A 120,957-nucleotide genomic window follows, 5' to 3' on the forward strand; every position below is an offset into this window, starting at 1 on the left:
TCACCCTGATAAAAGCGAATTTGCCCTTTTATTGACAGTTTCATCTTTCCTGCTACAGTAAAGTTCGTCTTCAGACTAAAAAAAAAAAAAAACACACACACACACACACACACAAAGCAATAGATAAGATGTAGGAAAAACGTTTGTAAATGAAGTATTGGCGCCTAATGAACACTGAGCGATCAATGTGGTCCCTGATGTACACACAGACAAAAAGGGGTCACGCCCACCACCACCTTCGAGGTCTCAATTCACTTTCCTCCCAGCGACTTCGCGTCGTTGGCTCGTAACTTGAGATGAAGTCTGGTTGTTGCTTTTTTCCCCACTGAGCAGGCGCAATAGTCGCACAACAAGTGAAGGGGCGAGCTCAAAACCCTAACCTGGAGATGGAGCAGGTGTAGTGCGCGTGCAACACAGAGGGATCGAGCGAGTGGGCCGAGCTGAGTACGCCGCCTCCGCCGAGGTACTCTTTTTTTTTTCTACACCGCGCCTCCCTTAACTGACCAATCATAGAGCAGAAACTGGTTTACATTTTGTGAATATTCAGTAGCATCTGTGTGATTTGACAATATACATCCGCTAAAAGAAGATAACTCACTTGTATTGTGGCTTCTGTGGATGTTGTTTAGGATAAAATTTTACTCTAAATAGGTATGGATGACAAAATCAACAAAGAAGTTTACATACGATACATGGCGACTTACTTTTTTTGGTTATGATCACCAAATGTTACCGTGGGAAATAATTCCTCACATTTCGCTGGTGAAGCGCCAGTTATAGAAATGTCATTTTTATAGTAATATATTTATTTTTTCTCATTTATAATCCACATATATAACAATATTTTAATGTGTTATTGGTTACTAAGATATTACACCAATATTTTAAAATATTCATATGATTTTAAATGAATATAAATCCTCAAAAAAGAAAAGCTATACTTGATCATCCGGGTAAGGTAACTGTTTTTCAGCTGCTCGGCTGAGGCATTGTGGGTAAGAGACAAAATGGCGGCTCCCATACTAAAATGGAAGCGTGTGACAAATACTACTGGTCCAAGCCCCCGACCACGCCATGGACATCGAGCCGTCGCCATCAAAGACCTTATGGTAGTCTTCGGTGGTGGGAATGAGGGGATCGTCGATGAACTGCACGTTTACAATACAGGTGAGCTCGAAATTTTGGTCGAGTTCGGACCAATTCAAGATGGCGCTCCATTGTTGTCATTCAGAAGCGTACTGTTTTTCTCGTTTCATGAAGGTTGATCATTCTTTGAACTTGAACAGTTCCGCAGAATTATTTGACACCTATGTAACCATGCAGTGTGGTTAAATTTTGACGTCAGATTTACTTGTAATCTGTCATATTATCATCGTTGACAAAAAATTCAAAATGGCGGCCTACATTGTTTACCATTGAAATTGGCTGACATTGCGCTGGCGCGACCGAATTTTCCTGATTTTCAATCATTGGTGTCGAGAGCAGGTTTCCTTGCAGTAAATCGAAATTTTGAGATAGATTACGCACATCAATGATATGTATGATATACTTTCTTCTTCAAAATACAAATAACTCTCAAAAAAGGGAGTTTTTACTAATAATAATCCGCATTTTAGACTCTATTTTCCACCATAAATTGATTGAGTCAAGATTGAACTTTTTTTTTTGTACGGAATCACATCAAGAATATGAGATGAATTTACTCATCCAGCTCGCAACATGCTGATACAGAGTTTCTCGTTTGTACCCTTGATATTTATGCCAATGCTTGCTGTTCATAAGTTACTTTCTTGGGATAAAGTTTTACATGTAAAGTTTAAGTGCAAAATGCAAAACTGATCTCTGAACCATGTTTAGAAATCTAAATTTATTTTATTTTTTATGACCTTTTGTGTTAATTTACTTTTCATTTCATCATATTTTTCTTCTTCTTTCGATAAAGTACAGGTCACATTGTGGTGGATCAGCATAATTTTGTTGGATGCACTGTAATATCACTGTACTTTTTCCCCATTTATTGGCATTGCATCTTGCCATTCTTGCTTGGTTCACTCATTGCAGTGTATGAATTACATTGTATATAAAAATTGTCTAGACCATGTTGAACATTAAAAGTAACAACAGACTCCATTCCACATAAAAGGAGAAAGGAAAAAAAAAAAGATAGGAAGGTTGATGTGGAATGACATCTTGATCATGTCAGATTCAGTGAAACTACAGCAGGTGTACAATAAGTTGCCAAAGACAAAATGCACCTAATTCATAATTTAGTATAAAATTTTGGCCAGCTGAGAAATTGATTGAACAATTACTATGAGTGAAACTCAAAAGAGTTAAGAAGTAGCTTTGCTCTAGTGAGCTTGAGAGTACAGATCTGTGTCAAGAGGTGTGTTATGGCACATTGATGGTGGTTGCGTTAAGGAAGTTATGGTAACTTTGTTTCAGATGTCAAATGAATTACATTTTGTATCACATTATAATGATGAAGTTTGTGGTTAACTGAGACTAATTTACCAGTCCTTTTCAAGTAAGTGTATCACAACCCTGTGTAGCATGGTATTTCTTGTTAGCTTTTTCATGATTAGGGAATAAAGTAATAATGTACAAGAGAGTTATGCACTTGTAAAAGTAAGATTTTAAGCTGCTATAAAACGGAACTAGCAATTGTGCTATTTTAGCATATTTCATCAACACTTCAAGAACCCTACTAACCTTCTTACTGGATTGATAACTTGCATTGTTTTCTGTAAAATCTAGTGTATCAGAGATTGCGTGCACTCAGAGTTTTGTGATATCCAACTTATCCTGAAATTTATATACTTATCGCTTTACCTGTGTGGGCATGTGTTGGTTTGTGTGAAAAGATTTTCAAGTCATTGTAGTGAAATCTGAAACCTTTGATATCAAAGTATTATACGTATGTTTATTTTCAGCCACTAACCAATGGTTTGTCCCCGCTGTAAGGGGAGATATCCCACCCGGCTGTGCTGCATATGGCTTTGTCAGTGATGGTACAAGGCTTTTCATATTTGGTGGGATGGTGGAGTATGGTAAATACTCCAATGAGCTGTATGAGCTGCAGGCTAGCAGATGGGAGTGGAAGCGGCTGAAACCTAAGACAGCAAAGAATGCCCCACCCCCTTGTCCCCGCCTTGGCCACACCTTCACAATGCTGGGCAGCAAGGCATATCTGTTTGGTGGCCTGGCCAATGACAGTGATGATCCAAAGAACAATATACCACGGTCAGTCCTAGTGTATTGAGCCATAATTGTGTAGTCCTATGGTGCATTTCTGTGCTGGTAGACAAAGAGTTATACCTTTGCTTGCATCATTATTGTTGTCTAGATGTATACAGTATATACAGTAGCCCAGTATTTCATGTTAGTGTTAGTGATCCTGGAGCAGCACATTGATTCTGAATTGCTTAAATGGTTTCTGAAATTTCATTTCATAGAGTAACATTATTCCTGCAAAAATGAGCATAGAAAAGTCATGTGCTATACAAAACTCTTGTATTGTCTAAACTAGACCAAAGAAGTTCCGATGACTTGATTGTTACTTTTCTTACAGGATATCTACTTGCCAAGGTGTAATAGTGTATATGCCATACCCAGGAGCTCTTGCCTTTCATATATTCAAAGATTCAAATTTATTTTTCACTTCCATCAAATAACCAAAGAAATTATATACATATACAATGTATATACAGAGGATATTCGTAATAATTGCAGAATGTGATTTAACAAAGTACATATGAAAATGAGTAACAGATGAAAAAACAACAACACACAATTATATCTTTTTAATATATACATAAGGCATGTAATACAAGTTTACTAAGGGTGGGGATGGAAATGGAGGGTCCCACTAAGAAGCAAAGTTTGTACAGTATGGGACCCTCAGAAAATACACAAGACAGCAATATAAAACAAATCAAAACAAACCAATGTCAACTGACATGAAATGAAAATAATTGGGAAGGGAAAAACGAAAAGAAAGAAAGAAAAAATATATATATATGCCCAAGTACACTATTTTCTACCTATGATCCACTGATATTTTTTCTTTTCTTTTTTTTTAAAGCTCATATAAGGCAATTGGTGGCATTGTTATCATTGTGTTTCATGTATATGAATTTCAGTATGTTGAACATTTGGCATGTAGCGGTTGGCAGTTACCACATTCTTGATAAGTTTCAGAATTTTATGAAGTACCAACCATGTTAATTGAACAGTCCTCAGAGAAAAGTCACCATTGATTATTTTAAATTCTGTGGAAGTAAAAGAAAATGCAAATACAGTTTCAAGTTGCCACCTTTGTAGAGGAATTTATCTGAAGAAAAGCCCTGTGAGATATGTGCACTTCCACTGATAAAAGGAAACAATGTTACACTGACCATTTTAAAGGCATAATTTACCATTTGCAGATGAAACAAAAACCCAGCATTAGTGCTTTAAAGTAGTTTTAAAATGTGAGTTAGGGATAGAAACAACCACTGTAAAAATTTGAATCCGTAAAATTGATATTAAGTATTGTTAAATATACAGAGCGTGAACAATAGTTATGATAAAGATATGTCCAGACTAAACTATCTACAGTTACGGTTTATTGAGAAAAATACAGATATCTTCTTATATTTTAGGCTTTATTGCGAAAATTTTATATGATAGGATGTTCTGTGGCACAACAGACCTGCATATATGCAGTAAATGTCATATCTTGAAAATTCTTTAAATCACTGTTCCCAAAGGTAAATGGACCTTTAAATTCTAAAGAAGACTCAAATTGTATGAGTGAATGGTGCCATGATCATTATATGGTTGCTTGTATGGAAAACATACCAACTCTACAACTGTATATTATTCAGTGATGATCACTTTGTGTTGAAACAGGTACCTCAATGATCTATACTCATTGGAGCTGAGGTCAGGCTACTCAAACATGATCTGGGACATCCCACTGACCACTGGCCCGGCCCCTCCACCCAGGGAGTCACACACCTGTGTGTCTTACGTCCCCAAGGATGGCTCTTTCTCACGGCTGCTGGTCTATGGCGGCATGAGTGGCTGCCGGCTTGGAGACCTTTGGCAACTCAACATGGGTGAGCTGCCTTTATACAGTTTATGAGGAATTGATTAGTTTCTAAGATAGAAAGATCATTGTTGAGTTGAGTTTCTATTAACGTAGCCATGTTAAAAGAGAGAATAAATCCTGTTGTGATATGAATTGGGAGGAACTGTGAGTGAATATCTTGAAAGCAATTTCTGAATACATAATTATAAGATTGTGCCAGTGCACAAACAGGTGTTTGATTTAAGTAGTCCTTAGTACTAGTAGTAGCAACAGCAGAGATTATTATTATTATTATTTTTTTTTTTTTGCAAAGGTCTCAGTAGTTTTTCAGCTTAAATGATATAGTGATGTTGTCAAGTTATTGTATACAGCTACACTAAGTGCTGGCTGTGTTGAATGCCCTGTGCTTCCTACAAGGCTGAAAGGTACTTAATGTTATCTCAAACTTGCAATATCATGAATACTCATAGGATGCATAGAAAACTTACTTTCTCAAAACTGATGAACACTTATAGATTTTTCCTCTTTTTTTTGGTAATGTTTATGATTCTTGTAAATTGAATAGATCAGAAATATTCTTCTTCTATAAGATTATGAATAATACTACTCTCTTTAAGGTGTTGAGAATGAAAACACATCATATTTGTACATTCAGCGAAGAATCATGCCAGGCTTGATGTTTGCTGTACAGTGCACTCCAGTTATAACGAACATGGTTGTAACGAAAAACCGGTTACACTGTTTGTATTTTTATTGTTTATTTGTTCAGTTATAAAGAAATTTTGATATAACGAAAGAAAACTGCTGGTTGCGACAACTTCCTTATAACGGGAGTCTACTGTATATTGTCTACAGAAAGTATCCCTATTTTGCTTATTTTTCTTTTCAGACACACTGACATGGGTTAAACCCGAGTTGACTGGACAGAACCCACTGCCAAGGAGTTTGCATTCAGCCACTGTCATTGGAAACCGGTTAGTAAACAAAACCTAGATGATGTACCATCATTTCAAAGTTATAAAATGTTTTTTTTTTTACTGCAAAGCCTGCACAGAGTTTTGTCAGTGTCAAATTTTAATCCCAAACAAGATAGTTTTAACTCACAAGCACACATGTTGTGATGTGGCCACAATGGGAGCCACAGATCTAAGTTTGCATCTTGCTTTGCAATAATGTCAAATAAAAAGATATCTGTTGTTTCTCATTCATCCCTTGAATTGCAAGACACGAAGACTTACGTGGAACAACTTTAAACATTTCATAATCATATACATGGCTTGGCTGTAGGACAGGGTGGTATGGTGCCAACCATTATAAAATACTGTAGCTATTGAGTGGGAAAAAAAATCACTGACCACTTGACTTGTCTCTTTTCACATGTATGTGAGGTACTGATATTTAGGAGTGGACCAAAAGTCATATATTTGCATGATAATGATATTAGATTGACCATTTGAGTGAAAGCAGTGATGTTTTGGGGGGTCTCCAGTATGGAAACTTCACAAATATTTCTCAAATTGGTACTGACAACTTGCAAAGCTACATACGAGGATTCTTTGGTTCAATGACCCTCACCTTCCATTTCACCAAAGTTTCTTGATGATACGAGATAAGTCCTTTCTAAACTTCAAACCAGATTCACATGTGTTGGTCTACTCTGATATTTTAATGATGCTCCACCAAATGAATGAAGAAAATCTAAAATTGCAGTGAATGTAATGAATGCTAGAAAAAAAAAAAGTTTGGTATATCTAAATTTGTGCCATATAAGTCATATTCACTTTTTATGCCTCCACAGGATGTTTGTGTTTGGTGGATGGGTACCCCTGGTAATGGATGACATCAAGGTAGCTGCCCATGAAAAGGAATGGAAATGCACCAACACTCTCGCATCTCTGAACTTAGGTAAGAGCATAAATGGTCTTCTCTACTCCGAAAATAAAGAAGGTTACTCGACTTGAGCAAGTGAGCTCTTCAGAATTGAGATCATTGTGCGATTTGAGATCAGAGTAACAAAATAATATTTAATAAGGAAGTTGTCAACATTCAGATCAACAAATCAGGACCTTTTTTCATAAAACTGTACGTAAGTTACGCACGACTTTATGAACGAATTAAGTGTGGCAATTCAAGTGGGTTTCGTAATCATTTTTCATTTCAATAGCTTAACTTGAAATTTGCAGATGATAATGATTATTCGTACATGTTAACACACGTTTTTAGTTGAAAGTGTATTTTTGTCCCAGTGTAAATGAAGTACTAATATACAGTCATACTTTATCAAAACGTTAAGGGAAAAAATTGGGCAGACGTAATGGCACTTCATATTCCAGTCGTTCATAGAGTCATGCGTAACTTCAGCTTTATGAAACAGGGCCCAGATGATATATTCAGAGAGAATGAAAATGAGGTGTTTGATTTCAGTTTGGATTGAATTCATGATCAGATGATAACTCTCAGTCTTAATCTGCAGTTAGCCAATATTATATGAAATCTATTTCAGGAAAAGTGCCATACATTTTTTTTTTTTTTTATTTAAAAGCACTGTAGAGTTTCAGATGAAATTAACAAGTATTTCTTATAGTCTAACACATCAACACACAACTGTATCAATTTGAAGAAGATTTTTGGACACTAAACAATTTCTGGGCAATCTCGGGAAGTAAGTGATATTGTATGTCTTAATATGGCTGTAATGGTATGAAGGGATTTTGAGTGTGAATGTGATTGAGGAATTTGTATTAGAGATGAAGATGATTATTCTCTGTGATTTTCAAAGTTTCAAAGATGTGTTCTACATCACAACCATTAAACATGACTGAATTGTATTTGTTGGGCCACACAGGGATTAGCATATTTTGTCTGAGCTTATTGAATCTCACACACAGAAGTATGTAGTATATCTCAACATCTTGAGTGTTCAGGCAATGATGGTGGTCACAAAATATGAGTATTGTAGTCATCTGTAATGAATTTGTGCCACATTAAAATAAAAATGACAAAACTAACAAATGATTTGATGATTCAATATCTCTTTTAAAAGACAAAAAAAAAAAATAAATAAACGTGAGGGAATTCTAAAGCAGCAACACAAAATAGAAAATGGGAGGTAGAAATGACTCTTTCCAGTGAAGATGATTTTGAATTAAAATCTTGAAAAAACAACTATGCTCTGGGAATTTTCCAGATAAAGAGTTTTCCAGACCAAAAAAATAAAAAATAACAGCAACAGAGGAAAAAGCAAAGATCCACTTCCCCAAGAAAAAAAAAAAAAAAATGTGGCAATAATGCACACAGTGATGGTTTATATTTTTGTGTCATGTGAGTGGAAAATCTATAAAAAGGAAGATGGGAAGGTTTTCATTAAAGCATAGATACTATCATTCTAGAGTGCAGCAGTGCTGTTTGATGGAAATCAAGCCATGTTTATGACTTGGAAGAGATATGGCAATTGATTACATCCCCAGCATTAGTAATCGAAATGTGGCTCTGACATTCTGTCTTAGTGTTGTTGTAATCAGATGAAGGAAGTGTGTTTAATGAGACAAGTATTTCAGTCATTATCCACACATTATACGCACATTTGATGATGAAAAGTTTCATCATCGCATCTCAAGGGCTCATAAATACACCCATTACTTACGATCTGAATAGAGGCTGGTTTGTAAAAGAAACCAAATCAGTCTGTAATCTTGTGTTCCATTGTATGCAGTATCAAATCTAGAAATCCTTACCCCCAAGAAAGCAAAACACTACATGTACATGAGCAGTTCACAAGCACCTTTAAGGTGCCATTGCCAAGTGGTTTTGACATTGTTCTCACTGCCCCTTTGAAATTAGGCACAACCATCATACACAAGAGAGTAGAAACAAGAAGCGTTTCTTAAGTGTGCATGAGGATAATGGCTTTGCTCAGTCCTCACTGCAAGTGTGTGTACACTGAAGAAAGCAGTGCTCTGTTTAACCATGAGTCGAGTGAGAAAGAAATTGTTGAAGACAGCTCGATACAAGCTTGACCTCATTCAAACAGAAAATAAATACCATGCATGTGGCACAACAATCACTTGACCTGACAGCTACAAATGTACACTGTATGTTGAGATGCCCGTTGCATGCTGTGTTCATTGGTTGTTATCATCATGGTATTTTCTAAATTGTATGCTGATGTTTATAAAAGCTTCTGATCCTTTCCTTCAATTTGCTCCTGGCTTTTTTTTTTTTCTTTGCTTTAAGAATTTGTAGTGCCACACAGCACCAATTAACTAATTGCCATATTGCTCTCTTTGCAGCTTTGAGTATAAAAGGAAGTAGAATATTTGGCAGTGAAATCATTTATCCTTTGCTGTTAGCAGTATGTGAAAATAGAGTAGAAGAGAGTGAGAGAAATATAAAGAGAGAAGAGACTAAAAAAGCAGAGAAGCAGTGTCCTGTCCATGTAGAAACATGTCTGAGTGGATAAGTGTTGTCATAGAAACATATCCTTTCCTAAGTCACTTTGAGATCCTTATCTTTGTTTGCACTCACGGGGGCCCCAGTGGGCGTGTCTATAGCACTCAGACAGTGCAGGAGTATGCAAATGTAGAAGTCACACCCACTGTAAGGTGCATATTGGTGATACACTTTCCCCTGTTTTTTTATACCATCATAACCCCAAAGAAAATGTTAGATCATTTTATATAGATGTTGAAAATGGGTGAGAGAATTTTCTATATAACTTACGTTTGTTACGGCATTTTTAAATACCCCCAAAGTGTATGATTTCTGTGTTGATGATATGGGATGCCTTGACCTATTGTGATTTCAGTATTGAATTGTGATAGTGATTATCAGAGTATGACATGAGAAAAGAATCGGTGAAAAAGAATTGAATCAGTGCTTGGCAACTTGTTGATGTGCTAAGCAGTCTTTCAGAATATGAGAAATAGTGCAGTGCTACTTGTTTAATAGTATGCCAAGTAACTTTCGAAAATAGTTGCCAAAGTATCACCATGCAGTACACTGTATGTATCAGGGAACTTTGGCTTTGTATATATACTATTGTCAACATCCACTTTATCATTTTTTTTTTTAATGTTGATCTATCCCCATCCATCACCACTCTCTTGCTTGCATGCTGAAACAAACCCTTAATTCTGGATCAGTCCACACACTGATGGAGAAGATTTTGTTGATATGATTGTGATGCTAATCCTGAAGATGGCCTCTCGTTCAATCACACGCACACACACACACACACACACACAAAGTGTAATTCACATCTATCTTCGTCAATAGATTTTTGCAAGAATGCAAAGGTACATGTAACAGCTGGTTTTGCAGACATGAAGTCTGCACGTGATCTCTTCATTGTGATTTTTTTTTTTTTTTTGAGGGGGGGGGGGGGGTGATATAGTTGGAAAAGATGCCAAAACTCCTTTATTCCACCGAGTATGTGTTCATGTTGTTTTAAATTAAATGTAGCCATTAGTGCCCTTTGAAGGATTATAAGGAGTAACATATCTTCGGGCCCAGTTGTTTGCTAGTCATAGCTGTTTAGAATGTAGACATTAATAGCATCTGTTAGGGGAAAAAAAAAAAATCTTCAGTACATCGTGATGTCCATAAATTAGTAACCCCTTAAATGAAGTGATGACTTTCTTGTGGTCACAGATGAAAATGTTAAATCATGTGGTACTTTCTATGCCAGCACATTAAACTACTTGATATTATAGCAGTCTCTGTTGCGGAATGATAAGGATGTTTATGTCAGTGGTTCATTAAAGTTTTTGGCATCAGGAGTGTGTTTATGAAGGTTCTTTGTGGAGTTGAGGTTTCCTAATCTTTATTCTCTTACAAAATTTAAGCCATATTTCCCCTTGTCTTACATGCAGCTTTTAGTGTTTTTGTTTCAGAGAAGTATAGAAAATTACACTTGAAAGCTTAGTTTTCACAATGATTAAGATTCTTTTAAATCTTTTCGTCAGCTGCATTTCATTCTGTGTACATGTGCTGTCTATATTTTTCCATTTCTTTGAAAATACAGCTGTATGTTAAAAACGTGTATTCAAGTAAAAAGACCTACCGGTACAGGTATACTGACAGATTATGAATGCAACCTGTTTAACCCATTGAGGATGGGCTGATTTTGCTACAACACATATTTCCCATAGACACCTGCCTGAGTATACTTGGGACCTAGTCTTCAGTGGGTTAAGCTGATGCCATTCAATGTATGCCTAGATTATTCCTATCCAGGGTTGGTTTACAGGGTGAGAGGCCACATAACTTCCTGACTCATTGTCCTTATTTCCTCTTTTAAAACGCTTGACTCACCTTTATTTTGTCCCAAATTCTGGAATGTATGACTCCTCTCCCACGATTCTATCTCACATTTTCAAAACATGTTTTGGGGAGTGACAAATTGTGATGAATCGCTACATGTCTGATTGCTTCAGTGATGGGCAAATTAAGAGTAGGTCACTGACTCATGTACAGCAGGAAAATGGTCCAACATCTGTAATTGATAAAAAGCTTGGGAATGCCTAAGTTCCAGCCTGTGAAGTCACTTTTAATTGACATTGGAAATTTGCTTCTGGATAGAATTTGTATTGGCACAGGTAATTTGCTGTACAGAATGAACTGCAGCTAAAATGAAATAATTCCAGTTTTTTTTTGTCAGAGCATAAAGTTGACATGTTTATACTTGTCCAGGTGTAAGAATAAGCATAGCCAGCTACTTGAAATAATTACCCAAATCACAATGTGATCAGTAATGATATTTGGGTGTGATTCATTTCCCCCAAGGGCATGTCTGGACACGAAAGGCTAATTGTAGGTGAACAGAGCTTGGTGGAAGTGGTAATGCAATAGGGTCTAGTTTTATCATGGACCCTCAATACATGTAGTCAAAGTTGTACATAGATCAACAACAGTGCTCCCTACAGAATTGGAAACTTTTGTGATATTACTGCCAGCTCTATACTGAAAAGGAAAAGAATAGAATGTGGCAATGCTGCTTTCACCATAGCTTGAAGTGCCTGTCTACCAATAACTCAATACATTGTACCTGTTTTCATGGTGAGCCAAAGATTGAATACAAGAATTGTTAGCAAACAGAACCCAAAGAAAAAGAAAAATACAAAAACATTCTACTCACCACTCAAAATATTTAGACCAATATTTGCTGATAGGCAAGAAGGTGTTTATGAGTACTTTGAGCTTAATGCATGATTAGTCCTAAAATACAATGAATCAGACTTGGTCTCATGAAAGTAAAACAAAAGTGATTCAAAGTTTAATGGCTACACCTGACTCATATTTTGCAAAGACAGAGGCATGTACTGAGACAATCACGCACACACACACACACACACTCTCTCTCTCTCTCTCTCTCTCTCTGTGTCACATACTACATAAAGCATGTTTATTTCTCAGTGTCAGGAAAGACTGATTCACTTCACATTGAGACTGTTTCTCAAGGAATCATTCTTTGACTCTATTCAAACAGAAACACATACATACAGCTTGTACAAAAATTATTTTGTGCTGCAAAAGTGAATCTAAATATAAACTTGACCTTGTTTCCCCAGTTTCCTCCATGGTGCACAAAAATGGATTATAACTTATCCATATCTATTTGGAGCAGCATAGTACATTGCTTCACCAATCTGTTCCGAGGAATAATTTTCCTTCTCGAAATTGAATAGCAATTTTTGTCGATGACATACATTTTCAAGAAAATGGTATACAAGTCTATGTAATGAAACTGCTATGCAAATTACATTTTGTATAGCAGTCATACCAAAATGCATAGCAAATTGCTATGCGATACCAGGAAAATTATCCCCTGTGTTCCATTACATTATTGAAGAAAATCAATTTAGGACCTAACCAGAGCTTTGTCTTTAACTTGAAACTGGGAAATCTAAGAAGCAGTGCAGATTTTGCGTTTTTTTTTTCCTTCCTCTTGTTACAGAAAAAAAAAAGCAGGAAGGTGCAAATTGTCTGATATGTGAGGTCTGTGTCTGTCATCACATTGGTTGGCCAAGGGTTTGAGAGTTTTGAGCAGGAAGCTGTAGCAAGGGGGATGCTGAAATGTAGGCAGAGGGTCCACTTTGTGCCAAGTAGGGACGGAAATAGCTCTCTTACACACTTATGTTTGCAATCACACATATGAAAGTCTTCATGCATCGATATATCATCATTGAGGGCTGTCTCAAGTCTTCTACCATTAACTAAATATTTCAAATTTACAAAGAAAATAATCTGTTCAATTACGCTGACAAGTGATTTTAAAGAGTTTCACAGACATGGGGCTTTTCTTTGGCAGTGTAATGTGCATTAGAGAATTAAATGTAATTGATTTGTCATATGCTATTCTACTTTGTTATTTTAATAGATTGTTACCCTGTGTACTGTATACAAGTGCAACAGTAATTTCTACCTTATAGAGTGATGTTAGAGTTGTAATACGGTTAACTGTTCATATCTCACTGACGCAAATTGGCAAAAGATCTATATATTCAAATTAATGGATGTCTGCATCGGGTTGTTTTCATTGCAACTGATTGACAAATTGCCCTTAATCAATATAAATAAGCACCAATTATTCAGTGCTATAAAACACTATGAAAACACTGAATAATTGATGCTTACAGTACTGTATTAATGTCATTGGAGGGCAATTTGTCAATCAGTTGCAATAAATATACATTTGTACGGAATATGATACCATAGTTTCAATAGATACATAGAAGCTTTGAACATGTCCATGAAGGATGATAGTGCATAAATCATAATGTAAGTGTACACCAAATACATCTATTATACAAAGACACTTGCGGTATTGTCCAACAAATGCCTGCTTGACTTCATGGATGGATGTACATTTTACTCTGTAGCAAATAATACAGTAATCTTTTTTTTTTTCTAGCCCACCAAGATGGAGTTTTCATAGTATTTCAGTTTTATAAGGAGTTGTACCTGAATATTTCTACTTTTTAATTATCACAGGCAGCCAGTGAATTACCATTAGATGGCAAAGATGTATTAACACCATAACAAAGTTAGTGCAGTTCTAAAGATGCTTTGATAAATGACCAATTACAACATCTTCTATGTGTTACTTCAGTGCAAAATTACCAGTATTGTCTGTATTTCATTGTCACAGAAACTCATACATGGGAGCCCCTTGCTATGGAGGTATTTGAGGACGCCATACCAAGAGCGAGGGCAGGCCACTGCTCGGTGGCTATTCACACCAGGCTGTTTGTGTGGAGTGGCCGTGATGGCTACCGCAAGGCTTGGAACAACCAGGTCTGTAGGAATTCAGTCCTTGAGATAAAAGTCCCATTTGGTATGACAGACTGATTTGCTGTGCCTGATGAATGGTTGATCACTGTCAAAGTGCAATAGTATGGATTTCATCAACACATTTTGATCAGGAATGTCATATTTGGTTTTTTTATTTGTTTTGTTTTTTTTTAATCTGTGCATGTAATATGATGTGATGAAGTTGATGGTATGTACAGTACACAGAATATGGTATATGAAATGGGAATTCACTTTTGCTTCATGTTCATGCGGCATTTGTGAGGATGTATCAATTTCTGATGCAAATGTTAAAGGGATGGTCGTAGTTCTGTTTAAGATGTGAAATTCAAATTTTAACTTTTTGCGAGATGATTAGAAACCACTTTATGGAATATTAGAGAGCAGATAATTCAAAGAGGAATTCAAAGTTGATCTGATGAAAATTGGTTTTTAAAAGGCTGAAATGTAAACAAAAAAGATAAAACAAAGGAGTCCTAATAAAAGGTTGGTCCCACCTTTATTATGATTTCTTTGTTTTGGATATCTCAGCCATTTCAAAACCAATTTTAATGGAATAAACTGAATAGCTTTTAGAATTGTATGCTACTTCATATTTTGTAAGAGGTTTCTTATCATCTCACAAAAAAAAAAAAAATAGAAACCTGAAGCCCCATCTCAACCAAAACTATACAATCCCTTTAACTTCAGAATGGATTCAGTTTAAACACACACACACACACACACACACACACAAAGGAGTTGCTTGAACTCATACCAGCATAGATTAAGGACAAAGTCATGTTTAGAAGAGATCCCTTTTAAGAATTCACCAATCCTAGGATATGGCTTTGAAGTAATAAAGTGATGGTATAGTTTTGGTTGAGATGGCAGTTCAAATTTGAACTTTTGCGAGATAATCACAATCCACTTCTATGAAATAATAAAGAGCATACATTTAAAACCTTAATCCCAGTAGAGTACTTTGGTCTGTATCAGCTTTTATTGTCCCCGCCGAACGAGTTCGAGCAGGGGACTATGAAACGGGCTCCGTACGTGTGTGTGTCCGTGTGTCCGTGTGTCCGTGTGTCCGTCCGTGCGTCCGTCCGTGCGTCCGTCCGTGCGTCCGTGTGTGATCAAAATGTTCAAAATGCTACTCCTTCGCCATTTCTAACCCGATTTTGATTCTGTTTGCTTTATATGATAGCACTACATGGGAGCTTTGAAACTTCTATAAAGAATTTCAGTTGTGACCTTTGACCTTGACCTTTGACCTATATTGTACATTTTGCTTCAAAATGCTACTCCTTCGCCATTTCTAACCCGATTTTGATTCCGTTTGCTTTATATGATGGCACTAGGTGAGGGCTTCAAAACTTCTACACAGAATTTTGACCTTTGACTTCTTTGACCTTTGACCTTGATTTTTTGCCTATATTGTACATTGGCTACAAAATGCTACTCCTTCGCCATTTCTAACCCGATTTCGATTCCGTTTGCTTTATATGATGGCACTAGGTGAGGGCTTCAAAACTTCTACACAGAATTTTGACCTTTGACTTCTTTGACCTTTGACCTTGATTTTTGACCTAAATTGTACATTTTGCTACAAAATGCTACTCCTTCGCCATTTGTAACCCGATTTCAATTCCGTTTGCTTTAAGTGATGGCACTTGGTGAGGGCTTCAAAACTTCTACACAGAATTTTGACCTTTGACTTCTTTGACCTCTGACCTTGATTTTTGACCTGTATTGTACATTTTGCTATTAAATGCTACTCCTTCGCCATTTCTAACCCGATTTCGATTCCGTTTGCTTTATGTGATGGCACTAGGTGAGGGCTTCAAAACTTCTACACAGAATTTTGTCCTTTGACTTCTTTGACCTTTGACCTTGATTTTTTACCTATATTGTACATTGGCTACAAAATGCTACTCCTTCGCCATTTCTAACCCGATTTCGATTCCGTTTGCTTTATGTGATGGCACTAGGTGAGGGCTTCAAAACTTCTACATAGAATTTTGACCTTTGACTTCTTTGACCTTTGACCTTGATCTTTTTACCTATATTGTACATTTTGCTACTAAATGCTACTTCCGGCGGGGACATATATTACGCACCGCGTAATTTCTACTTTTCCTTGTTTGGTTCTGTAGCAGGATCCCAAAGTACTAGTATTGGAACAGAATATACTGCCAAAGAGAGTAATCCAGTATGTGAACAAATGACACACTTTCCTCTTTGATATCACTCCGTCTTTTCCTACTGATGGCTTGTATCGTATGGCTCTGCATTGTAATGGCATGCATGCAGGCTTATCTACAGTGACCTCTGGCACTCTGGAGGTGCCCCCAGTAACCCCATTGCTGGTAAGAGGATGTAGGATCACAGAGCCACATGCTGATATGCTGAGGACTGGATGTTGTATCCCATGCTAGGGCTAGAGAAAAATAAGATTAGTATACACTGATGATGCAGATCATTTAAGTAAATGTTACATCAGCACAAATATTCCTTCATGCAAGCAATCTAATCTAAAAATAAGCCAAAGCTGTCGGGGGAGACATTTTGTGTTTGCGGTTCAGTGATGTAAATATTCTTGAAATGTATGACATACTGATTAAGATGATTGTTGCACCACTGCATGACAGGTGTGCTGCAAGGATCTGTGGTTCCTTGAGACAGAGAAGCCACAGAGTCCAGGGAGAGTCCAGCTGGTGAGGGCCAGTACCACCACCCTGGAGGTGTCCTGGGGTGCTGTGGCCACAGGTGAGTCACAAGAGAACAGGAGCAAGTTTTAAGCACATGGTCAGCAGAAGTCAACCCTGAGCACACATGATTAGGATGTCTGATCAGATGAGAGGACAGATTTTTTTTTTCCCCCCAAGACTGGTGCTATTTAATTGTGGGCAAGCAGGGAGGAATGTGCATCCAAGGTATGACAGATAAAATATCTGATATACTTTCCTCGCAGTAAGTACAAGTGCAGGTAATATGTTGGATGTAATAGGAATTCAAGATTGTCTTGAAAACAGTGATTCAAATGACCAAGGACGTGACAGTGAGCACCTTTGAATAAATGATCTCCGTCTACATTCTCTATGCTTGTATGAATTCTACATCACCAATTGATCTCTGCAATTGAATGTAATTGCAATAGTAAAATTGTTCAGTTTTTACAAGAAATTCTTCCATTTCCTTAGCCTCAAGACAAGCTGGTGTAAGAGAGTTCTAAACTAAGTTGCAGCAACGTCATACTGTATCAAGCTTGTAGATATGATATGACTGAGAAGTCAGTCAGTGAATGTCAAGTCAATGAATGTTGGCCTTCATTTCTTCTTCATGGTTGCAGCTGATACCTACCTGTTGCAACTGCAGAAATATGACATGCCGCCTACCTCAAATGCTGCACCAACAGCGGGCACCACACCTGCCCGGCCACCCCAGTCCCCTATCAAATCACAAGGTGAGACACTGCAACAGACCTACACCTTCTGGTGAACATTAATACATTTTCATGTTGGGGAGAACCTGTGATACTTGTACAGCCTGTGGCATTCCTGCCAGTGGTAGAGTGCCTCACTTTTGTCGAGGCTGTAAAGAGTAGATTAATGAATTTTACACTTTATTTTGTATTGTTTTCTTAACAAGAATGGTTTTCTGTTGGCCCCATGGTGATGTTGGCAGCAGTGACTTGTAAAGTCTGAGAGTTTCTGGGCAGTGAATGACTGTGTTGAGTTTGATTATATGCTTCATTCTATGAAATATGTCATTTATCATTATGTCATTTATAAGCTCTGATGACAAGAAATACATATCATTGAATATGGACATTTGTCATTGTAACAGCAGCTGCTAGAAGTAAAAAGTTAACTCCTTCAAGGTTTTTTTTTTTTTTTTATGCCATTGATGATCCTTTGCACTTGCCTAATTCAGAGGGACTCATGCACAGTGAATATGTACTAACCTGTTGGCATGCATTATATGAGCTCTTGGCTGCTATGTTACTGATATTTTTTTTTTTTTTTTTCCTAGAGAGATCACACTGCCATAGGAAGTGAATTGTACCCCATTGAAGAACAAAAGTGAAATTTGCCTTGAATCACTAACCGTTGCATACATTTCCTGTAATATCTAAGAAATTTTTATTTTTTTAAAAATTACATGCACATAATAAGCTAGATTTATGAGATTTTAGCATCAGTCTTTATAGATATATATAAATATCTTTGGTGAAAATTCAAGACAACATGTCACGAAGTGTATCAGACATAACCACCCAGTGGAAAGCTACTTTTGTGGTGAAAAGCTCCAGATTAAGTGCTTAGAATAATCTTTTCTTTTTTTTTAACCTAAATGTAACTGCTTAAGTTTGCATTAGTTTTTATGTAGCTTATTTATTGAATACAACATGTCTGTGATGCAGCAAACTGCCTATGAGATGTAGAGTTGCATGTTCAACTAAAATTTGTATTTCAGATTGATACAGAAGTTACAGCTGATTTAGAGAAATGCAAAAGGTGCACTCTAGCAAGCCACTTTGTTATCATAAGTGACCACAGTCATGAATGTTCATGTTTGTTCCAGTAGAATACCGACATTTAAATTGTCGTAATTGCCGTATTTTGACATACAAATGTGTCTCTATTTTGGTTGTAAATTACTGCATGAGAGGCAGTTTGAGGTTTGTGTTCCTTTCCCCTCAAGACTTGTTCGGAAACTTTCAGCCAGGCAGTGTGAATGCTAGGTGATGAGCGCCATATTCATCATGGTGGTTCTGTAAATGGAAAGTTTATCTTTTCGTAATGTATGGGAGTATCAACACTTAGAAGATCATGGTAGGAATACAATCTTGTTTGATGGGACCTGTCTATTGGAATGTATGCATGTTGGGGCTCAGAGAACACTTGTCCAGATGTAGCAGGGGAAAAAAACAAAATATGCCAAACTTTGAAAATGCTGGACGGAAAACAATTTTCAGTTGAGATGTATTCTCCTGTGTCAGTTGATACGGGGCAGAGAGCCCTGATCTTCCTCTTCCGTAATGTCTTGAAATCTTTGTTACAGTCACACCCGCAATACGTGTGGTGGCTCCAGGCCCCTCGGCCACCAGTCCCATTCAGTTTTTCAAAAATAGTAAGTCAGGTCATCAAACCATGTGACCAAATGTGCATGAGACAAACCCTTTGTGTCTGCCTTTACATGTATGTGAGAAAGAAAAAAAAATGTGTAGTGAGCCCCACTTTGTAACTTTCTGTTTTTGTGAGGAAGCTGCCATGGATGATTCTAGTTTGTTTAAGCATGAATGAAAGTGAATGCAACTATTCAAGCGGTATATCATTGCATGGGGCACACTCTTTGGTGCATACGGTCCCTTAATCACTGTTATTTTATTTGCTAGCTACAATCCACAGTTCAGTTTATGTTCGGAGTTGGCTTTATCTAAGAAATTATGCTGCATTTGCATGTTTCCTTACTATATTGCAACATAAGGACTGAGTATACTACTGAGCTATGTTAGTGTGGCTTTCACTGTAAGCATTAATTACATGTACCAGTGACATGGATGGATGCTACCCCCACAAGGAATTTCCCCAGCTAATCTGTGAAAACCACCTCCATGCCACAGCCTGCATTAGTCAAAAGGGATTAAGGAAGATCAGTCAGTTGATATGGTACAAGGACAACGTGTTTATAATTATGAGGAATACTGCATTATTGATGTATAATTCAAGAATAGTGGATAATGCAGGGGGGGGGGAGACAAATTTGGTAAGTTACTGCTTGGGTTAATCAGAGTCCTTGCTATAAATAATTCTTTTTCACTATGTAACTAGAACAGACTTATGCAATTGTTCTCACTGAGTCTCCAGATAAATGTTGGTCATTAATTGCCCCTATGGTAAAGCTCCCCTCCTTAAAGGTAGGGAATCCCATTTGCATGCCTTAAATGAAGAGTTGTATAAATACAGTGGTATGTTGAAGAGAGTATCATTTTAGAAACTCCCATAAAGTATTGAAAGTGGAAGGTAACATTTAGTACATTTTTATTGACCGTTAGATTTTGAATGGAATTTTTTTCGGGGCTCACCGTAAATTCCAGTACATTACTAGGCTACCTTTGCAGACCCATGCACTGCATGTGTGTCCATCCGTATCCGGGCAATTACCCCCGGAGGGCAATTACCCCCCGGCCAAATACTGGTTAGTGGTAAGATGAGAGTAAAGATTAGGGTTAGGGTTAGGTGTAGGGTTAGGAGTTTGGGTTAGTGTTTGGGTTAGGTTCAGGATTAGGATTAGGATTAGGGCCAGGGGAAGGGTGCGGGGTAATTGCCCAGGGGGTAATTGCCCTAGACCCATTACATCAGCTCTTATACTTGTAGATTTGTGCTTATAAATAAAAAAAATACAGAAGACTGCAACAAAAAGGCTTAAGAGTGGCTGACACACAGAACTACTGAGTGATTGAGTTTTGTGCATTATTCAAATTGTAGATAACTGTTGACTTCCAAATTTCTCAGCAGTGGCCTAAACAAGTCCCCTGAGGTTCATATTTAATGTTTTGCTGCATTTTGGGAGGTCTGTAAAAGGTATCCCCTACCTTTAATGTTTAAATCAAGATGGAAATTCTTTGAGCTGTAAGATCAACATGCATGTTTTGCTCTGTTAGTGTATGTGCTTGAGATTAGCCTGTGTAGCCTTGGTCTTAAAGTGCCTGCCATTTTTATTTTAGTGCATATAACATGATTCATATAGAAGACAGCTGAATATCTGAAGGCAACAACGCAACAGTGCACATCGAACCACCATTGTCCCAGAAGAAAACAACAAGTAATCTGTGACTAGATGAATCTACTAATCATGCGATATTAAGCCGGGGAGAGAGGGGAGTTCTTAGCTAGTGCAAAATGTCTGTGTGTATTTTGTGAATTTGTGTTGTCGTAAACCCCCTCAAAAAAAAAAAAGTTTGGTGTCGACTAAAAATGCTGTTATTTTGTAACCAGAAAATGAGTATATTGTCATTGCTAGTTGACATGATTGTGATGTGCTTTTAGAATGATAAAATCTCTTTCTTTTCATATGATTTTATTCTCAAGAACTTCATGAACCAACACTGTTTTGACTTTGTCATACTCCTGAAATTGAAGTTCCACCTCCACCTTGTATAAATGTACAAGACTAGTGTACATTGTATGTTTATAGAATTCTGAGCCTGCTGATATTTTTGCTGTATTTGTTTGTGTATACATCAAAGAGGGAAAAATTATTGTGAATCTGTTTTCCTGTGGTGAAGTTCACTTAAAATCTGTCAATTGTCGTTTTGCCTTTCCACTCCAGCTCCAGGGGTCAAAGTTCAGACGCCATTAGCTGTGACAAGCTCTGCTGCATCATCCCTTATCAAACTCAGCAAGGTAAGTTAATCCTGATACTAAGCGGATTTTTGTAATGATGTGGCTCATCTTTCCATGTGTTCCTAATGTTGCCAAATTGTGTAGTAGCTGTTAGCAATTGTGGGTTTATCCCACCTGATTCTAGTTCATGAATGTATTGGGAACTGATCGAGATTCAGGGAGCAGTCCTATTGTATCAAAGTTGTCTTATTCATGAAAAAATTATTGGTGTCATGAAGCAATGAATTTTGCACTACAAGATCATGTCATTTGTGTGCATTTTTCTGTCCGGACAAAACTTAAAAAGACTAAATCACATGCCATCATTGTTTGCATTCAATGATTATCATATCATTCTGCTTTTTTGGTGTGTGTGTTTTTGTTTTTTGTTTTGTTGTTGTTGTTTGTTTGTTTGTTTGTTTTGTTGTAGCAGTAATTTCAAAGCTGTATTGCATGTCTTGGAAGATAATTTGAAAGTTAATGATACTTAATTTGTACATGAGACATGCAAATACATATTGGAGCTCATTTTCTTGATGGGTTTTGTTTCTTTGTATTAGACTGCACCAACTCCTGGTGTGCAGCAGCCAGGAACTGCACAGAACACCCTCAGTGGCATCGTAGCACTGGCCGAAGCTGCAGCGGGCACACAGAAGATGACCAGCGGTGTGACCCAGCTGGGCACCAAGCCTTTGCTCACGTCCGTCGGTGGCAGCAGCAACCTGACGCTGGTTTCCCGGACCCTGGCCAGCGGGTTGGGTGTCACGCTGCCGCAGGGCGTCAAACTCACACCGGCCCCGGGCGGGGGCCTCAAGGTGGCCACAGCTGGAGGAAAGCCACAGGTGGTGTCTGGCATGGTATCGGGCACCACAAAGACAGTCACCTTGGTCCAAAATGCTGTAAGTAAATACTCATGGTCCAATTCATTGTTGCATCACATTGACGTCATTCTGTTTAGCATATTTCACTAATATCAGATAATTGCTTATTGTGAATTTTGCATGTAGGAAGTGAGAGACCACTGATGTTCCGTTTATGATTTTTGTCTCAAATTTATCCTCAGTCCTCTGACATATGTTTAAGATGCCCATTAATGGTTAGACTGCTTTGTAAAACATGAAATCAGGTAACATGTTCCATATCTGATAATGGCATTTCTTATTGAGGTACATACAGTTTCTTCACATAAATATGGAAGTAATTTTGATTCTACCATTTTTAGTCTTTTGCCATGGCTGTGATATGTATGAGAAAGAGTTTGACTAAGCTATTTTCAAACAAAGTCTAACTTTGGGTGAAGTTGCACAAGTACTAAAGAGACCACCTTCTCTTGTTTTTGCAGGGTGTGACCAAGGCTGCCGGGGTGGGGCCAGGTACCACCATTGTGAAGCTGGTCTCTACCACACAGGCAGGGGGTAAGCCTACCACCATCATTACCCCCATCAGCCAGGCCGGGCTAAAGGGCCAGCCCACTATCCTGGGCATCAGCAGTATCACTGCCGGACAGCAGGGCAAGAGCATCATTAAGACCATTCCAGTAGCCAAACGTAAGCACGCAGATTTGATATCATTCCTGTATCATCAGTGAACATAAGGAAAAGTGATAACTCCACATATTTTGTAATGTTTGCACAGCCTTTCTTAACCCTTCGAGGACGGACTGATTTTGCTGCAACACACTAAACACTTGCCCGAGTATACTCGGGACTAGTTCTCATCGGATTAGATTTGCTACTCCAAATTTATTACTCCAATGCAAATAGATTTCATTTTGGATGAGGATTGGGATTATTTAAGCTAATTCTCATGTTTGTGTTGCTCACAATGAATTGTTTGTCTCCCACCCAAACAGCTGGTGTAGCTGGTGCTGCCAGCGGTAGCGGTAAGACGCCCACAATCGTCACGGTGACCACCAAGATGCTGACGGGGACCACGGGCACACCGACAAAGTTTATCACAACAGGTGGGGTGGCCAAGCAGCAGAAGATTGTCCTTACCACCCAGGCTGGTTCCTCCCCAACCATCTTGTCTGGCACACTGAAAGGTGAGAAGGGATAGTTAGTGCCTTGCTCAGTCTCTGCTGTAAAGGGGAAAATTTGCAATGAATTCCTGATGGGTTTTTTTCTGTTTTTTGTTTTGTTTTTTTGTGAGCTGTAAGTTATGAAACTACTGTGTATGTTTATTTGCTTCCATATTCATTTGGTTTGTTTCTGTGTTTGTGTTTTAGTATATCTGTGTGGTTGGAATTTTTTATCATAATCATTTTCTTTGTAATATCATAGTGTCAGTTGCCATCATATACAAATAACTATTAAAAGTTGCAGAGTATATTTTCAAAAGCATTATGCACTTGTATAATTTGATGGCTGTGTGTTTGTATTGTTACTAGCCACTAAATGTTGTGTCACTCTAAATCATGTAGGACTTGGGGCCGGAAACTCTCCAATCACCATCATACGAGCCGTGGCCCCTCAGGGTGGAGGGACAGGTGCAACAGGGAGTGGCAACACCATTCAAATCATCACCAAGGGTGGTGCTAAGAGTACCCTCAACCAGGCCAGTGCTGCAACTCTCCTCAAGTCACTGTCCACCTCACAGGGGCTGAACACTCCGCTGACCATCACTACCACAGCCAATTCCTCAGGTGGGACATTTTTCCAGAGCATTTTCTTGTGTCATGTGTTAAACCCACAATCACACAATCATGATGACCAGTCAGAAGTCTTTCTCCAAAGATACTGTAAAACCAAAGGTGTTCGCATGCATTTTAATTTGCGGAATGTCACGAGAGCTAAGATTCGCAGAATTAAAATGCTTGCAGAAGTTCTTGCCTACCCTATATGCATTATAATGGCAGTAGCAATTTGAGAAAATTTCATGCCGTGAAAAAGGCAGTTGGCTCCAATCCGTGAAAATGTTATGGCACAAAAAATATCTTGCTGTACAGTATACCTCCTTGTTTAATATAAGAATTGTTAAAGTGCAATCCCCATTGGTTTTCATATTGGTTGTAATCAAGAAAAAAAAAATCAAAGGGTCAGAATTGTTAAGAGTTCTTTAAATCAAAGGTTAGATAAGAAAGGTATGGGATTTTAACATTGACTGTATTTGTTTCCGTGATACAGGGATATTAGGGGCAACCATGTATACACAGGAGATGAGGTAATGATATTGGTTCCCAAGTCTCTCCCTTTGTTTTTATCAGAATTTTATGACTCAAGCTTAGGATGGACCTACAAGTAGGTTAAAACAGATGATGTTATCAGTTCCAAGTGATTACTGTCAACTGTTCAGTAGTGTGTCATTTTTCACTATTGTCAATTGTCTTGTATGGAGGAAGAAAGATCATTGTATTTGGCCTCTGTAGTTGATGTAAATTAGTTCCAAGTGTACGTTTATAGTGTCAAGGATACTCGGAATGGATATCATACCATGAACTCCAGGTAACCACTCTGGCAAGTCTGTACAGCTTCAACTACTGCAGAGATGCAAAGTGGGGTTAACCTCTGGTGTGTTGCTTTACTCTTCTGCAAATTTAGTCTGTATTCTTGATTAATCGGTCAGTATCTGAGCTTACGTGCCCATTGTGACTTGATTTTGTCTGCTCATGTTTTCTCCGACCCCCGGCATTGTGTAGGAGTGACAACCAAACTGGTCACCATTCCCATTTCTGCCCTCACTGGGGCTACAGCAACATCCACCTCCCCTGCCATCACGGGAGCCTCTAGCACGGTAGCGCAAGTGATCTCAAACACGGCGGCTGTCCTCAAAACAGTCAACTCTCCCTCGGTAAGAATCACACTTGCAAAAGGCAGTTAGTTCCATCAAAGGGTTGATAAATTCACCATCTTGTATCAACTCTGAAATTTTTTAATCATAAAATGCAAAAGCACATATTGTGTCTCAAGTGGTAACATGTAATGTCAACATGCAAAAACATTTGATTGTGTATGTTGATTACTTTTATAAGCCTTGTTATAGACATTGTAAGCACCCATGTGCAAAAGAAAATGTAGTATTGTACCTTTCAAGAGTGTGTAATCATTTGATCATATGTTTAAAGTACTGTGAAAATGGACAGGGAAACTGGGAAAACTTTCGGAAAGAGCTACTTCCCTATAAACTTTGCAATTAACATCAGTCACTTGCAGTTTGGTGTTTATTTTATCGAATGAAGAGCTGCATGTATTTATGTGACGTACTGTCATGTCCAGTGTGTGAAAGTCTGTATCTTTGTGTCATGTGAACATGCAGTATAGCACTTTATTTGTAAGAATATAAGTTATATCCCAGCAGTATTTGTTTTCTTGTCAAACTTTGTTCATTGTAAAGCAAGCTGAGTGTATGAGTTGGTGTGTTGTCAAAGTTTTAAAGCTGACATCGAATTTTTACGCAAAATTCTGTAAGAGATCATGCCATTTTATGCAATATGCTTTGAGCCCTTGTGTAGTTCTGGGAAACCACTAGAAAACATGTGTCAAAACTTTGCCTCGTATTTTCAAATTATGTGCCAAAAATTTGCAAATAACATTTGTCAAAGAACAAAAACAGCATGAATCAATGTTTTGACAGTCCTGTTGCATTGCTGATATATTCTGTAATGGGAATTCAGTCATATCCACTTATAGCCCCACATTAGTTAACCCTTTATGTACCCAGGCACCTAGGTTAACTTGCAAGCTTTTTTTTTTTTTTTAATCAGCATTCAGTACCCTGGTAATCCTACCCAGTAGTTGTACCTCGTTACAAAGCCCACTCATGTGTAGCAATGTGCTTCAGTCCAAGTAGATAGGCCATGGTAACACGATAAGGATTAAAGGATTAAGGGGGGTAAGTCATCCCTTTTCATTGACAAGCAGTTTCAAGACAACTGTCCCAAGAGGCAAAGAAGGCACCTCAGTGCCAATGCCAGTTGGCAAGCAAAGCACATTAGGGGGAAAAATACTCCTTACATCATTCTGTGACTGTTCAAACTTTGCAGTACGTACAATACAGTAAAAATTTGGCATAGTACCATTTACCATCACAAGCTTTTCTTTAATCGTGTGTTTAGATATGCTGTTGCATTACCACCAGTAATATAACAGAAGTTTTAACTCAACTGACAGTACTTATGGCATGCTTAATTTAGATCCTGTTTCAATCTTAAAATTCCTTAGAGAAGTCAAGACGCAGATTATATGTACCCTGTACCATGCTGAAATGCAAACATCGAACATGCCCACTGCACTCTGTATGTGGCAAGGACCATGTAATCAATAGTCCTTTGCCCTGGCAGAGGTAATATCCACATTGACCCCATTTCCTTTGCTAATATCCGCAGTGGACCCATTTCCCTTTGCTTTGTTCAGCTTTTTACTTGTTTTTCAAACTCCTTTGATTTTTCCCCCCTGCCTGTGTGTAGAGGAACACTGTGAGCACAGCACAGACTACTTTGATTTCAACCGTTGCTACCAAGCCCACTGTATCCTCCCCATCCAAAGAAGCACAGGTAATGCATCCCCCAAGCTGCTTCCAGCATCCTACAACAGTACCTAGGGGAAACCCCCACACTGCCCAGTACTGACCGAGAGACTGACAGCTCTACATCTAGACATGTTTTCACACTGACCTCCTTATCAAGCTTTGCGCAGTTGAAACGTGCATGATGCGTCTGCAGATTCTGTTGGAAAAAGAAAAGATTTCATTTGTGTTTTTGTTTGCTGAAATGAAAAAGCTGTCCCATCAAAGGGTTGAACAATTCTTAGTCTGATGTAAGAGACATTAACACATCAAGTTCTAGAAACTCCATTTCTGTGGGATCATACTGTGTCCTTTCATATTAATTTTTGCTATTTATCTTAACATTTCAGAAGGAGGAGTAAAAGATATTCATTTGAGCCTTTTTTTTTCTGCTCATACATGATTATGTGTTGCAGTTTCTGAACTATCAAAAGGTTCTCAATTGCTTCACTCTTAAGTTATTTTTGAATTGTCAACACATTTTTATTAGAATGTGAAATGGGAATACATTTTACTTTTGATATTACCAACGCAGAAACCTGGAGATGCTGAAGCCTCACAAGCAGAGATGAAAGAAGCTCCCGCCAGTGAATCAAGCTCACAAGAGGAGGCAACATCAAGTAAGGATGAGATGCATGGCTATTAACCCTAACTAGCCCCACCCCCCTCGACGTTTTGCGCGATGTATCGCTATTGCGAAAAGCTATCGCCACGACATTTCATGACTTTTTTCTTTTGAGTCTCCCGCATCTTTTGACACCAAATTTGTGATGTCCGGGTGCACGGTTCCGAAGTTGCGCATAAATATGTATGTGCATGTCAGACCAAAATTTGCTCAAAAACGTGAATTCGTGTACAATTTCAATGCAAACTGTGTTTACAGGCAAATTTCATAAAAGCATGATTATTTTGGGGTTTTATTGAGTAAAATCAATAAATAACATATTTTCTTGTTCAGAACAATGTCGCGGACAAATTTCATCGAAAAAACAATGAAAGACATAAAGTTCAAAAAACAGAGAAATACATAAGAAATTAAAGAAACAATAAAATACTTAAGAAATTTTTCTGATTGCACAATTTTTTTCTCTTACATTTGCCAAGTACACTAAAAAGAATATTTACACAAAAATGTGCCTGTTTTGAGCTTTATTTAGTGATTTATATCAAATTGTCTAGGATTTCATGCATCATTATGAATAAATTAGCATAATTTAGCATAAATAATAACTTTAAAAAAAATTAACTTCACGGTACTTTAGATTACATCATAGGCAATGTGTGTGCCGATTTTCGTCGTGATCGCGCGGTCGACCGCCAAGATCTGGAGGGGGGGCCTGGGAGGCCCCCCCCCCCGGCCGTATAATCTACCTAAATAGCCCGGCCTAGTTAGGGTTAACCCGTTTAGGAGGAGTCTCGAGTATACTCGGGCAGGGGTCTATGGGAAATGCGTGTTGTAGCAAAATCAGTGCGTCCTCAATGGGTTAATGCTAAATGTCAGACTGGGAGAAAGGAGTGAAAGATTGTTTAAGTTCTCAAGATTAGAGTAGTGATCATGATTCAGAGGATTATTGGCAGTCTATATTATACAGATTTTGCCTTTAAAGAGGCGTTTAACAACACTAGACATCCCCATGGGAGCTATATTTTCCCCAAAATGTTGTGTTGAGGGGAAAATGTAACTTCCAAGGGACCGTCAAGTGTTACATTACAACAGTGTGACAAGTCATTACATGTTTTAGTATATGGTCTCCATGAATACACATGATTTCATTCCAGCCCTGACAGCAACCAGTCAAATCCTTGAATTGTATTACCTGACGTGATGTCACTATCATGATCCTCGCTGCTTTAGTCACATGATTGCATTATGACCAATCGCCGACCGGTATTTATGTAGACCACTTCATATAGCTATCCTGTTGATCCTGTATGACTCATGTTACTGATATTCTTTCTAAAAACATCTCAGTGATGTCTGTGATGAAAGATTGTGACTATGCATTTGGACACTGTCACTGGTTTTTTAAGAGTTTCTATTCATGAGTAATAGGCAGACATTTCTCATTTCATAGCAACCCACATTTTGAGCACATACCTGTACTTTTCATTTTTTTAAAAATCATTCTGCAGTGATTACTTATCCTGTTTCTTTGTGAGGGGTCATCAAAGAATGGTTTATTAACTGCATTTGCCACACCTTTGTAGAAGAGTTATATTAAAGAGAGTTTACCCACTTAACTACTAAAACTCTGTACAGAAGCAACACCTGCCACTACTGCAACTACCACCACACAAGAGGCTGCAAATCCTGGTACCACGGCAGAGACGGGTGATGCCACCAGTGCTGCCTCTGATTCACAACCATCAGGTGAGCTGTCAATCGTTAGGGTACTGGTGATACTTTTAAGAATTCATTATTCTTCGTGTGATGAGTGGAGACACTGTAACTCTCTTAGGTTACTTCCATTAGTTCATGGATTTTCAGTGAATGTTGTGACAATAAGAATAGCACTGCATTTCATGTATGTGCATGCAATGGATTGAGTGGGCAGTTGTGGAAATTCGAGTAGTGTGCATTGTGTCTTCTGTGTAGTCACAATGAGCAAGGTTTTACTGTGTACATCCCAGTAATGTAAAGATCCTGTCATAGGTTTCAATCTAGTTTGAACCAGGCGCATAGGGTCTTCCTATTATCTTACTATCATTCAGAGCCCTATCACCATTGACTTCAATGTCATTTGATTCCATATGCAGAGGGTGAACCGGTCAAGTCAGAAGATCCCCCTGTGGACCCTGCTCCGGCTGATGGAGAAGCCAAACCAGTCAAGGCAGAGCCGTCAGAGGTGCTGGCAGAACCTACTGCGACTGATTCTACTGCGCAAGAACCTGCTGCGGCAGAACCTACCAAGGCTGAACCAGCTACAGCTGAACTGGCCACAGCTGAACCAGGCACAGCTGAACCGGCTAAGGCTGAACCAGCCACGACTGAACCGGCCGCAACTGAACCTGCCACCGTAGAACCCGTGAAGGCAGAGCCACCAAAGGCCGAGCCCATGCAGGCAGAGCCCGTGAAGGCAGAACCGGCTGCCACTCCCATGGAGACCGACGCCTCCCCAGCTCCCGGCGCAGCAGCGCCAAGTGCCTCCCAGGCACCGGCAGATGTCACCTTGGCAACACCAGATGCCACCACAGCGACACCAGCACAGGATGATAACAGCATGAAGGAGGAAATGTTCAGTGTGGTAAAGATGGAGGGGGCACCCACTGGGGAGGAGACAAAGCCCATCTCCAACGGGACTCCAGCTGCTGCCAACGGAACCCTGGGAGAAGAGCCCATGGACACTTCAACCAAGAAGGTTGATGCTGGAGGTCAGTTAGTCATATAGCTTTGTGCTCGAATTTTTCATTGATTCAGATTCATGTTTTGTGTATAGATGCAATTCGTTCAATTTTGGTGAGACATCTATTGCCTCGCTGGCAAAGTGCTGCTATAGTACTGTGCAGTTTTATGGGGATGTCAATTTTAGGACATAAGGGCAAGATATTGTAGACTTTTAAATTGATATAAATCTCACCTAGTGAGAAAATCACTCTTGATCATGAGCTGTACACGTATATACCAAATGATGGCCTAATCTTAGTTTTTTTTTCTGCCCCACTAGATTCTGATCCAAAGACCATAGCTATGACGATTGCATCACTTGCCAATTCTGCTGGCCCCACACCAGCAACAATGGTCAAGCCAGTGACCAACGGACTGGACACACAAGCCAAAGCGGTAAGTACTGCTTGGAGAGTCTGTGCTTCCCTTTAACCCTTGTCACTTTGAGTGTAAATGTTGAAAAACGAGGTAAGAAATCCTGAAAATCTATGGTATGTCATTTTAATATCTATCCCTCTTGAAGATAGGATGAGCCTCATAAAGACATTGATATGATGATAGTATGTGAAGTATGAACTTTGCGTCCAGTTCTTTTAGAAGAATCAGTGACCAATTGAACTCATAGTTTTTGCTGGTTCGTTCTTGATTATAATTGTTTTATTCTTATGGTTTGAATGGCAGGCTGATGGCAAACCACCCGTGGGTACTGCCCTACCAGTGGCCAAGAAGGATGGAAACCAGTGGTACGACGTGGGCGTCATCAAAACCACCACTACCACAGTGGCACACTACCACTTACCCTCTGAGGCTCTCAACAGGAATGAGGATGTGAGTATAATATGGTGGTGATCTTGGATCTTGGATAAGTAGACCTCCCAAACATCTCCTGTGGAATTTTAACTGTGATGTTGTTGCTGATGATGTTGTGATGATATTCATGATGATAAGACTGCTAGGAGTATTATTTTATTGTGAGAATGATGAAGGTGGTGATGATGATGATGATGATGACGACGACGATGACAGTAATGTATCAAGGCATGCCATTATTTTTCTGAGCATCAGATATCATAGAGGAGTTAATGAAGAACATATAATTTCGAAAAATGTGAGTTGTCTCTACTGAGACAGATTCAATTATGGTAAGGCGAAACTAAAGACAAAGCATATCAGAGGAAATGAGCATCTAGGTGGAAATGAAACTGATGCTGCTGTGATTAAAATATGATATACTTTTCTACACAGTTACCAGCTGATCCCATTTTATTAAGAAATAAGCTGCAGTAACAGATATGAGGTAAGAAGGACAAATCATAAGAATGAAGCTGATGTGTGCAGAAAATGGTGTCAGCATCACTTTTAGTAAAATTCATGAAAGAGCTACAAATCTAATTTATTGGAGTATATTATTTGTTGACATATATCATGAATGATTGAGGCATACTTTAGATGGGGCAATATGTTATTTTGAGATAGCAGGACAACAAGGATATTGTGCAATACTGATGTTTCACTACCTAACCATTTGTATGAGGACTATGTGTTTGGACTGTACCTTGCTATTTCCTCTACTTTGTCTCTGGTTTGTAGAAGCACAATGCTTTCAGAGGTCTATAGATAGAGTGCATGATATCTTAATGAATATAGATTATTTTAGATGTTTCTCCGTAAACCTTCCTGTGTAGGACATTGACGTGGTCAGTATTCCAGACCACAGCTTCCTGAAGAAGCAAGAGCTGCAGCCCGGCACAGCCTACAAATTCAGGGTAGCAGGCGTCAATGCCTGTGGGCGTGGACCATGGAGTGAGATCTCTGCCTTCAAGACATGCTTGCCTGGCTTCCCAGGAGCACCATCAGCCATCAGAATCAGCAAGGTTAGTCTCCATCCAAGCAGTTTGCCTTCCTAGAAATATTTGACCAATGGATATGCACTGAGCTTCAGCATTTGCATTTTGAAGACCAACCACAACAAGATTTTTGTGCTCTTGATACCCAAGAGTGTGCAGAAATTTGCTAGTAATATGCAAGTGGTAGCATGAAGCTGAGGGAAGTGTCAAGCATTGAGCTTAATGACTTTGATCCTGAGTAGTAATCTTTCTTCACCAATGGAAATAACCTGTAGTTGTGAACACATTGCATATGACAACAAGGCTGATGTATTTTGTCAAAGTCTGCAAATGTGACACTAAAACAGAACCAGGTCAATCTTGATGCCAACATTTAACCTTAAAGGACAAGTTCACCTTCATTAACATAATGATTGAGGGAATGCAGCAATATTAGCAGAACACATCAGTGAAAGTTTGAGGAAAATTGGACAATCGATGCGAAAGTTATGAATTTCTAAAACTTTTGTGTTGGAACCGCTGAATGAGGAGACTACTAAGGCTCGTGATGTCATATGAGTACAACAGTATAAAGAAAATGTAAAGAAAATTCAACATATTTTCACTTTTTTCGCATAATAAAAGAGCACTTTACTTGCCTCTTTCTAAAGGCAATGGGAATAATATTACCCATAACATATGTCAGTAACGAGTCAAGGGAATGTGTACTTTTTTCAAAAGATGAAATTTAGTGAAATTCTCTCTATATATCCCTTATATTGTTGTACGCATGTGACATCATACACTGCAGTAGTCTTCTCATCCAGCGGTGACTGCACAAAAACTTCAAAAATTTATAACTTTTTAACGGATTGTCCGATTTTCCTCAAACTTTCAATGATGTGTTCTACTAATATTGCTACATTCTCTCAATCCTTATGTTAATGAAGGTGAACTTGTCCTTTAAACAGGCCAGGCTTTTTTGGCCGAGATCTGATCCGGCCTGATTAGGGTTAAAGTGTGGTTGAAAATATGTTTGTTTACTGATTGATATGGTATGTTCAATGCTATGATATGGCAAAAATGTTACGTGTGTCTGCACAGAGTCCAGATGGAGCTCATTTATCGTGGGAGCCGCCAGCAAACACCAATGGTGAGATTCAGGAGTATTCGGTCTACCTGGCGGTGCGTAGCGCCCTCGGTGGTGCATCAGGGGATGCCAAGCCTGCCACACCCGCTCAGCTGGCCTTTGTGAGGGTGTACTGTGGACCCAACCCTTCGTGTGTGGTCAGCTCCACCAACTTGGCCGCTGCCCACATTGACTACACCAGCAAACCAGCCATCATTTTCCGCATTGCAGCGCGCAATGTTAAAGGGTGAGACTCACACGCAAATGCAAAAACTATTTAAAGAGAAGTTTGTCTTAACTTTGTTCATGTAGATTTATATGCAGTCAGAATAAATCCTTGTAAGATAATGCATTCACTGGACTAGCCATAAGTTCAATAAAGTTTACATGGGACTTCAGCCTGTTTTGCATTTCATTTTAAAAACATCATTTTAGGTTCATTTTATGACAGGTTCGAGTCCCGCTGGTTTCTTTTTTCCGACATGTTTGTTAATTTACAGATCAGCAGTTGCGATCTTAACAAATTTAATTTGTAGAGGGAGACAAAGTGAAGAAACTTGCATCTGAACCTTCACCCCTCTGAATAATGTCTTTCTTTCATTTAACATCATTTTAGTTAAATATATGTGTTCCTTGATACTTTAAGATGAGGGTAAAATAGATGGGAAACTTTACATCATTATTCCGATGGTTTCTCAAATTTGCACTTTCTGAAATGTTTGGCAAGAAAGGGGGTTAAGACTGATACTTCATACTTTGACTCTTAATACCGTGCATGGTCACTATTAGTGTTCCAACTCTTATTGGAGTCTCCAGATTATGTTGAAAGATTCAACCTCAAGGAGAATTGCTGTCCAATCCAGTCATTGAGGTTGAAAGTAAGAAAACAAAGAAATGAGATGTATAGAATTTTATGTTGATGATGGGGATATTACGGAAAGACACAACCCTGTAGCTTAAAAGAAAAAATGAAATAAAAATGCCTCTAAGATGGCACAGAATGACTTACCACGAAGTGAAAATTTTTATGCCTCCGCCAACGAAGTGGCCGGAGGCATTATGTTTTCGGGTCGTCAGTCCGTCCGTACGTCCATCCGTACGTCCGTCCCGTTTTGTTTTTGTCGATATCTCAAGAACCGTGGGGTGGTTTTGCATCAGACTTGGTATGAGGGTATATCCTGGGAGGATGATACTTTGTTTGGATTTTAGGGTCACGGGGTCAAAGGTCAAAGGTCACAGGTTATTTTGTGAAAAAAAGGTTGAAATTTCATGTTTTTCTCCATATCGCAAATGGTTCAAGGTATCTTCATGGAACTTAGTATATATGCATGTACCGATGGGCAGTGATTATCTAGGGAAGTTGGGGGTCATGGGTCAAAGGTCAAGGTCAACTCCTCAAAATATCACTACTTTCCTTATATTTATGCAATGCCTGAAGGACTTTAAACTTGATGTATGCATGTATAATCCAATATATATTTCTGTGGGAAGTTTCTTGCCGAAAGGTCAAAGGTCAAAAGGTCAAAGGTCAAGTGAAAGTGCTAAATTGCACTTCTTCCTCCATATCTCAAAAGTAACTCAAGGTATTATCATGAAACTTACATATTTATGCATGTTCTACCTAACAGTGATTCTCTTTGGAACTGTGAGGTCAAAGGTCAAAGGCCAGGTTTAGATAAAACTGTTTTACCATTTGATACTGAAATTATACTTTTTCTCAATACCTTGAAAATTACTCAATGCATAAACTTATAAAAGGGTCAAAAGTCAAGTAAAAATCATCAGTTCCCCCAAATACCTGCACTCTGACGTTTTAATCATTCATCCAATTGAACCTAGTTCTAGGAAAGTGAACATTCAGCACATTTGTGGCAAACCTGTCATTTTAATATTTTGCCAATTGTGTGAAACTGTCATCACACATTGTCAAGACATTGTACTATAGACCTATTAGGAGAACCATGCATTATGGCGGAGGCATACACCAGTCGCCGTAGCGACATTTTTTTTTTTTACATTTGTTGAAGACAAATTTTATTCTATTCTTTATAGCATATTTTGGAGGAAGGGGAAATAAACTTGTGACAGTGATTGATGTTCACAAACTTAGTGTAAAAATAATTATCTTTCAAAGAAAACTGGGCCCACATTTTTTTACCATTTTTGTTCACCAGTCTGGCATAAAATTAAATGTACCAATGGTATCAAAGAGATGCTAATAATCCTTGGAATTCTTTGAACTCCAATCTTTACTGGTAAGTCAGGATTAGAAGTCAACTTCTTGTGGTAATCAAGCAAGGGCTAGATAAAAAACCCAACATTAGGAGTTACATGTATTATTGTATCCCCCGAACAGAGTTCGGAGGATACTATGGATTTGGCCTTGTTGCGCCGCCGCGTCCGCGTCCACCACAGAGATTTTCTTGTGAGCACTCCGCTGGCTGCAGTTCTTCTTAGATCATCTTCAAATTTGGCAGGAAGGTGTATTATGGTAAAATGAAGACGCCTATTGTTTTTGGTGATGGAGCCCTCGCTTGTTCTGTCTTTATACATGAAAAGGTAAATTTAACAGGGTCTGCTTGTGTGTGCGACGCTGGCCTTGTTTCTTGACCGATTCTTTTCAAATTTGGTATGTAAATGTATCATAGTCAAATCTATACACCTATACCTATTGATAATGTAAAAATTGACAAAAACAATAACTACTTGAAATTGACTAATTGATCACCCAATTCTTTCAATCAAGTGATCACGTTATCGATACTTTTTTCCAAATACGTCTTGAATGATAGTGATATGTAGTGTGCCGTGATTAAATACTAAATCGGTGGACGTGGAATCTTGATATTATTTGTAAAAACGTACGTGTATAGCTAGAACCCCCACACATCAATACTGGTGCTTATGGAACAGAATTTAAATGTGCAGTGCACAAGTGCCAATGGCTATGATCTGATTTATCGAAGTATGTATACTTTCATCGGCTGTCACAAGTGAATTATGGCTGTTTATGTGTATTCTAGCTGTACACAAATTTGATTTTCAGGGTATTGGTACACTTTAACATAAATGCACAGGAAGGATAGTACACTGTTAGCACAATTCCCGCCATGGTGTCAATCTTATGGTAGTGCTCTGATCCAGCACTGTACAATTCAGCACATCTATATGGTGGTCTTGGTTTCACTTTATTCAGACTTCGGGATTTGTGATGATGCATGCAAAGGAAACAAGCCAAATAGCTCTAACACACACACACACACACACACACACACACACACAAATCCAACTCAATAAATTGTTGATGGTTTTGCAAGCTCTGTTTGATAGCCAACTGTATGTTTTCCATCTGAAGAGGGCTGCATACCTCTACAGAGTTCATAATAACAAGCATTGATTCATTGAACTGTACATGTCTTTCAAGTATTGTTCAATGGTGTGATCTTTCTCCATTGGCTGGTTCAATCAAGTAGCATACTGTACACATGAATGTATGCCATTCATACATGCATAAAATTTGTTATATATGAATGACTGCAGATCAGACACCGTAACAGAATGCCTGATCACATTTATATATTCAGATATATATTCATATATTCATATATTCATGTAATCATATATTCATGTATTTATATATTCATATATGGACCTGTTGATCATTTGTGATTATTTGTAATTATTCGTAATTATACAGTTACAGACAAGCCTGATTTCCCATAGACCATGTACAAAGTACAGCCGGGCCAAAGGCGGGGCCTAAGGCCGGACCCAAGGCCACGGGCCTTAGCCCGGAACCAGGGGCCCAGAGCCCAAGTGGGCCCAGGCCCAGGGGCCCATAGCCCAAGTGGGCCCAGGCCCAGTGGCCCAGGGGCCCAAGGCCGGGCCGAGGCCAGGAGCCTAAGTGCGGGCCCAAGGCAGGGGGCCCAGGAGGCTGGGGGTACAGGATGCCAGGGGCCACCAGACTGAGACCGCAAAGAGTACCAGTCTTGACTTGCTGTGATAATGATGTGACAGGGCTGTGCATACACATATGTAAATACACTGTACAGGGCTGTGCATACACATATGTAAATACACTGTACAGGGCTGTGCATACACATGTGTAAATACACTAGCTGTACACTAACTACACGTATACACAGCCCAGTCGCTGTATAAATTGCGACAGGGCTGTACCTGAGCAGCCCACAATACAGAGCAAACACAAAGCGAATTTTACGATTGCATTTAGTTTTGATACTTGAAATCATTTTTTGTCACCTCAAACTCATAAAAAGACAATCTTTATTAATGAGACTTCATACCGTACCTATTTTCCTGGGGTTATTTGTGGGAATTCTGCGATCTGGGTACTATTCGCAAATTTATCAACCTGTAAACATATCAACTCTGATCATGTAACATGCATGTGTACATTTCTGTGTTCACTGCTGTGCTCCATGAACATGAATTCAACAACTACCACGAACATGAATATAACAACTACCATGTGATAATGATCTTGCCAGTGGAAATATCCTGTAATAACAGCTACCAGGACAAAACTCACATACACTCTGATTCTGTATAGCAATCACTTTCAAAGCAATGTATGATACATTTCTGCCAGCTAAAAATTCTTAAATGTTGGTTCACCCATGTGAACGGGTACAGAAACTGAAGCCTAGGTGGTGGGTTAAGCAGAATCGCTGCTGCCCTTACAGTCCCACTCATATGTTTCATGTCAGTCTAATGCTAGTTTGTGGCAATAAGAGAGTGTGCCAAGCAGTTTGCCAAGCAGGGATTCAGCTGGATGTCGAAAGTGATTAGCCATTCTGACAATACCATTTAACAATTCCATACCACCTAAAACCCCAACCCTATCAAATTCTTTAGAATTTCTGCTTTCAAAACAATAATAGGATAATCTGCAGACATAGTAGATTGTGTAATTCTTCTGTCACAAATCTGGTGTTACTGTGTTATTACCTCCACCAAGGGAGGAGGTTATGTTTTTGTTACCGTTTGTTCATTTGTTTGTTTGTTCGCCATGTGCAAAATAACTCAAAAAGTAGTAAACGGATTGGGATGAAACTTGCAGGAAAGGTTGAGAATGACACAAGTAACAAACGATTAACTTTTGGTAGTGATCCGAGAATTTTGGGGGAATTAATGAAGGATTTTTGATATTTTGGCAGGAAGGGTCAATGAACTTGGAGTTCAGGTTGCGCGTATTTGAGGTTTGCATGCGCGCACAAAAGTGCGTGCCAAAGTGCGTGCTCTAATTTCTGCTAGGGCGAAGCGGGCCGTGCATCTGAGGGTTTATGACGTAACAAAGGCGTCTATATTTGGAAATCGGGCAACTTTCAGCACACAATCCTATAAGTACGTATGGATGAAAATCACTGATATCTCTAGGAAGAACAAGATCAGTTGCGGAAATGAGCTGTATGCTTGGCAGAGGTCTGCGCTCTCAGAGTGCTTCTCTAGTTAATTCCTAACATTTTGCCTCCCACTCCCATCTCTCTACCTCTCTTTCTCTTTTTCTCTCTGTTTCTCTGTGTCTCTTACAGATATGGACCTGCCACCCAAGTAAGATGGCTCCAAGACAACCAGACTACTGCTGCTAAGCCTACCACTGCAGCCAAAAGACCGGCATCAGCTGTGGAAAGGTATGATGTCAGGCTTGTCCCTGCTCACTTGTCAGATTGTGTTTGACAGTCTATGAAATAAAGTTTTGATTATTTGTTTGTTTATTTGTTTTTTAAGTGTCCATGTTCTATCTCTTATCTGCTTGCAAAAATATTAGTGGCACACATTAGTGAAATTTGAGGAATATTGGGAAATCTATTTAAATTATGAATTTTTAAAGTTTTGTTATAACTTTATGAGCTCACATTGCTGGGCAAGAAGACTGCAATTCACAATGTCACGGTAGGGCAACAATATAAAAGAAATGAACAGAATTCCACAATATTGATTTTTTTTTTATGAAAGATGCACATTCCTTTGACTTGTTACTGACCTGTTAAGCCTAATATTAATCCCTCTCGCAAGTTTTTGTGGAGATAGTATACGGACTGTGAAAGGATAAAAAGTGAAATAAGGAAAGGTGTCAACAAGATTAAACTCTGAAGTAACATTTGGAGGCATTTTAAGGCTTTTCAATCCTTTTTTGTGTCTTTCCCAAATTCAACAAATGTGTGTGTGTTTGATTGTCTCTTCTCTGCAGTCCACCTGGGAAGAAGGTCAAAGGTGAAACGGAAGCCGAGTCCAAGACTGCTTGAGACCAGGCTCTAAACTTGTGAGGATGTTCTCAAACCAGTCACAGCATCCCAGAAATCTTTCAACAAGGAGGCATTATTAATATTCATGACCCATAGTAACTCAGACAGTTCCCACCCCAAGAATAGTTTAAGAAGGTAAAACGTGGTTCGCTTGAAAGGAACAGGAAAAGGAGAGCGATCCTTTCTGGTGTAACGTGATATCTCCAAACATCTCAGAGGTTTCTTGTAAATTGAGCACTCCATGTGTATCCTGTACAGTGCTTTTTGTTTCTTTATATTCACTGCAGCATCAGAGGCAGAGTTAAAGAGCAGTCAACATATAGGGGCAATTTCCTTGCAAATAATTTCACAACTGAACTGGATGGAAAGGTCACACAGCAATCAGAATCGGTCTCCGTGTGTCTGTTCAGATTTGGAAAGTGTATATAAGGTCCCAAACAAGGCAACAACAAAAAAATTCGTCAGCAGGCTGACAAGTTTGCTCGCTGAGCAGAATATGTCTGCATGGACTGTACCAATTAACAGTCACAGTCCATCACTTCTTTCCATTCATTTCTTGTGTACACAAGTCACTTTGCCTCGGGCAAAAGACATGGAAGGTTGTCCGTTTTGTACAGTACCGTAACTCTCGGAGATGGAGTTTGCGACGTCTTCAGCTGATTGCATATCAGACGTTTTGCTACATCGACCGTTTCTAGGCTGTCTTTACAATCATTGCCCACGTACACATGGGTGTGTTATGGGTATCAACAGTTAGGAGCAAAGTCTGGTGTTTCATGTGAGTACACCAACTGTGTCGAACAGCTGAAATCACATTCCAGTGTTTCAAATCAGGATCTTCACTCCTCTTGAATTACTGATTCTCATATGGTATTTTATCTTCCGGCTTTGATAGATTATCCACGCAATTTGAAAGTTACGTATGCCACCATGAGCTGTAGGAACAGAAAAGAAAGAAAGAAGAACAAGAATAGGGTGTCAGTGATAGAGTACAGGCAGAAGCCTTTTTCATTTGTTCCTTAACAATGAACATTTTACCCTGTGTCGTTGTTGCATTTCAGGTAGCGAATCAAAAGAAAGTTCTGTTTTTAGCACGTGTGTATGCAGCAAATCAATGTTTTGGAACTTTGTCATATATGGCTGACCAACTGGACTGTACATGGTGACAGGGGTCTGATAATATCCAAGGGACTGAAATCCCCACCATCGCTACGTACCAATTTGGTTTGTTGAATTTCTGCTGTGCTCAAGAAATCAAGAAGAGTTTGATAGCAGTTGGTCAGTGATTGTTATTGTCTCTTTTTCGGTTACCATTTGTACTTGACTTCAGAGTTAAATGCTTGACCTTATTGCATTAGGTTCAGTGCCCTCTGTTGCTGACTTCTTGTGGGGGCGTGGCTGAGGATTCTGCCGTAATACCCCAATGTGATTGGATGGAAGGGGAAAGGAGGGCGGGGCAACACCTTGTCTGTGTTGAATAGTGCCCTGCCCATATTTAGTCCCTGACCTATTCTAATGATGGGGCCAAGTACATCCACGTATTTTGGAGACATGGATATAAAGTCCATGGTGAAGGCCTTTACCATGTATATCTGTACTGCACGCAGTTTACATATTATCGATCATATCATTTGACTCTCTTTTTTTTCTTTTTTCTTTTTTACTTTTTTTTGCTTCCTTTTCTTCTTCTTTTAAAGACATCTCGAGCTGACATTGTACTTTCTTGAGTATTGTTGGATGTTTATTTCTATCCACCAGAAGAAGTTTATGTTCACTCTTGTTGGCTTTGTGAAACACTGGTGCATTTTTTGTGTTTATTTTGTACATTTACATGAGGCATTACCAGCATCAACATATTTATTTTGTACAAAGAGTGTTGTGTACACAAGAAAAGTAGATGAAATATACAAGTAGTATTTTTTTTTTTTAATTGTACAAGAGAGAACAAGTGGGGTGACTGTACAAAGAAATATGTGATTATTGTGTAGAGAAAACCAAAACAAACGTTGAGGCAAACCATGTAATTATGTAATATAAAGATCAGTTTATGTGCATGATTTCATTGTTTTTAGATATATTCTGGAGTGGGGAGGGCTGTTGAAATTTAAAAATGATTGTGAGCAAAGTAGTCTGCCAGATAAGGTACACGTCCATGATCGTTTTGTTGGTCAGTCACTTTATTGCAGGCACTACGCTTGGCCTGCTCTATAGTAGTGTGACCCGTATCTCTTGATCTGGCTTTATAGATGTCTGTCTGTCATGACAAGGTTTACATGCTGCCGGGGGGAACTGTCTTAGATTTCAAATCAATCATTAGATTTCCCCATCCTTGTTGGGTTGTACAAATCTCATTCCTGGGTGTCTGCAATTTGTTGTGTCATCTTCTCTGGTGTTGGATGTACTAGATGCATTTCGTGAAATAGAAATGTGCACTCTTTGGGCTGTTTTGGTGCAAGTAATCTCTCCCATTTTTGTATGCATCTTATGTATCTAGAGAGTTTGCCAAAAGTAAACTTCCTGGTCGTTACTTTTATGTGTATCATGGAAAGTGGAACCAACTATTCTCAATCTCCGTACAAAGTAGTCGGGTCGGCTGGCATACCATGCATCTAGACTTACATTGCAGCCAGCGTTTGTAGCTGACAAGAACACCTTTCTGCTCAACCGACATTGTCAATGGACTTGATCACTAGCACAACAGATGCATGTGTTGTTTTGCATGTATCAGCAGTGTATTGGTTCTTCCTACTGATTGTGTAATACCCAGAGATATGAGGTTGTGCCAGTAGTAATGTTTACATCCACTAACAATAAGAGTTGATGGGTGCTGAAGGCGACTTCCAAGGCGATTCTGACATGAAGGTTGTTGGTTTGGGGTTGTTGTTTTTTCTTGTGCTTGCCAGCAAGCAAATGATATTCAATGACAGGACGATCTCAATGAGAATTGTTATGGATACAATAAATCTGCCATCATTATTTTGAATTCTTTTCTTTTCTTTTCTTTTTTGAGGATATAATACATGAGTTTATGTTTGTCTGTTTTTACTGAAATTATCTGACAAGATGTTGACTTACACCTGTGATTGTTTATAAAGATTAATCAATTAATGGAAAAATCAACTGGATTTTTTGTTTATGTGACCTCCATCAGTCAAGTTAGTGTATTATATGAATATCAAAGTCATTCCAAAACTTGGGGGCACGGTCAGATTTTGACAATAATGACAAAGTTATTGAAAGACCTCGGTCATCTTCCAAATGGACGTAAAATTGAATTGTGAGAGATATTGGGACAAAAGAACATCGACTTGGGTGCAGCAGTTATCAATACAGTATTGGCAGTTGTAAGGGCAAAAGCAAACTGCATTGAAAGTTTGTGTATCATACTGTGTACATATCATTTTACGTTCACAATTTATCTTGAAATGTAGTATTGTGTTATCTTTTGTGATATATCTGCATGCAATGTAAGCTGATCTGCTTCATGTACAATGCTATGATGAAAGGGCCCTTTGTTTGAAAAGGTTTTCCTTTCCGTGCATTTTGGCTGATTTCATGTAGATGCTTTGGAACTTGTAGCTGTCTATTTCTCTGCCGGCTAGATTTCTTGTAAAATAAAAAATGTCATAAATTCATCATTTGTAATAAAAACTTTATGTGCTGTATATGAGGGCTTTACCTTTTCCTTTTACTTTGGGAATTATGCAGAATTTCAAATGTTGCTTTTGAATCATATAAAAACATACGCAATCAGACATCTGAATATGTCACTTTATTTCTTTTGAAAAAGGGAATGAAATGTGTTGTTTTTAAATGAGACTAGAATATATATTACAAGGATAGAAATTCATAGAGCTGTGTAAATATGCAAATAGATTTGATGAATGGCCTTAGATTTGAAGTGACTGAAAAAAAAGAGAATTCAAATCACAGATAAATTGTTACCATGCATAAAAAAGATGATTTTTTTTTTTCACACTATATATTTATGACACCCCTCCAAAATCAACTATGATGTTGCTGTAGCAGCCCACAGATTTCTTTTCCTCAAGAAATCCTAGAGTTAGACTTTTCTTCTCCTTTAACTGTTTGACCTGTCAAGATCTCTTCTTCTTCTTGTGCATTTTTGACAGTTTCACATTCGTAAGATCTTTCTCACTTTTTTTCCAGGCAGTTTGAGGCCCAAATATTACGGTTGGATATTTATGTGAGTAAGGTAATGAGAGTACAATGTACCCAAAATAAGTGCCAATGAAATGAATTCATATTTATGTGCAACGCTGAAGAACATAACGGAAAGATGAATGAACAAACTTGTTTTGAAAAATGCTAGGTTAGTCACCCGTTTTATGGTTGATTTGGGTAAGCCCCCCCCCCCCCCCAACATTCCAAACATCACAATTTATACTTGGATTGCCAAATTAGTGCACTGATGGGTAAATTTCTTTGTCTGTTGTGTGGTTTGCTTTCAAATTTTGAGTGTCGCAGACACCAACCTTGTCAGCACATGGTCACTGGTGTTGGTCACGGATGATTCATCCATAAACTTTTATCCATGGAAGAGAGCATGATTCACAAAGTTCATTGTCATTTCTTCATCCTTTACTGTAATGTTACATTGCAGTCACTCGTCAAAATGTGTGTCAATACATTGCATTTTGAATTAGACCATTACGTCTGCAGGTTTCTGGTACAGACCGTCATTCAAAAAGGTGTATACGTCGAGTATGCTGCTTTTGGGAGAAAGTTCGCACGGTTTGAGTAGCCAGAAATTTATGAGGAGTCCTGCCTTCGATGCCGTATGTCTCTTCCTTGGACCTTTCTGTGCACTTATTTCATTCTTACCAAAACTGCTGATCTCCCTGCTTTGCTGCATTCAGACGCGTGCGAAAGACACAGAAATATTGGAAGCTTGTGCAAGCACGGGGAAGGTGATTAAATATACCAGCACATGTGTGCTCAGATCAGTAGAAGAGGTCTTGCTGGTGTAGGGAATGTGTCAGATTAAAACAGAGGTCATGCACAAACACAGGATTTTAATGGAAGGAAAGAGACAAGTTGTTCGGGAATATGAATTTCATTTAAGAGATTGTGTGTATCTTTTTGGAACGAAGCTTTTCTTCTGATGTTCTCATAACCAAATGTACTCCTTTTCTGGCTGGTATATACATACGTATTTCTCCCCATTTCTGGAGGTGGAGGCACGTTTCTTCATACTTGGAAATGAGATCTAGGTGCAGACAAACAACTGCTGGAGGAAATGTGATGTATACCTCAGCTTTTTAGCAGTGCTTCCAAGTAGTCCATTGGAGAATTGCGCTAGACACCAGAACTTCTCTCTTTTATGTGCGAGCTGCATCCTGAAATACCATACAGTAGGAGGGAGGGAATTTATGGCATTTCATTCCTCTTGCAAAAGGGGAAATGAATTTATTGAAGGCTTGGTAGTATCCAGTATAATCATTTTGACAGTTTACCGTTGTGTTTTTAAGAGTCATGAGAAACGTTTCTTTTAGCTGTTTGTGGAGAAAATGAGAACTTAATTTCTTCAGTGGATGAAATTTAGCATGTTTAGAAACATGAGACACAGTGGCCAGAATTTGCAGAGTTAGTTTTAATTTAGTCCATGGATTATTTACGCAAATTTCAATTGCGTAAGCGTGCATGACACAGCACTTACTGCGACCGACAACTGAAATGAAAACTCCCTGACATACGCATGTGATAGGTACACCTATTTTGTGCTCGTGTTAGTCCATTAATGGACTAAATGTATACCATGGATTTGATTTAAACTCCCTTTTTGAATTTGGGCCAAGGAAACAAGACTTGGAAAATAATAGTTTAAAATATGAAATGAAATAAGTGACTGGTTTCCTGTACAGATTGTGAGAGTAGAGTTTACTGTCCCACAAATGTGTTCTTTCTTGAGTTTTGTTGAACGTTGTAAAGCTGCATTTTTGTGTGTGTACAAAAGAAATGTCTGTAATGCAGTTTGTTGTAAATACCATCTAACACTTTTATTTTGTGTGCATGTATGTCACGTAGTGCCCCTATTTGTGTATTTCTTAGAATGATGAATAAAAAAAAAACTTGTATATTTCCACGGAAGTTTGCATACAATTGATTCTTTAATGTTGGGATATGTTGTCTGTGTTCCAGAGTGATGATGTGAGATGTCGGTTGCATTTACTGTCTGAAGAAGAACACAAAACAAATCAAAATAGCCAAAAAGAGAACAAACACACTTTGGTTTCAACCTGATCATTTTGGTGCCACAAAACTTCAGAATTCAGGATTGTCTGAAGGTGTAGTCAATGCAACCAGGGAGGTGAGAGGAAACCTCCCTGATGCAACCTACGGTAGACAGCCATTTTGCAGAGCCCATACTCTAGCATGTTTATGTTGCTGTGACTTAAGGGTTTCATAAATTTCCTTGCATCAAAGAAGTCAAAACCATTCGTCCAAGCAATTTTCCATTCCATGTAATATTACTTCATGTACATGTATATCTTATTGTTTAAGCAAGTGATTGATTCATGGGGCAGCCAACTTTATGAAGCCTGTTCAGTAATTCAGGTGGATTAACAATAAATTTGGCACACATAGCATTTTGTAGATGCATATACAGTTGTACATTCACATGATGGTGAACAGACTGCTACTCTTGAAGTGGGCAATTTTTTTTTTCTATACTGAATTTCAAGATATTGTGCGATTTATACTCCTTGTGTATGTACATATGTATTATTCAACAGACAGATACGTTTTGGTATATATCAATTATTACAGTGTTCGCCCCATGTTCTATGCTTGGAAGGTATACAGAAACTTAATTCATACACATGCACACTTCCTTCATAAAGTTCAATATACTTGACTACACTGCAACGGGGCAACAAGTATATTCTGATATATTGCAGATTTATTAATCAACATTGATATATTTCATTTTTCCTTCTCATTTATCAAAGAAATAATGCCATGTCTTGATGGAATATTATAGTAATCAATAAATTGAGAGTTTATAAAATTCTCTATGTCTGACGATACAAAAAGGAAACGTCATATTTACAATTGCAAAGCACACAATTTGGGTCAGAGTTTCTGAAATATATCCAACTATGCAAAAATCAGCATACTTCTCTCTCACCATGGTTTCCATTCAATACTTGTTTGGGTTTAGGTCAAACCTTCTCACTACATAGTTTATAAATCAGTTTGGACAGCTCGCACACTCTTTTTACTGCAAAACTACATACATATAGTACTGTATTTTGTGCGACAGAACTAGGGAATGGGAAAATATAAAGTTGCAAAATTCAACGAGGATTACATTGAAAATAAGCAAAGAGATTTAAAGTCTCGTCAAATACATGTAAACACAGAGGGTAAGAAAAGTTTTTTCGTTGATGTTGAGCAAAGAGTACCAAAGTAGATGGTTGACATGAGATAGCTGGAGCTCTCTCTTTTCTGTTATAAAATATGTCACTGATCAAGCCATAAAACTTTGGTCTACCTATCTAGAATTATATGACATCGAACCGCCAGCTAGTCTGCTCAGGATGGGGCTTTGTGACATAACATGCCCATTTATGGGAAATGTTAAACCGATCTTTCATTGACTCAAGCAGTTTTATACGTGAAGGAGGAAAAGGAGCATGAAAGTGTGTTAGCTTGCTATCAAGAAGACACAGACACCTTTGCCATGCGGGAGGTTGCTGTCAGAATTGAGAAGAGGAAATAAGGATTTGTTCACAATGTCAATCACTTTTTGTACAACTGGTTCATGGAGGGACTCCAACAGGGCTGAGTAACGTTCTTAAGGGCCCATTTCATAAAGACCGAGTGCAAGACTGATCGTATGATGAATCGAGCGTACGATCAATCACAACTCTTTATAAAATGGGCCCAAGTGGTACTGGCAACCGAATACTGATGTCACTTTCCCTACTGATCCTTGTCCAGGTAAGAGAAGCAAGAAGTTCAACTGAAATGGAGAAGCTAGGCTTCAAGAGAGAGCTGTATGAACTCTCCCGTGCAGGGACTCCAGACTGACATTGTGACCACAGACAAGAACATGAAGATATGTAAATATCTGAGGGACTAGTACCCAGAAATCATTTTATCAGTCTGATGTCTGGCATATGATGAAGCCACTCACTTCAAAACATTGACTGTCTCAGCCAAACAAAAAGGACTGGAAGAGCCTGGTTCATGGATAAGAACTGCATGGAACTAAGAATTGAAATCAATAATGTGAAAGAGATTAAACTAAATGTAACTTTTAAACAGGAAGAACAGAATGAAGGTTTTAAAGCCTTGAAACAAGTGCTAGTACAGGCTGAACTTTACAGTGTTCGTTCACTCGTCCTGTGCCATTCCCTGCATGCAGTCGTCCATTGCCGCAATGATGCCAACTCTCCCTGACATAAACCCAACCCCCGACAGACTGAACTTATTACCTAAATACCGGTAGTTAGTGGGTGACTGATTTGATTCTAACTGACTGCCAATATTCTGGCCTTTGACTTTGGGTTGTACACAAGACACTTGATAGAATAAAGGCTGCTAACCATCCTAAAGACTTCCAATTGGATGTTTTTAGAAAGATGCAACAAGCTGATCTTCAAAAACAAATGACAACAATTTAGACCTGCTAAATTGGCACACTCATGGGTGTGATTATACAATTACAGTATACCTCTTCAGTATGATCTATACCAAAAGTTATATGCTCAGTTACATAGCTGGATGCTTTTTAAACATACATTCATCAATAGGACACATCAACAAAATGCAGAAGAAAATTATGAGAACTGATAGGTGTACTTAGCATGCTTCAAATTTTCACCATCTTTGGCATGACAAAGTTGATTAAGATGTCTTGTAGCCTTTGCCACCAATACACATAAAGCCAATAAAGGCAAGAGTTGTTTGTAAACTTAACACAGGAAGTGAAAGACACAATTTGCTTTGTTGTACACTACAAACAGAGAACCACCCCAGAAAGCATTCTCACACTCATCTCTTTCTTTGTGAGATGGCACCAACACAGTGAAAATAAAAATCAGTGTCGATAATTGACATCTTGCAAGGGGCAAACATTGAACACTATTAGACATCCCCTGGTTCTAGGAGGTGGGTAGTATCAGCACTGGCTAGCTACAAAGGTAGCATACTTGTACAGAAATATGATTACAGCCATGTGGGGAGAAGATATTACCATTAGGAGCTATCAAAACAGTATGCAGTCAAAACCTGTTTAAGTGACCACCCGTTTGTGAAGACCACCTGTCCTTAGAAACCAGTAACTTTGTTTCCCCTTCATGTTAATGCCCCTGCCTACAAAGACCAACGGTCTGAGAGGACTTTAATTTCTGTTTCCCACAGGTGGTCTTTATGAACAGGTTTCACAAAAGTTGAAGGGTGTATAGGCACAGTAATGAGGACTCTGGTTCTGAGACTCGCAGGCAAGGACAAGAAGAATGAAATACCTTAAAGTTTTGGTGTGTACTTCTCCACATTTTGAAAGAAATTGCACAAAGCTCTTAAAACTGCACATTGTAAAACAAATATAGAGTACTGCCCCTTGCTCCTACTTCATTTACTTTTAATTTACATGAAAATTATCAGCTCACTATGTCAAAAGTGCACCACTCTGATAGTAACCTACTGTGTGTTCATATTGCCAATGCAGCTCTCTCTCTCTCTCTCTTCTCTACCATGGACATCACTGCCAGTTAGCGATCGCTGATGCAGTAATCCTCCTCCATCCCCTTCTGTCGTCGTGCGAGGGCAGCAATGTGGATGCTATTTCGCCAGTTATCTCAGCCGGGGTACGAACAGAAAAGTGAGATGCTGTCAGCTGCAGGCTCTTTTGCCCTTTACAAATTCAGTCACGGCTAGATGCGCCAGTGCAGCATGGGATGTCAAAGAAACATCATTTGAGTACATGTGAACAGGCTGATCATGGCAAGACATAGACTGCATCATCATAGCAACCAGATGCGGGCATCTCCATCGTTAATACTGTCTCTCCTCCAGGCAATGAAGATACCTATTCACCAGTGGAAGAATCCTCCAGTTATCCGTCACTATGGAGACAATGCTGATGTCATCCTGGAGGCGCAAACGAAGCAAAAGGTGCCATCTTGGTGGCAGCAGGACAGCGACGGTGAAGCAGGCATTACCTTTGGTGGAGACACACAGAAGATTAATGCTGCATTCATTATTGCTTCACACAATAAACAACAAGAGGTACAAATATTCAAGGGAGGGCAGTGGTTAAATTGAGCGGTTAAAATTTCCACAGATTACATTTGATTTGAACATCAATAAAGAAGGGAACTGCAAGATTCTTGTCAAGTACTCCTCCTGGACTATCATAATCAGTAAAAGTAATAATGATGTGATTTAAGTGTTCACCAAACTTGCCGATGTCAATGGCTACAATGATAAACTCATTGCCTACAAGGACCTAGGTAATACACAAAGTCTGTGGTGAATTGAATATCTCCTAGAGAAAGGGTTAAATGAAATTTTTCTTTCTGCAATATCACCTGCAACCAGCATTATCATTTCTGTTTGTTTGTTTGTTTGTTTTTGATTCCCCAATAGTATTCTGATGGTACAGATTTTCTTGATTCAGCAGCTGACAGTTAGAAATACATGGAAAGAACTACCTTTCTGTTCAACTTGTTGGCTTTCGTCCACTGCAGAATCACAATGCTCCATAACCAGCAAATAAAGAGATTATGAAAAACTGTTTCTACAAATAAGCTTTGAATTCTCTGTAACATTTTTATTTCAAAAATTGTGTTCCCTTTGATGCAGAACTAGAGTTTATGTGAAATTACACACAATGTTCAGGTTGATTTCAAAAAGTAGAGTAGAGATCAAACAAAGTTTGACCTTGCATACGCAATTTGTGAGTTGATGATGTCATCACTCCAGCTAATTTGCATAGTGATTGCATCACATGCAATTTGTTCAGAACATGTAAACCTAATTTTGGGTCTGATTTGAACAATTTCTACCTCTCTGTTAGTCTGATATCAATACCGTTACATGCTTGATAGTCAACGTACATGTGGTGTGGCATTGTAGTACTTAAATACAAAGCATACAGAAGGCAATACCTAGGTTATCCCTTGTTGATATGACGTAGTCTGCTAGGTCCGTCTCTAGAATTCTCCTCATTCTGTCTCCACTGAGGGCCACTGTGCAGATAGACTCTGCACACTCAGATTTCGCTCTAAAGGAAACGAAGTGACGCATATCAAATCACACACAGTGCCTTTAAGAGTCAAGTGCCTGGCAATATACTGAAACAATGTTTTTCATTGTCACACAGGCACCAACATAATAATGCACATAAATTGGAGATAACTGCGCCTAATACAGCACCAAGTATGTTTTTTAGTCTGGGTAAGGTGAATTAATACAATGTTAGCTTAAGAAAACGATGCTATGCAATCTTAAAGTGCCCTAATAAAGTAAAGGGCTTTTTACACTTGTAAATTTTTGCTTAGCCCCGGACCAACGGTGGGGCTAAGGGGGGGCCTTAGCCCCACCGTTGGTACGGGACTATCCTTAGCCCACTTTCTGTTTACACTCGTTTTTGCCAAAGTGGGCTAGCCCCACCGATAGTACGGTACTATCTGGCTATCTGGTCCTGCAAAATAGCAGGGGTTAGCACCGCAATTGCGGTGCCAAGCAAGTGAGTGTAAACAGAACGAAAAAATAATCCTGGGCTAAGCGACGGAGACGAAGTGCGACCCTCACTGACCAATCAGAAACGAGGTAATCAAGTGCTGCCGGTGCGTGCGTGTACGTGTACAGTACACAGCGTAATTATGAATATTCATGTGGTTTGGAAAGTCCGGGGCTAAGAAATACGAGTGTAAAAAGGTCAGTTTTCTCCTTAGCCCCGGACAAGAGATAGTACGGGACTAATTGGCGAGTGTAAAAAGCTGAAAAAATTGGTACGGGACTAACGATAGTCCTGGGTCAGAGAAAGTCCGGGGTTAAGAAACACAAGTGTAAAAAGCCCTTAAAGCATCTGTCAGATGGTTCTAATAGTTTTACACTTACACATACAAAACACCATCAATCATCTGTCAGTGCAGAATCAGAAAATGTGGTTATTAATTTGCTCCCCGCCACATTTTCAGATGCCCATAAACTTTGTATAGGAACCATCACATTTAGACATTGGTAATATATAATGTGACTGCACCTTGGTATGAAACTCTTGCAAATTGCCTCTAGCATTCAATGCATTGTGTAGACAAGAACTTTTGCAAATCTTGGCTCCTCGCAAAATTTGTGAAAGTTTCATGCATGTGAAAATCTTTGGTTTTACAGTAGACCTGTCACCACAACAGCCCCACGAAGACGCTACAAAATTCATTCTGAGATTCTGGTATCACCGAATCTTCTCCACTCCAATCTTTCCAACAAGGAAAAGTAGAAATTACGCGGTGCGTAATATATGTCCCCGCCGGAAGTAGCATTTTGTAGCAAAATGTGCGATATAGGTAAAAAATCAAGGTCAAAGGTCAAAGATGTCAAAGGTCAAAATTCTGTGTAAAAGTTTTGAAGCCCTCACCTAGTGCCATCACATAAAGCAAACGGAATCGAAATCGGGTTAGAAATGGCGAAGGAGTAGCATTTTATAGCCAATGTACAATACAGGTCAAAAATCAAGGTCAAAGGTCAAAGAAGGCAAAGGTCAAAATTCTGTGTAAAGTTTTGAAGCCCTCACCTAGTGCCATCACATAAAGCAAACGGAATCGAAATCGGGTTAGAAATGGCGAAGGAGTAGCATTTTGTAGCCAATGTACAATACAGGTCAAAAATCAAGGTCAAAGGTCAAAGAAGGCAAAGGTCAAAATTCTGTGTAGAGTTTTGAAGCCCTCACCTAGTGCCATCACATAAAGCAAACGGAATCGAAATCGGGTTAGAAATGGCGAAGGAGTAGCATTTTGTAGCAAAATGTACAATATAGGTCAAAAATCAAGGTCAAAGGTCAAAGAAGGCAAAGGTCAAAATTCTGTGGAGAAGTTTTGAAGCCCTCACCTAGTGCCATCACATAAAGCAAACGGAATCGAAATCGGGTTAGAAATGGCGAAGGAGTAGCATTTTGTAGCAAAATGTACAATATAGGTCAAAAATCAAGGTCAAAGGTCAAAGAAGGCAAAGGTCAAAATTCTGTGTAGAAGTTTTGAAGCCCTCACCTAGTGCCATCACATAAAGCAAACGGAATCGAAATCGGGTTAGAAATGGCGAAGGAGTAGCATTTTGTAGCAAAATGTACAATATAGGTCAAAAATCAAGGTCAAAGGTCAAAGAAGTCAAAGGTCAAAATTCTGTGTAGAAGTTTTGAAGCCCTCACCTAGTGCCATCATATAAAGCAAACGGAATCGAAATCGGGTTAGAAATGGCGAAGGAGTAGCATTTTGTAGCAAAATGTACAATATAGGTCAAAGGTCAAGGTCAAAGGTCACGACTGAAATTCTGTGTAGAAGTTTCAAAGCTCCCTTGTAGTGCTATCATATAAGCAAACAGAATCGAAATTGGCTCATAAATGACAGAGAAGTAGCAAATTGAAGATTTTGATCACACACGGACGCACACACGGACACACGGACGGACACACGGACGGACACACGGACGGACGGACGGACGGACACACGGACACACACACGTACGGAGCCCGTTTCATAGTCCCCTGCTCGAACTCGTTCGGCGGGGACAATAATACGTAATTTGTGTAATTTCTTTCTCTCCAAAACCCCCTACGGAAATGAAAAGCCAGTCACCAAATAAGTAAAGTTTAGAGAAAAGCAGCTTTTCAGTAAAGATGCTGTGAAACATTCACGAGAATAAGTATTTGTTTTACCACTACGTCATTCCAAAATTTACAGCTTTTCAGCTTCAACTTCTGTGACTTGATCAAGGAAGCATTGTGAAGGGTATTATATGATGGACTCCATACACTATTTTTGTAATCAGTTTCTACTGCTGTCCAAATGGCTCATACATGTGTCTGAAGATAAAAACAGTGCATGTATGAGCACATGATGATTACCACTTGGATGTTGGGATATGTCAGCTTGCATAATAAATAAATTATCAGCTAGAAATGGGCATACTACTAGTCAATGCACTGCGCAATATTCTTTCTTGGATTTGTAAATTAATTTGTGAAGACTGTGATTTCTCACTTTTACCCACTCACCTACACTCCTCATCCTTCTTCATGAACTCCCACATTGTGTCACAAAAGGCAGGAAGTGCACTCGGCATGATGGGAAGTGTGATAAAGAGGTCATCAAAAGTGACCACCATGGTGTCCAGCTGACACAGATATGTTTGCCCATCTGCTGTGCTGAACATGGCACTGGGGACATACAGGAAATAGAGATAGCTGTAGCTTAACCACAAGGTGACTTTAATATATCTAGACTAATTAGTACTGCTATAAAAACACTAAAACAAACAAACACTGATGTCATGCATTTGATATAACACAAAAAGATGACGGGCCATATCTTTGTCCCATCAGACTGGACATGCCATGCTGTGATTAAAAGTGTTGCCTGATATATTACTACAATCCATGTTTTCTATCTGACCACAGTAACTCTCGCCAGATCACATTTAAAGCACAGAAAGAAAAACCACCCTGTAAAAGATCAATTAATAACATTGACATACTTTATAGCCTATCATACTCAAGTTTTTCTTCACAATGTACTGCTAGGGAGTACTATACCATAGGAAAATAGACGAAAACATTAAAGCTATGATTTGCTTTTGTGTGTTTGGTATGTATATTACATACATGTAGGCCTATCACACACAACTTTTCATATCAAGGAGGTTGTAAAAATAAAAGAAATGATAATAACCTGACACTGAGTGAGGCTGGAACCGGTTCCCTGGGTTTGAGAGCCACTGTAATGGTCTGACACCCCTCCACCGGCTGGGATGAAGAATCTACTGACAGGGATGCCACGGTCACATCTAGAAGGGTAGAGTTCAAAGGTCATCTTACTATTGACAATGTTTCCAAATTCAGTCTAGTGATGAAAACAGGGCTGCCAACATGCACACATCAAGATCAGGAAGATACTTGCATGTTGCATCGATGGACGAAAATTATTTCTAAGCCAGAGAAGTTTTCATAACCTCCTGCAAAGACATGAGAGGATATTTACATTTTCTGGGAGGCTTTTGTAGAATCACAGAGATTTGAAAGCTTTGTATAAACATATACACCTGCTTCAGGTAAATATTGAGTAAATACACCTTGACCAGTTCCAATGTTTATCTCTCATATCAGTGACCAATGTTGGTAAAATCTAGTCACAGTTCCTGAAATTAATACCAGGTTTCACACAATTTAAAATATCATGTGTGTGACACACCATGAGAGCTGAAATAGAGTCATAACACTGACATATCATAGACATTAAAATGAAAAGTTCAGAGCTCTTGGATATGCATAGGAGCTCACAAAATGTTGCTGCTAATCAGACAAACTACTTCAGTGTAATGGACTCCGTGAGAACCATGCAAATTTTATCACTTGCTTGTGAGTTAAGTTGGTTTGACAAAAGATACACAGACAAACAACATCGCATACGTATGTACCTGGTATTGGGCAACATGAGGCTGGTGTATCAAAGTGAAGCATCAGTGCATACAGCCGAGTATTCGAACTAGAAATTCCCTCCTCAGCTACCTACAAATGTTTCAATGATGAGAAGAAGAAACAGTCAAATATCTACCTGCTGTGAGACTTTGGTCAGATAAGTAACATGAGATGGGGGAAAAAATTGTTCTGAATGAAACTTGGAAAGATTGAAGCAAAACTCTGAGGAAAACACTAACATTTCGAAAGTATATTCAGCCTGTCCATATCGGGTGCAGTCTTTCATTTTGTGAAAATGTGTATGAAAATGATGTCATGTTTGGGAAATAAATTTCAAATCAGGATTAGACTCGACTTACCTTCTTTTTTTAAAGTCATAATTTCAACTTGAGAGGCTATGGAAGACTATTAAACAACCAGCCTCAGCAAATGTCTAGTCCCAATTTTCTGATAAAAGATTGAGCACATAAACTTCTCATTCATCAATAGGTTTCTCCTAAGAAAGAGGCCGAGGCGAAGGCAAGTGCTGTATCATTTAGACAAATTGTAATCCTAGATCCTTTTATCCTGGCAAGTGATATAAAGATTTAGAACACACAGACATGGAGACTACAACATATCAAGCAACAAGTTACAGTGTCCTAAACCTGAACCCAGAAGGGGAAAAAAATCATCCCAACCGACGGCTTTTACTCACATCAAAGTGAAGATAGAAATCAATATAGATAGCTGTATCATCCTTCATATTTTGCAGGTTCTCATTGTATCCCGAGATGTCTCCTGGTTCTCGGAGATGAATAGTGCTGGCACTGGTACGCTTATGGATTCTGTGCACAAATGGTGAAATATGACATCAGTTAAAGCCAAAACACAGTTCTGACACGCCTGCAAAAGTTGTCAAATTTCACTCCCAAATGTGCATGTATGCCTAAGAAATGTGTGGAATAACGCTGTAAGAACAAGATATTCCATGGTTAACGACGAAAATGCGAAATAATAACCAAAAAGGTTCGCCGGAGCCGCAGTCTCAGAACTTACCCGATCGGGGTCGGGCTAAACTCGGACTCGGGGACAACTCGGCCTCGCTTTGACTGCGGGACGAGTTGTCCCTCTCGATTGTACAGCGTTGTACTATGGGAGCGGCCTGTAGCGCTTCACGTTCTGGCTGGTCACAGTTATGGTCCGAGTTGATACCAAAGACGCTTAACTGAAAAGACAGGAAAGTGCGCGCTAATCCTATACAAAACAAATGGACAGCGTGCGGTCCTCAAGCGTATTACGCACATCACCTGAGACGCGCTGTCTTTGAACTTGTTTTGTTGTTTATCAAGCGTTTTTTATTGTATTTTCAGTATGACGATCACGAACTGCATGTAAATTGTCTAAAATAAAGCCGAGTTTTCCCTGAGACCAAGTTAGTTTGGATCCTTCTGGAATAAAAGTCGGTATACCGACTCTTATTTTTAATCTCGAAATACTCCAAAACAACTCCTCATCCCGGCAAATCACGTCAGCCAGGTAAGTTTCTTGGCAGACTCTTTCGATATATTGCAAGCAAATATGAAATGGTGCCAGAAGGGTTCTCAAACCCTTACCAAAACTATGTTTTCACTTTAACATACACCAATGTTGAATAAATACAAGACAACACTCATAAGAGATATACGGCGATCCTTAGTGACTAACAATATGACACATAGTCTTGTCCATGATAAGATACCATGAACTATTTACATCATATTTTGAGACTTATGTTTGGAGACATGCAACAAACAGAGAAGTGACAGAGCAGTTGACAGTCAGATCACTGAGTTTTACATCCATCCTGTATTTAAAGACATTATAATATGCAGCTTGATCTCGACATCTTGAAGCAGCTGTCTCTTCCACAAAAATCATCTTAACGTTTGATATCATATTTTGTTTTCTCTTGTGACCATCTTAATGTTGTGTTTGTTGCATGCCTATGTAAATATACAGGTAATGGAATTTGTTATGTACATCACATATTTTGTGCACATCATTACATTCATTATTGACAAGCCATATTCAGTCAAATTTTCATGTGAACAATGATTTCAATTCAAATTGAGTAAATCCAATTCAACTCAATGCATTTACCACATGCCACCTACATGTAGACACTTTACCTGGTCAGTTTGAGGATTGACCGGTCCAGATTCTCCACAGGACTGGCTTGTGCAACGCTGCCACTACCAGTCACCAGTCTGGTCAGGTTTTGGGAGTCCTCTGTTCCCACTGAGGACAGAATCTGACTGATCTGAAAGACATGAAACACAAAACATGACACAACTTCACTGGCAACATTTTCATTACTTGTTCCTATAGGCAAGAACATTCCATTTTCTTCTCCACAAAGTGCAGTTATCTAATTCTTAGGAGGAAATTAAGAGTAACAGTATCATTGTAGTAATGTCATCAGAGAAATATATAACTGCATCATTAGGATGAAATGACACAATTATTACAAGGGTATTGAAATAACAGCATATCACATGTGTCAAATAACACTTAATGCACGATAATTATGAAACACCACCTTATCATGAAGCTACAACTGTACGTAATAACATTGCTCCCAAATACTGTAAAACGAGGAATGTTCGCGTACATTTTAATTTTGCGAATTTCATGAGCACCAAGATTTGCGAAATTAAAATGCACGCGACAGTTCGTGTCTACACTATGTGCATTGAAATACAGTGGCAGTTCGCAAAAATTTCATACCGCAGAAGAGGCCGTCGGCTCCAATTCGCGAAAAATTCATGCCGCGAATATATAATGTTTTACAGTAGATTAAACCAACACCATGTTATATGCATATACATGTAGTAGAGCATATACTACAGGTACACTGTTGTAATAAATATAGGGCTATCAAGAACTGCAAATTTGCCTGAATCATCTCAGAAAATCAATGCTGAAGTGTGCTATCTGACCTTTTCACTTGAGAGACTGGTGAGGATGGTGTAATAGAGACACGCCCTCTCCCTGATCTCCAGATCTTGATGACTCAGGAAGAGTGTGTACAGTGTGTCGCCCATCTCTGCAAGGAACAGGATACACACGCAGTTGAATTTAGATACATGTATGGAAATATGCTATTTGTATGTGTATGTGTGTGTGTTTGTGTGTGTAGATTTTGTATTGTGTATTTCTATGTTCGTGTTGTATGTGACCACTGATACAGTCAAGAGTCAAGATTTCTAAGGTTGGCACATCTCGGGAACTTATGAGCTATCAACTCAGGGTTTAGCTCCATCTGCCATTTCTTTCTTTAACAAAAGTTATGTTGCATATTGTTTTAGTTTGTAATGAGTAGAGTCCATATCAGATTATTGAAATAAAAAAAAAAATAGTTTTATCACAATCAAACAGACATAAGTGAGAGAGACTTTGAACAGGGAGGTGGGCGGAGATCTTCCCAACTCCCTGCTTTGAATCAGACAGAACTACCAAAGTGCACTCACCTCTGTATATTCCTTCCTTGCTGTGAACTTGGAGGAGCTGATGACAGACAGACAGAAGTTTGTTTCCTAGCAACCAGGAGCCATCTTCCATGAGCGGCGTCCTGTGAAGCAACATCTGCAGGTAGTTCAGGATGGGCTGCATAGAAAAAAAAATGATAATAATAATATGGACTGATCACGGGAAGCAGCCTTTGAAATCTTTATACCTTTGATACTCAGCTTTGCTTTAAAAATGTCATATTTTGAAATAAGTTCACTTCTGTAAAAGATGTAAACTTGAGTAGAAGTCATTTGACAGAACTTTCCTGACCAACCAAAGCCACGGGGACAACTTCTGGAATCTTACCTGGGTGATCAAGAAATAAAAAAAATCAAAAAGTGCCTGCACTATTCCGGGTGAGTATTTTTCATTTTGTGATACATCTGAAAACAAAAACCAATGGATCTATCTCCCCATCATTCACTTCTTTACTTGTCATTATATCTAATTTTTCCCATCTACCAATGGTCAACAAGCTCTCCTGAAAAGAATCACAATACTCCTGGGCGAGACTATGATTTCCGTCCTCTACCATTTTCTATTTCACACTCTGCCATGATTTCGGCTATCAGATGATCTTAGCATACCTATAAATCTTTGAAATATTTGGAGAGGTGGCATTTCCAGTAGCGATAGCTGAAAAAAGTTATCAATTGTAAACCCTGACTGACCTTTGGAGAGATGTCGCCCTCTTGGGCAGCCCTCTGGAGAATGAGTAAGTAGTCTTCTAAATCTGCCTGTTTGTTGTGGATGTCAGAAGTAACAACATGCTGGAGTAGTGTCTCCAACAGCAACACTGTGAAGGTGCTGGATTAGGGAGAAGAATGGAAACATTTTCTCAAAGACCTGGTAACTGGTAAAAACTTGTTTCAAAATGGATACTTCCAAGTCAATTACCTTCAGTTCCTGTAGTTGGCAAAAGCTGGTATCACAAGTCAACAGACTTGCACAAACAGAAAAATGTAATTTCATTTGATTATTATTCCATTATAATTTGCTCATTTACCACCATTCTAATCTGAACCATTTTGAATATGAGGTACTTTATCAAGAGACAAGAATCTTTGCCCCCAATATGTAATTCTGGAATAAAGAAGAAACATACACTGACTAGAAGTTTTGGTCTTTCAAGAAACAATTCCTACAATTTCATGAAGAACATAATAATCAATCTTGACCCAATTTGGATGAACCCATACCCACTTCAGGGTGTGCATTCTTGTACATCTGTGGAACCAGTGGAACCTTGAAGATATCATAGCTCTTGTATTTTATAATACTGTGTGCCAAGTCAAGATGTTCCTGTATCGTCATGAATACTAGTAAAATTTGATTACAAGACTTCAGAAAATGTATTCTAACTATTCAATGGAAGCGTAGCTACAATCACCACATGGCTGTCAGAAGACAAACTGGCTGAACAATGTATTCTATGGGCAAAAGTACCCTCTAAAGCAACCAGCATTGTCATACATATACATGTTGTAGTACAATGACAAAGTTCATAGGCATGCTACTTCTTATATGACTCGGAAGCAAAAAGACACAAGCCAAGACTGCTGCAGTGTGATACTGCAAAAAGGACCTTACCTGTCTTTAGTGACTTGCTGCATACACTCCAAAAAGTTGATGGTGTGAGGAGTGTACTTTGGGTTTCTCACATTCACACTGACCACTGAACTGGAAGACAAGTGAAAGATTCATCATCATCAATGAATTAGCTCCTCACATGCATTGTAGGCTATGTACTATACACTATTCAGTGAAGAACATAGTACTGTGATGAAAGCATATTATCCAGCAAAAAATAGATGACTCTCTTAAACAATACAATGAGATGTAGCAACAAGTAAATTATGGTAAAAACTGATATCTTCGCACAAATACATGTAAGGACAAACACTGCACAACCTAGCAGAATATGTTATTATTAGGTATGCCTGCGTTATCACATTACCCTGAAATCAAACTGATATTTGGGCTTATTCAACCACCTATCTACCATGCCATTAATGACTTTAATTATTTTTGACAATTATCCATAAAATTGTGGGAAATCATAAATAAAATCATATGGACACAGACATCAAACATGAATGTTGTCAGCTGGGCTTCAACAAGTAGAGGGCACTTTCACAGACAAGGTACCAAAAATAAATTCAGTCATAATCACTAGTCTTACAATAAATAGTTGATGGTATGAAAATTCCATGAGTAAATGTGCTTGCAACTTCTAGCCACACAGCTGATTATGGATAAGGAACCTTACATGATTGACCACTCAGCAGAAAAAAAAAAAAAAAAAATGTGTAGTTTCCTTCTCAAAAGACTGCCTCTTCATTGCCATACTGTAGTGGAATTTTGATGGAAGGAAAGTTTGGGTAAAGCTTTGTTATCTGATGGCAAAGCTAATCTATCGTCTTGCTGATTGCTTACTTCATAATTTCTTCCTTCAGAATCGAGCCATAATGCCTCTCCAGCATAGTGAAGAGTGCTCGGTACCAGGAAGTAGCCGGCCTTCCCACAATGCCGTACTCTAGGGACTTCCCCAGTAAATCTACACAGCCCATTAGTGTGGCTGAGGATGAGTCTGTAGATGGGGAAAACAAGCATGATTGAGTCATATTCAGATTCAAAGCACATAAAATCTATGTAAAAAGTATATGACTATGGAAAAATCACAAGACTTCAATTTTGAATGAATATATTTGAATAGTTTATGTTCCTCATTGAGAACATACAAACATAAAACTCTCCATGAAAAAGACTGCAATAAAAGTGATGTGCATCTCACAGAACTGAGATCCAGCATATGCAATATCAATTGCAAAGGGAAAAATGATGCATTTTAAGGATGGCATCACAGCATATTGTTAGGTCAATCCTCCCCTAAAATTCTGCTGGACCATCAGATGATAAGAGTATTGCTTATGAAGACTGACTTTTGATGTACAGCAATGAGAAATAATACCTTGTATATTTCTTGTCACAAAATTACACGTTAAGTGCTCCCCTGGTATAACCAGCTTGGAAAGAACTCTACGTTTGTACATATTGTATCTATGACAACTGTCTATTTGATGTTCTCCAAAACCAATATCTTACCATGCAGGGCAGATGGAATAATGCACTGACTGAGAAGATTGAGTTTGACCAGGGTGGTGTCCAGACCATCAAACACGGTGGGAAAAAAACTTGTGTAGTGCTCTGGAAGCAGACCGCCGGGCAAGTGGGGCTTTCCAAGTGGGTATATAGACTGCACCAGATGGGGGAAAACAATGACCAGAATTGGTATATTTGCATTAACGTAGATCTATACCGGCTACCTATAAACATTAAAGGGACTATGTAGTTTTGGCTGAGACCTAACTTCAGGTTTCTGTCATTTTTTTGTGAGGTGATAAGAAACCTATTATAAATATGAAAAAGCATGTAATTTCAAAAGGAATTCAATGTTTATTTGATCAAAATCGGTTTTGAAATGGCTGAGATATCCAAAAAGAGCAATCCTAAAGTTAAAGCCTAATCCTCATCTCCACCAATACTATCCCATCCCTTTAAATCTCATTTCTTTATCTCTTACCAGCATGTTCCATTGTAAAAAGGGCAATGCACAAAATTGCTTTTGAACTGTGCATACTCTACCTGAACTTTAAATTCATCCTGTTACTATAACTATCTCAAATGCTTTAGCACTTTACGCAAAAAACAAACAAAAACACAAACAACCCTCTACATAAGCTAGCTTGCCCTTGTTTAACTTGTCCTGTAGTTCGTGACAAAACTCACCTCTCTCTCTGGGAAGTGTTCCAGCCACTGGAAGGCCAGAAGGCGTTGCCCCGGCGACAGGGCAGGGTGGTTGGCCATGGTGAGAAGCTTGCTCAGCAAAACACTCTCTTCATCCGCATTCAGTAATTCCGTAGGGAACAGGGCCTGCGGTAAGACATAGGGACATTCAGGAAGAAAATTAAACGCCTCTTCTCGAGATGATAGTCCATGATTGGGCTTTCCTGAAATGAAACCTAATTTATGATAAATGTACCAAATTGGAAAAACATACATATTTAGCTCTTTCTATTCAATTCATCTGCATCGAGGGTAAATAAACAATGCCTATTGCGCATCTGCAACTCTTTTATGACTGTTTTCCACATTCATATATCACCGAGTGTTATGATATGATGATGGTTACCTTGAGTAGGAGGACAAGATGGAAGAGAGCGATGTCAGCTGATGAGGCCCAGTTTGACACATGACCTTTGAGGATCTGCAACAGGAAGTAATAAACAAAGGAGATATATTGTCTCTTCTGCTTACTGAATACACTTACACAGCATTGTATCTCATCTTCTCTTCACAAAACACAGTCTAAGTGTCTCTTCAAAACATCAATGTGAAATCAACAGATTTTAAATCAAAATGTCCCATATTTCTTGCCATATTCCACGTGTGCTTTGAAAAAATCTCTATCACCACAATATTTCTTTATCTCCTGAGTAAACAAGAGACTATCTTCAATCTAACACTAACAACATGAACTACAATCACATGATTGTATCTTGATGAAAGACACAATGCTATAACAATAGGGGCTACTAATAACATAAAGGTTAGAAACGATCTTCCATACCAGAGGATTGATACTGGAACAGTGGGACAGACACTCCCCAACCAGCAGGGAGGTCTGCATGGCACTAACTGGCGTCATTAGGGGCAAGTGATCCACGAGGTAAGTCAGCGCCCTCTTCAGTTCACGCGTGTCAATGTGTACTGGCAGTTGATCAGGTACAGCTCCCACTTTCTACAGACAGAACAGGTGGCAACCAATATAAACATATCATTACTACTCGGAACAGTACTTTGAAAGTTACAAATCTACACTTACATTGGTTAATAACTCACAGAAAGCCTGATTATCATGAAATAATTAGCACACCAATATTACTCATTAATGATGGCATTGCAAAAAGTTTCAGATACTGGCATTATATCATTGATATCAACCTCATCGATTGTGAAATCTCTTTAGAATGATAGGAGACACCACATATACATGGCATACCTTTTTCAACTGGAACATCTTGACATGAAAGTTGTCAGGAAGGTTCAGCGGCTGAAAGAGACATAAACATACGAATAATCCTCAGTAAGCATGTTTGGTAAATAATGTTGTGGCATATTTGTCACTACCTTGCCTGTAGAATGAGTAGGTTTATGACAATAACATATATTTCAATAACATCTATTGGAGACCAATTACAGAGAGTGGGTTCAGACCATGAAGGACACTGTGTAACATTGTGTCAGCTCAATGTTCAAAATTGTCACATTTCACTGACTGATATGCATGATGATTTTCCAAAATACATGTACAACACTCCAGCGTACATACGTTTTGAAAATTATACTGTCACTATCAAGGGGTCGATAAGCAAATATATCTTTGCAAATAAATAGTTTACTGAATGGTTTTATTTCAATGCTACTGCCTATGGGAAGTATGGAGCATTATATCCGGTGACTTACAGACTTAAACTTCTTTGAAGCTATTGGCACTTTCAACCCTAGTTTGTTTGTTTGTTTCAAAGCTTCATATTTACACCCTATCAGAGACTCTAGTGGCATGTTGGATCATGCAGGTCAGGTTTTCACAGTGGAAATTTTGTTTAAGTTATGGCAGACTTTACTCCTGCAAAACAAAAACAACTAGTAGGTGCTCTTTAGCTCTCACCTTTAGGGGTTCCTTCCTTGTACTCAGCAAGTCTGTCAAAGAATGTGCCGTTGTGCTTCACAGAACGCAGCAAAACAAAAATAAACAACACAGTAAACATTTCTCTACATTAAAATTCCACATATGAGTGCCTTACTTAGTATGTTGGGCAACCACAATGTATCCAAAAATAATATGCTCATGGTTTGAGTAAATATATCTAACCCTTCCCCCCCCCCTTTAGTCTGTAGATATGAAGTCTTGTGACCTTGTTAACTCAAAACCCAGTACAATATTGACAATTATTAAACTTTTAAACGTTGTTCATAAGATGAGAAATGCCAAAATTATATAGTATATTTTGTAACACTCTGAAATTAAACAAATTTCATTGTACCTGCTAGCATTTTCTAGAAGTTGGTCCAGGCTGTTCTTCAGAACTGTAGAAAACAGGGTCTGAATGTTGGAAGGAAACCAGGGAAGAAAAGAGAAACAATGCTGGTACAAAGCACTTTCCACTGGACATGACATCTTTGCATATTCATTCATGACACATTGAAAGAGGTTTATTTGTTGTCTTGGGCCATAATGGGTGGGGCCACAATAAATGTGCTTTCCAGTGGTAGTACAATATGTCCAGAACATCGTGTATTCCAGTGGTGGTATGATATGTCCAGAACATAGACAAGATAGTTACTATTTAACAGCAGTTGATACATGTATGTAAATTTGCACAACTTAATTTCATCACCTTGCGCGAACAAAAGCAATACGCAATGAGACCCATTGCATCATTCTGCGAGCACAACACTGAGTTTCAAATCAGTACATTTCATAAATTGGTCGAAGAAATAAAAAATCATCAATCCCACACATCACCTATCCAATAGTCGTATAAAGCGTTGAATCTTCATCACTGTATCTTTATAAAACCAACTAGTTAAACCATACCATGCAAGGACGTAATGGTTTCAGTCAATGTATAAAAATAAAAAATCATTTCTCTCAAGATAATCCAAAAGGCAATAATGGGTTTAATCAGAAGCTGGTGAGAATGTTGCACCAACTCCCATCAAAACTGAGGATCTGGGCAGATCACAAAAGTTGCACTCACCATGTAACTCTGGCAGGAGTAAGAGTTTTCAAGTTGACACATGGCATAAAAGTGGTCCACCTTTCTTGACAGCAAACCCTGTTAACAAACAAGAGAAAACGTGATAGAACAAATAAATTAGCTTCATGTCATGGTTGATAACAAGGTAGCATAGCAAAAATCTGGCTGAACTCTACTAGTCATTCAGAATCTTTAGATGAATGAAATAAGACATGAATAACATTGAATATATGAATATAGAGTTCTTATAAACTGGTTGATGCAGATTCACCAGCTATGACAGATCATATTCACAGACATTTTATACCTCTTAAAAATATCATTCCTTTATAATTCAACAACAGTCTCTTTCTTGAGGATGCAAGCTGTTTCACTGCCTTCATTGAAAGTTAAATCTATTCCTTGCACATGTGCTAATTTGCATATAGGAGTCTAATCACCAAGGAAAATTTGGATGATATCTGATGAAAAAAGAGTCATGCCTAAAGCCCTTTTATGAAATAAATCCTTGCCTGATACTGAACAGGTTATGAAAAATGAAAAAAAGTTATCAAAAAACAGTGCACTGGCAGATGTTTGCACAGCCATGTAATTACTGAGTAGTAAAGGACTGGTACATATTCAGTGAGCAGGTTTGCTTACAGGATGTAGAATTTCAATTTCTTTCAGGCACTCGCAAGCCATGGCACGGAGACATCTGTCCTTGCTTCCATTCACCCTGGATACCACATCAAGAAGTAGATCCACCAACTGTAGGAAGATTCTAGGCTGCTCTTCCTTTATACATTTTCAACAATTAAGAAACAAAGAGAGAAAATGTCAGCCTTTGGGGAAAATATAGAGAAAAACAAGTTGAGATATGACTACTGTACAATTATTGCCCTAAATTTGTAACATGAAGCAGTTTAACTATCTTAAGTTTCCCTGAAGATCAAAGAATGTTTGGAATATTTCAAAATTTTCAGACTGGATGTTGCTTGAAGATATTGAATGAAAAGATGTCATGTAATCAATCAATTTAACACACACTATAATTTCATAAATTACAAAAAATCTTGAATCATGTATTGTTTATAAGCACTCCTTTCTTTAGCATGCCACAGCAGTTTTTGAATAACTGATCACTCAGAGTAATAAAAACATGAGGGAAAATCTGAATGAATCAAATTGCTTATAATGAAATAAGTGAGTACAATTGTATAACACTCTGATGATGTCAATGAGCTGCAGTAGTTCTTACCAGCACACTACAGTCCAGCAGGACATCAGTAATTGTGACCAGCATCTGACCCTTGAGGAAGGCCTCTGTGTCCAGGGGCAGCTGGTGATAGATGTTGGTCAGCGAACCCACAACTTGTTCAACGCTACAGAATGGAATAAAAGTTTATTAATACATGCCAGAAACAAAGGGTTACATCAGGGCCAGTAGAGGACAAGCAATGAAATTACCCTCTCATAAAAAAAAAAGGTATCAACTATTTATCATGACAACTATTCAAATGCACTTGTTTAAATTCAAATTGCATATACTAGTAATCAGATTCCACATGGAATACCACCTTGAAGACATGCATGATTCCAATTAATGTATGATGCATAAAGACTTTAAATGCAGAGGAAATTCAGTGAAATTGTGTGTTATGCAATCATTTCAAAAAGCAGTATTTGTATTAAAGATTAACATTTCAAAGCATATATAATATCGAATATGGCAAAAGTATCCTACACTTTGCCGACAAAGTGTTCAAACTAACCTGTCTGGACTGGATAAAAGACTTGAGCTGTGTTCTTGAAGGAGCCCAAGAAGTACAACTTTGGCACCACTACTGAGGTCATCGGAAAATAGGGCCTAAATAAAAACACAATGGAAAGTCACAATCAATATCAACAATATCACTTCGGTGAATCAGTAGCTCAGTACCTAGAGCAAAACTGTGAGAATGAATCCTCATTAAAAAAGAATATAAAACAAAACTACAGACTTGATCAAGGAAGTACAGGTAGAGACTCAGTTTCACTCATTGTAATAACATTAACTTTGTTTCAGTACAGACAACTGTCAAACTGACCCACTGATGCCAATAAATTTACAACCTCAAGAGGCAAACACTCAATACAGGCAGTAAAAAAAAAAAAGAAATGATGTACCGACACAACAATGCATGAGACATCATTAGCCCTTTTACTGATGCATTACCAGGTACCATCATTTCACTCCATTCTCCCCCCCCCCCCCCCCCACCCCCAAAAAGTGAAGGATATTAAAGACAGCAGATTAACAACGTGATTAAATACAATTGTCAATGCCATTGTTGGTATAAATGGTACAGTAAGGCATATAGGCATTATTCAGGCGCACTGGGGTGTAGTACTATACTAATCAACGCAAAACGATAGTGTACGCATACGAGAACGCAATTCACTAAATCAGTGTGGTGTGATGCTGATGGGTGAGAGGCGCGAGCTAGTCGAGCTCTTACGTTTACAACAAATAACTCCATACGTGGGACTGTACACCACTGCACTGTGTCAATTTCCCAGAGATGCGGAATGTGAAGTACAACCAAAATGAATCTGTTTACATAGTGTACCTGCAGAATATCGAGGACGAAATCATCTTCACTGACGTTATTGTGCGCAAAGAACGTACTGGGATTCTTTCGGAAGGAAGCGGCAGCTTTTAGCCACCGGTGGTCTTCGGGATAAGCAGACATCATTCAATTCAATGGAGACAGTTCTGTGTATGTTGACGTACGTTCAGCATGTACACACGCCCTCCCTTCGCTTGGAATCTCAATACAACATTGACCAGCAGTAACTCCTCTCACGTTCGTTCCGACTGGCTCTGCTCTGTGGAGCAGTGGGCGGGGCCATTATCCTCTCTGGTACTCAGTATTTCGGGAAAGAGCACGGATTTATAGAATCACATTATTGTTAGCATCTGGGCCCCGTCTTATAAAGACTTGTGATTGATTCAAATCAATCACAACTTTACGATTGAATGCAAATCCATCTTATAAAAAAGTTATGATTGAAATTAAGACGGAGAACTGCAATCAATCAATCACAAGTTGCGATTGATTGCAGCTTTCAAGAGATTTGTGATTGATTGATTTCTATCACAAGTTTTATAAGACAGGGCCCTGGTTTCTCGTTCAATCCTGTCTAGCGGCTACCCAAGGGAGACCATAAAAGTGGCCGTTGTAGACAGGTGGTCGACAGGGTCTTCAACAATTTGGTTTATTGGCCCGGGGGGGGGGGGGGTATAGTGAGGTCTAATTAAGGCAGGTCTGACCGAAATAAATAGGATTTTTTTGACCTTGAATGAAGAATTAGAAATACTGTGGGGAGATATTGGAGAGGCGAACTATAGGCCGGATGGGGAGCGGTATCCCCCTGGAATTTTCTGAGGGATCGTCACCTCGATTCTATTTTATATTTAGTTAGAATTTTGATAAAAGTTGTATCTGCGAACCTGTTTAAAAGATTTCAAGTTTTTGGTTTAAAACTTTTTAAATATTCCATTGAAAGTGTGCAGCAGATGGTTGAATTTTTATTCTAAAAACGCAAAAGCTCCCTTGTATGGACAGGTGGACACCCGTTTCACACTCTTTCTTCCGTGCCCCATCCCCCTAAAAAAAATAAAAATAAAAAAAATAGAAGCATACAGAGAGAATATAATGAATGCATTCTTACCTACGGCCATGAATCTATACTAGTATACATGTAGGCCCACATTCGGGCGCTGTTTCCTGGAGCTATAGGGTATTATCTTTTTGCCTTCGGTGTTCCCGTCCCCCTCAGTTCTTACGTAAAACCACATGAAAATCTTTTTGTGCAAAGTGAAGGACGAAGTTTCAATCTCTTCTAACCAAGCGCGCCGGAACACTTCTGTTTTTTTTTTTTTTTTTTTTTTTTTTTTTTTTTTTTTTTTGGGGGGGGGGGCAAAATGTCAACGGGGGCACAATAATATGTGCGATGTGAGATCCTCGGCGCGGGAGCGGAGCGAGCGAGCGGGGGGGGGGGGTGGTGGGGAGGGGGTGTGGAAAGGGGATCCCCCCCCCCCCCCACTGTAGGGAGCTTTTGTAAAACAGAGTACAAAAGTCGCGTTTATAGACCATTTAAAAGCAAATTTCTAAGGAATTAAACATAGTGAAAAATAATCAGTGCGAAGGACTATGATTATTACATACGGGAGTACATAATAATGTGATGGTGTGAGATCCTCGGCGAGGGAGCGAAGCGACCGAGCGGGGGGAGGGTGTGGGAGGGGGATACCCCCTCCCACGGTAGGGACTTTTTGTGAAAACAGAGTATAAAAGTCACGTTTATAGAACATTTAAAAGCAAATTTCTAGGGAATTAACATATTGAAAAAAAAATCAGTTGGAAGGACTATGATCTTAACATACGGGGGTATATTATGTGATGGTTTGAGATCCTCGTCGAAGGAGCGAAGCGACCGAGCGGGGGAGGGTGTGGGAGGAGGATACCCCCTCCCACGGTAGGGACTTTTTGTAAAAACAGAGTATAAAAGTCCCTTTTATATAGAGCATTTTAAATTAAATTTCTGAGGAATTAAACATAGTAAAAGAAATCACTGCGAAAGACTATGATAATAACTTATGAAAACTTTTCATTTTACTATAAGTACGGGCAGAACGAGCGAGCCACTTTCACTTTGCAATTTGTCTGAAATGTACTCATTAAAAGCTTAAACGTGATCGCATCGTTCGAACAATGAAAAATATTCTTATAATGCTAGAAAACAAAGAAGAAAATGAAAAATGTAAGGTTTACTAAAGGTATGTTTCAGCAGGCACACTCGAGGACACGAGGCTACCATCTATACACTCGGAAGTTCCTTTTAGTGTATAGATACAATACTGTATGTCGTTAGTGTATCGCCCCATGAGGGGCGAAAATTTTTGCATTTTCAGTTATGAAATTACTACATTTAGACAAGAAATATGCCTTTATTGTTCATTTTGGTCTTTAAATCAGTGATTAATTATTTGTTACAGGGGCACTTTTGTCGCGACATTCAGGGAGATATATATATATATATATATATATACATATATATTTAGGGGGAAGGTAGTATCTTCTCTATGTGACAGCATTTCAATTTGGTCAAACTTACGTCAACTTTCCATCAGTATAATTGACGGACTATTAAACAGTCAGTCCGCAGCACGTATGCTAATGAGCCGATCCGGCAAGATTTATTCAGCACTCTCGTTGACGATCTTTGCGTTCGAAAGGTGTCTCGTCGTGCGAGATTTTGCGAGACTTTGATAGGGCTGTGGTTTTCACAGTGTAGCGACTTGTACATACATTTGTCATGGCTACAAGTCACGGTAAATTGTTCTCCAGACTTTGATCTTTATTTTGATACTAAATTTGCAAATAACATCGGATCTTATCATGACTATATAATCAGTTGAATTTGCGTAAATTTTACCTGCTTTTCACGGAAGATATTGTCGTCTAAAGTTCTTTTTTGGTTCCTGACCGGATTAAGAAACTGTTGTTTCTGATTTTGGCTTTTTCGTAGAAAGGAAACTTAGATGCTCATCATATATTGGAGTCAAGGAGACGCAAGCATGATTTATACTAGTTTTTCCGTTTTGAAATGTCTGTAAAATTCACTCCTAAGCCGGAAGTATGCTCCACACAAAGTGTACAGTGGCGCGAAAGCGCTCTCTCATTGGACAGTGCTTGCATTCAGCGCTTGAACTACATATGGAAAACTTGCGCGTATTTGCTCCGGAGCGAGAGCACCGGTGCTTATAACACGTGAAAAGACGCGTCATATCCCCCTCCTTTGAGACAAAAATAGCTCTGCACAAAAAACATGGCTATGAATTCAAAACCCTCGCACTCCAAATGAAACTAGAATGTACCCTCTTTCTACTCCGTGTATTTCCCCAAAAAATAGGTTTGGGGAAATTAGGGCACTTTTCCTCTGAAATTCTGCTTCAAATCACCAAATCTTGAGTTTGTCTATGGCGGAGTACCCAAAATATGAAAGCCATAATTTTCGGACATGCCCATACAAATCACAGGCTGTACCACGGAAGCTTAGTGGAATTGTTTACCCTCGCACTTCAAAATGAAGTAGAATGTTTGGGCTCTTCAGTGATGTATAACTTGCTTTGATTGGTCAGAGAGAAATTAGGGCACTTTTCTTGTCAAATCAAAGAATGTTTTACAAAACTGCTTGTGACTTTGCTAAAGCGTGCGAGCATTTGTGCTGTCCATTGTACACAATTCCCCTAATGCTTACGGACAACGGACGAGTGTGCGTAAACAAACAATTGTGTTTGTGCTGTGAAACGAAGGCGGGAGAGTTCAAGTTATTCACAATTTTCGCTGGATATCATGCCATTTGAATCGTCTTTCGTCCACATTATAACAGATTAGTCTTTATTAATATTCTGACAATCCTGCAGAGTGTATTACCACTTCTTTCAGAGCTAAATATTGCCAAATTCAAGGATCATCATGCGTATTTTGCTCTGCAGAGATGACTTGAGGTTGCAACAAGCCGTGCTTGAACAGACCATGGTTCAGTCCCATTAAATCAACAGGGGTGAATGAACCCATTATGTAGATACTGTACGCGTTGGTGTGTGTGCTCGTGAATGATCAACTTGTGTGGTGAAATGGAAATGCCGTTGTAGAAAATCTAGATTCCCGGTACTAAAAATACTAATATCATTTCATTATTAGCTGTCAGATAAAAGAGATTGGCTTCCATGTTCATGCATTCTGTCCCTCCAGTAAGCACACGCACGGTTCTCCCGATTCCCGTACAATGGACGAGTCCGCTCCTTCCCATATTATGCTCGAGTGCACTCGGCTGTTGGCTCTCGGCGACTACGTGCACTCTGGTCTGTCAACCCTAAATGCGCGAAATCGTGCGAAAGTTTTCCATATGACGCGCGCCAAGAAACCGCAAGTGGCATGAAACCGTTATGTAGCAGCGTAATGACGTAATGCAAGCGCTGAATGCAAGCGCTGTCCAATGAGAGAGCTTACTCTTGAGATTACACGGTTTCAAGCTGATCAGCACTGACATCGATGTATATTTTACTGGTTCCTGACCGGATTAAGCAACGAATTGTCAAGATATTTACATGGATACAAAGATTAGGAGATGGACTACCAAATAAAGCATTTTCATTGAGACGCAAGGTGAATTTGATATTTTTTTGACGTCTTGAACGTGTACTGCACGAATTAATTTTTTCATCATTTTTCAAGCTCAAATTACGCGATGATATTTTTCATTTACAATAATTTGAGTAACATGTGACGATAGTTTACATATTTTCCTTGAATTTGATACCAAATTTGTGAACATAAGGTGTATTTTTGTTGCCGAAAGCCCAAGGACAAAATCCCCTTACGCAGCTCATTACGTATGCAAGCCTAGAGTGGGCTTGCATACGAGTTGAATAAATACGAGCGAATTATCGGGTGCTGCGGACTGACTGTAAATTATTTTGCTCATACTGGCTTCTACAGGTGTGTCTTCATCAGACCGAAGTTTCAAAATAGCGCGCTATCTTGCAGTTACCAAACTAGTCCGATGTCAAAGTAGCGCGCTATCTGTGTAGTGAAGACGCAGATAGCGCCCTATTTGATCGGGAAAATTTCCCCCAAAATCTTGGTCTAGTTCGTCAACTAGAGCGCTAATTCGTGAAATAGGGCGCCATTTTAGGTGCGTCTCCATCAGCCCGAAATTTTCTCGATCCCTCCACGCTTCTGGTTAGCCAGCTGGCAATGGAAAACGCAACCAAGCTAGTAATTGTGTATAGTACATTACCCCCACGCACGGTGCATTCAACCAGGATCACATTGTTGTTGACATCATTGAAATCAGGGAGGTGATTTCTCTCACCTCCCTAATAAAACTCAGTGCCGTGCATGCTAGCTGTTTTTTGTAAACTTCTTCCTTAGCTGAAAATTCTTGCAGATTGTGTGTATTTTTGATTTGTTTAAACATTGCAATTTGTTAACTTCATATAAGATGCCTCACCGGACAAAAGAGTAGCGTTATTAATATCCCTTTGAGTTACTCCTTTGGAGAGAATTTGCTGTACCGCTCACCTCCCTGGTTGTCGTATCGTACACACGGTGATATAGGAGATTTTGAGCGGGGAAATCCACTTTCGAACCGCGAGCTAGGCAGAGTAATATTGCAAAGTGCGCATGCATTAATTTTCGGACTAATTTCCCGAAGCAGGCTGTTCGAGCTGATGAAGACGCTCGCTGTATCGGGTTATTTACTAAGACCGCAAAATGTCCCGCTAGTTTTAACTTCGGGCTGATGAAGACATGCCTTACATGTCAATATACTTGACCTCCATTTTGAATGCAACGGCTGTTGCTGTACGCAAGCCACGAAGAAGCCTTCTGGTTGTCAGAAACAAAAACTGCATTAGATTTTAATAATTGTGTCTGTGAACCAGTTTAATACGTAATCTGTCCATCACGTCGGCCCTACTTATGATAGCGATATGGTATTTATGTAGCATGAATAGTAGTGGTATAAGAAGTTATGTTTCCGAGGTTTTTTTATCTTTCGTTGTCAATGTCTGACAAAAATTATGAAGTCATGTGAGATTATATATATTATAATTTTGTAGAAGATATCTATAATGAATGTTCCTTTCATAATTATGATGAAAATAGCGTGAAGCCCCACTTCATGTGCGAGTTGTGTGGTGATATGTAGATCTTACAGAGGAAGATCAAACAAACAGGTGGACAAAAAGAAAATAGAATAAGACAAAACAAAGTGAAGTTTCGAAGCTTGGACGTTTCGCAGGTATACACGAAACAGTAAAACATTTTACGACGAGGTAGGCCCACGCGTTGAGTTAATCAGTGGTTCTCATGTATGTATATTGTACATGTATTACATTTTGTCTCTTCTTGCTGTTAATCAAAAGTTTACGACAGTATTTTGTTGTAACATATGAAGTATTAAATGCAGAAAGTGCAAAATAATGTCCTCCCTTTATAGATAAGGTAGCAAATATAACAATATTGCACCATAATGGTTTGGAATTTGAAATCCTCATCTGAAAACTCAAGCACGGGCTATTCTGATTAGTGTTGCGTTAGCAGTGCTGTAAAAGAGTGCACAGCACACATTAACAGAAGTTACAGTGCAGACTTCGGGAACTTCCTGTCAAACTGTAAACTAATGGCTCGGTGCTAGCTGCCCTGGAGTTCCGTTCTTCTGTAAATCATATCAAAAGGAGAAGTTTCGTCGTGCTTGTGTTAAAGGTCCAGTTTACCTTTGGGAGCAGTGATTTCAAAAATGTTCAAGATATCACATTTGATGCATATGTGTGGGTCTGTTGTATCATAAAACATCCTACCATATGAAATATTTGCAATAAAACCTAAAATATAAGGAGATATCAGGGTTTTTCTCAGTAAACCGTAACTGTATACGGTTTAGTCTGGAAACATTTTTATTATAACTATTGTTCACATTTTGTGTATTTAGCAACACTTAAACATCGATTATACGGATTCAAATTTTGACAGTGGTTGTTTCTATCCCTAACTCACATTTTAGAACTATTTTAAAGCACTAATGCTTTCATCTGCAAATGGTAAATTATGCCTTTAAGTGTTTTCGGTTTGGTTTCTGTTATTGCCGAGAACATGCGAAGTTGCAAACATCCATCCCGTTGGTCGTCTTCCTCCCCCCTCTCCCCCCCCCCCCCCCCCGGGCGCGAGTTGGCAGCGAAGAGGATGAATAAATACGGACGGTTCCATTAGTAAACACAAATGACGGCGGACAGATAATCAGTGAGCAAATGTTTGCCAACTCATCGCGAGTGAACATCATGGAAGAGACAGGTGGTGGGATATAGGATGGACAAGTGGCTGGAGGAGGGAGGGCTTTTATGAAAAATTAAGAAACTCATCAAGGTTTCGCAGTTACAAAAAAAAAAAAACATACAAACAAACAAACAAGAAACACACACACAAAAAAAAAAAACATGATTAATGTCATCAGAATAAAGTGGTGATGCCCTGTATGCGCTTTTATCGTTTGAAGCCAGGGACTTCGAGAACAGAATCTATAAAAACATGTCAACGTAAAATAAAACAAAACGAAGCAAAATCACCCATTCAGGCCAACGTGTGTGTGTGGGTTTTCTTTTTCTGTGACACGCAATACCTTGTGTCAGTTTGTGTTTCTATTGTGCGTGTGTGCGTATGTGTGTGTTTGGGTTTACCAAGAAGTTCGAAAGCTTATTATATGCGGATACATACACTCCCAGATAGTAATACAAATAGATGAAAAAGGAAAAACATACTATTTGGACCCTTATGATTGTACGCAACAAAGTTAGACAATTCATATCGTTCAAATATCATTTCAAGGAATATATATATATATATATATATATATATATATATATATTTAATTGAAGATATATTGATTTCAAGCTTTGGCCTTTCAGTTTAAGAAAATCTCCCCCCCCCCCCCTCTCTCTCCTCCTCCTCCTCCTCCTCCTCTTCCTCTTCCTTCTCCTCCCTTGATTTATCTTCCTTTCCGTAATTATTTTACAGCTTCCAATCTGATCTTACAAAATCCAAAACTAGGAGCAGACGTAGCGTTCACGAGGCATTTTGTCACGTAATGAGCCAACGTTTACGCTATCACCAGCTAATCACGGGAAATAAACGAAACTAATCTGGCCTCTAGCTTACATGTTTGTAACCACAGACACAGACAATAGGATACGGAACAGAGAGAGAGAGAGAGAGAGAGAGAGAGATCTAAGGTGAAATTCACAACAAACATCATCTTGCGTCATGAATAATTATTACAGCGGCATATATTCTTCGCCTGGGGCCCCGTCATCTTTTTGTTTTTCAACCTTCGTCATTGTTTGATCCTGGACGCAAACGCTATCTATCTCGTTTCAACCATCGAGTTTCCCACAAGGCGAGTTTGCCTTCACTGTAGACTCACGACAGATGAAAGGCTTCTTGAAGTTAGACGATGAGAGATGAAAAAAAAAAGTGCGCGTATTCATCTCACGGGCAAAAGCTAATTGTTTGGTAAGTGTTCATCAAGGCACTCTTCGCAAACACGGTCTCTATTCTCTCGCTTGAGCGTCTCTTTGCTCCAAGAGACGGGAGGGGGAGAGAAAGAAACAAAAGATACAGAGCCTGGATGAAAGCTTCCTTCTGAGAGCTGTAGAAGGTAGAAGGTCGCGGTGTATCATCGCCAGGCAGATTGAGCTCACTAGACAGAAAAGCAGACAGGTGACCTGAGCAACTAATGTTCAGAAAGATTGGCGCCGCCTTTCACACATTTTGTGACGTGTCCAAATTTCCATCTCCCTTGAGACGGGGTCGATTACGTCAATGTCGACATCAACAAAGAATATTCTCGTGAACTTCAAGCTTCAAATTGTAGAGGAGATTGATCTGATCGATATTTTATGTCATCCCTGATGCGGTGAGAGGCGCGTTGCTTGGATACAGATACGCCATGCCCTGGTTCTGATCCACCCTTTCCCATCAATACGCCTGTCTGTGTATGAAGACAGCTTTTCGTTGGCGTAAAATTTTAGAAATCATTCTAGACGATGACTCCTTCAGCGAGAAGTTCTCTATATATACTGGGACACCACTTTCGTCATTAATTCGTAAAAGCTGCTGATACAATCGGCGATCTGTTCAGTGAAGATGCACGAACTTTAGGAATGGACGCTGTCGGAAATGCCCTGGTTTACTGTCATCTCAAGTTCAGCGTTATCAACTCTATTTCGAGTGGACAGCAGCTGCAAACTTAACCATAATTATTTTGATGACAAAATGGGTTGACTTTAAGAGGCAAGTGATGTCTCCAAATTGCGACATTTTCGTCTTGTATTAGGAACAACAAAATTGTAGAGATGATACATCGGTTCTCCGACAAAAGTGACAAAATAGAGAAGAAATTGGCGTCTAAAAGAAATTGACAACGGCATACACTGCACCTTAGCCAGTGTTAGCGGTGGTAAATTGAATAAATTTATCGTTTGCCGCTTTCACTGCAGCCACCTTTACTGACAAGGACATCGAGCAGATTAGACCACCTCAACTCTTTGGGGAGATGAAGACTTCCTTTCCTTGCGACTCACCTGCTAATACGAATTCCCACATGGAAATGAAAAGCCAAACTTCGTGCAAATACTGACGGAATGATTTGATATCAAATTAGCATTGAGAAGAATTGCCTAGAGCGGTGGTAAAAGCTCATCTTGAAACTGGAATTTTCTTGCCGTTTTTCGCTAATCGGGTGACTAGATCAAGCGTCAGGAGGGGTTCCTGTGTATATTGTTCCTCTTCTAATTACGATATCGAAAGCTTGTGATGATGACGGATTGTGATCAAGAGAGTTTTCTCCATTTCACGCTGCTAATGTGATTGAATCGCTCCATCGGAAAAAACATTGGGTGGTTTGTTGTTGTTTTTTTGTGTGTTTTTTTTTCGATTTTTTCGGGGTTTTTTCCAAGATGACGGAAAGTGCTGCTTATCCTAAGACTGGTCAGTCCAACACCAACGCCAAGGCCAGACTCCAGCATCTGCTACGACAGGTAACACGCTCATAATTCACCACTGTTTCTTACCCTTTCCCATAAGATGAAGCTACTATCACTTTATATCGTTCTCGGTGGTTAAATCAGGCCTGGTATTGGAGATACTCCGTATATTTACAGCAAAGTTTGAAATTGTGAAAATAAATTTTTCATTGAATACTTTGTATTCGACTCCCTGTCCATGAGTTTCGGGGATAAATAGCGAAATTTGTGATACTGCACGATCTGAAAATTTTGTAAAATTGCAGAAGATAATAAATTTATGTTACTAAAGATATTGGTCATCTGATGAAAGGAAGTGTTCAACAGTCTATACTCAAATAATGACGGTCTAACAATTTTTATCTCGGGTTGGTTTCAGATCGAGAAGGCGTCACGACTAGCCGAGTTTCGCGTGGATCGCATCAAAGCCCAGCTCAGGCGTGATCTCATCGACCTTAAGGCGAACAAACTTGCCATGGAATCACACAATGTCAGCTACAAACAGCTGAGCCAGATGGAACCAGGAGAGCAAAGAAATATGCTAAAGGTAAATCATCATTAGTTGTCCAACATTATATCTATTCCTATAGTTGATTCAGGCATGTTGCATATAGTGGTTCAACTATTATGTATTACACAGGTAAAATTACACGTAGCTTGAAGTTACTAGTAACCAGATTAACAAAAGTGGTTGGTGATTTGCTGGCTAGCCCTGACATTTTGCATTTTTTTTCAAAGACACCCTAAAGTTAATACTTGCATACCGTTTTTTTTTTTTTTTTTTTTGTGCCCTTCGCTAAAATTATAATGGCTAGGCGGGGCGAGAGGGAAATGAAAGTCTCGCGACTCTTAACATCCTAGTAATACGTAAGCTTTTACCAAGCTGCAGAGCGACATGACTAAAAAAAGAGTGATTTCTACATTACAAAAACGAAAATCATTGCATTATTTCTTAGGTCGTCAAAACACTGAGAATGGTAGCATTCATGATTTTGTGAGCATGTTACGACAAAGTAGACAGACGTATCATTTGCCTGCAAGAGCAAGGGCTGACTCAAAACGAAATGGTTATTTCACTCTATAGGTTTCATCTATACCACAAACCAGTTTAACGTGGTTATAGTTAAAACAACCCCCCCCCCCCGTCTTTCTCTTCTGTTTTGTTTTTGTTTGCTTTTGTTTTCTTTTCGTTTTTCTTTGCTTTCACCGCTGAGCCTGGGATTGAAGTTATCTTGTTTGTGATTGTTTTTCATCTTGTGAACTTCGGTTTCGATGCGTGCTTGAAATCACTGACATGGAATGATTGCATACAAGTATTCTTAAGTAATTTGTTTGGATTTAATTTGATTAAATCATTTTACGCGGGCACTTGGGAAAGACTGGAATGCTTATGAGTAAACTGCTAAAGGAACGACGACTTTAAGACACAGTTAACCCCCACCCGCGGGTCTAGGCAATGATGATTAGGCGCCTTGCCTATAAATACTGGCACGACTGTTATTGCCTGCATACTCGAACCACGACCTCAAGATTGAGAAACTGTGGTCTTATTTACTGAACTATAACAACGTTTCTACAAATCTGAAACTTTAAAACTACCTTATGATGATACGCTGATGGAAATACAGAGATAGAAAATACGTTTTATTATCATTAATAATCATATCTAGCATGAAGTACCCGATGTTAATAAAATTTATCAACAACCCTGGATCTTTTACCTCACTGATAATAGAGGATATGCAGTCGCAAGATCAGAGGTGGGAATATCTGCGAGGGAGCGACAACGATTGAAAATTTAGGTTATTGGACTAACATTATATGTAATCATTATATTCAAGACCAGGTGAAGATAATAACAACAATGATAACTAAGATAAGATAACCATTATTTTCTTTATACCATCTTTATCATAGTGTTCTCTATCATTTTCGCGAAAAGTGCGTGTGTGTTGGGGGGAGGCGGGGATAATACTAAAAATGGAGGACATAATGGATTATTCACCCCACCCCATACCCCCCTCAATCCAGGGTTTATCACCAGTGCTTCTTAGATATTACAGGACTGTATTCAATTATTATTCAATTATTATTTATTTATTTCCCGGTTACAGCTCGTCTCTCAGCGTGGCCGCTACTTTTACTCTCTGAAGAGCGAAGTGAAGGTCCACATTGACCGAATGAGGGCGTTTAACCCTCGACTTGAACGAGCGCAGCGCCTACTCGTACCCGCAAGGTGAGCTCAATCAGGGGAAAGATGATATGATTTGATATCTTGAAACATTTAAGAGGTTATCATTTTACACAGTTGGACGCATGTCGTAATTGTGTAATAATAATGATTATGTTTGTAAGACATTAATGCCATCTTAGGGCAACCGAAAAGCATGATCTTTAGATCTGCGTCATCCCTTACATTTTTTTTAAAAACAAATTTTCAAGTCATAACTGACAAGTCTTTCATTGATTGTTTGGTTTATGATATAGCAACCACATATTCCTCTCATTGAAAGTTGCCACTGCTAATTTCAAATGGAAGATTAGGTATATAATATTTATCATTTCATTTCATCGAGATAAATTTTGCGGAGATATGAATAGAGGTTATCGGCAAACTTGTGACGCTGCATCATCACCTCACCTATTAGTATGTCTGCTATTGTGATCACTGCTCTGTGAAACAGTGTAAAATCACGTGTTAAGAATAACTTTCTATTTCGCTTCATACTTAATGAAACTTCCATATTATGTCCATTATGGGGTTTAAGTTTTTAGCAATCTTTTCACTGGTGGTCGTGAACATATTGTATAGTTATCATTCCTTCAAGTTACAGTAAACAGACGATTTTTCTTTTCTTTACCCCCGTCTTTGTCCTTCCTTTCCTTTGCAGACGAGAATCTGTCGAAGCTATGGAGAGAGGGATAACGAATCTCCCGGACATTGATGGCAGTCTAGTAGCAGCCATGCAGGCGATAGCATCAGCGAATTTACGAGAGGGAGATGGGGAAGGAGGCGGGGGAGAAGAAGGTGGAGGAGAAGGAGGCGATACATACCGACCAGAGGTCGAACGGGCCCCAACCACGCCCACCTGTCTGATATTTCCACGGATATAGATGTCGTAACAATGTTTCGAACAGCGATTCAGATATTGTTATCAGCTCTCTTTGAATCTTGATACTGGAGGGAGAAATCAGCACAGGGGACATAGGCTTGCTTAGAGAGTGTGAGCTAATATGAATCAATGAACACGAGAGCTTCCAATTACAACACATTGCGCATTAAAGATTGATGATCGATTCAAGTGAAAGGACGACGCAAACAACCATGCGAAGCACGGCTTTACTCCAGGAGTGTTTCACTCAAAAAACTAACTCATCTTGACAAACATACCTGGCTCTGGAACGGACGGCCCTCAATGTCACTTTATGCACTCGGAAACCAGTGACTACAAAATCTTACCAAACTTGGTGTATTTTTGTAAATAGAGAAGAATCACTCCGGGGGAACCAGTAAAATTGTCCCGGTATTGTTTTCAAAAGGCTGAAGTTATGTCGCTGTTTCCTTCCCTCTCGAGAATACGAAATCTCACGGTTTATCAATGAGGAGCGATGAAACCTGAAATATTGTATTCTTCGTGTCGACACAATGATGATGCTGAAAATCAAGACGTCGATGACTGGCAGCGATGGGATAACAATTTTCCCACAAGATGGTTGGGGTGAAATTGATGACAAAATGTCAATAAACATCGGCGGATCCAGGGGGGCGCACGCACCGCCCCCCCCTTTATTTTTTATTAAAACAAAAGAAATAAAAACAACAAAATGGAGGAGGGTGTGTGCCCCCTTCGCCCCTGATAAAGAATGAGGGTGATGAGAGAGATGATGGTGATGATGTAAAAAGTGATCGGGCGAACTGAGGTTTAAATCGTCATTCAGATGAGTTATGTTACTTTGACTGAATATACACTGCAAAAAGTCCGGTGTTAAATAGTGAACACCGAGCTGGTGTTAAATTTTCGGTGCTCATTTATGGTGTTAAATTAACACCCCCGGGTGTCATTTCCAAATTTTAAACTGTGTTTTGAAGAGTTTCTTAGTAACTGCACTTCTTGTTGATCTTTAATTTAAACAAGACGATCAAGAATTTTACATTAAAATACTAGATTTTTGAAAAAATGTGAAAATAATTTTACACCAAAGTAACATCAGCTGGTGTGGTCCCTTATTGAAGCTGGACGGGTGTTAAACCATTGATATTAACACCAACAAGTATCAAATCAACACCATGTGGTGTCATTTTTTAATTAACACCAGTACAGTGTCAAAATAACACCAGGTACAGTGTCAAATTAACACCACGAAGTGTCAGGTGAACACTTTTCAACACCATCACAGTGCATTTTAACACCTGTGGGTGTGGTCCTTTATTGAAGTTTGATCGGTGTTAGATTTAACACCCGTGGTGTTAAATCTAACACCCATGTTTTTACAGTGTATTGTTTACAACTAATAACTCGTGGACTATGATGCCGCTGTAGCGAGGAATTCAAGTTGCAACCTTGAACACCTACTTGCGGTGCAGGTTCTCATTTTTTGACCACGACACTAACGGCAGGAGGTTAACACTCTGCTATGAATTGGGTTTAATTTCTTCAATGAGAATGGAAATCTACGCTGGTGTATATACTGATCTCGGCGTTGCTCTACTGGTGTGTTTCTTTCACATCCGTGTTTTCATCTTTCAGGATTCTACGGCTTTTCGATATGAAACATTGAAAGATGGTTTTAATCATTCAGAATGTCAAGAAACAAACTTGAGATAGATTTTGAAAGTAATGGCAGGCCGCAAACAGTAGTGCATTCTATCTAATTTGAAACTTTGTTTGTAACAGTGTATAACGAACTTCTTGTCCTGTATATTTTCATTGTTCCATTTTCTTCGAGATATCAGCCTCACGATATGATTAGGCAGTACTTTATTTTAAAAGCAATTTGTTTTGAAGTCAGAAGAGAACATTCTCTGCAAGAATAATTTTGGAATCTTATATAACTCTGTTTTCTTATCATAATCATAAGATTTATCAGTTTTATGGTTTTATTTCGGGAAACACTATGAGTCGAGAATATTTTCTTCACAGAATGTGCTTTCTTACTAGTATCATGGACAATTCTGGAATTCAAATTTTAGTGAATCATGATGAAACATGTAGTCTGAAGAATGCTATTGTATAATTTCCTAATATCCATTTGTATTGCACTTGTGTAGAATATTCAGATCTTTTTCATGAATGTCAAAAACAAGGACAAAATTATTTCTTGTTTGCATGTTTGTGTGAAGTATGCCTTTTCAAAATCCTAATTAAATATCTGACTGCATTTGAAAATGTATACACGTATATCGCTGTGTTGCTGGTATTGCGTATTGGCGAAGAAAAAGAAAGAATAGATCATTTTCACGCAATATGTATATATATAGACAAACATACCAGACATAATGAAAATTTAATTTGCGGTTCATCACGTGTACGTCCTGATCTGAGGACGGACAGTCAAGCTGTCCAGAACATCGAGCCTTCTCTCTTAGCCATCTCTTCTGGCTCACAGTCCTTTTCAAGACTCACACATTTTCAAGAAAGACTACCTCTACTCTCGCTTACTCTCTCTCTCGTCTCTCCTTTTCTCACCTCTTCCTCTTCACTTTATCTACTATCTCCTCTTCCAACAGTCCTTTTCAGGACTTACCACATGGTGAACCATAAAACTCAATCTTTGTTATCAACACCACCATGCAAACCTCCACCTTCAAAGATACCAGACACAGAAGCAGATACACATAACATACATATACATCTAATAGATGTAGGCCTGTATGTCGCATTACCAGTATGTACAAACACACACACACACAAACATATATATATATATATATATATATATACACACATGTATATACAGGTTACTCCCATTACAACAAGCATGTCTAAAATATAATGTCGATACAATGAAGTAAAAACTCGGATCCCAAAGTTATTCCACGAATATTTCATTTGTTTGGTTACAACAAAATTTTGATACAAAGAGAGAAAACTGCCAATCCTGAGGAATTTGTTAAAATGGGATTTGCCTATACAGGCAACGCCTGCTATAACGAAGTGCTCGGGACTGGCAATTTTCTCTTGATACATTGTACATCAAAATTTCGTTATATCTGAACAAATAAATTGAATAAAGATATATAGATGATAATCTTGGGACCTGTGTTTGTTGTATCCAAATTTCGTCATAAGCATGTTTGTTTTTACAGGAGTGCACTATATACAGTGGACTCCCGTTATAGTGAAGTCCTTGGGACCGGCAGTTTTCTTTTGTTATATCGAAATTTCATTATAACCGAACAAATAAACAGTAAAAATACATAGACTGGATAATGCTGCAGCCTGAATTTTTACTTCGTTGTAACCGGAAATTCGTTATAACCATGTTCGTTGTAACAGGAGTGCACTGTATATATGCATGTACACTGTGCATGCACACTTGAGTGTATGCTATGAAATTCAGTGTTGTATAAGTACAGGTTCCTAAAATGATATAAATTATAGCATACTATACAAGCCAAATACCTGATTTTTCAGGTCTAACACAGATAACTGCATAAGCTTTTCCTTTTATCTGTTACTTTTTTCTTTAATACATCTCAAGATGATGATTTTTTTTTTTTTTTGGGGGGGGGGGAGGGGAGGGAATTTGATAATTTGAAAATGAAATTTTTTGTAGTGTAATATACCAGTATTCACTGTAATCATAAAATATCCAATGGCAGAAACTACAATAGTAGTCTCTAAGGCCTAGGTGTAAAAATTTGCGAGAAGTATGTATGCATACCTTATACAAATACTTCATGAGACAAGATATTCTGGAGCACATATTCCACATTCCACAAGAAGATAGTACACTGTATATACACATCAAGCAAAAAATGAAGTTGTTTGGCACAATTTAATGGTACATCCAGGACCTGTCTCATGATAAAAAAAAAAACAACCGTAAGACCGTAAGACAAAAAAACGTAAGACAAACAAAGCATAAACAATTATTTCTTTGTGGCCAATTGTATGACAATGGTACACTTTACATAGTTGATTTTTTTTTTTTTTAATGTTTATCCTGTGAGGTAATCTAGCATTGTATCACAAGAAGGTACAAGTGTTCTTTTCCTTTAGAGAACCCAGGCTAATCAAAGTGTTTCTTCATCCCTTCACAATAGTGTAAATGCCAATGTATGGGACTGAAGCATGGCTAACAGTAACTGACTTCACTAGTAGCCATCCATGCTTGCTTGTTGAAAGCTACTCCACAAACATGGATGGGGGCAGCAGACACATTTCACATCTCTTCCAGGACTCTTACTGTATTTCCAGCGTACTTCTACGCCAAAGCACACTCAGAACTGACAAAGCTAAAATGTTCTTCAGTACTCTTACTGTGTTTACACTGCAGAGAATGAATCACCCCCAAATATTCAAGGCTTCTCAATATTTACCTAAGCTTCTGTACCACCCTGATAGAAATAAGAACAGCGAGACGATCTAACAATCAATGCAATGCAATCATTTGGGCATGTATTTGCATCTTAAGTGCACATCTTATTTGAAGGACACTTCCAATGATGTGCAAAACACTCTTGTAAGTGCTGAAAATAGTACGAGTTCACATACAATACGAATGACAGGTATTAAGCACTCTGCAAAGTTTCAAGAAGCACTGCATGACATGGTTCTTGTACATTGTTTGAAGATGGTCACAAGTGAGTTGACATGTATGTAGCAGCGGAGTTATTGACTGCAATGTGGTCCTAGATAACACTTTTACTCCAAATGCCCACACAACCTGAAGGCCACCATGGCACCCCGTGTAGACCACCCAGGGACAATGCTGGGATAGCATCACTGTCCACCCACTTTGATGACCAGTAGAAGTGGTAGGCAAATCTAATGCAAACTAACTCCAAAGCACCAGTAGTTCCACTCACCAGACATTGATGTTTAAGTCTGGAATAGCCTCATAAAGTGAGATTTTATTAATAACTGGAGGCTACAGATGGATGACATACATTTGTATTAATAGGGGTGTTAAGCATTAGTCATCTCTGTACAGTACTACGGACCCCTTTCATCAGAAGATATGTAACAAGCCTAAGTTACAATACATCATATTGCAGTTACCTTGGCAACAACCGAAATATTGGCATCTGATTCTTCGTTATCCAGCTGCTATTGAAAAAACTGCTAGTATTGTCATTGTAAAATGTCACAATCTGTTTCAAGAAGGGGGACCTCGGATGATGATCATCAGCTGGATCCATCAGACATGGAGTAGGATCTCGTCACGGGGCTGCCCTCATCCACTGTAAATGTTACCTCAATTTCCAGAAACCTGACCAGGAAATGATAACAAATGATTGCACTGTAGATGAGTATCACTGTGATGAGTTTTACTGTACATATATCGTGTTCTGTTTAAATAAGGGCACATTAGCAATTGCAAAGTCAATCATCAACAACAATAGCACATCATCATTTCACTTTATGCACTTTGACAACCAGACATTACCATTCTTTATGAAAGAGACAAGAAATTGACCAAGAGATGTCTGTGCCATCCTGAATGTTGACTTCAGAAATTGTGACATGTCAGGTAATGAAAATGACTGCAAAAAGTCGTGCGTGTTTCACCCATTCATATACACTGATAAACCAAATCATGGTTGTTGTTTTTTTATTACCCTTAATGCAAATCTGGGAGTTAACAATCTCTTAGCCAGCTATCTAATGACTTAAAGATTTCATCTATGGCAAATTTATTATGGTTTAAAGCAAGATTCAACAAAAGTCCTGGATCTACCCCAAAGAAGAGGGGCCTCACCTTGGATTCATTTCTCCTGGTGTTAGAGTGATGTTGCCTGCTATGACCGTGTCCTGCTCCACACTCACTGGATATTCCAGGTACATACAAGACTGACGCCAGTGGGTGACACTGTGAAAGAATGGATAGATTGTGAGAGAATGATTTTGTCTAGATATCAACTGATCTTGTTACATTATAATAACAAGCATATTTTTTATGTTCACAAGATAGCATGATTGACACTTCTTTAATTGACAGATACTATCAATGCATAGGCTCCCTCCAGAAAGAGAAATGACCCCAAAACAGCATATAACAAATGACAAAGCTTATTCTGACTTCACAGTGCATGAATCTACATAATACAGACAGGTTTTCTAGCTTTGATGCACATCTAATTGAAGATTATGCAGTGATTACCGTATGAAGACTGCCATTCATCAGCTTTCACGTGACATGAACACATCCAATCAGTATGGTGATCACTGACCTTGTTGGTGTAACATTGTGGTTTTTGTCAAAACCAAGAGAAAGAAAGATTTTTAAGAATCAAAAATTAAAACAAAAAGTAACATGAAAATACATTTTCTGGAAAATGAGTCACCCTGCGTCATTCAGGAAGTCCAATCCTTCCGGTCACATTCTCCACTTTTACTTGCCAAATTTGGGCATAATGTCCACTCTCTGCCCTCCTTGGGTCAAGCTATGACCTCATAGCCAGACATAGCCCTCCACCCAAACAAAGTGGCAGTAAAAGTGACGTAGGACTGTGCGTCGGTGGATTGGAATTTAAAGTTAAAATATATTTTTGGGAAGGGTCCTAAACCCAATAAATAGCGAAGTTTTCCTCTCCTCACTTCATATTGGAATCTTTGACAACGAAGAAGCAGCAAGATATTTTGAAGCAGAGCGAGTGATCGGGAGTCAGCTATCTTTGTCTCCGGCAGGGGTAAGTTATCTTCTTTGTCAAGTTAAACTGTGAAGTCTAGTTCGAGTCTAGTATGTTGTCCAGATAGTGTTAGGATTATCTATGAGCTGCTACTTGCGCTATAGATCAGTGATAACATTGTTGCTATTTCAAATTGAGTTGAAATAGGGATCCTCTGTTATGTTGAACAGTGTGATGCGAATGTGCATGGGCACATCATGAGATTTCATTGTCGTTCATATATATCTGACTTCTGAAATGTATGGCTCAAACCTGCCTCAGACTCAGATTGGTTGATATGACAATGTTTATCGGTTATCGAGCTCCTACATTATGTGAGTGGACGTTGAGTTAAGTTGAGTTGACAAATAGGAAGAACTTGTTGGAAAAGCTGGTTAAAAGATAGACTTGACAATTTGAAGATGTATGTTCATTGCTGCTTTCACAACATCTTGATCGGTGACATTGTGTGTGTGACGACATTGTGGAGTAAACACTTGTGAGTGTAATATTCTAGTCATATCGGTGTATGCACTAGGAGACCCCCCCCCCCCCCTGTCTCTCTCTCTCTCTCTCCTTCTTCTCCTTCTTCTTCATTCTTCCTCTAATTCCTTTCCCTATTTCCATATCTTGCCTATTGAAGATGATAGGAGTGTTTAACGGTATAAGGCCCGGTATTGAATGTATACTGTTGGTTCTTTGAGCGAATTGAACCTTGCTTTTTTATGTTGAGTTGTGTAAGAGAATATTGAGATGTCAAAATCTCCTATGCTGATTGAGTTGCAATCATGTAAATTCTTTATATGTGGTATCTGTTCATTACATTTGCTAATTAGTCTGCTTTAGATGCATTACTCTGATTTAGCATATGATTACTTGCTCAAGTTAGTTAGCAAGACATCTATGAACTTCAAGAGCAGTGTAGAACAATTCATTCGCGCAAGAAACACTGTGACGTCAAAATTCTAGAAAACAGAGCAAATTCACTTTAACCTAGTGAGCGGACTTTGGACCTAAGGTCATTCAATCCTCTCTGGTCAGTGAGAGAGCATTCTTGACACATTTACGACCTAGGAGCTTTCACATGAAACACCTGTTAGAGAACAGTAGAGCTACAGTAAAGCCAATGCAAACGCTTTCACATTGGAGTCTGTATCAGAACTTCTGACATAAAGTTAACTCTTTGGACTGTATAGAGAAACCTAATGCGAATTAGAGATTTGCCATTGTAAATATGCGAGCGCAAGGGAATAGCTATAATCATGCAGTGGAAACAATTAGTCAATGAGCATAGCGTGAACTATCAGAATTAACCATTCATTGTTTAAATGTCAATCAATGACTATGTGCCAATTACAAGTTGCAGTAATTATACTATAATTATGCTAATGAATGTCGATACAGAATGTATAATGATGCAATGATGCAACAAATCATAACGAATAAGAGTGAACACAACTGAGTTATAAGACTGTGTATGCTACATTTATGATGACAAAAAATGTCAAATGTATTCAATGACAATACAATGTACTCATTATCCCTTGTACATAATGTTTACATCTTTCAGGGTTTGGGGTCGGTTTGATGATCAGAACCTGCGAATAATAAAGAACACCCGTAACCAACATAGTGAGTCCCGGCTCTATTTGTTGTCGTTACATTGGCATTAGAGGGACAACTAAATCTTCACAAGGCAGTTTACAAATACAGCTGTAATAATAATGACAATACAGTATTCATCGCATAATCAGGCATCTGATAATCGGGAGCCTCGCTTAAATGACATACGCTTCCCAGAAACATTTCCAATGCATGTTATTTTCACTGGATAATCGGGCGGGGACCTCTGATAAACGGGACAATTTTTCTTCAAGCGATCTTTGATTTTGTTGATATTTTACACAAAAAATCTACCAAAATACCACAACAATATTTCAAAGATTCCCTATCAGTTGTCGTTTACATCGAACTTGCAAAGCAAGCTTCGGACTGGTGTGTTTTGACCTCCGTCCATCCAGTACAAGTACATGCATAGCCACGAAAGTGCCGTGTATAAGTATCCATGCCATTGCGAAACACATGCTTTCGCGAACATTCTTCTCCCCTACATAATTAAGCAAAGCCATGTGCAGGGAGAGCTAGAGGGTCGCGCCGAGGGGTAGCGTGGTTGTGTATTCATGTACATGTACAGTACGTCAGTATGCATGTGTGTGTGTGTGCACTACATGTACATGTTGTACTAGTATGCCGTTAGTGTATGGTGAGTACTCATTGCGAAATCGGGCACCTCGCTTAAAGGGGCCGTGTTTGCTACTCCCAACCTGTCCCGATTATGCGATGAATACTGTACTGTAATATAACAACAACAGCAACAGCAGCAGCAGCAACAACAACAGCAGCGACGACAACGACAACAACAACAACAACAACAACAACAACGAAACCACCACCACCACCACCACCACCATATCTACCCCGGGTAGCCTCTTCAGTATTACAGTGAAACCCCGTTATAACGAGGTCCGTGGGACCAGTGATATTACCTCGTTATAACCGGTACCTCGTTATAACCGTACGCATCAAAAACAAAGAAAAAAATAAGCACGACATCATGTGCCCATCAACGAAACTTAAGAACATCCTTTGCGTTGTTATTACACAATTATGAATCATTTTATTGAGAAAATAAAGGGAAATTATTTGTGAATTAGACGAAGAAATAGGGGCTGAAATGAGTTAATTCTTTGTTTTTCTTGTTTGTTAAGTTTTTTTCTAAACACCAGCGCAAATAGAGTAACATACAAACATTGTTTACCGTAACTTGCGAGGTATTTTTACGCTGTTGGTGCTCAGCGGGAATGCGATGATACGAGTGATTTCGGCTGTAATCTTGTATAATGTATGATCGTTGCGTCCGAAGGGATTAAAAATGCGTTCTTTATTTTCTTCCGAAAATCTCTTCGGGTTTTGTACAACCGTTCTTGAAAAATATGCAACAGGATTGAATGTGGAAGATTGTCATCCTTTTACGCAAATCTGTACCTGGTAGACCATTCTGAAAGAAAGAAAAATCTTCATTGTGAAATGCAGTGTTAAAATTGTGATAATGAACAAACCCAGATCTATTCAAACTGATAAATGCGTTTGTTTCTTTTTCTGATATAGGTTAACATGCGTCATTATGAAACTTTTTACGCTACTGTCACCTGGCGAGATCGCGATGATTTCAGAGTAACATACAGGCGTTGTTTACCGTAACTTGCGAGGTATTTTACGCTGTTGGTGCCCAGCGGGAATTCGCTAATTTCATGAAGCATTTCGGCTGTAATTTTATACAATGTATGATCGTTTCGCCCGAAGGGTTTAAAAATGCGTTCTTTATTTTCTTCCGAAAATCTCTTCGCGTTTTGTACATCCGTTCTTGAACTGTTGAATGCGTTTGTTTCTTTTTCCGAACACCGATTAAGTAGGTTAACATGCGTTATTCAACTATTTTTACGCTACTGTCACCCGGCGAGATCGAGATGATTTTATCAATTATTTCGGCTTTAATCATACACACTCATGTTCAAATTATCATTTGTTAAATGATAATGAACAAATCCAGATCTATTCAAACTAATGAATGCATTTGTGTCTTTTTCTGAACACCGATTAAGTAGGTTAACATGCGTTATTTAACTATTTTTTACGCTACTGTCACCCGGCGGGATCGCGATGATTTCACTAATTATTTCTGCTTAATTATGCACACTCATATTTAAATTATCATTTTATTTTGGTAAATGATAATGAACAAATCCAGATCTATTCAAACTAATAAATGCGTTTGTTTCTTTTTCTGAACACCGATTAAGTAGGTAAACATGCGTTATTCAACAATTTTAACACTACTGTCACCCGGCGGGATCACGATGATTTCATTATTTCGGCTTTAATCATCCAAACTCATATTTGCTATAAAAAACCAGCAAAAAACTGGAAGTCGGAACTAAAATTGGAAAGGATATAATGATGAGTAAGAGTTTCACACGCATTCCAATGTCTATTTTTGGCCACAAGTGTCGCTACATGAAAAGTTTTTGAATGCGTTATCTAATTTTTTCTCGTTGCGCTGTGGTCTGACCTAATATCATGCACGCGTTTCTCGCGAAAAAGAAAATCGAGTGATTATGTTTAGTAATAATTTCTTAGTAGGAACATCGGAAGGCATTCCTGTGTCTTATCGCGTGATTGAGAAGAAAACACGGAAGGAACGGTTCTCTGCAAAACGGGAAAAGACGTGGATAGCGTGAATTCGGTTTTCAATGTTTCGTTTGTCGCGTGTTTGAAAGCGGCAATTTAGTCAAAAAAAGGAACCTCGTTATATCCGATCAAATTGCTTATGTTTTTCTTTATCATGATTTACCGAAATTGTCCTCGTTATAACCGGAATCTCGTTATAACCGAACTCTGCCATAGGTTTACACGCAAAGGAAAACGGGACCGACGCGATCACCTGGTTATAAGCGGTTCCTCGTTATAACCGAACTCGTTATAACGGGGTTTCACTGTACCACTGCTCTGCCAGAGGGCCCTGCCATTACTGTTACCCCAGCATTGTCAGGTACCCATTTTTACACCTGGGTTGAGTAAAATAGGTTACATCTTGCTGTTTACTGCCATACTTACTGCTTTTCTGGTGATGTTGATAAAATCAGGGGCTCTTTCCCCTTGATCCCGGCATCAAAGGTCACAGTAAACCAAGATGTAAACCCACAGAAGGCTTGCCTGCCATAGCACATGAACTTGAACGGCATCTAGTTGGAATGAATTGTGGAGTAAGAATGTGTTATTGCATGCACACCCCGACATCTTTCATATACTTTGCTACGTTTGCAACGTTGGAAAGTAAGACTTGTGTAATGCCTTCTCACTCATGCCCTTACAATGAAAATGAATTTTTGGGTATCTTGTACCAGTATTTCACTATTATTTGTCATACTATATTGTGTATTTCACACCAAATACTTAAACCAAATTCAAGCTTTCCTTGTTTCAGTTTGCAGCTTGCATTAAACAGTATGTACTGTGCATCATATCAACATGATGAAACACGTACAAATGTTTTGTTTCCTTGACTGCACGGTTAACAGACAACATTTTACGCACACCTTGACAGTACATCCTCACCTTCATACATTTGAGGTCACTGGGGGTCAAAGTGTAGAGGTCAAGCTCTCTTAGATGACACGGTCTGGCAAGCAGGTCACATACTCCTACTTCCTCAACATGGACATGTCCTGTAGGTCACATGGGAAGGACAGATTTTCCTAAGTAGTGATGAGGTCAAGCACTGTTCTCATTCAAGTGAATCTAAATCTATGTGACCCATCCAAGCATCCAACTTGTTTGACATACTTGTAGAGATAGACAGAAAGAAAGGAGATAGGAATTATCCCTAACATTGGCAACCTAATCCTCAATAAAATCTGGCCAACTGTAATTGTCATACCAGGACTATGAATCATGTCTCAAGAAAATAAACAGGGTAATATGCTGTCCTACAAAAGACATACTCATGGAATCTCTGACCTGAGGGTACCTTAATTAGTATTGTATGTGAAGCTTAGATTTCATTGAGGCATACTTTGTTCAAAGTTTTCATAGGTAATGTATCTCCCGAGTACTAGTAAGAGTGACATACCACTGTTATAAATAGTGTGAACAGCGCCCTCTAGAGCCTATTTCTGAATAATTTCATACTCACTGCATAATGATTTTCTTGCATGAGGCTCAATGCAGGACATATCAACTCCTATGCTCTCCTTGACACTTCTCCAAAATTCCACCCTGAAATCATTGCATGACAAGAAAAAGTTGATTCCACAGAATTGTTGAATATGATATCAAATATACACATGGACACAAGATACCCTATGAAATAAGTGTAAATAAGAAAAATGAACCTGACTGGCTGTAGATCATTAGACACCAAAGATTTCTAGAGTTTGCTTGATACATTTGCTGTTCCAAAACGTAAAAATATTCCTTGTTGACATTGTGTACACAGCAAGACATACTTTATTGGATCCTCAAAGCATTTTGGAAAAATATGACAGAAACGGTAGTCACAAAATTAACCCTAACTTCTCTTTTGTCAAACATACTTACTGTCAAAGACACATCCACAAGACACAAACACTAGTCTAAAACAGAACACATTCTTCTGGGATAATTTGAATTTCATATAAGCTTTAAGACATTTCAAAATGCCCTAGATATACTTTGTATTCTCATCAAAATCAGGTTGTTACAACTATGGCTGTATTGAAGAGGAGTGATCATTTGGTAATTTTATATTTATGTACCATTTTTCTTTACAATAATGCTGCATGAAAAAAAGCAAAATTATCTATTGAACTGAGAATATCCCCAACGCATCATCAATGCATGTGAATATGACCTAAAAGGGTATGAAGTAGAATCTTCCCACACACTGCAAATGGTCAGTTGTGCTCCTAAGGTTGACTGATCAGAAATTGACAGTTGTTTTGCCTTGAAAGTAATGCAAACAAAATTGTACAGAACTCTTATGTATGCAACTTTTTTTTTCTTTCAAGGAGGGATGAAGTGGCCTGTATTTTTGATATATCTTTTGGTCATTAGCAGGTTAGAACCACGTGCTAAGTTGGTAATAGTGCTTCAAGAGAGGAACATAACTAAGTCTCCACTCACCTCTCCTCATAAATTGATTCATTCATAAACGGAGAGAGATACAAGCTGGCCTTGCTGGGTAGAATTATTCCATCCTGGAAGAAGAAAATATTTCATTTTTATTGAATACATTTGGCATAAGATTTAAAAAAACCCAACAACAACATGTTTTTGTCATGCCAATAACTGCCAACATTGTATTCACACACAAGTCACATCACCAAAGTGAATTAACCAAAGTTTGCTCCATTACGCTCCAATGAATAACGACATATGTCTGCTCCATTGATGTGAAGACACTGAATACATGAGAGAAGAATTCGTGTTATCAAAATTTCTACATATCATTTGGAAAATGGTTACAATAATTTTACAGTATCCTTTACCTTCTTTAGCCATTTGTCTCTGGCACAGATCACTGAGTTTAGCATTGACTCATACAGAAGAAAGTGACCCTGCAAAAGAATGAAACAATTTGATATTAAAGCACTGGTTGCTTTTTGTTGTAACTGAACAGATAAATTTGACAGCAATTTAAAACTGTATTCATGCCAATGCACCACCCTACATAATTATCTTGGTCCTAGATTACCAAGTGTTCCACAATAGCGCAAAATGTTAGACCATACACATACATGCTTATACAGTACATCAACTATGGATTGGGCAGCTTCAGTCATGTTAATATGTGTTACGATTAGTCTTAACCACAACGCTGCTTTCTTTAATATGTTCATATTCACTACATTGTTGTATTTTACTAGTCCTTTTAAAGAAGAAATGCCAACAATAATTAGTTACATCTACATTAATTTCTTTGCCCAATTTCAGAGTTTACAGGAATGAAAACACTAACATTACTAAAAGCCTTACTCTTTGCATGGAAAATATATTACTCTTATTTACTGCTTTATTTCAAACATTTCATATTAGTCTTCATCTACAAACATCATCTTCTCTTTTTGAAAGTGACTATGGAAATAGATAAATCAAAACATTCTGAAAATTTTACTGCATCTGATCTGATCTAACTTCATGAACAGTTTCCACAGGATGCACATTCAGCAGACTTCAGAGAAGTTTGATGTGTTAATCATTTTTCTAGGTACCATTGGCAATTTGATTGTCGTCCAAATAACATAGTGAGGAAAATACAATTCAGTTAACCTCTATGTGTATCATGATAGCTTTGAACATTGGTGGCGGATATTAAAATTATATATTTTACTCTTAAAGAATCTTAAAACAAAAGTAAACATAACAGTTCAAACTATATCATCAAATATTTGCTATAGGTCTTTATAAAAGCAAGGAGTAACAAATACAATATTCTGTACAACTGGTCAGCATTTATCTCGTAAATATGTATATATATATCTATATGAATTAGATAAGAATAAACAAAAATAATATATATTACCATCCACTCGCTGACAATCACATCGACTTTTTCTGGAAGCTCAATGTCCTGTATACAAAGTAACAACAAATAAACACAGAAACAAACCTTGAAATTTTGCAACAAATGAGAAGACAGTAATTTGAAGTACGGTATGTTAGTGTGTCTAAAACCATTGATTACATCCTTTTTAAGCTGCCTAGGTAAAGAGAGAAATAATTTCTCCAGATTCAGGAGACAACTTAAGTCACAAAACATCTTGCCTATGCCATATTTTTAATATTATGAGACTTTGACAAGCTTTGATCTACAGGGCCTAAACAGGTTTGTTTCATACCCTGTAAAAATCCTGTGTTCAGTGCCCAATGAACTGGACTACACTAGTCTTTCTACTCAGTGGATGTCCACTCAATGATGTTTATGCTGATGAACATTCACTTCAATTTACCTGTTGATACCAGTGGGTTTTTTTATCCTTTTTTGTGAATTACAATATAGGTTCATAAAAATATGCATGCAAAATACTTTGCAAAGTTTTGTGATCATATCATTTAGAAGAGAAAGAAGGCCTAATGCTCTTTGCTTGAATAAATTCTTGTTCTTCTGCATTACTTGAAAACCATATCTTCTGCAATATCATCGAATGACTTGCCAGAAAGATAGAGATGAAGGGGTAGAGAGAGGGTAGAGAGAGGGTAGAGAAAGGGGGGAGATTATCTAAAAAAAAAATTTAGATTTAGAATCATGCATTCTTCTACCAAAAAGCCTTTGTTGCCAATGCCAAAACATCTCAACAGTGACCTTCTCGCTGAGACATGACACGACCTGCAGTGCATAAACAGATGAATTACCACTATAGCAAAATGTTTTGGGTAGACTGTATAAAGATGTCAAGACTGGCAAAACTCTTGCTCATGCAGTCACAAAGTAATTCCCTGCTTCTGTTTCCTAAGCATACGGTCTGAGCTTGCACAAGAGGGCCAGGTAGCTACACATTGTTGGCCAGTCTTTCACCTCTACTGACTTTGACTCTACTGAGTCTTTTACAATGCAAAAGCTAAAGCTCATACACAGAAGGCTTACAGAAAAGGTCTTTCAACTCCAACTCACCTCAACACGACCTCTGATGACCTCTATATTCCCACCAGCACTGTTTGCCTCAGCAACCTTCTTGGCCTGCTCTGCCATGCTGCTTGCTTCTATGGCATACACTATGGAGAGGGACAATTCATAAATGAAAGAAGTCGTTTTTATCAATGCTTTTAGATGTATTGAGAATCACAGTGAATGCACTCTTTGGAGTATAATAAACTGACTGAAGATAGCACTGGCAAATTAAGTCATGTTTCTTTCAGATTATCAATATAAGAACACTTGACAAAGTTCCTATCACTTTTCATTCTCTTTTTTTTTTCTTCTTCTTCTTCTTCTTCTTCTTTTTTAAAAATCTCATCATTGGTATGTTTAAATGCATTTTTTAACTAAATCTCAAGTTACCCATACCATACCAGTCATTGTCTCTGAAGATTCCATTTGAGAAAAATATTACATGTTGCTGCTGTGGCATGCGATTTAATTATCAGTTATTACCTTTCTTTGCTCCTGCTTGGATGCAGAAACAGCTCAAGACACCTGAACAAAGGAAGAAATAATGAAGCAAATATCTAGAAGGGTGTTAGGTGAAATATACCTATCAATGAAGTGGCAATGCTTGCTATATAACTGTAAAGATTAAAGCAAAACAAACAAAGTAGAATATAGGGGAACAACTAAGTAAAATTTGTCTCCTCATGGTCATATAAATGTGTGGATTTCCCTGCCTATCTGCAGAGCCACTGAGTAGGGCAAATGCAACGTAAAGGTACTAGAATTACAGAGAATTCAATCTTCTCACATCAAATGAAACAAGTCATATATGACCAGTATAAATATGGAATGAATGCTAGTGAAATTTATTGGACAAAAAAAAAAAAAAAGGATTTAAAAAGTTGCACAAAATTTGTTCTACTCACCTGTGCCTGCTCCAACATCCAGTACTACTTTGCCAATCAGTTTCTCACTTGCACGCAGAATTGCTAGCCTGAAATCAGAAAGAAATGCATAAACATCACAAATCCAGAGAGGCAAACATCATGAATCGTGAGAAACATACATCACTTGTCTACTGTGAATGTGTCTAATATTCACTCTCACCTGATCAGTTAACAAAAGTTCAACCAGGGAGGTGAGATCTCTATCACACCTCCCTCGTTCAACTAGACTGCATACATTTTTCTGGGTTATGACAATACATGTATTTATCACCTAATATCTGATTACCAATTTGATGCAATTCTCCATTAGCCATGGGTAGAAAATAATTAACTACACAAAAGACCCACTGAATAATGTGTAATTTACCTGTAAGAGTTCGTTCTAACCATATCCTTGATCATATCTTCATGGATGCCAATGTCTTCATATGACCTGTTTAAAAAAATGAGAAAAATATTGTATAATGCAGAGACGTGGACGATATTTGGTGGTGACGTTGCTTCTTTCAACAAGCAGATGATTGACTCAGATTGAAGTTGGGAACATACTCACTGATTTATGAAATTACAAAATCAATCAGGAAATATTGCTTCTCTCTTTCTCCCCTAAATATTCAACCTAGAACTAGTCCTCTGAAACGTAACTGATGTAACAAATATTGAAAAAAAAAAGGTTCCAAGATCAATACCTGAGTGGAATGATCAACCAAGTTCTGTGGCTAATTCTAATTGGTTAAAAAAAAAAAAAAAAAAAAAAACTTTTTAAAAGTTGCCTAACGACAACCTCTGAGCAGGATCATGTTCCTCCTCAAAACAAGCAGAATAGTTTCCAGTAAATTCATCATTGTGATAGGTTGCATAGCTTTTCAAAGATTACAGAAGAAAAAGAAGGAGATGACTGAGAAGAAGAGGAATAGGCTCTTACTTGAAGTATGCTGCATCCATTTCATTTGTTTTCACTTCCTGTGGAGAACCTGTAGGGCAGTGTCTGCATGTAGAGAAAGATGAAGATGATGACTACAATGATGATTAATCCATTCATTTTGGTATAAATGGGTAGCAGGAAGAGTTTCAAACTATTCACAACCTGCCCTTTCCCTGATCTCATATGACACCGAGAGGACTTCCATAATAAACAGCTTCCAATGTGGTTTGTCATCATAGACTAGCGGACAATGTAAGATTCAGTTCACACTAATGAAAGATCAATAAATTAAAGTGCCTGTGACCATCAGTTGTAATTCTGTAGTCTTATCCTCACTTCCCAGCTTCATCAATATCCTCCTCCTTGTGCAAGAGAACCTCTAAAACCTGAAGCAGAAGGTCATTTTCATCAATACCCACTGCAGTGATAAATTAACTTTGCTTCTGGCTGTATCGGCACCTGCACCAAGGTTTGACCTCTTGTGCCAAGGTTCGACCATGCGCAAAAGCATAAACATAGTACGATTAGGCCCTAGTAGTCGGTAGTGGTGGTCGCGTATGCGTAGTTCTGCCTTTACTAGTAGTATCATAGAGTACTAGCACTAGCTTTAGCCCCTGAACCTAGGCCAGGGCTATTCGGCTAGGCTGTTATATAGACCAGTCAAACCAGTCAATATTTAAATTGAGTAGATTCTCAACTTCTAATCTAGTAATACTATCTTAATTATTTTAATGGTACGAGTAGATCTAATGCCCCGGTGGCAATTGTGCACTTTACGGCCCTATATTATCGGTGCGAGATTTTACCCTAATCGAGCAGTGTGTGCGAATTTGAGTACCTATCATGCACCGCGGGTCGACAGCGTGTCTTCCGGCACTGCACTGTGTACATGTGTGTGAGATTTCGCGTTGGGATGCAGTGTGTGTGAATGTGTACAGTGTCAATGTGCATTGGCGTAATGAAAGCTCGTACGGTACGCCACATGGTTGCTCTGACGCCCTTTCCTGTGCGGCGCGTGTGATCGAGCGCCAGCAGACGGGGACAACGGAACGGAACGAGTGGTTAACTTCCTAGCTTCAATCATGATTTTAATGAATGAATTTTGCGTTGTATCTTGGGTAAGGAATCACTAATTAACCTATTGCAGAGGACATATTTCCACTCGCTGCCTGGGCGAAATTATTTTGTGAAACAGTGATGATTAAAAAAACCTAAAAAACTAAATCTTATCCCGATTTGTCAGTCTGTTAGTATTTATTTCGTCTCTACACAGTTACCGTTTAACGAGCCCGACCAGACGCCGTGCGAAGTGTGTATAGGTTCTAGAGACTCTAGCTACCGATTTACGGGCAGCCACTACATGGACACACACACACAAGCCTCGCCCGTGTGGTTGGTTTGCGCGATTTGTGATGGGGTCTGATCGGCACGCGAAATCACGATCACACAGTGTACGATGTGTCTGCTAGCTCCGCAGATGGGGTCTGATCGGCACGCGAAATCGCGATCACACAGTGTACGATGTGTCTGCTAGCTCCGCAGAAGCGCAGTGAGAGAGGCAGGCGTTTAGTGACCTTATCACTTGTCAAACAGCGTTCCATACAGCAAGAGAAGCTCGCCAGCAGCTCAGTGCGTAGTGGTTCATGGGATAATACCTTGGCATACGGCGAATGAGGTACTGATAATATAGGGCCGTAAAGTGCGCAATTGCCATGCCGGATGCCAGCAAACAGCATAAAATTAATTGAACGGATTCACTTGTATAGGTGTAAAAATTCTGTCGAAATTTCCATAATCACAAGAGCCGTAAGTTGACTACGACACTTTCAGGTATTCATGCAATCCCGGGGCGCTGTAATCGACGTACAATGTATTTGACTGTTAGTTGGGGTCGCCAGTGCAGTGCGGTTAGTAGGGTAAGGGCACCGGTATTCGGTCAGGCACCGGTATTCGGTCACTTATCACTAGTCACCAGCCAGTAAGTTCAACTGTCACAACACACGCAAATCACACTAATTCACATACTTGCACACTCATTCACAACAAGAAACTCCCTTGGTCCCCTCCAAAAATCCATCCAAAATCCCAAATTTTACCGTCAAAAGTGCAGAATCGGCGCTACTTTCCAAAAGCGCGCGCGGATAAGGCCCAGTTTTAAGAATACGGGTCGCCGAAAAAGCGCTAAAAATCGAGAAATACGCCGTTCTCTCGCGGGATTTTTCGCTTATCGCAAGCTTGGAGTGTAATGGTATCCTCAAAAACGCAAAAGAAAAACAAAATGTCCGTACGTGCCGATACAGTGTCCCAATGTACAAGGGTTGAATGCAAGTGCCGAGGCCCCAGTATTCGGTCACCAACGGTCGCCGCAACGTCCCCGATGCAATTTTGCGCCAACAAGGTAGCGCGCGTGCGCGTTTTTCAGCTGCCTTGAACACGCATTGACTTTGAACGCGCACATCGCGTGACCGAATACTGGAGCCGATGACCGTATACTGGGGAATTTTCAAGGTGAAATATTTCGCGATTTTGTGCAATTCTGTGAGATATTTAACGGAATGAAAGTTGAGATTAAAGAAATTTGATATAAACATAAACCTTATTTCACATACATTGATGTAGATATGATGTATGTATGTATTATTTTAGTTTGAAAAATATTGCAAAAAAGCTTAAGTGACCGAATACTGGGTATGTTACCCTACTAGTAGTAGTAGGATAGGTTAAGGAGTAAATTTATTAGTTCGCTACTACAAAATTTTAGTAACACAGAAGTGAACAAGTGGGTCTAGGCAGGGACCTCTCGAAGCTCTCTCAAACGACTCGGCACCGTCAGCTCATTTCATGGCTTTAGTTAGTTGCAGTATGCCGTTCGTCACGTGGAAATCTTATTACACAATACTCTCCACTTTAAAATTATAATTTACCGTTTAGCAGGATGTTCTTCCACATCATTATGTTCAGCCAGATCACACATCTCTGTCGTATTAGCACGAACACAGCCCACAACACATAAATAGGATCTTTGATAACACGTGCATGCCGCATATGGCGCATTCAGTTGTTGAAAGCGGGGCCACCGTGCGTGCGACGCATGCAGCTGCGGTACGGTACGGTGGTGCAGGCATGACAGCACAACGCAACATTGCAACAGAAAGTTTAAACACGACAGGTGCTGTATAAATAGTGAGAAACATGGACTGAGAAGCAGGAAAATTGCCACAAACGGTGGATATGCCGATAAGCCATACACAGAATTCAAAGACGTGCCGATGTGCGACTTGGGTTCCTACCATCATTGTAACCATCATACATCTGAGGGTAGTGGGCATCGCAACGGGGATTTAACACGTGCGTATTAGTCCGATACGCTTAAATTCGCGTAAGTGAATCGATGGCACTATCCACAATATTTCAATACAATAATCCAAAATACAAAATGGGGAATGACCACTGCACTGGCTGGGCATGGGGCACGGACTGCACCGTAGCTCGTAGTGGACTGCTGCTGAATGAATAGTAAAATCAATCCTTGTCCGTTAAGACTCACCCTGAGGTTTTAATGTAGGCCTAGACCACTAAATTATCTAAATTCACCCTCATTATTTTTGAAGGAGGGCAATTACGGCAAGGCATGCCATTTATTGCATTACCGACCATGACCCACCACCAGGCGCGCCGGAAGCAGTTTTGGATTGGGGGGGCAAACATTTTAGGGGGCTCAAGATTAGACCATGCATATGTTACACAATATACACATACACACACACACACACGCACACACATCTATTATGTATATATATATATATATATATATATATATATATATATATATAATATATATATATATATATATATATATATATATGTAAAGTGGCGTACGGTGGGTCGAAACATGGGGGGAACCATAAGTAATTTTGACGGTCTGTATGCTTGTGCGTGTGTGCGTGAGCAATAATGGGACTACAATACATTACGGAATGTGATACATTCAACAACGCAGTCATTGAGGAACATTGTAAGTTTTCCTTACATGGATTATGGAATGACGGTGTGAAACGATCGACAAATTATATACTGTTAGCAACATAAGGTGAATGCAATAACAATAAAATGCGAGCGAGCGAAGCGAGCGAGCTTGAAAATTTTGATATTCTACAGTTCCAAAACTGGAGTTTTAATTGTAGCTAATTTCGCTTTGGAAATAAATGGGGGCGCATCGGGCGCAACTGCTGGCAATTATTGGCAGCAACATTAGAAGAATGGCATAACGATTCAATGCGAGCGAGCGAAGCGAGCAAGCTTGAAAATTTTGACATTCTACAGTCCCAAAACTGGGGTTTGTAGCTATATCTTTCACTTTGGAAATTAATGGGGCGGCGGATCGGGCGCAACTGCTGGCAATTACTGGCAGCAACATTAGGAGAATGGCATAACGATTCAATGCCAGCGAGCAAAGCGAGCGAGCTTGAGAATTTTGACATTTTACAGTCCAAAAACTCCCGTTTGTAGGCATATCTTTCGCTTTGGAAATTAAGGGGGGGGGCATCGGGCGCAACTGCTGGCAATTACTGGCAGCAACGTTAGGAGAGTGGCATAACGATTCAATGCGAGCGAGCGAAGCGAGCGAGCTTGAAAATTTTGACATGTTAAAGTCCCCAAACTCCTGTTTGTAACTATACCTTTCGCTTTGGAAATTAAGGGGGGGGGGGGCATATGGCGCAACTGCTGGCAATTACTGTCAGCAACATTAGGAGAGTGGCATAACGATTCAATGCGAGCGAGCGAAGCGAGCGAGCTTGAAAATTTTGACATTTTACAGTCCCAAAACTCCCGTTTGTAGCTATATTTATCTTTCGCTTTGGAAATTAAGGGTTGGGGGCATCGGGCACAACTACTGGCAATTACAGTCAGCAACATTAGGAGAATGGCATAACGATTCAATGCGAGCGAGCGAAGCGAGCGAGCTTGAAAATTTTGACATTCTAGAGTCCAACAACTGCCGTCGTAGCTATGTTTTTCGCTTTAGAAATTAAGGGGGAGGCGCACCGGGCTCAACTGCTGGATGCGAGCGAGCGAAGCGAGCGAGCTTGAAAATTTTGACATTTTACAGTCCAAAAGCTGCCGTTTGTAGCCATATTTTTTCCCTTTTATTCATATATATACATATTATTCATCTTATTTTCTTTGTTTATTCATTTATCTGTATTATTATTATTTTTTTTTTTTCGGGGGGGGGGGGCTTTTTGGGGGGGCAAAAATGCGTTTTGCCCCCCCACTTTTTGGATTGGGGGGGCGGCCGCCCCCCCTGCCCCCCCACTTCCGGCGCCTATGTATGCCCACCACTACAGATTATATTATTATAAAATTGCACCTGCTAGAGTACTAATACTGATAGGGTCTAGACTAAACAAAGTTAGTTTGAATAGTCTGGCCCCTACTTAGATTTACATAAATGTCATAACCATGATAACGTAACATTATTCAATAGTCATATTGCCATTTGGTCATAGTTACTAAAGTAAACTTATATTAATGATTAAGTCAAGAGTAAACTTTTATCAGACATCTTGTCTACCAGGCAGGAACCACTCCATTCACTGCCATTCATTTCGTCATAGCCAGGGACTTCTTTCAACCTTCATAGACTCTGCACATAGTGGAGGCCGCAGACGCACACGCAGAATGCGAGGGGACCGATATCACAATTTGGCTGACATCTTATTATTCTTGGTATTTTGATATAGGCCTAGCCCTAAACCCCTAGATCTGTGTAAAAATTGGGATAGGTGTGGATTTTACTTTTTAGCAGTTTAGGCAACCTACTGGAATTCCAAAGAATTCGAATTCATTTTTCCTTGTTCAAAATGAGGAGGAAGCAGGGGCGAATCCAGGAATTCCGTAGAGGGGATCCAGGGGAGGTACCTTTTCAAAGTTAAAGGGGGCGCACATTCCCCCCCCCCCATCTTTTTTTCTTATTAATTCTGATTGTTTTAACATAAAATAAAGAGCTGATGTGCGCCAGGTGCACCCCCCTCTGGATCCGCAGCCACTGGGAAAGGTTTTTAAACATGTTAAATGAAATGCATGTTGTAATACTTAAACACTTGACTGACTTGGTTTTGCATTCTACGAGAGGCTACTTGGTACTTGGTATGTGCAAATATAACCAATCTTTAACAAAAATACAATTGTACACTATATGAATTATTCTCTGTCCCCACCCCGAATTAATAATATTTCCCCCGTGTGTGCAAGCCATCAGTGGGATTGCATCAACTCCCAGTGCTCATGCTCTATCAACAAAATGTCAGTGTAATTAGGCCTACAATGTATCATATCTTAGTCTGCAGAGGTTGTTGGCTGTGCTGCGCTGCCCTGCCCTGCATGCGCATGCACCTGCCAAACTAATAGATGCCTCATGATTATTATTTTGTATTAAGATATAGATCTATATCCAATTATTATTCTGTCCCATATCCATATGTCATATTTTTGTACACAAGTTCTATGTATGTGTTTCTGCAGTCTGCCACATTCAAGTTCCAGGACAGATCAATTTGCAACCATTATTGCATATTGTGTGTGTGTTTGTGTGTGTGTGCTGCATGTGCTTTCAACAGTGTACAGTAAGATAACCCACATGTTTGCTTTTGGAATGTCTCTTTGTTATTATTGATTTGAAAGTTGTATATTAATTGTTTCAACTGTTTTCATTTTGCAGAACCCAGATCAGAGGCAGTAAGAAGCTTGATCAGACATCATGAAATCATCCCAGAAACCAGGCAAGAAAAAGCAGAAATCATGGGTATATTTTCTGAAAAAGAAGAGCACGGGGACAAAATTTACAGTGAAACCTAGTACACAGATATCAGAAGAAAAGCCTGAACTTGATGGAAGTGACAACACCAAAATGCAACAGCGAAAAAAGCAACGAAAGCAGAATAAAAAGTTGCTGCAGCAAGCCAATCGTGAACATCAGATACAAGGTGTGGCAAAGGTTAACCCTGCAGTTACTGGAATTTTGAATGAGAATCATGTTCTTAGTGGGAAGCCTCAGAAAAAGAATATCAATGCCAAGTTAGAAAACTTGAACCATTCTCAAAATGCCACAGGCACAGTTGAAACTGATTCTAAAAAGGCAAAGCAAAGGAAAAAGAAGGAAAAAAGGAAACTCAGGATTATGCAGCGAAAAGAGAAGGAGAAGGTGGGAAAAGCTTTGAAAAATAGTTCACATGCAGACTCTGAAAGGCCAAAACAGCACAAATCAAACCAGGAGGAGGACAATAGTAGCAGGATGGTAAAATGTAATAAAGATAGTGATTTTCAGAAGTCGAGAGGAAAAATAGCAGCTCGTGGCTCTGTTGGAGACAGTACCGGCCCTTGTCAAGGGACATCTGAACTCAAGAGGAGAAAAACTCAGAAGAAGGGAACAAAGAGGAAGGCAAAGCATGATGAGAGCGAAAGCAGGAAGTGTCCCAAAGTTGAAGCCGATAGTCTTGATTCAGGCATGTCGTCTGGGACCGAGACGCCCCTGCCTCCAAGCCAGCCTCAAGATGTGGCAACCAACTGGAAGACACTTCTCACGGTAACCATGTGGTGTCATTGAATCCTCTCATGTTACGTTACTCTGTAGTTGCTTGACACCAATAAATTATGTTCACACTTTTACAGTCGTGTGAATTTTAAGATATGTGAATTCTCAAACCATGGAAAAATTTAAAGAATAAACTTGGAGATCATGTATTCCACATACATTGCAAAACTATAGAAAACCAATTAAGAGGATGTTGATAAAGTACCCAATTAGCTTCAGTGGAAAAGAAAATTGGCTTTGTGAGGGGGTATGCCGTGTTGTATTTAATGTACAGTAAGTGTAAATGTCTGTGAAATATAAAAACTCAAGTGGCGAAGCATTCTGTAAAACTAATAAAGAAAAAAATTAATGTGAAGAATTTTTCTGATTTCTCAAGTGTAATATTTCATGTCTGACTGTAGTGAGTTTATCATACTGCTAATGCAAGAATTACTTTTTATGAGGAATTTTTTTGAGCATGTTGCCTGTGATTACTGTATTACTGATGCCAGCAATGTACATTTTGGTGTTTCAGAAGCTGAAGTCATCTGCTCCCAAGAAGCACAAGCCAGGCAGAAGAAAGAAGGACTTATCAGATGACAAGTAAGTTTTTCTTTTGAGCTGCTTTAGTTACATTGATGCATTATTGTCTCCTCCAACTTCTTTCATTTTTTAAGTTAAGGTAAAAGATGGCCATTATTATCATTTGAAATATATGATGCACGTACTGGTACTCTTCACTTAAGAAAACAAACGAAACAAAAGAAAACAAAACCAAAAGTTTCATGTGTTTGAGCCAAATAGGCATGGGAAGGGAGAAATAATCCGCCTCAAAACAATATATACTGATAGTCAAAACAGAGGGTGAATAATTACCAGTTAACCCGTTGGGGACAGAATGATTTTGCTATAACATGCATTTCCCATAGACACCTGCCCGAGTATTCTTTGGACTCCTCTTCAATGGGTTAATATTATGATCATTAGTTGTATTTGTAGTGGTGACACTACAGTGTAATTTTCACACAGCATATTTTATGGGTACCAGGTATGCAGTAATGCTACATGGTTTCCATCATCACAGCATGGATATGTACAGTTGTATGTTGTAGCATACATGCTTTCACCAGCTGAAGAGAATTGAACTGAATTGATGTGAATTGGGAGGTTTTTTCTCTCTGTGGCAGGTCAAAAAAAGAGGAGAGCAAGATCTGGTTTGATGATGTGGACCCAGCCCTACTAGAGGAAGAGAATATTACTCCAGAAGGGAAAGGAGGAGTTGAAGGAGGAGACCGAGAAGGGGGAGGAGGAGGTAGAGATGGGGAGGCTGGAGCTGAAGGAACTGATATCATGTCTAATGAGTAAGTAACAGGTTACCTTTTGAGTAATTCCAGTTGTCGCCATGTATCCTGACCAATCTTGCATGAGTGTTCAGATAATGCCACTACAACACTAGCACCCTCTGTCCTCGGTGAGTGCAGCCCTAACTTTATTTGACCAGATGCTTCCTTTAATCTACCTACAACTGTCTCTCGTGTTCTTGTGTAACTGAACCGTGTATCTCTTTTCACAAGACTCTGCTCCCCTTTTGTACAGAGCACTGGTCTAACTGATTAAAACCCAGAGCGATACCAGATTTATTCATGTTTCTCGTTGCTTTCAAAGGACAAGTGCTTGATTCGCCTTTGCTGATTAACACTGTGCTACCCTTATGATACTGATCTGTCTCGATTTTGTCCAGCTGCAAAGACAACATGATCAACATAAAAGATGTTTGATGCTCTCAATGACTTCATCTTGTCTTATCTCAGTGAGCCAGAGAAACTAAGAATCATGTGTGCAGGATCTCTCAATACCATAAGATTTTCCAATCCGTCATGCTTCTGGCACAGTTGAATGATTTGTTCCAAAGTAAGGATGTCTCTCCTCTCGATGGCTTTTGACGGGCGCCTCTTTATGCCCTCCAGAAGGTTCTTCATGAACGGTCAGATCGGTCAGGTCAGACAACTCTTTGATGCCTCAAGCCTACTTTACTGTGTATATAGCTGCCTGAATTATGCTCAATGAAGCTCTGTCTTTATGCTGGATATGGAGGCTGTCACGTGAATTGGTTCTGCTGGTATAGCGTTACCTCCTTCTATTTTGAGGAAGGCCTCCCACTCTAGGAACGCCAAAAAGTACTTTCTTTATCGTGTTGTTGCTCCTAGCCTCAACCAACTGCTCCACCATGTCACTGCCATCTTGTATAACTTTTTTTTAATCGCACTCTAGTATCATCCACCACATCGCAAATGGCTGTCTTGATGCCTAGACCTAACATGACAATAGATAGGGCTTTAAAATTTCATCTTCAAAGCAATTAGCATGAAATTATTATTAGTGTCCATGCAGATGCCATCACTTCCTTTTCTCCTCATCACAAACTGACAAGAAATGACCTCCCAGTCATTGATAAATTGTCTTAACTTTTAGCTGTCCTAAATATAGACCTGGGGCCCGTTGCATAAAAGTTACTATTATGGTAACTTTGCCATCCAATGGCAACTTCCATGGAATTCTTAATTTTGATTGGCTACTGAGTATTGTTGCCATGGTAGTTACCATTGCATGGCAAAGTTACCATAATAGTAACTTTTATGCAACGGGCCCCAGAAAAGAGCTGACCTCCACAGGGGAATGACCAATGTCTCACAAGTCTCTTCTCTGTTCAATTCATCTATGACTTACTGAGCAAGTCTCAAGAGGCAGCACCCACCTATTTAGTAATCCATTCTATCTCCGGGACATAGCCTCAATACCGCTCATACCTGTAAACCACCATCTCAAATTGAACTGACAGGTATTGCATGGAATTACTCAATGCTGATGAAAAAGTGTGGCAGGTTCAGCTCAGTACCTGGGCATGTAAAGGCTTAAAGCAATCTCGAATAAATATATGCCTGCAGTAGCCACCAAGAAATTTTCTGCCAAATGAGAAGAAAAAAGTATTTGACTTTGATTTGAAGCACCCTTGTAACTATATATAGTATCTAATAATTCAGATTTTACCAAGTTCTACTCGCAGCACCCTTGAACCCCTTCCCCCCCCCCAGAAAATAAAGAAAATGAAAGAGAAACAGGATTGCTCAAGACTTACATGCATACCATGTTCAGAAAAAGCAAACATTGGTAATGTTCAATTATTGCACAATGAAATAGTGATTTACCCTCCTAAATGTGAGTATGATAAACTGGGTATCTGTCATGTGTAAGAAAGAAATTGAATGTGAAAACTAGTGTTATTCCGTTGTCAAATTTTACAAATGGCCTTCAACCAGTTGAGATTAGCTATATTCAAGTTTAATTGTTTTATTTTAAAAACTTTAACCACTGCAATGTTTACCCATGTAGAAACATAATCAGTTCTAAAGACTTCTGCTATGACAGGAATGAATGAAGATTGAAACACAATTTTATCATAGGTTTCAATAAGGTACATTGTAATGGCAATTATTAATATCTAATGATTAATGGCAATGAATTTAATGAAATTGATCATTGATATTAAAATGCTTGGTGTAACTCTTGAAAAAGTAAAACTAGTGGATAATGTTTGACAGAAATCATTAGAAATGTCAGAAATTAAGTATAGAGTAAATCATTTGAATCATCAAAGTGTGATGTTACTGAAGAATACTTGTTGATTAGATTATATCTGCATGTCTGGGTCATGGTTCTATTTTCTCGCTGGACAGGATCACAAAGTGTGTTGGGCTGGACTGTGAGATGGTGGGCGTCGGTCACATGGGAAAGGACAGCATTCTTGCCCGGGTGTCCATGGTCAACCAGTATGGTCAGTGCATCTATGACAAATTTGTCAAGCCCAGGGAGAAGGTCACTGACTACAGGACAGCGGTCAGTGGTGTCAGACCAGTCAACTTGGCTAAAGGTACGATTATGTAAAGTTTTCTGCCTAAAGGCATCCCTTAATTCACAGTCTTCATGCTCAGACAAGACTTTGTGCAGACAATTTGGCATTTTTGTTTTTTTAATTATGTACATAGTACTTAAAACATTATGTGTGTTCAAGAAAACAAAATTATATACATTTTTCAGTAGTTTGCTTCCTTTCAGTCGTAAATGTTTCAGATCCATATTTCTAGACCAGACCAGAATAAAAAGCAGAACTTCAAGCTTATATTGCAATTGCTAAAGGAAATCAGACAATTAAACTCTCCTTCCATCTATTGAAAATAAACTATTTTTTTATTTTCTTCAGTGATTTTTTTTTCACTTTATATTGCTATTTTGAACTGAACATGCAGCAAATTGATAAATGTAAATGCAGTTTGTAGTCATAAGGGTTTGATGAAACCAGGCTCTTATGTTATTTACATGGTGTGTTGATGTTTGTCATTTATCTCATTGTTTATCAGCTGAAGAGTTTCTGACTGTACAGAAGGAAGTTGCAGCAATCATGAAGGACCGAGTCTTAGTCGGACATGCCTTGAAGAATGACATGAAGGTGAGGAAATTGCATCTCCAGCTTTTCATCCCTAGGTTGCCATGGTAATGTGAGGAGGTGCTTGGCTCATGAGCAAAGCTCATTTGAATAGTACAGCATGAAATGCACAGTTAACTTTCTTTTGAGTTGGCACTAGGGACCAAAATTATTACACGGTCAGTTACCTTACAGTACTGTGTGTGAATATTAATTTGTATTTTCTTGAGTGTGACCCAAGTTCAAAGATGAGCCAGAACAAAATGTCTCTTAGCAACTGCATATTATTCTCCATACAGATATGGTCAGCAGCAAACATGGGGCAGTTTTAATGAATGCATACAGACCTTGTGAAAATTGTGATAGTTTAGTGTATATGTACAGTAGTTATTATAAAATGTTCTGGTTTCTAGACCAAATCCTGTCTGCATGTGATAGGCTTTCTGGGTACACTTTAATGTCTTGCCTGTCTGGACTATGAGGTAATGGTCATGTTGCATTTGGTTGGTAATGTTACTCGTTCTGCCTTTAAATATAACATGAAAATGGTAATTGCACTGTTTTCTAAGATGATTGCAAGCACCCAACCTTGGACATTGAATTCTCCCTGAATGTCACCAAAAGCTCTTTAGACTTACTGCAGCAATGACATGACCTTGCTGTGTAAACTGTTGTTTCTTTCCATCACGATGTTTATGATTTGCTTCATGACGCTGTCAGGTACTATTTCTTGGTCATCCTCGTCGACTGATCAGGGACACTGCTACCTATCCTCACTTCAGAGAGATCATGAAGGTGAGTTCTAGAAAGGTTTTTCATTCAGTTCTCTGTGTATGTATGTATAACTGTCTATGGGTGCATTTGAGCACTCTCCTAAAGTGTACTATACTATACTGAGCCCAAAGTGTACCACTTCCCGATGTGCTCCAAAAGTGTACCAAAAGTTGGCATGAGAAGAATGCAAGTAACACGCACATGCGTCACAATGCAAAGACTATATTCCCTTGTTGGGGACATCTGTAAGTAGGTGAAGGGCATCAGGTGAATAACCCTGTTACTACAAAATGTGTGACCTCCTCTAAAAATAACTCCTGAGGAACATTTTCTCCACAGAGCACTCGAATGCTCAAATTTTGGCATAGCACGGTACGGTACGCATCAGATCGGTTCGCTTTGGTTCGCTTTTGAGCGCACAAATGCGGCCTATGTGTCTACTTATCTACATGTGTCTCTTTTTCTATCCAGCCTCTGCCCACTTATCTGTCTCTTCATCTTTTTATGTGAAGATGATTTGGGATTTCATTATGAGATGGACAGTCACTATTGCATTTCGCTTACATGATAATACAGCTTGTGGTACATGTTCTCTAATGATGAAACTTTGCTGCACGACAGCTGAGTACATTGAAATAAATGTATTGCATGAGCATTTTAGGAGTAAACTGCTAATGATTGAAAAAGAAGCTGTGTAAACTTGTTTCAGCATGTCTGCCAGAACAATGTGCTGGGAATATAAATCTTTCACCCTGATTACAAATGACATTTCTGTAATGTATATCCAGTGGCGGATCCAGAGGGGGGCGCACCGGGCGCACACCCCCTCTTTATTTTTGGTTAAAACAAAAGAAGTAAAAAGAACAAAATGGGGGGAGGGGCGTGCACCCCCCTTTAATTTTGCAAAGGCGCCTTCCCTTTACAGAATTCCTGGATCCGCCCCAGATATCACACTGTGTTCAATGCTTGTTGGTTGTAATTGTGCGTTTATGTGGTGTCATTGTACTTAAGAGAATTACCCAGAAGAAGTTATGCTATTTTTAATGAGAACATTCACAAAACCAATGCAAAAATACACTATATGTATAGGTGACTTTGGATGTATTGTTTGATGACTTAAGAGATTAAAAAAGTCTCATATTTGTCATTAATTTCCAACTTCTCCTAATTATTCACCAGACTTGTGCATAATTTCAGTTTTGCCTGGGGAAAAAAAAAGATCTGCCAGGCGTCTCTCAATCAGCTTTTAAGTGGTGGGCGTATGTCATGCCGTTTTCTAATTTTGTCTTGTCAGACAAAACGTCCCGGTCTGAAGAAGCTAGCCAAGACTGTTCTTGGGGTGACCATCCAGGAGGGGGAACACAGCTCTGTGGTGGATGCACGGACAGCCATGAGGTTGTACACCCTACACCGGGTCGCCTGGGAGAAATCTCTGAAACAGAGGGGTAAAAAAGATAAGAAAGGATCATAGCCCCACCCCAGCTGGCAATCCCTATAAGGATTACTACCAACTCTTAAGCTGCTTATAGTGAACTTTCTCTGATGAAGTCCTGTGTTTGTGCAGACCATTCCCTGACTGGCTGTTTGTAATGACTCATGGATGTGCTGAGCCTTGCCAGACATAGCAACGTCCAGTAGATGTGACCAGGATCCCATCCTTGAGGAGGAAAATATCCTAAGGTGTTAAGCAAAGACGCATCAAATGATTCAAAATGTGTTGATGAGAAGATCCATGATATGAGCATGTTTCATTCAATATTTAGCATTGAAAAATATATTCTAAGCTTACTACAGTCACACATGTCTCGTGTTGGTCCAAAAAGGTGTGATACAGTGCACTCCCGTTATAACGAACACGGTTATAACGAAATTCCGGTTACAACGAAATAAAATTTAGGGCCGCAACATTATCAACTCTATGTATTTTTATTGTTTATTCATTCGGTTATAACGAAATTTCGTTATAACGAAAGAAAACTGCCGGTCCCGAGGACTTCGTTATAACGGGAGTCCACTGTATTCATTTTTTTAATGCCTTTTGTTAATGTTTAACTGTATATTCCCATCCACCTGTTGCAGGATACTTGATAACAGTTTTGGTTTTCATTTTTTTTTAGTATGTTATATTCTCATATCTAGTAGGCCTAATCCTTAACCATGTCATCTTCTGATGGTCACTTTGCAATTGATTTCATTCAGGACTTGCTTGAGAGAAATGAGAATAAATTGAATTGATGAGCTTTATTTCAACAGTACATCTATATGCAGGAAAATTGTGTCCCTTTTGGATCTTATTGGGCTGTGTACTATTTTAAATGTGGTAACCTATGTTTGTGTGTGTGTGTGTGTGTGTGTGTGTGTGTGTGTGTGTGTGTGTGTGTGTGTGTGTGTCTTGGTTGGGTGGGGGGGGGGGTATACTTTGGTACATGTAAATGCCTTTGAAGCATTGACCAGATTATCAGAAATATACGTCAGCTTTACTAAAGACATTTGTCAATGAAGCACTGTCCACAGTGGCTGTACACATTTAGTAGACTATGATCATGTGTTCGCATGCCAGTGTGCCTATTGACACACACACACACACACACACACACACACACACACACAAAGGATGTGTAATACAAGACAATTTTGAGATTCATGTGTCCTTAGTGTGATACACCAACACAATTTAGAGATCCAAGTATCCACAGTGTGATACACAAAGACACACTCAGGAGATTTAGTGCGATATACCCATTGTGATTAATACACCCCTGAGGACTATATCTCCTTTGAAATGTCTCACATTTTGATCCATGATTATTGGAGACAAACAAATTTACACTGTATTCATGCCCATGAATTTGAGAAGAAATCCTTGTGTATGTGAGTGTTGGAAGTGTGCACAAGCACAATACTTGGCAAATACATCATGCCTTTATTGTTATCTCAACACAGAAACCCCTTAAATTCAATGTTGATATTGAGACCAATATGTTTTCATTTACCATATAATCAAGTGCTGTGGAGATGTACCGGGTAATGGGGTTGTTGGAAGGGTGAAACATACAAAAAGTAACTTATGTAAAAATTGAAATACACAGTCCCACAATGTCATCAAACTGAGTACACTGATACATCATGTCATACCACATACTCTTGCTGGTTAGGTCCACAGTTTGAATGTGTTTATGTGTGTATGCTGCATGCTTCATGTAATATTGATATTCATTACAGTCGATCTGTGTTTGAAATGCGAATAGTTTACCATACAATGCCAACATTATACAGGTGACTCCCATTATAATGAAGTCCTTGCAGCCAGTAGCTTTCTTTCGTTATATAGAAATTTCATTATAGCCGAACAATAAAGTATCTTTTATAAAGATATGTAGATGATGATTTTTAGACCTGTCTTTACTTTGTTGTAATGAGAGTTTCGTTATAACCATGTTCATTATAATGGGAGTAATCTGTTATGTTTGTACAAAAATAGATGAAACCCTTAATTCAACCTCACAGGAACAAACCAAAACAAGGAAAAATAGAAATTATGCGGTGCGTAATATATGTCCCCGCTGGAAGTAGCATTTTGTAGCAAAATGTACAATATAGGTCAAAAATCAAGGTCAAAGGTCAAAGAAGTCAAAGATCAAAATTCTGTATAGAAGTTTTGAAGCCCTCACCTAGTGCCATCACATAAAGCAAACGGAATCGAAATCGGGTAAGAAATGGCGAAGGAGTAGCATTTTGTAGCAAAATGTACAATACAGGTCAAAGGTCAAAGGCGTCAAAGGTCAAAATTCTGTGTAGAAGTTTTGAAGCCCTCATCTAGTGCCATCACATAAAGCAAACGGAATCGAAATCGGGTTAGAAATGGCGAAGGAGTAGCATTTTGTAGCAAAATGTACAATATAGGTCAAAGGTCACGACTGAAATTCTGTGTAGAAGTTTCAAAGCTCCCATGTAGTGCTATCATATAAAGCAAACAGAATCAAAATTGGCTCATAAATGACAGAAAAGTAGCAAATTGAAGATTTTGATCACACACGGACGCACACATGGACGGACACACACACACGTACGGAGCCCGTTTCATAGTCCCCCGCTTGAACTCGTTCGGCGGGGACAATAAAGGGTCAAAAACAGTTTTCAGTACAATGCATCATTTAGATCATTTAATTCATCGAAAAATGCAGGTATATTTTCTCTTTCTTCGTGATAACAGATTCAGTATAAGTTAATTTCCTATCTACATCGACTAGTATACATACACGTGTCCAAGAATATACAAGAGTAGTGGGACTGGGAAACGTCTGCGGTGAGAGTCGCCAGGGAACAACTCCTCCATTCCTGCACAATTTATGTAGCAAGTCCATGCACAGACAGGCATAGAGTAGCCTACTAGCTACCAGTCTGAAAGGGTCCATTCTTGCCCCTTTTCACACTATTCAAACCAACGATGATGCAACAATCAAGGCTGTTGGATGTGATTCATGAACATCTAACTGACAAATGCAACATTAAACTCCATTCAGCATTTTGATTATTAAGAAAAAAAATAAAATCAAGCGATGAAACTTGTATGATTTCCAGGAGACAGATACATATCAATATATTGGCAGTATAGTCTACAATCAAAACTACAGTAAATGGTTTTACAACCTGTGACAATCGGCACAATGTTATGAGATTCTCTGCACTGTGAATGAATGAAAAAAAAAGAAAGAAACATGCCAAGGGATGAAGCCAGATCATCAATAACTGAAAAAAAAAGGCAATGCTAAGCACCTGTCTTGCAGGTTTTCATCAGTAGCTAACAACCTACTGTGATTATTTACCATTTGAATTTTCCCATTATGTTTGTGATTGGCAAATGAAATAGCATTACATATCTGAATTTTGTACATCATCACTGGAGTTGCATTATTAATTTTTCCATAACTCCATTTCAAAATGTATATTTCCCTTGGAAAATCAAAGGAAATATTATGCTAGTTATTGTGCTTATGAAAATAAAGGAAAGCGGGAGTTTTGTCCTATGGAACATAGAGCTCCTTGTTCTCTTTCCAAGTTCAATGTTTCTTAGACTGCATGACATGCACAATCTCACAATAATAGCCAGTGCAGACCAAAGGCATGTCCCGCGTCAACACGATGCTCACATGTTATCACACATGAACTTGAAATAGTGAAAAGATTTCATTGGTGTTATTACAGGACCTGTGAAATATATATTTGGTCTATATTACTGAGTATGTCATTGTGGATATAACACAAGTGTACTTTAATACCAGTCAGTAGAAATACTGTATCAAAGTGCTGAGAAGTTGAAGAAACATAGCAACAAAAAATAAATCTACAGTCTGAATTTTAATAAACTAAAATGTGATCTGCAATCTGTCAACTGTAATGACTGCACAAAAGTACTTTTCTTTTAAAAAATGTGCATGCGCTTTGTACATCTGCTTTGCCATATTTGTGTGATTTGCTGACCTAATGTAACATTTTATCACATGTCAAAGAGAAGTACATAGACTAGGTACTGTAACATATTTTGTTTCCATTTCATTAAATAATTCCATTGATAGGACATTCATACATGAAGGCAAGAAAGGATGGGTGATGTGAAATATTAGAAAAATCAACCCTCGCTAACACAAAATGGATGAGGTTTATATCAACTATACAGAAACACCTTACGGATTTCACCTTACTTTCTGTAATGACATTGAGTAAACCACTGCTATTTTGTACCTGTATAAGGCTTTCGATGGATGGGGTGAAGATACCAAACTATGTACTTTGTTTGTATGGCAGCAGAAAGCAAGTATTAGAAAATAAACTCCTGTACATCGCTGAGCAAGATACTTTAGTTATCACAATAAAACAAAACTCTGCTATGTCATTAGCATGGAACAACCAAAGAATTATAGAACCATGAGTCTGTATTTATGAAATCCATAAGATCTCCACTTTTCCATACAAGATATTCAACTGGTGAGTATCAAGTCATCGCTACTGCTGGAGACATTCATACAACTGTAAGCAAGGCATCTGTATAGATCACCATAGGAAGACTGCCTGCTTCGTCCTGCATACAACACAGAAAATATTCTACACACTGGATGACCAATGCTGATGGCCAGACATATATGTCCCCTTGCTGTGGTCAGTGACACAGGGGCTGACCTCCTCCTAAGTAAACATGCCTAATGAGTGACCACAGTATCATGCCAGCGCTGTAGAATTCACCGGCTGACTAGGAAATAGCCACTACAGCTACATGCTTGCTACACCAGTTGAATATTTCTTCCACATACATTTTCTGGCTCCTTTTAAATTAATATATGAAAATTTCTTGTCTTCTAACGAGCAATCAAAGACAGTTTCATGTCTTTTCTATTCTTTCCCTACATTGAGATGCTAAAAATGTTCAGTCAATGCTGTTTCATTGCTTGCTATCAGTGAGAAACTATCATCATTCACTACTCGTGATCATTCAGCTTTAATAGGTGGGTGGCTTTATTCTTTCTTATAATAACCCTGTGTGAAGCATCTTCACACAACACAAAGACTTATAAGAGACTGAAACACAAATACAGCAGAAACTGAGTTCACACCATTAGACATTGCACAATGACACAGCTTAGGTGAATACAAGTGAACATAAAGACATTTTGATAGCAACCCTGAATCGGCCACTTCTCCTGCATTGGAGCTATCTCCATGGCGAAATACACTTCAATCCTCACAAGTGATACTACAACTTACTCTCCATGACCTGGGATAGTCTTGCCCACGCCTTTTCAAACAAGTAGAGTCAATCAAATCTTGCAGGTAGGTGCTAAAGATGGTAAGAGATATATCTTGATGGCAAAAATAGATTACAATCAGCCATCTGAGCAAAGTTGTGCTGGCATGAAAACACACCGCACTGCAGATCACCATTAAACCAATATTACAAAACATTAAGATATGCGAAGCTACACAACGGTGAAATTCAGCGTGTTCTCTGTTCTACATGGTGCATATCTTCAGAGTACGGCCGGCTGTCTGACATTTGTGTGTTGCTAGGTGATACAACATCATGAACATAAGAGAATCTCAGAGAAATGCTTGGGCCCTTTGGATACACTAGTTCACACACCATTTGTATGATATCCAAGACTGGTGCATACACAGAATGAAATTCCAAATGTCCTTTAAGCGACATATATCCCACTCACAACTAGAAGCACCCACACACCACATTGTCTTCTATGTAGTGTCCAATTCATAAGGTGAACATCCTATAAATAAGCAAATGACAAGCATGTGTACTTGTGCCAAATAAGTTCAAAATAAATCTTCAAGAGGTTATGCACCACAGAGACACATGAATCAAATTTTATGACTTTCAGTTCATTGTTCTGCTTCTACAAGCAGTATACCTATGAAGATCTGAGTTTGTTAGTGGGTACCAGTGAGGCAGCTGGGTAGCATTTCAATTACCATCCTGACATGTCTTTATTCTTTCCCCCAAGCTGGCGTATTAGACTATTAAAGACAAACCCACAAGACCAAACTGAAATAAACATACTGCATACTGCATCCCACTAGTTGCCTTTCCCCACTCATCACTGACTGCGATACAAGGAGTTTCCAATTTGAAGGCACTTTGCAATATTGCTGGGAGTGAAGAATAGATTGGCGCCAACACACAGTCCTGGAGGTGCAAGAGAGGATAGGACCAAGAGATTTTGAAGGAGAGAGGACAAGTCAAGGTCATTTATTAACCTTTGGTCACTCATCCACTAGGATTCTGAATAATCTATGTAATATATTTCATTCATAGCATCTTCCTCCCATTATCACTTGGATAACTTGGTTACTGCGGAGGCTGTAAAAACACTTCACAACAGTAGGTCTGTGAGCCAGATGTAAAAACAGGTATATACAGAATATACTTGCCTTTAATTACAGAAGAATCACTTTAAAGTAAAAACTACATAAATACAGACAGGTGGGAACAACAGGAAAGATACAAACTCTTAATATCATCAAGATGGAGCTTCACTCTCCATAACTGCTGGTCAAATCCTTAGCATTTTATTATTTACATCTCACTATTTTGTATCGTGAAGGGTGGTGCGACTACTCACAGCCATTTGGTGTTTGGGTTTACACTTCTTACAAATCACTCTTATTATGATGGGACTCAAATGGCAGGAAAACAAAGTAATATGTGTGTATGCGATATTAGCTTTAGCTTTCAGGTTACAGAAATACTTCCATCCTTCTTCTGATAATATGGGGCAGGTGGAGTTGGGTGGGATAGTGAAAAAAAAGAACATTTATTAAGTGTCGTAACCTTGAATTCATACACAGAGATCCTTAATGCTTGAAGAGTTCAGCATCATGGACCACAAACACACACAAGAATCAATTCAAAGTTTACATGGTGCTTGCCCCAAGCCATTGACATAACTCCACAGGAAAAAAAAAAAAAAAAATGGGTATCATTTCTGCCACTGTTTGTACAGTAGTATGGAAACGAGAAGGAGACATTCTACAAGGTGAGGGTGCATGTCGATGCAATTGTCTTTCATCTCTTCTACAGTTTGTTACAAATAGTAATCATGACAAAACTAGTTGCTCAAAAGCAAGATGGCTGCAAGAATCAATTACCTGCATAAATTGTTGTGAATATCAACTGTGTTAACACTCATCAACACATGCCTCTTTACCTCTACATGCATTTCACACTTGTCTACAG

General features: G+C 38.8%; 5 protein-coding genes across 6 annotated transcripts; 3 read left to right on the top strand and 2 right to left on the bottom strand.

Moving 5' to 3' along the window:
* The first annotated feature begins 1,007 nt into the window (after window positions 1-1,007).
* On the top strand, window positions 1,008-45,969 carry LOC140245654 (host cell factor 2-like). The gene is made up of 24 exons (XM_072325205.1): window positions 1,008-1,167; window positions 2,934-3,243; window positions 4,894-5,102; window positions 5,964-6,048; window positions 6,873-6,979; window positions 14,223-14,368; window positions 17,014-17,131; window positions 17,715-17,828; window positions 21,701-21,774; window positions 22,314-22,652; window positions 23,096-23,300; window positions 23,606-23,797; window positions 24,176-24,397; window positions 25,391-25,542; window positions 27,158-27,244; window positions 27,791-27,875; window positions 29,516-29,626; window positions 30,013-30,627; window positions 30,921-31,036; window positions 31,322-31,468; window positions 32,326-32,514; window positions 33,571-33,842; window positions 39,151-39,249; window positions 39,810-45,969. The coding sequence occupies exons 1-24, from the start codon at window positions 1,008-1,010 to the stop codon at window positions 39,862-39,864; spliced, it is 4,209 nt and encodes a 1,402-aa protein (XP_072181306.1). The 3' UTR covers window positions 39,865-45,969.
* Window positions 45,970-49,890: 3,921 nt separating this feature from the next.
* LOC140245666 (AP-5 complex subunit beta-1-like) lies at window positions 49,891-68,597 on the bottom strand. Its single transcript, XM_072325215.1, has 24 exons — window positions 68,475-68,597; window positions 67,638-67,732; window positions 67,124-67,247; window positions 66,526-66,660; window positions 65,884-65,961; window positions 65,167-65,225; window positions 64,791-64,845; window positions 64,122-64,172; window positions 63,690-63,860; window positions 63,252-63,326; window positions 62,849-62,992; window positions 62,165-62,315; window positions 61,496-61,649; window positions 60,650-60,739; window positions 59,731-59,866; window positions 59,020-59,155; window positions 58,489-58,595; window positions 57,679-57,809; window positions 56,213-56,355; window positions 55,528-55,614; window positions 54,783-54,897; window positions 54,110-54,271; window positions 51,006-51,121; window positions 49,891-50,057 (listed from the first exon to the last, which is right to left on the bottom strand). Exons 1-24 carry the CDS (start codon window positions 68,595-68,597, stop codon window positions 49,891-49,893), a joined length of 2,805 nt encoding a protein of 934 aa, XP_072181316.1.
* A 9,833-nt stretch (window positions 68,598-78,430) lies between these two features.
* Window positions 78,431-81,610, top strand: LOC140245678 (uncharacterized). The gene is made up of 4 exons (XM_072325224.1): window positions 78,431-78,511; window positions 78,876-79,043; window positions 80,611-80,732; window positions 81,388-81,610. The coding sequence occupies exons 1-4, from the start codon at window positions 78,431-78,433 to the stop codon at window positions 81,608-81,610; spliced, it is 594 nt and encodes a 197-aa protein (XP_072181325.1).
* Window positions 81,611-85,231: 3,621 nt separating this feature from the next.
* LOC140246054 (protein arginine N-methyltransferase 6-like) lies at window positions 85,232-102,388 on the bottom strand. Its single transcript, XM_072325498.1, has 14 exons — window positions 102,312-102,388; window positions 99,388-99,450; window positions 98,830-98,895; window positions 98,442-98,509; window positions 98,020-98,061; window positions 97,540-97,640; window positions 96,451-96,498; window positions 95,417-95,485; window positions 95,052-95,125; window positions 94,084-94,166; window positions 93,507-93,616; window positions 93,006-93,133; window positions 87,422-87,532; window positions 85,232-86,932 (listed from the first exon to the last, which is right to left on the bottom strand). Exons 1-14 carry the CDS (start codon window positions 102,359-102,361, stop codon window positions 86,848-86,850), a joined length of 1,098 nt encoding a protein of 365 aa, XP_072181599.1. The 5' UTR covers window positions 102,362-102,388; the 3' UTR covers window positions 85,232-86,847.
* Window positions 102,389-102,518: 130 nt separating this feature from the next.
* Window positions 102,519-114,469, top strand: LOC140246055 (uncharacterized). Of its 2 annotated transcripts, none has more exons than XM_072325499.1 (8): window positions 102,519-102,766; window positions 106,109-106,972; window positions 107,496-107,563; window positions 108,148-108,321; window positions 110,695-110,888; window positions 111,376-111,464; window positions 112,161-112,235; window positions 113,509-114,469. In XM_072325499.1, exons 2-8 carry the CDS (start codon window positions 106,148-106,150, stop codon window positions 113,683-113,685), a joined length of 1,602 nt encoding a protein of 533 aa, XP_072181600.1. In that variant the 5' UTR covers window positions 102,519-102,766; window positions 106,109-106,147; the 3' UTR covers window positions 113,686-114,469. The 2 variants fall into 2 exon arrangements, with proteins under 2 accessions (XP_072181600.1, XP_072181601.1); XM_072325500.1 differs by having other exon boundaries at window positions 102,519-102,735.
* The last annotated feature ends 6,488 nt before the right edge of the window (window positions 114,470-120,957 follow it).

Source organism: Diadema setosum, chromosome 2 (assembly GCF_964275005.1).
Source record: "Diadema setosum chromosome 2, eeDiaSeto1, whole genome shotgun sequence".
Classification (NCBI taxonomy): domain Eukaryota; kingdom Metazoa; phylum Echinodermata; class Echinoidea; order Diadematoida; family Diadematidae; genus Diadema; species Diadema setosum.

Bases quoted from the DNA above. Each gene is read 5' to 3' on its own strand.
- LOC140245654 (XM_072325205.1), top strand. From the start codon at position 1,008: ATGGCGGCTCCCATACTAAAATGGAAGCGTGTGACAAATACTACTGGT. The intron at 6,980-14,222 runs GTAAGAGCATAA...TCATTGTCACAG, and splicing joins TCTCGCATCTCTGAACTTAG to AAACTCATACATGGGAGCCC. The intron at 31,469-32,325 runs GTGAGTATAATA...CTTCCTGTGTAG, and splicing joins CTCTCAACAGGAATGAGGAT to GACATTGACGTGGTCAGTAT.
- LOC140245666 (XM_072325215.1), bottom strand. From the start codon at position 68,597: ATGTCTGCTTATCCCGAAGACCACCGGTGGCTAAAAGCTGCCGCTTCC. The intron at 67,733-68,474 runs GTACACTATGTA...GTTTTTATTTAG, and splicing joins TCGTCCTCGATATTCTGCAG to GCCCTATTTTCCGATGACCT. The intron at 63,327-63,689 runs GTATGGAAGATC...TTCCTGTTGCAG, and splicing joins GTTCCAGTATCAATCCTCTG to ATCCTCAAAGGTCATGTGTC.
- LOC140245678 (XM_072325224.1), top strand. From the start codon at position 78,431: ATGACGGAAAGTGCTGCTTATCCTAAGACTGGTCAGTCCAACACCAAC. The intron at 79,044-80,610 runs GTAAATCATCAT...TCCCGGTTACAG, and splicing joins AGCAAAGAAATATGCTAAAG to CTCGTCTCTCAGCGTGGCCG. The intron at 80,733-81,387 runs GTGAGCTCAATC...TTTCCTTTGCAG, and splicing joins CGCCTACTCGTACCCGCAAG to ACGAGAATCTGTCGAAGCTA.
- LOC140246054 (XM_072325498.1), bottom strand. From the start codon at position 102,361: ATGTGTGATCTGGCTGAACATAATGATGTGGAAGAACATCCTGCTAAA. The intron at 97,641-98,019 runs GTAATAACTGAT...CCCTCTCCATAG, and splicing joins CCAAGCAGGAGCAAAGAAAG to TGTATGCCATAGAAGCAAGC. The intron at 93,134-93,506 runs GTGAGGATGTAC...CATTCCAACTAG, and splicing joins GTGACCTCAAATGTATGAAG to ATGCCGTTCAAGTTCATGTG.
- LOC140246055 (XM_072325499.1), top strand. From the start codon at position 106,148: ATGAAATCATCCCAGAAACCAGGCAAGAAAAAGCAGAAATCATGGGTA. The intron at 106,973-107,495 runs GTAACCATGTGG...TTGGTGTTTCAG, and splicing joins ACTGGAAGACACTTCTCACG to AAGCTGAAGTCATCTGCTCC. The intron at 112,236-113,508 runs GTGAGTTCTAGA...TTGTCTTGTCAG, and splicing joins ACTTCAGAGAGATCATGAAG to ACAAAACGTCCCGGTCTGAA.